This window comes from Camelus dromedarius, chromosome 4, assembly GCF_036321535.1.
Source record: "Camelus dromedarius isolate mCamDro1 chromosome 4, mCamDro1.pat, whole genome shotgun sequence".
Classification (NCBI taxonomy): domain Eukaryota; kingdom Metazoa; phylum Chordata; class Mammalia; order Artiodactyla; family Camelidae; genus Camelus; species Camelus dromedarius.
This window is the reverse complement of record NC_087439.1, coordinates 50,598,027-50,719,922: the sequence shown is the minus strand read 5'-3', so window position 1 is coordinate 50,719,922 and position 121,896 is coordinate 50,598,027. Positions and strand designations below refer to the sequence as shown.

Sequence of the window (121,896 nt, the reverse complement as noted above, 5' to 3'; positions counted from 1 at the left end):
CGCATGGTAGGCATTCTCCCTTCCACTGAGCTGTACCCACCACCCCCGGTTTATGAGTATATTGAAAAGAAAGAGACATGCCTCTAAGGGCAAACACAAGCAAAAGTAAACATGATGGCAGTTAAGATTCCATTTGTTTTTCCAAAAGGTAGCACAGGAAATTGGGGCAGCAAGCTTTCTTAAAGGATTTCAGTCTGGCAGCTGACGATGTTAAGTCAAGTAAGCATAACTGCATGTTTAATGTTTGTCTGGCATAAATGTCAATTCATTGGAAAAAAGCCTATTTGTTGACAAAATGTAAAAATAATAGCATGTCAAGTGGAAACATAGCTGCCTGAACCCTGCATGCTCTTTATGGATGTGTTACTGGGCGGGCCCTTGTGGTATGTTACAGACACCTGCCATTCCTTGGATGAGAATCCAGACAGTACGTGTCTCAATTCTGCTGATGACCCAAAGCTGGATGGCACAAAAAATATTCTGGGTAAGAGGCAAATTCCAAAATTTTGAAAATCTGGAATGAAATACAGTAAGATACAAATTTTAGTTAAGAATAAGTACAAGTAATGAGGCTTTAAAAGTTCAGCCTCCAGGGAGATGTGGCCAAAATGGCACATGCAGAAAAGATAAACTCAGTTCAAGTTCAGTGTGAGGTGACAGTGCAGTGTCCCCAGAAAATGCACTAGCGACTAAGGAATATTGGAATAAGGAATCAGGAAATCATTAGTGCTGTTCTGGAACATACAACACTGTGACACCAGATCTTTACGAACATCAGATAGGCACAAATGATGAGGTTAGGATGGTGAAGCATCTAGAACTGACACAAGCAAAAGCTGACTGGGAAGACCTGAGGGAACAGGAGCCGTCCTTAAATAAGTGGAAATCTGCCCTTCAATAGAGCAACTGGACAATTCTTTACAACTAGAGAAAACAGAAGTTACATTAATGGATAGAAGAGGAAGACAGATTTCAGTCTAATAAGCAAAAACCTCTTAATTCCTGAAAAATCTCAGAAACTGAGAAAAGGCTTGCTGGAAAGGGAATAAATTCTCATTTTGTCACAGCAAATATACAGGAAGACTGGTTATCCATTTGTGACCTGGGGGATGGGGAGGTTAGATAGCAATTATGTTTGGGAAAAAGTAAGATGAGATGATTTCTCAGGTTCATTCAGTCTAAGCCTTGTATCAGGCAGGTAGAAAACTGCTTTCTTTAAGTAAATACTGTAAGAGCTAAAATTTTAGTGTGGCAAGTGATTACTGAAATGTATCAAGTCAGACTGGGTTCAACAGGTCTGATCCTCAGTCATTTCAGAGCCTAGACGGCTACAACCTTTTCTCCAATGTGGGAACCACAGGCAGGGACAAAATCAGTATCCTTCACTATCAGGGAGGCTACTTAATGGGACAGACTGTACCCTATTTATTCTCAGTATATCTTGATGCTGTCAGCAAAGATTAAATGGAATCAACATTAAAAAAAAAAACACTTTCTGTAACAATGAGTGGTTTTGGTATTGTTTTATTTTTTTTCCCAGCACATCTTAAAAATCACACATGGGCATTTGCTTATAGAACAGTACAGTCTAGGAAAAGCAATAAAAGGAGAATCTAAACATACACTGAAAGCACAGTATATAGGCTATGTGTTGAGCCCTTGTGGAAAATAGTATGGCTCAGTCTGAATTGACAAAGCTATGCTGGAATCTCTCAGAAATTTTCCCTCCCACCTCATATCCAATTTAAGACTACCAATAAAAAGAGAAGAATTGTTGGTATGCATTAGTTACAGCAGTATAATGGCTTACATACAAGTGCTTACCCACATGTGGTTCCCAAAAGATGACTACAGTACTGGCAGGAATACGTACTGCCTTGGAGGAAGACTCAGGATAAGATATTATTCAAGTCAAGTTGTATCAGAGCCAAAGTATTTCACAGGCTTAGCAAAAAAGGACAAAAATTGAGAAATATAACCTACACATATTTCTTATAAGATTTATCATTGTTTGGAAACAGAAATATTCATTATTCTGAAGGCACCATCACACAAAAAAGGACTGACACACAACATAAGGAATAGGTACCCCAGCCCACCCTCCCTACTCCAGGCTGTGCTCCTCAGGGAGCTGTGTGAGCAAACATCCCAAATGTGTAGTGCGTGTCTCCGGGACTGAGTGAGTATGCCCCACCCACCAAGTCACATCCTAGGGCTACTAAGTTGGGATAGTAGGAATGAAAATGCAAGACGTAGAGTACATGTAAATCCCAATGACTGAACAGGTGTATGTGAGAGTACAGGTCCACCACACAGTTAGTTAAATATGCTAAAAAAGGTGATCGAAACCAACACTGGGGAAAGGATGTTCCGTGTTTCTGCATACAACTACTTAATTCCTGATGTGTTCTTGAAGAGGAAGAGCCTTGAATTGCTAAACAATCTGTCTCTAAAGACTCATCCTCTCCCACCCATTTTAAATAATGGCTATCTCATGGGGAAAAAAAAAATCCCAACAAGGCACTGTGAGCTTTGGGGAATATTCTTTAAATAGCTCAAAAAATAATTATTTTAGAAACTGTATACTAGCACAAGAATTTCATGTCCTTTTTGGATACATGAACAACATTACTTTAGGAGGTAAACCATATGTTTCACAGGGTACTCATGCTGTTTGTGAAAAACAATGCCAACAATAAGATGCCTTAAAAACATGTATATATGCTGCTTAGAAATCCACACTAAAAACATTGTTTTTTCCTTCTCTCTCTCTTAGATTTGAAAGTTCAGAGTCTTTGAAAAACATTCTTAATGATACTTAATGAGTTATTTTTGTTTCTTGTGGGGAAAAAAAGTATAAAATAATCTTTGGGAACCAAAAAAGAAATCTTTTCATACTCACAGAAGTAAAATTACTTAATTCTGTGATGGTTCTTTGGCTTGAGTGTTCTGTTTATCAGTGGTCCTTACTCACGTTTGTTAAGGAATTGTTGTGGTTAGAAGAGCACGAAGTGCTCATTCTTTGAGGATCTTCCAAGGTTCAAATGGGAATGCTTCAGGTGCACAGGAGACTAAACACCTCCTAGGAATATAATATTGATTTAGAATAATTAGAGAGTAATAAAACCTAGCTAACAACATACTCAGCTATAAATCCAAAAGGATTTAGTTATATTTAGGTTGCACCGATTATACTTCATTAATAAAATTATAAAAATTAATTTTGTTTTCAAATCAGTGGAAATATGAAGATGAAAAACTAAAATTCAAAGAAAAACTCAGATGCAAAGAAGAACAAAGGGCTTCACACTCCCTCTAAAGAAAAAAAAAATCTTAGACCCAGGTCCATTTTATTAATAACATGTTTCTATAATCTTTGACATTACAGGTAGTTTTTACAGTTAAATATCACACTAAAGACAAACACTGTTTGGCTTAGGGAGCAGAAAGCTGAGTAACTTACATCCTTCATGTCAGACACCACATTTCAATAGTTTAAAACAATCTTTTACAGTTTCTAGATTTCAGCATCAATGTATACATTATTTCCTTCTCAGGAAGTTGTAATTAATAAGGATTAAATGTATATATTGACATGTGGCTCATTTGGGAACGTGAAGCCTTGAGCAAAGACCAAGATTCGTAACTCGTAAAGCCAACTGTGGTGCTGGATTCTTCAATCCTAACCTGGCACTTATTTTCCGCTTTTCTCCACCATGAGCTAAGTCCTAATTAAAATCAAAGCTGCTAAAGATTAAGTGGTAAACAAAAAACTATTAAAGCTGTCCTTAACTCCTGTCTCAGTGTTTCTTAAAATGTAGATATGCTTTCCACAGAATTCTATCTTGGCTGCTTTAAGCACCAGCACACGCAGTTTGTGAATGGATCTACAATAGTTTGTGTTCTCCATTTACATAGAACAGATGTTCAACCAAACTCAGCCCATTTGAACAGCCAAGGTTACAGGCTTCAGCTTGGGACCACAGGGCTTCTCTGATCAGGTATGTTTAAAAAGTTGCAACTATAAAAGAATATGACAACGGAAAATCTCTGGAGCCAACATGCAAAAGGCATTTTGAAAAATGCAAGCGAGGACTCAGCAGTTACTAAGAGAATATTCTGAAAAAGAGGTTTTCTTGCAACCATCTGTATCTTGCATCATACACACACCGATGGAAGCTCATCCTTCATTGTGCTTTTGTTTTCCAAAATGCATCAACACAGCTACATATACTACAAGGCTTCCAGCTTCACAAATAGCTTTTAAGTAATAGTATTACAATATGAAAGCGTTTAGGAAGAAAACTCCCAATTCTCTGAAGAGGAAAGAATTTAATCCTTTTTCTTTGTGGCAAATGCTGGGCACAATAAACATGTGGCTTCTGCAATTCTTACTAAACTAAAAAAGTTCATGTTACTCAGCATGAGACTAAACTCACTTATGCACTGTCAAGTGCACCAAACATTAAGGCAACAGTTCTCTAAGGGTCAGTAAAGCCTGTTCACTCTGAGTCTTTAATATTCAATGTCATTTCTCAGTAGCAGCAAGTTCCCATTCCCACTAAAACCCCAACCCAGATATGATATCTTCAAATAAAATATTAGAAATATGACTAATTTAAGAAAGACAAGTCGGTGTTATGCAGTACTGAAAACCAAATAGTCTACATAAACAAACTTACTCAAAATGAGTTAAGATGCCTCACATAAACAATGTTCCCCAGATTTTAAGAAGCCATTTTCAGATATTTCAGAAATATGAGGCAAGGTTTTAAGTACTTCTGTGCATATTCAAGAACTCAGCTCTCCACAAATGCTAAGTATATGCTGAAGCACCTCTCAGAAGCGGGTGTGTGAAAGTGGGGAGAGGCTTTCTGGTTTACTAAATCAGAGTGAAACAGTACTGAAGAGTGTTCATGTGTTTCTAAATGATCCCTGTAGAAATGATTCCAACTGCAAAATGTAGTCCTCACTGTAAAATCAAGGCTGGGGAGTTGTGCATACATGGGAGAAGAAAAACAAAAGCATAAATCACTAATTTCCATAAGGTTCATGTAGAATAGTGAACTAGTGAACCCAACAATTTCCGGTGTTACATTTGTAGTTTCCTAATATCATATACAGATTTCTGAGGTTGCTGAAATCTGAACTTCCTGGGAAAGAACGTTGTAACAATCACGTGCAAAGGAATTGATCTGCTTATGAATCTGTAAGTTTTATTAAAAAAATTACTCAGAAACATGTATACACTCCATTGAGATTAGTACTGTATTAATTTTGACATTTTGATAATCATTAATAATTTTGATAACAGAGAAATTACCTTCATGAATAGATGTATTTTTTAAAGCTGAGATTTTTATAATTCTAGAGGTCAGTGTAATTTCCCCATCAAATATCCAACTATTTCAGATATCAAGGGCTTTAAGTAAAGATCTCCTGGAAATTTTATAATTAAAAATAAATCACCAGTGAAGAGAGGCAGCTTCTAATAAATAAATAGTTTCTGTTGTTAAACGAATGTTTCATTTTGATTTGCTTACAGATTTAAGTTTATTAGTTTGAGGCCAATTTTATTTGTTAAAAATTATTTATCATTTTGAAGTCTTAAAAATATCATTTTGTCAGTTTTAGATTTTTACTTTTCTGGTTAAGGCTACTTCAGATATAAAAGGTATCAAACTGCCCAAAAATACTCTGGAGCTGTTGCTACACAGACAGTGTGTCCTTTTAAAGGATCGTCTGCATTTTGACTTAACATTAGCTGATCAAATATTAATTTTAAAAAATTATCAAAAGTTAGGTATTGCATTAAGAAAAGAATCCATCTCAAAATATGAATCATGAACCTTGACAGACAGTGACTCAAAGTAATCTTTTCATTTATTTTAATGTCTAGGTTTGAATGTAAAAATGTTTGTTAAATGTGGTTAATGCTCTCCCTTTTAAGAAATATATTTTAAACTTTTGATTATGGCATGTTTATTAATTTTTTTTAAATTTAGGTTAAACCAGTAATTCAAAAAAAAAAGCATTAAACTATTATTAAGAACTAAATTGAAACTTTACTTTTACATGAAAATTTATCAAGTTGTTTGGGTTAATTTTTTTTTAAATGGGTTTTGTCATTGAAACGGGTTGAGGTTTTCAAATTCAGTAGCTGAATGATGACTGTGTTTCTTTAGCCCAACAATTCTTTGAACTGGAGACATTCAGTTTAAGGAGCTTTCCTTCTGCTCCCATCGCAGCTTCTTCTGAGTCTCAGCAACAAGAATGTGAAATGAGAAACATTAGGACTCTATGCTGAATAAAGGCATTCCTTTCGTGGCAAACCTGTTCTTCACGTACAATGAGTGATAAGTCAGCTTTTCTTATAAAACATATTATGAATGAATTAGGATTTAACAATGTTATCTCAGTGATACAAATATAACTCACACCTCAGTAGAAACAGAAACATGGAGAACAAAAATCGTGTCCCCTGACAGAACAAATCATCTAAGGATTTAAGGTTTTATAACTATACTAATTTCAAAGAAAAATGTAGGCCAAGCACCTTACAGAACTGAAGACATCCTAAGTAAGAGATTGCCTATATTCTTTCATGGGTACCCTCCCATAATGGCCTACTTACACTAGAATGCACTCTTAAAAAAACACACATGCATATCACTCCTCGGTAGAATCTTTCCCTAGATAGCTGCTTCCCAGAAACTTTTAAAAAGAGGCTAGAGAAACAATAGATGACACCAAATTCTGCCTTGTTCTCAAGAAGAAGCATCAATACAAAACAGCTGGCAGCATCTTCTTCTGAAATGACAACTGGCAGCCTGACTGAAATTTGAAATGACAACCAGTTGGCTGTAAACTGATGTACCTACAATGAGAGAGATTTAGGAAGACCATCTGTCAATCCATAGATGTAGGAACAAAACAAACTACAGAATGGAACAAACTTATTTTAAACCAACAAACAAATGTAGCTGAAATAAAGTCCATGATATATTTGATTACTGGTATAACCGTAGTTAAAGATTTCAAAAAAAAAAAAAGTGACATTTTTCATAACAATAGTAATGGATTTATAAAAGGTTTCTGTTTCCAAAGATGTTATTGGGGTCCACATATTCCTTGACAGACTTCAGCATCCCAAAGCCGACATCAGAGATACTTTCCTTTAGCCACTGCTTCCGTAACTTGCCCACTGGAAAAACAAAATCAAAAATGCTTCAATATACACTACGATGCTGGGAACCAATCAATCTTGTGACCATGAATGAGCAAACACTGTGTGATAAATGCTTTTATTCAAAAATGAGAAATGTTTTGCTTTATTTGATTTATTGAGCCCACCAGACTATCAAGCTCATTAAGCCCAATGTATTCCCAAGGGAAGCCTGTGCTCCACAGTGTCTCCTTTCTCTGTAAACTAGAAAATGGAGATGAAGTAAGCTTGGACTGAGATGGCCCATTTTACAAGTAACAAAATGAGAAAAATATGCATTTCAAAAGAACCCATCTCCTGTCTTTAACAAAACATGCCAAAGTTTCAGAGAAAATGAAGTTAACTAAAGAAAAATATCATATCCAGATGAACTTGTTCGTTACACTATAGCAAAAATGACAGGATATATATTGCAAAATATTTTAAGGAGAACAAAAGCTTTAAGGAATTTAGAACATCTGAACCTTGGACTTAAGAAAAAAAAATCTGGGTATGAAGGTTTCCATTTTCTTTTCAAATGACTTTAAGATAAATTTGCATATTCAAATAATGGTTATTTTCTTCCTATTGTTTTTCCTGAAGTAGAGATTTTTTTAGGCACTAAATAAATCAAATACCTAAACCATCTTAAATTCAATTATCTGCTTTTATACACTGCGTAATGTTTCCCTTCTTTGTTTCTAGGTCTTGCTAATTTATTCTGAGAATAATGAAGTAATATAATGGTTAGCAGCATAAATTATATTTTAAAAGATACTCAATGAAAAAACATAACCTTTTCTAAGTAGAACTTTTGTAAGAAAGTTACATGTACTTAATCTATAAAAGTGGCATTAAAAAGCAAAGCAGGATGCTGATCTGTGGCAAAATCAATAAATCTTTTAATTTTCGGGTAGGACTATTTGTGGTTAGTACTTTTCAAATGTATTACTGTAATAACTGAATTCAAATGGTCATTTTCCACAAATTTTCATTAATGATCCAAAGTCATCAACAGTGATTTAATTGGCCAACTAAATTGGGAAGCCTTCTTTCATTAAAGTATTCAGCCTGTCATTCTAAAATGCACTCCCATTTATCAGGCTGTAGTGACACACCAGAGCATCTGCCTTTTGGAAACCGTAGGTACCATTTTAAGCTCAACTCAAAATGTCTTTTGTGTGCAGTTCTCCAGGAAACCATCAAATTGTCATTAAAATAATAAATAGCATCTCCAAAAGCAAAATATTTCTGCTTGGCTTCTAGAAATAAAAAAGCATTGCTGGTGTTAAGATAGGGGAAAAAAATCTTAAATTCAAAAGAAAAATTCTGGTTTTAAAAGAGCTCTAAAACCAGAAGCCAAACAGCACAAATTCTTATTCATGCAACCTCTACCACCTAAAAGCTGTTCTACCAGGTCCTCCTACTATCTCTCTATGGGACGGCTCACCACAATGCCCCAGCCTCAGTTTGCTCATCTGCAAAGGGATTAGAAACAACAGAATCTCTTCACCTCAAATATCTTAAGCATTTTTCAAAAAGCTACAAATTAGCTATTTCCAAGTTTGCTCCAAGGTATTAAAAAACAAAAAAACAAAAACAAAAACAAAAGCAAAAAAACCTCTACTCTGTGAGGAGTAGAAGTGGCATTACTATAAGCTGCTGACACTGAGGCAACTCAAGAAAGCAGGGTGAAGAGCAGTCAATGCCAGTCTCCACTGTTATCTGTAATATAGCTTCACTGAATGTGTCCTGTGGTTATGAATGTAATTGTCCTGAAAAGACTGCAAACAACTGCTCCAACAAGATGGGGCACATTAGAACCTCAGCAGGATGCCCAACAGCTAGCTTGTCTGCCTGGTTTTACACCTCTAGTAATAATGCAATTCCACAAGGAACTGAACCATCATCTGAGAAGCCACCCAACAGCCATTGCATATTTAATGAAGTCGCTCACCAAGCGCTGGAAAACAGAAGGTGCTTGGAGTGCATCATTAGTTCTGTCAGAAGGATAATTTACACATCTATCTTGTCAAATTTTCCATGGTTTATACTTTTACAATAATCAATCTAACATACATTTGATTAGTGAACTAGAAAGCAAAAAAAAAAAAAAAAAAAAAAGGCAGTACAGGCAGCATAGATGTGGCCCCTCATAAACATATTTGATAAAAGAATTTAACCCCTTGATGCCTTGATGGCAGAGGTCTGTGAGCTTCTTCTGCTAGTGATAAAAGATTCTGAACTGAGTTCAGAAATCGCAGTTTATGCAATTAAGGGGACTAGAAATCTTTTTGGTTTTCCTTAACAATTTATGTCTACTACACTGGAGGATAAAGGTAGCAACAGAAAACAGAGTTTAAGTGAAAATGCTTAATGAGTGTTTCTGATAAGCGATTACTGGAAACAGTCTTCATAAAATTCTAGAGAACCTTCTCTGGCTGTCTCAGATGAATTGATAAATTAAAAAAACAACAATGAAAGGCCTTAATACCAAGGAGGGATGCCACATTTCAAAGTAGAAGACTTTTATTCTAAAACTAAACAACAACAATAATGTCATTTGTACTGTCTTTATTTGCATTGCTAGGCATCTGAGAAGTTAGCTGACTGTACTAATCAGTACACGTGTAACACATGTGTGCACAACCATATAGGAGCTGCTTAAACATTTGCAGACTCATTTTCAGGAATGGAAGAAATGGTACTCCGTCCTTTATGTAGCATGCCATATTGGATGGGGAAATGGATGAATGAAAACAGCAAATAACAGGAGGCCAAAGACTATTTCAACATTCCTTGTATGCACAGTTATCCATGAAAAGGCATGTGTACATTCATATCACATGAAGCTTATTCCTCTTTCTAGACATGAATTATCTGATGTGGGATATTCATGACTACTGACTCAACTACATTCCTTTGACTTCTGATCCTCTAGAAGTATAAACCTAGCTTGAGAGTCAACACTAGAGCTACAAAAAGCCAAATCCATCATCTCTGAAAACAAGCAAGGACCCTATATACCACAATTCACAGTTTTTCTACATATACGATGCTCAAAGTACTTAAGCCAGATATTCAAGAGTCTTAGATGAATTTTTAAAGCTACAAAAAACATAGGCCAGCCAAATACTAAACATTATATAGAAAACTAATGGGAGGAAATTCCTTTTCTGCTTAAATTAAAAGTGGAGTTCACTTTTTTACAATTTAATTTCTTACAACATATATATAGACTGAATAAAATAAGTATTTTGTGTCCTTCCACAATATACAGTATATTTTAAAAAACTGTACTTTTGAAACAGAGAAAATAGAAGCTTTTGGGGTCAGTCTTTGAAATCACTGACTCAAAAGTTCCCTTTGGACGCTAATAGCTCCAAGAAAGAATGCATTTAGTGAGAAGATCAACAGCATAAAAGAATGAACAGACATATATACAAGGAGGATGGGTAACAGGAGTCTTGTGTGTTGAAAATGTGGACATGCGTGGCCAGCCTAGCTACCAAAAATTATCTGGAACTATTCTTTATGGTTTAAGGGACTAAAGATTTAGCAGAAACTACCACATCTTAAAAGGGATATATGTAGGGTCTGCTAGCCAGAGTTCTTTTCAGCCAAATTTAAAACTTTTTGAATGATGAATTTGATTATAAAGTTGAAAAGATTTATCATATACTTACTTAAAAAACAAGTTATGAAATGAGTTGTACATTTAGAAGATTACTGAAGCTAAAGCTCAGAAGTAGAATTCAGCCAAAGCTAAAAGCACCTATTATTATAACAACCATATTTCGAAAGTTCTAATTTAAGCATCATGGATACTTCTTTAGCACTAGTCTACAGGTCAGATCTAAGAAAGAAAATCTAGACTTAGCTGCTTGTATGAATGATCTGAGCATTGACTCTGTATTTCAAGATTTAATTAATCCAACTAAACCACTGATGGATTATGTAAAGAACAAGTGCTAACGGGACACCAACCTCTTGCCAGGTGAGGTTCTTCTGGTCCCAAGAAACTGTACTGATGAGAATAGAAGAGCAATGGACAATTTCTGCTCTGTGGGGTATCTAGTGATCTGACTATGATGATGTTTTTTGGGAGGGAGTGGCGTCGGGTAGCATTCAACCTGAAAAGAGAATTTAGTTGTCCATTTGTTTGTGCTACAAGGCACATTTTTGTGTGCATGTTTGGTTTTGGTAGAGGTACATGATGAATGTCAGTCAACAGATCTCCAACTAAGATATGCTAACATCCAGTTTTTAAAGGCATATAAGATGGGACTATGACTATCAAAGAGTCTAATTTAATGCTTAGCGGATACTTAAAGTCATGTTTGATTTCTTTATTAAGTCATCTATTTTCTACTACTAATGATACTTCTGATATCAAGATGACAATTTCATGGATACCACAGATTTTAACAAAGGAATTAAAATTTGATATAAGATTTTTCTCTTATTAAGTATTTTTAAATGTCAGTTTTCTTCATACTTAAGGTTTCATCTGTGCAGTTTATATAGTAGCTCTAGGATTTCAGAGATTCTTGAATAGGTTGTTAGAGATTATGAAACAGAAAAGTTTGAATTACTAAGATGATAACAGATCACTAGAGCTGGATTCAAACCATCTGTCTTCAGAACACAATCAAGTGCTAATTCTGCTAGAGGTCCCCAACAGATGGCCTGACACACTTAAAATTTAAACCAAGTGGCAATTAATGCCTATACAACAGAGTTGAAAGCAAGCAAAGAGGCCAAATAACATGAAATAGACAAGGATAGAAAAGAATAGAAAACACCTTACGCTCCTTGAAGACTTGGGCCATGTTTTCTTCATTTTTGTAGCCCTGTTGCATAGTACAGTATATGCCACACAGTGAGAATTCAAAAAAATGTTAGTTAAAAAATACTGAACCACAGTTATCCATAAGCCACTTTAGATAAGGGGTAAGGATGCAAATATCTAGGAAAAGCAATCTAGGTTTCCGTAATTTCCTTTGGTTTTTATCTGCCTTGCATTCCCTATATTCTGACATTATTTCCTGGATGTATTCAGAGTTCTTCTATAGCAGCTAAGATATGAGAAGGTATGTCACAGAACTTAACTCTCATTTCCTTCAAATCTCTAGGAATCTTTGGACTATATCAATAGTTCTCAAAAGAGGCAATTTTGCACCCCAGGGGACATTTAGCAATGTTTAGAGACATTTTTGGTTGCAGTAACTGGGGTGAGGTTACCACTTTCTAGTGGGTAGAGGCCAGGGGATGCTGCTAAACATACTACAACACACAGGGCAGCCCCCACAACAAAGAATTATCTAGCAAAAAATGTCAACAGTGCTAAGACCAAGAAATCCTGGACTATGCTTCCAAAGGTCTATCTCAGGAGCCCAGTTTCCAAAAAAGCAACATACCTTCACTGCTAAACCAACTGGATTAGCAGTAAATGACTTATTGCCATTGCAAGGTGACCTTATTCTAAATTTGAGCCTATTGACCAAATTGAAAGAAATTCTGGAAATAGTGGTATAGCAGACAGATGTTATACACTGAGAAATTCTACCATTAATGACAAATGTTACTTTATTTCAGAACTTAACTCCTAAAGACTTGAATCTAATGTCTACTGAAAAAAAACTTTTAAGTCATATTTTTGGAGCCATTTCCCCAGCCAATGTGTGAAAATACATGTGAAATAAAGCTTCACAAGACTGTCCAAAAGAACTTTCTGTGAGGACAGAATGTTCTGTATTTGCACTGTTTAACACAGTAGCCCCTAGCCACATGTGTGTATTAAGCACTTAAAAGGTGAATACTGTGAGAAAATGAATTTTTAATTAAATTAAATTAATTTAAATTTAAATAGCCACAAGTACCCTAGTGGTTTCTGTGTCAGACAACAAAGAACATTAAAAATTAACTTTACCTAAAGTCACTTTTAACAGATCTTACACTTGAAAATATCTATTAGGATTAACTGTTTGCTAATCACCTTAAACTAACTTATAAAAAGTTAATTATTCCGTAACAACATGATAATGTAGTAGAGGTATCCTGAGACTAACAAACATCTAGTACTTAGAAGAGTCTTGGACATAAAATTGCTAGGAAGAAAAAGTTCTCTTTAGAGGTCCAAAGAAAAGTGGTATTGTCCAAACCATCCATTCTCTCCTGGTGGCTGAAGCTGGAAGCTACTGCAGGTATATAAAGCACAAAATAAGAGATGGCAAACACAATGCTATCCCTGCCCTTTGCCTGGGACTGGGCACCTGTAATTGCATGGGTGGGAAGGCACAGGGATCAATACATTCTTACAACAGATTTTCTGTCAGCTCAAATCTTAGAATGTTTATCCTAAGATATAGCTGAAATAGTTAAGTGTTCAACTACATACAGTTCATTAAACTGGCTCTTACAGTCTGTTCCTAGAATCTCACTATTTACAACATTACTTCAGTGGAAAAATATTATAATCAACTTAAAAGTTTTGTGAGAAAAAGCCAGTCACAAAGAAGAAACTGAAGGAAAAAATTAAAGAGCAAGACAACCTTCCTGTTATCTTACCATAATCTGATAAAGATTCAATATTGGAAAGGCTATACTCATCTGGTAGCTATCAAAAGACCAAAATCATAACCAGCATATTGACACTGACATAGTCAAGATACAGAACATTTCCATCACCACAAGGATCCCCGCATTGCCTATTTATAGTCAACCCCCACCAACTCCTGGAAACCACTATCTGTTCTCTATCTCTCTAATTTTGTCATTTCAAACGTGTTACAGAAATAGGATCACAAAGTATATAATCTTTTGGGATTGGCTTTTTTTTACTCAGTGTAATTCCCTGGAGATATATCCAACTTGTTGCATGCGTTCATGGTTCGTTTCTTCTTACTGCTGAGTAGTATTCATGGTATAGATGTACCACAGTTTGTTCACCCACTTAACAGCTGAAGGACACCTGGGCTGTCTCCAGTGTTGGCCTACCATGAGTAAATCTGCACTGAATGTACATGCACAGGTCTTTGTGTAAACATAAGTTTTCAGTTCTCTGGTATAAATGCCCAAGAGTATAACTTGGGCTGAATGGTAGTTACGTTTGATTTTACAAGAAATTACCAAACTGTTTACAGAATGATTGCACCCCTTATGTTCCCACCAGTAATGTATGATTGATCTAGTTTCTCTACATCTCTACATCCTTGCCAGCATCTGATACCGTCACTATTTCTTAATTTTAGCTTTCTGTTAGGTGTATAGTGATTTCTCATGTGGTTTTAATTTGCATTTCCCTGATGGCTATTGATGCTGAACATCTTTTCATGTGTATATCCTCTTCAGTGAAATAATTCATGTTTTTTGACCATTTTTTAATTGGATTGTTTGCATTTTACTATTGAGTTTTGAGAGTTCTTTACATATAATAGATATACGTCTTTTGCTGGATATGTGGTTTGCACATATTTTCTGCCACTCGGTAGCTTATCTTTTTCTTCCTCTTAGCAGTGCACACAGCAAATGTTTTTAGTTTCAATGAGATCCAGTTTATCAATTTTTCTTTTAATGGACTGTACTTTTGGTGAATAGTCTAAGAACTCTTTGCCCAACTCAAGATCATGAATATTTTCTCTTGTTTTTTTCCTGAAAGTTTTATTATTTTATGTTTTACATTTAAGTCTGTTTTCTATTTTGAGTTAATTCTGGTATAAAGTGTGAGGTTTAAGTCAAGGTTCATTTTTTTTAAACCTATGGATGTTCAATTTTTCCTGCACTATTTGCTGAAAAAGCTATACACTGACTCTACTGGATTGCTTTATATGTTTGTCAAAATCAGTTGAACATATTTATGTGAGTCTATTTCTGGGTTCTCTACTCTATTCCATTGATCATTGTGTCTCTCCTCCAGTACCACACAGTCTTGATTACTAGGCTATGTCTTGAAATCAGGTAAATGGATTCCTTTGACTCTACTCTTTTTTTCAAAATTGTTTTATCTATCTAGTACCTTTGCCTTTCCATATAAATTTTAGAATAATCTTTTCCATATCTACTAAAATTCTTGCCGGATTTGACAGGAATTGCATTCAACTGGTAGATCAATCTAGGGGGAATTGATATATTTATACCATGTCCAGTTTTCTACCAATCCACAAAAACACTCTGTCCGTTTATTTAGGTTCGATTTTTTTCATCAGCATCCCATAATTTTCAGAATACAGATCCTATATATATTTTGTTAAGATTTATGCCTAAGCATATACACATTTTGTTAAATGTTTTCCTTGGAGTAAATGTAAAATGGTATTATATTTTACATTTCAGTTTCTATATGCTTGTTGTTAATATATAGAAATGCAATTGATTTTGGTATGTGAGCTTGTATTCTGTAATCTTGCTGATCTTGTTTTTGTAGTTTTTTTTTAATTTTCTACAAAGATAATCATGTTAGTTATAATTAGTTTTATTCATCCTTTCCAATCTGTATGGCTTTTATTTCACTCTACAGGTTTTTAACAAATGGTCTCAAAGCTGATCTTTTGCTCATTCTTTTGAGTAGTCTCTTTTTACTCTGCTTTTAAAGTTCCTGATACTATTGGATTTTGTTAAGACCACAAAAAAGGCTAAGAGCAGCTACCCCATAATTATTCTCTGAACAATAGGAAATAATTTTGGTTAGGTAAAGACATCAATATGTAAACTAAGACTGGTTATATTTAATCAAGGTTTTTTACTTCCTGACAAGGACTTAGGTATAATTTTTGCAAATAACAACTTAAAAACTTAAGTCATAAATTGAAATTAAATATATGGCTGACATAACACTGCTGTTTAAACTGACCAGCTCATCAGTTACAAAAACAAGCACCATGAAGATTAAGTTAAGCAGGCTTTATATTTCCTATAGCCTCCAGTTCCAGACTACATCTGTTTTCTTTGATACACAAAACCAGAGTTAAAATAGCGCCATTTATCACAGCATGATTGTAGGCAGACAAACCAGCCTGTCTGTTTCCAGATAGTGAAAGCAACTGTTATTAATCACAATTATAGGCCAAATCCTCTAAGAGAAATTGCATCAATATTCTCCCAACCCCTAGCCCTTCTACTCTTGAACTCAAAAACGGTACTGAGAATGTCATGACACTGCCTGAAGGTCAGTAAATAACAACACTACTATGAGGTTGCCTTGATTTTTAAGTTCAGGATACAAATTAAGAAAAATCTTTTCTCTACATAAAAACAGGCGCTCTCTCAAAAGCTCTATTATTAAGATTTAGCAGGATAATTAAACCCACTCTATTTAACATTTATATGGAAAGATTTCTGCTTTATAAAACTAAATAGCACAGGATATTTGAAATTTACAAATTGGATGATTAACTTTAAGCAGAAAAGTATTTATGGAAATAGACATTTTTAATAGCAAATTTTGTAGCCAATAGTGTGAAGATAACTTACTATTCTTTCATATAACAGAACTTACTATAAACTGAGACTAACTGCAGGTTATAGATGAAAATGTTAAGACAATTGTTGGGTCATATCCCTTGACTGTATGGATCTTTTTCAAATAAACTGCAACCCTTTCTTCAGTGGTTAGAGTAGGGGTTTAAGAACACACACTAGAGTTTCACTTGGTGCTGTCCACTACTCTTACTTTTTCTTTAAGGCTACTATTTTTTTAAGCACCTACTATATACAGGATACTTTAGATGCTCTACATATATTATCACATTTAAGTTTTACAGTAATCTGTAGTAGGTATTATTCCCATTTTGCAGATGAGAAAGCTGTAGTTCAGAGAGGTTATTTATTTCCCTAACGTCACACAGCTACGTAAGGGCAGAGCCAAGAGTCAAATATAGATTTGATTACAAAGCCTATGTTCTTCTTTCCCTTCTGTTTATAAATCTCTCAAAACTATTTGTCTTAAGACAAAGTTTAAATGGAATTTTACATTCCTAATGCATCTAGGGAACACTGAAATGGCTGGTATTGTGCAGCTGTAGAGAAATGCACATTATTTTACCCTACTCTTCTACTGAATAACTGACTCCACTAATACACATTCTGAGGTATATTACAGAATAAATTTGAGCCTTTACATGATTAAACATGATCTTATACTCAAACAAGGCATGATTATTAAACGTCTGAAGCTAAATTAACAAGGAGGCTAATGCCATTCTAATGTGAAAAATTCAGAGATGTTTGAGAATTTGCAAAATTGCCCCCAATTCTGTGAGCATTTGAGCACTTTGCCACTCACTTAACATATACATTGAGCATTTAATCCTATGTAGAACAGCCAGTCACTCTTCTAGAGACTGGGAAACACAGTGACAGACAATATAAACTTATCTGAACTTATTCAAAAGAGAAACACAGAACCTACACAAGAGAACAGAGCAGACACCTCTAAGGTGACATTTTTATCAGAGATCTAAATGATGAAGAAAGTAAGCCATGCAAATATCTGGGGGGAAAAACAAGAGAAGGAACATCAGAAAAAGACGAAACAAACAGCAAATGTCTTGAAGGGTGAAGGAGGTTGATATGTCAGAGAAATAGGAATAAGGCCAATACTGCTAGAGAGGAAGAAGTAATAAGAGATGAGGACAGGTAGATGCACAATGTATATCCTTGAAGAACCTGATAAGGACTTTGGATTTTATTCTGAATATAAGGAGAAAATACTGAGTTTTAAAAAGATTACTCTGCAGGAAGAGAAATAACAGTAGGGGAGTAGGAATGCAGGTGGACAGACCTGTTAAGAGGCTACTGTAGTTGTCCCAGCAGGGAAAAAATAGTGATTTGAACTGTTGATGGTAGTAGTGATGCCCTCTGGTTCTGGGGAGTCATCAGAATATGGGTGCTGTTTAAGGTCCTGCTACCGAAGTAATCATTGAGGGAGTAAGTATCACAGAAGAACAAACCGGCTGTGGGCTGAGCCCTGGAGTATACCAGTGTTTAGTGGTTTAGAAGAGGACAAGCTAGCCAAAGGAGTGCATCTTCATCATTCCAGCACATATGACATATTTTGTATTCATAGGCTTACCTAGTTTCTTTTTCTAAGCAATAGAGGAATCCAAGTAGTTTAGAGTTTGTTTCCACACAGTCATTATTTTTGACCACATGAAAATAAAAATATGAGAAATGTGACAGAAATAAAAAATTCCTGTTTATAAATGAGGTAGAATCTCATATAAGTTAATATGCAATCAAACCTTGCTACATTCAAGTTCAAGCTAATAATTTCTAAAAGTAAATTATTTCATTAACCTTGGAGGCTTCAACAAATAAGGGCTTACAAGCCTAGAATCTGAAAATGCACATAAATTACACAAGGAGTTTTACTGTAACATGATCGGACCTGCATTTGTTTTATTAGCTGATATTACCGACAGGCTAGAAACCACTACCGACAGGCTAGAAACCAGCAATCAGGAAGTATAAAAACTAGAAAGTCAAACTGAATGCGTGAGAACTGAGAAAACAATGAAATATTTATGATGAGGAAACTAAAATGTTGATTCATTTCTGTTTTAACATCTAAAGCAGGATAAGTAGTTAACTTAGTGTCAAAATTAAAGAAATAGAGGTTTTATATTTTAAAAGAAAAACAGTAATGTTTAGTATTTATTTTCATATACTTTAAAAATTAGATGTTTCTTTTTAAAGGCTTTTAATGTCAATCTTTTTAGCTTTTGGCCTATTTTCATTATTTTAGGTTCAAGTTCTGGCACTAAAAATTACTGCTACTTTTGAGTAAGTTACTATACACTCAGAGCCTTAATATAGCTTTGTTTGAAAGACAGAAATAATATGTACTCCACAGCATTTTGATTAGAATTAAAGGAGATTAAGTCATGCAGAGCACCTTGTAAATATTTACAAGCTTTATAAATGTTAATTGCTTTCCCTATTCTCCCTTCTCTTTGCTGTTTTAATTTCTATAGCATTTACATGTTTATTTTATTTTGTATTTTTTGCAGTTGATCAAGGTTTGTTTATTATTGATATCTGATTTCACCCATGGACTTGTCCACTGTATATAGCATCACTATAGATGTGTGATATACAAACTAGAAACTCTGGTAATTTCTTTTGCATGACTCTTTATAAGATAAGATAAAAGAAAAAAAAAGTACTGTGTATACATAACTACTTATACATTATCAAGTATCTTCCTGATAGGAGAATTTGACCAGGAATTGATTAGAATTAAATCCTCCACTTTAATTCTGCATGTTTAGAAAATTTCCATAACTAACTTCTTACTCTTTTCATTTCAAATCTTATTTCTCTTCCACCGTAGCATTACATGTTTATTAAAGTCACCTTGTGAGTGCTTTTCAAAGAAAGGGGGAGACTTTTACTTTGGTTAAAATATGATAATATCATAATCCTACCAATTTTGATCAGTGGCCTTTTGAAGTGCTATAATATTTTATTTTACTAGACTGTAAGATCCCAGTCTTAGGCAAAGACTATCATTCTTGAAATCCTATTGTCTGGTGGACCAGTAATACTTACAATATGGAGAAGATATACAACAATATTAAAAAGCACTAAGTATACTTTGTATCAAAAATATCACAAGGAGCTATTTGTATTTTTTGTTTTGGGATCAAGAACTGAATAATCGTGATCTTTTGGTTAATTAAGGGGTTCTATGAGAGCCTATGAAGAAGCCCTCAGTGTCTGAGCTGTATCTTGGAATAAGTAACATCAGCAGTAATGCCATATTAGACTTCCAGCATCTCACATGCAGACTCTACTGGAGGGGCTTGACTATCCACATAGATCCTAAAGGAGTAAAATGTCATTGGCTAGAAAAAAATTATTGGTTTGGTTTTCCTCTACAATTTTGCAGGTCATTTGGTCACTTCCAACTTCTACAGAATTTATTGCATTGTAACTTGAGTAAACTGAGAACATTCTCCCTTAATTAAGTAGTTCATCTGAAACCCAATTACTTAAATGACACTTAAGCCTCTCTTTCTATATAGTACAATATTCAGCTATTTTCACCCTCTTGCAGAAATCACTTCTCTCTCATATTTACTGTCATCAACATGGAACCTTCCTGCAGTTCCTCATCTTGAAGTTCCAAATAGTGCACTGTTGGCTGCTAACATGTACTAAAACGCAAAATTGTTGGCTACAGAAAGGAAATTTTGCTTTCTTTAAACAAGTAATTATAGCTAAGTTATTTTGCCTCTTTCCTCCAGGCAATCAATTTAGAATGAAGAATGTATTCATGATATTATGTAATTTTATAAGTTCCTTACATAGGAATACAGTGACATCCTGAAATAAAATATATAAAAAAGATTTAAAATAATGTATAGAGTTTTCTGAACATTAAAGGAAGCTGCTAAAAATCAAGGCATCTTTATGCCCATGTTTACATTTCCAAAATTAGGTTTAGACTTCACATTAATCAAAAGCTTTTAATTCTACTTGAGAGGTTTCTAATATTCAGTATCTTCCCTTTTTCATTTTTGTCATTCTAACATTCATTAGAATCCCCATCAAAAGATAATACACAGGAAGAGGAGGGAAAGAACAAATTAATTCCTTTTAATACTTATCAGTCAGATAAGTTAGAAATTTATTTGTGGAGGTTAAGAAAAAAGTCAGGTGATAGCAAAAGATTAAATTGATACAGTGATGGTGGGAACTGTCTTTCTATTTCATTTATCCACATCAGTCATCTTCTCCACGCCTGGCTGCAATAATGTTATGTGGACACGGATCCTCTACAGCCCACTGTTTTCTACCCAAATTCTTTCATTCATCCTACACACAAGTAGGGAAGACTAACTGGGGCCAACCACTGTTCCAGGTGCTGGTACAGAGAAATAGAACAGAAGTCCCTGTCCTTATGGATCCTCTCCAGTAGGAGGACATAGCTAACTAATCTATATATAAATATATAGCATGTTAGATAATGCTAAATGCCCTGATGGAAAATCGAACAGGGAAAGAGGGATATGAAGAATGCAAAGCAGAAATAGGAGTTGAATTTTAAAAATCTGGTGGTCATTTATCCTCATGCTTTTCCCTAAAAAAAGTTTTAAAAAAATCTATACATATCTATTTTTCTAGGCACCAATTTATATTGAGGGATGTATTAAAAACAAATTTCTGTTACAGAAAAGAAGTGGATAATCTCAAAAATTACATTTTTAATGAAAGGATGGCCAGTGTTTAAGTTTTTAAAAATTGCTTCATACTACTTTCATAAGCCCACTAGTAACATAGGTAAGACATATATATAATTATTATTGGTGATGTAAGCAACTCTCCAATAATACTTAGTACAATGATCAAAAAGCAACAATAAAACAGCATTAAAATCCTAAAAAAAGATTTTTTTTTCATATCCTGTCTTGATTAATTTCTGCAATATCTGGTATAACTGACTTCCAGCTACATCCCAATAGTGGATGAAAAACATTTATGTAGGTTTTTCCCTCCCTTTAAAAACTTGCTCTAATGGTCAAACACCCCCTGGCCAGCTGGGTTATCTTGGGTAACATGAAGTCCCTGGGAGCTCAGAGGGCTATGAGGCTCTGTTACCTAGACAGGCTTGTCAAATCAAGCTTCTGTTGGTTATTGCCACAACACAGGTGACCTCAGTGACAGACATAAAAACTTCCAAAGATCTCAAGTGTTCTCAAATTATTCATATATGACTCTCCCCAGCATTTTATCAAATCAAATATTTTTAACAGTAAGAATATTAGAAATTCTGCCCCCAAAAAAGATACCTCCATGGTGATGTGACAGGCTCCCTCCATTAGCGAGGATTTCTTCTCTAGCAGCTGCCTGTATTTGGAAACAATACAAGTAGATTACTTTGAGGTGGAAAAGTAAGACATAACTCGCAAAGGAGGCACATACATCCTGCGTTAAATAAACTAGAAGCCTAACTTTCCTTTCTTTTAGGTTAATTGTATTTAAAAAGTAATTAAAATATACAACCTAGCTTTATACATTTTTTTCTAGTGAATAGTCACAATGTCTACAATTGTCACTTTGAGATTCTAGAAAAGATAAAGAAGGCAAAATGATCAATTCATTGGTTAATAATAAAAACAAATTTTGTGAGGAGACAGGTCCTACTTTGAAGTAAACATCTCACTATACCAATAAACATTTATTGACTGCTTATGGGATGTCCAGAAAAGTACTATGCAATTTACCTGCAATAAATTGTTTTCACTATAGCCTTATGGAATAATTATAATTACTCCTATTTCACAAATAAAGGAAATGAGGCTTAGATGGTTAAACTACTCATCTAGTATCATTCAATGGGCATCATACTCAAGATTACTTACAAAGCTATCAGGGATCAATGATAAAAACCCTTATGGAGAATATTTCTTCGGTCAATGCCTTAGGACAAATTACTTGTCAGGCCTATGGATATCTAAAAGCGGGGGTAAAAAAACTCCTTGTTTTATCCTCCTAACGTGTTTGGCTCTAATCAGGCTCCTTATAGAGCAATACGGTTAGAAAGATAAACACTTAAAGCAAAATACAGAATGGCTGAAGTACAGGGTGAAAAAAGGGTAACGGAACCTAGAATTAAATTCAATTCATGAGCATATAATAGATATGAGGTGAAATCCCTACAGTGCCTTGAACCTCTCAGAATTAACTCGGGTGTGCATAAACCGTCAGTTAGGCCGCAGGAAGGATGGATGGACCACATCTCATTGCAAAGTAATTTATAAGAACCCTCATCACTTAGGATTCAGGGTTTTTCAAATGAATTATACATATGCTAACCATACTCTAAGAGATCTCTAATTAGATATTCTAATATCTTCCAAAAAGTTATTTTATGTAAAGCTATAACTACTTGAAATCAGTAGCACTTAGAGAATGGCAGTTTGGGAAAAAAGGAACACTTTCACTTTTGCAGTATTATGGAAAAGAACCTTTAGGTAGCCAGAGGGTAATACCAAAACACTGAAAGGCTAAGGTGATGCAAAAGGCCTCAAGCTTTTGAGGATGATGGACACGCTCATTATTTTGATTGGGGTGATGATTTCACAGGTGTATAATATATATGTCAAAACTCATGAAATTATATACTTTAAATATGTGCAGTTCACTGAATTTCAATTATATTTCAGAAAAGCTGTTTTGGGGGTCAAAAAAAAGGAGGCATAAGAGGGAGTCAACAAACTGTCTGTGGTTTGGGTCTAAAATTGTGCCACCAAATATCATTTTGTGGTACTATCTTTGGCAGGCAGGCAACAGAATTAAAACACCAGGACACCTGAGGTTTTAACAAACCCCAATCTCGTCCCAGTTCCTCTACAGTTTAGTCTGTTTCTTCAACTCTAGGCATGAAGACTTCTACTTGTCATGAAAAATATTGAGCATCAAACAGAAGGCTTTATAAAAGTTAGAAACTTAAGGCCATTTAAGAAATGTAATAGAAACTGCTAGCAAATGAACCTCAAAGACCTACACATAGCTTTAGCAAATAAAAAAATCATAAACCTAGAAGGAGGACATTACAGCAACACAGCCCGGAGGTCTAGGGCTGCTGACCTCAAGAGCAGTCACCATCCAGAGCTGGGTGGGCTGCTAAAGTGATATCTAGGATCCCTATAGTCCTATTATTTAATTTAATCAGGTGTACATAATATAAGTAATAACCAAAGAATCACAGGCTATTATATTAGGAATATTAATTTTAGAAATATAATTCAGTATTCCACCCAGTGCAAAAAATATGCTTCTCACTTCTATGTGCTATCAACCAGGTAAACTACAAGTTATTAAATAAAGAGAGTCAGACTAAAATTCATAAATTGACAATAAAGTTTATTTAAATTAATAAAAGAATGCAAAAGCTATATTCATGTATACAAAATTACCTCAGTTTGTTCAAACACAGTCAGTGGGTCACTGATTCCCCTGTAGTTAAAGGCAAAGTAGAAATAGATACATGCGCCTGCATCATAAGTCTGTGTCACCCTAAAATACAAACAGATAAAATCCCCACAAGGCTTTAAGTTAAATGCAATCAGATTTAACGGCTAGAAACTTAAACATAAGATTGCCTGAATGATTTGCTTAAGCCATAATCTCATTCTCTACCCAGCCTCCTACTCTGTGGAAGGAACATAGATTTGCTGCATGAAGAATATCTAAGAAATAGTTGTACTATTTTCATAACTTATTTCTGGTAAATCTGGATTATTACTCCCCCAAAAAAGTTTTAAAATTTTAAAATAATGTAAATGTTTCTCCAACTGGCCTGAAATAAACAAAAATTCCACCTCCTCAGAAGGATTTTTTTTTTTACCAAGTATATTGCAGTTAAAGACAGCACCAAAACAGACTAAATGGGACTTGGTGATCCATTATAAATCTTCTAAACTTCCTCAAAGTTAACAGAAATAAATATGAGAACTTAAAACTAGAAAATAAGAGAAATGTTTAAATACCAAATATGATTAGACTGGGTAAAATACAGCATCTTCACCAAGTTCACATCAAAAAATTATTAACAACTTTGAAAACACATTGAATGAACATATCAAATGCAGTGATACGGCCTTGGGATGATGTCTCTGAAGATTTTATACTCTGGGTCCCATATGTGTGCATGTTGTATGTGTATTTACAAAAGATATCAAGAATATTAGATAAATAAATCATATTAGATTAATAAATCATACATGATATACATGTAGGCTTTCAAAATGCAGTTAGGTGAAGCATTTAAAAGGGAGCTAAGGTAATCATAATCAAGTATCTGAATGCAATTTACAGAGGTTCCCACAAAAAATTTAACAGAAGGAGCAAATACAGAGGAAATACTCTTTTTACTACACAATACAAATAGAATCTAATCTAAAATTTTAATGGCCTTTTAGGCCAAATGTTAGGTGCCACAGAATGGAAGAAATGAACTGTTTAACAATGCTACTGTCAATTTGCCAGCTGTGTTTTTCTTCTAGTGTTAATTCACACCCATAAAAAAGATCCCTTGAATGTTTACATTTTAAGTACCAGATTTACAAAGTTTAAGAAAAATTGGAGAACCATTTTAACTATGAGGGCACTATCACTACGAATAACAAAATTTAAATAAATTTAAAGGATACATGAATGAAACGACTTTATAGCAATTAGTAAAATATACATCACTCATATGAAAATCATTAATATCAATACATAGAAAATAAAACTAAATATTAATAGAACATTGACACCTTCCAACAAATCCAAGATCTCTATTACACAGTTTTCAGTAGATAAGTAGGCTTCTAAAATTACAACAAAGCTTGATTGATCAGTATCTCAAAGACAAAGTAGAAATAATAAAAACATTTTTTGGAAAACCTCAGTTTGGGTCTACTTCAGAAAGTGACTCAGATCGAATACCTTTTAATAGATTAAGTCTGTCATTTTAGACTTAAAACACTAATGTCTCCCAAGATCAGCTGGACAAGAGACAGCGTGGCTGCTAAAGTTACTGTATTATTCTTTAATTTCTAAAAAATTTTTGTGCTGTATACTTTTTGAAGTACTTTACTTGTGTTAGAGTCACTGGCTAGGAGGTCCCTCCCATAAAATTTCTTCAGAAAATTTAGGGTTAGAATTTCTATTCCAGTATACAAAATACCTTTTAAAAGACAGAAATGAAACAAATAAACTCAGTAAATGCACCCTACAACTAAATTCTTTTCCTTGAGATCTTTGACTTCAATGTTATCTACAACTATTTTCATTTAATTTCAGAAAAGCTTTTTTAAAAACATGTTTAAAAAATACATCTCACACATTCAACACAGAATAACCTCCTTAGCCACTGTTAATCAGCTCAAATCAAGTTAAACTAAAATCAAACTCTAGTTAAGCATCAGTTTAATCAAATATGTGCTATAAAAACTATATTTAAAACTCCTATTTAGCAAAATCATTCAATATACTAGACTTTGCACATTCTAACTTTGGTTTTATAAGATGATCATAGAAGCTAAGCATATAAGCTTTTATCAGAAAATCCTTCCTAAAAAAATAGCTACCAAATAAATGACATATGGTCAATTCAGAATATGTATATGAATTCTATCTACATACAATACAATACATAGTGAAGATCTTTAGGCCTTATGAGTACCTTCTAAAGAACCAAGACTTAAGTGTTATTACAGAAGGTGTCTTAAGGCAGAATATTTTACTTCCCAATCACTTTCAGTAAGTAGTGGTTTATCACAATGATATTTTCATAATGGAAGGGGAGAAGTCTTGAGAGATTTGAATAGGGAGGTAGGGCAGAAGGAGGAAGAGAAGGTAACATCTGTTGAGATGCCACTTGATAAAACAAAAGAATAAAAAATCCTCAACTACACAAGAATGGATTCTATTATTTCAAATGTTCCAAATTTTACTGTTTCACAAATGACTTGGATTACTAAGCCTGATTTGTTTTCAGTTTTATAATAAGAGGCCTGACAGACCAGACTGTCAAGAGAAGAACTAAGTATCAATTTAGGTTGATAATCTAAATAAACACAAATTCTTTTCTTGGCATGTAAGAACTTAAAAGTATCTTTAAGACACCACATTGGACAGGGCAGATACAGAACATTTCCATTGTAGCAGAAAGATCCATTGGGAAGCAACCAGTTGATCTTTATTTGGATCTTCTGCTCCACTCATTCTTGTATTCCACACCAATTCATTTAATCAACAACTGACAAAATGGTTAAAATGCTTTTTCTCTACTGATGATAGAGTTATATTGACTGGGATATAATTTATAGTTTCTTGATTATATATATAATTGATAGTTTCAGTGAATTAAGGAGTCCTTCTCCTATTCCGGGAGCTCAGACATTTGACTTCTGACTGTCATGTTGTCCAGAAAGGGTTAGAAGGCTCACTCATGGAAGGGTGTTCTCCTACTCGGCTCAGGACCACTGTAAAATCCCAGTGGCACAGTCCTAACAAGGCGGCAAATAAAGCTTAGTAAAGTTTCATGGTGGAACAGACTGAAGCTTTCTCTCAGCTCGCAAATTACATTTCTCCATTAATTAAAAATAGGTTTTTTTAACCCATAAGTAGTATAAGGACAATTTAAAAAAACTCACCTGCATGTAGAAAGAGGAGCAAACTGAACACCCCTTTCTTTGCATTCCCTTGTTATCCTTTCTTTTACATTTCTGCAGAGATCTACAACCCTAGAAAACATAACTGAATCAATATTAGGTTTTCATATGTTATAAAAATTATAATAATCCTGGTTTACTGGCATACTTCAAGTCAGAAATTCTCTTAACTAAAACTGTCATACTCATTCATTCAAGAATGAGTAAGAGCCTTGATCATTCAAACTGAGCCTTCCATTCGTAACCCCAAGGGAGCAAAGTCCTTTCCCTTTTTGCCATAGGAAAGATAGAAATCAGAGGAACATACTCGAGTCTCCTGAAGGTAGTTTCCCATACTAAGAAAAATCCAGTTTCAAAACAAATCTAATTTCAAGATTTTAAAAACTTAAATGAAAGCTCAAAAAAAAAGTTAATGAAAATTCAATTCTGGGTTATAGGAATACCAATCTATATCCACATGTAAGTTTTCCTTAATTTAAAAATAATTTAGTTAATAGTCATAGTTTATAGTCATACCAAATGTTCAAAAGCCTATTTCCAAGCACTAAGCTAAAATCCAGCTCAACAAAGACTTACCGGTCATGAACTATGTATAAGGTCATGCTAGACAGTTTAATATTAAAAATTAATGAAACAGATAAGTGAAGCATAGTTCTTAAAGAGGAGGGAGGATTGATAATATTTAGCAATATTAACCTATTTTTTAGTGTTAGCTGTAACATATTGTTATAACTATATATTTTGTTTCAACTGGGAAATAAAACTCTTAAGGTATATATAAGCCATTTTATTCTCCAATAAATATTCTGGCTACATATTGACATTTGATTATGTGTTTTAAACCTTGGCCTGTTTAGAATCATAAGAATGGAAAAGATACTAAAGAAACTTAAAGGCTGGGCCAACTTGATAAAAACAGTAACATTTAAATGGATTGTGCTTTATTAAACACATTAAAGTTATCCATATTTCCAATAAAAACAAAGAATATATGATTAAAATATAAATATGAAAATGGTTTTAATGTTTTATTAGCATGCCAAATTTTACTTTTATAAATACAGCATCTGAAAGTTTTATAAATTCTGATTTTACAAAACAGCACTCAAGTTAAATTCTGCTTTAATTCTGTGAGAGCTACAGGCAGATACAATTTATCAATGCTATCTATGCCTCACCTATGGCATGGTAAGGATACATGTTTTTTAAAAATCTCTCATAAAGCATTTAGATTATTGAAATTTAATGTCTTTATTTTGAAAATCTAACATAAAACAAATGCTTTAAATATAAATAAAATCTACTAAGCTTTAATATCTGCAAGGGTTAATAAACATTACAAATTTATAAAAGTAACAAGTTCTTTATCGTGACTCTAGAAAATGGAATTCAAGCGCTACATTAATAAGAACAATATATAATCATCATCATCATCATCATCATCATCAGGAAGAAACGGAACAAAGAATAGGACTGAATAGTTTTAACCCTCAATAAGGTACTTTCTAAAAATGATTTGCAGGGAGGGAGCTCTGAAAGAATTTTCTCACAGGACTTGTGCAAAAGTCAATACAGTCCATTTGGACCAATTGTTATATAGGAAATAAACATAACTGTGTATACTTCTAAATTCTTACCTGACCTATTAGCAAATTTAACACTATTGACCATTTCCTCCTTGAAAAAAATTTCCCTGGGCTTCTACATCACTGGTTTTCCTCCAAATCTTCTTCTAGATATTATTCCTTAGTCTCCTTGGCAAGACTTAAATGTATACCTTAAACGTTGGGGTTCTGTGTACTTCTTTCTTAGGCCCTCTTTTTTTATTTCATCCCTATTACTGTAAGTTATTGTCTATGCTCCTTTGGTATTTTTTGTGGGGGTGGTAATTAGGTTTATTTATTTATTTCACTTATTTTTAATGGAGATACTAGGGATTGAACCCCGTACCTTGTGCATGCTAGACATATACTCTACCACTGAGCTATACCCTCCCTCTTCCTTTGGTTTTAATCACAAGTCCCAACATGGTGTCTCCAAAATCTTTAAATCTCCAACTCAGATCTCTTGGCTATTTTTATAAGCTGCATTCTTACACTATTCCAGAGTTCACTCATAGGACTCTATGCAGAATATTCACTGAACAACTAACAGGTGTAGTCATTGTGCTAGGACCACTGAGGATTACATAAAAACCAGTAAGCCCAATAATCCCTTATAAGAGTTATGCATGAAAGCCCCAAGCAACTTAATAATGTATGAGGGTTGAAGACCCTGATCCCATGGATTGCTGCTAAACATGCTCTCTACCCAGGTAAAGGTTTGAAAGAAAAAGCAAGCTGCTAAATGGTAACATGTAAATTTTATGTGAAGAATATAGCTGTTTTCCCTTAATTTTATTTATTAAAACTTCAGCTGAAATGTTGCTTTAAATGAAAACAAACCAAGTATGTAATCCTATATAAAAATATATAGTCAGTGAGTTAAAAAATATGTAAGAATATACAAGGAAAGGATAAAGAAAAATGAAAAGACCAGTGCATGATTAGCTCCCACAGTTGGAAGAATAAAAAGACAAAATGGCAATCATCAGTTAGTAATAACTGATGGCGGAAATTCGTAATACTGAAGAACTAACACTACACTAACCCACTTTCCCCAGTAAGGAAAGGAATTAAAGACTGAAATAAAATGGTCTTTGAGACAACTATGAACAACCCCCAAACTGTATCTGCTGTTCAAAATTGTCAGATGTCAAAGAGTTAATAATTCTTTTTATTTACAAGATTTATTCCCCTTATTAAAATTCAGCACCAAAAACTGAATGCTATGATTAACAGACTGATACTATAAATTTGATTATTATCTTACAATGCATGGAATATGAGCATAAGTGTACGAAGTCATAACCCACAGTTGATGAAGACAATGTAGAAAAAAGTAAAAAGTTTTTTGGGGGAGGTAAAATAACAGGTTAGGGTACAACAAAAAACAATGTTAAGATAGGTAATATCTAAGAGGTGTATTCAGGGGGATTTGTTATATCCTATATATGTAACTGTAGATTTTAAATAGTAAATTTTATTTACAAAAAGTAAAATGTAAGGTATACCAGAATAAAAATGTACTACCAATCTCGAGAATTTATTACTGGATGAGTTAATTCACAAGGCTATTTTTAATAAAACCACTTTACATTTTCTAATCAGTTTTTATTATTAATTCCCTAACCAATATTTGTGTGTGTGTGTGTATATATATATATATATATATATATACACACATATATATATACATATATATATGTATGCATAATTAAAAAACAGAAATTATCCACAATTTCTTAAACTGGATTTCTTTCAGAAATCACTTAAAGTTAAGATCTTGCTTAACAGTACACATACGAACATCAAAAGCTAAATGATATAATACAAAAGAAGGTTGTAATTTGGGGAGACATTTTAGAGAACATTTAAGCATATTAATCACTTAATTTTAAATCAAAGTTAAGTAAAACCACATAGTGGCATTAAGTGTTCAATAAAATTCTTTAAAATGTAAACTTCAATAATAACTTCCTTCTATGGGACATGGACAATTTTGTCTAAAACCAAAAAAATGGCTTGTAAATATACATTCTGATGAAGATACTAATTCAAATAAAAGTGATTACCTTGTTTCAGTGTTTCCTTACAAAATTTTTAAAGTTTACATACTCACACACAAAGACAAATTACTTCAGCAACCTGTATAGCATATTTTAATAACATCAGGCATTCTATTTCATTTACCTGTCCCAAGGAGCCGAAGTCTCAAAAGATTCTCCTAATATATAGTATTCCAAACCCAAGTCCTGTTAAGATATATACACAACATCAAGAAATTATAATAGGAACTGAAGAATCCATAGTAGTAGTATTTCATGTTTCTAATTTAACCTCCTGGGCTGTTTACTACCTATCTCTTAATAGCAAGGGAAAGTGGCCCCAAGCATGAGACACAACCTTCAAGGGGACAGAACTTTGTCTTGTTTTCCTCTGTGCCCTTGGCACCCGGCAGAGTGCCTGACACACGGTAGAAACTCAAATATTTCTCTAGTGAATGCAGTCTCTATTCAGGAACTGTCTATGTACATGCAGAGAAGACGAGCAGAAGAGATTTTTAGTGGCCTAAATAGTAAATTGAGCAATACGAAAGAGTGATCAACAGGATCAAAGGAGCAGGGAGGTAGGGAAGTCAGGGAGTGGGGGGACTAGAGAAAGAAGAAGATAGCTACTTAAAATCAACTTTTCTATAAAAGCAAATTAGAAAATACAGTGCCTCTCTTTGTAGTGATTAAATAGACAGAACATCTGGTAGGAAATCTCTGGTAGGAAAATATATTTTATAGCTTACAAGATAGAATGCTTACATAACAAGTAAATTATAATACTACATTTTTTAATCAGAGTACAATTCTGTTTTAATATCAAAAGAGCAATTCACAAGTCGCCACAGAAGTGCAAAGATACGAAAGAAAATTTAATAAGGTAGAACAACCCTGGATTCATGTAAATGATGTGCTAAATTACAGTAGGTTGAAATTCAAGAAAAGAAAATAATTTTATTCACTCACAGTAAGAAAAAGTATTGTCTGCAACATAAATTGACAAGAGAAATATGAGATAACTTACTCGAATATATGCAATGACATAGGTCAGCAAATAACCTCTCTGTCCATTATCTTCTCCAGCTGCCAACCCACTGTAATTAAAGAACAAACTGTCAACATATTTCAAATGAACTATTAAAAATATATAAAACTAACCAAACTGATACAATATACCTCAGGATAAGTGCTTAACAGATTAACATATATTACCTTGCATCTCATTTTTATTCTAATCTCATTTATCATAAACATATCAAAGAGCTGTCAAGAGACTAAGCCTGGGTAACAAAAATCTGAAAACATTTTCAATATTCAGTTTGGTAATTAATTTTAAACTTTTATACCCACGAAACTAGTAAAAGTGACTGATATGAACTCAACTACTTCTACCCATATTGTCAAAAGAACAGAGAATTAGCCATGAGAAACAAGCTAAATAAGCTAAAATAATCTGCACAAACATAATAAGATACTTAAAATACTCTTATTTTACTCATTACATTCTTATTCATAAATTCATGTATTACTATAGTCTTATTCATATATAAAAATTTGCAGTGATTGACTAGGATCTTTCAAATACCAAGAAGTTCCTTGAATATATGAGCACATAGTATTTGGAATATTAAGACATGATGTTTATTTTATGGGACTTATGATTTAAATGACAGACAAAACACACTTACACAGAAATATTAACATTTATGAAACAACATATAGATAAGCACAAGACCAACAGGTAAGGTCTTACTATGAACACATCCATTTCAACCGGAAAGTAGTTTTATCCATAGAAACTGTATTTGATGATCTAGTTAGAATTAGTCTCATATAACGTATAATTCAGTCCAAGTTCTCTGCTTTGTGAAAGTTATTCTTATTTTAAAAGACTAAGAGTTATTATTGCTTTCCACTACCTTCAGTAGAGAGGTTTTAATTTTGTTTTTTTCCATCATCAGGCAGAAATTAAATTTTAAGTAGTCTTAGTCAACTAATTAAAACTTACCCCAAACCCTCAAAGCACCCACTAAAAGTCCCTCAATAAAGCAAAGAAAAAGAAAAATATCTTTTCTTCTGGCTTTCCTGGGTCATAATTGATGATTAACTTTCATGTCTCTCTTCTTAATACCCTAACTGCACCTTCTTGGACTCAGGACGCTGAGCTCTTAACTGTGGTGTTGCTTAAGACTCAGGTTTTGAACCTCTGTGCTTTGAGCCTCTTCTCATTTCTCTTATGAATTCAATTAACACCTTGTAGTTAAATCCTTTCTTCTCCTGATGTTTTGCTTGAATTTGACAGTAAGTAAATAATACAATGTAGATGTACCCTCATTCTGCACAAATACTGTGAGACAACTTTAAGCTAGGAAATACAGACAAAATCAGATTTCCTCACTCAGTATTATAGTTGGATATACATGAATTAGCAACATCCAGAAGGAGTGGCAAAGACTTGACAGGAGCAGCTCCAGTCTATAACTACATGGGGACAGGGTGTAGTGAAATAAAGGGGGTTGTTTGTTACTACAATTTTAATGATCAAAGGTAATAACTTAGGTCAAGAAGCTAAGACTGAAAAGAAGAAACAGAAGACAATTCTGAGTTAGATGTGTATGGATGTGAGGTTGAAGTAGGGAGTCAAACAAAGTTCCGATACAAAAAGGAAACTGGTCAGAAAACCGATATGGTAAGTGCTTGGAGGAAAACAGATGAACCCATATCTCAGGTAAATATGAAACAGAGTCAGACACCAAGTCCAAGAGAGAAAAAAAACCCTACTGATCTAGAAAATAGATACAGTTCATCCTGGGCCTACTGGTAGAAGGAAAGCAAAGTAGCGTGCAGACTAGGAAAGGGTGCAAGAGACCACTGTTGGGAATCTGAGAAGGTGCATTCTAAGCATGTACCGGGTGAGAAGTAACAGGTATGAACATTTAGTAGGCCTGTCTCTCTCATAACAGGCCTACTGATAAAAGATACATTATCCTGATACATCAGGATAAGAAAAGTCCAACTTTGCAGTCCCAGGTCAAGCCACTTTTCTATAGACGCTCTTCTAATATCTGGCAGGAGGAAGAAAAAGATACTTTGGAATCTACTTTGGAATCTAGTGTGACTCTTGCTTTAGGAGGAAACTGAATGTCCATTCTAAATTCATAAACCCCACAAAAGAAAAAAAGTTATTCTGGGTTTGCTTTTTTGAACCACAAGTTTCCCTGCAAATTTAGCTTTTGGAACTTCTCTCTCTCTCTTTTTTTAAGCTTTTGAAACTATCTATCTTCTAGCCAGAATTACTTTAAGACACAATGTGTAAACAATAGTAGGGCTGAGGAATTAAACGCTTCTAACTTGCCACTTTTGCAGCTAGTCAAAAAAAAAAAACTATACTTAGACTCAACTGCCTGTATATTACAGTAGCAACATCAATCCCTTACTTCCTGAGTCCCACTACAAATTTCAAATATCAACGAACAAGGTTCTTAAACAAATTTAAAACTGTTTCCTGAGGAAGGGCTGGGAAGACTACTAAAAGAATGAGAGACTATCTTTTTATATAGAAGAGCCATCTGGTGAACCTAATCATTTGCATGCTGAATTATATTAAACAACTTAGGCACTTTAAAAATAACACTTAAAATATAACCCTTTAAAATTAACAATAACATATTATGTTGAGTTCTATGGTAAATGTCAACACATCTGTCATGATTGGTGACAGGTAACGTTTACTCTCCTTAGCTCTTAGAGAAGTTGAAGCACATTACTGGCAAACATAGATAAACAACCAAAGTATTATTTTTAACATTTGGCTATTATGTTCTGCTGGATCATATGTGTTCAAAGGTATTTAACAGCGTTTGGGTGGGAGTGGAAGGCAAAAAGGAAAAATGGTTAAGATAACACACAAAAATGTTCTCAACTGTTGGGAGCACTTCATTAAAAACAATCAATTTAAAGCTAATGAGGTGGTGGAAACAGAAAATAAAACAAAAGAACAGAAAATAAAGAATAGATTAACAATGCCCTAATTCGGAATAAAATACATAAGCTAAATTAACTTACGAAAACTTCATTAGAAAGAAACTTAGTGCTGTCCTCCAACTAGTTACGGAGAAGGAGAAATGACTGAGTGAGGATTGGCAGGGTAGCATTTCAAATAAGGAAAATATCCTTGAATCTTTCTGTGATTAGAACAAAGAGCCAGTGCCCAGAGAGAAATGGGAGAAAACCAGGACTTCTGCTAGAAAAACACTTGAAGATACATTCAAGTATCAAAAAAAAAAAAAGAGCCCTAAGTCATCTGCCTAATTATAGCCTGGGGTTGTTCAACACAGATTTCTGCATATAAGTGAAGGGAGACAGATGAAAGAATATTAAGAAACTAATTATAACATAACTAAGAAGTAGCAAATAACAATAGCAAAAAAAAAAAAAGACACTCCAATCAGGGTCTAAATTTTTAATGCTTTACTCTTGCTTTAAATAGATACCTCATTTATTATAACATATTTTTAATGGATGAATTTGATGTAAGTTTTGTTTAGTATATGCAAATGGATGAAATTAAATCAATAGTTCTGGAACCTCACTATTAGTATCTAAAGAGATCAGGATTCATCTTAAGAAAGATCCACTCTTTCTTTTAAGTTGTAAATGGCTGGTGTTATTTGAGAAAATCAAAACTGGAATTATACAAAAAACCATTTCATAATAGTTGGTGGCTTAAATTAAATAAAACTGGTAAAATGGTTCTGATTAAATACCTAAAGATTAAAATATACTGTTTTAAGGGTGGCATAGTAATTAGGCATAAAGTAGAATAAAAGATATCAGGGAAAAACAAGTATTCAATTTCATTAATCCTTTCAATAAACATTTAATCAAGCCTCTAGTATATAACAGTCATCAATGGTGATGCCCCAAAATAGATAGGTAATGCCCTATAGAACTTATGTGTGTGTTAGGACAAAAGACATTTTGTCATCATTCCATACCAGTCTAACAGGAAATGCGGCATGCTACTAAATAGTAGTGATTTGCTGGGTTCTCTGAATTGGAATTATAATTATGGATCCTACAATGTGCAATTTGTGTGTGTGTGTTGGAGGCTGAGCTGAGGGGTAGTAAGGTGAAACTAAGCAAATTTAACTTTACATATAGTGATTCAAATATTATAGCATCCATTTCCATATAAATTACTCTGGAAAATTTTGAAATCCCAGATAAATATTTAAATATATAAAGAAAATTTTTTTAAAGTTTCAGTCTCTAATATTTAAGGCTAGATAGATACAAAATATTTAATTTAGATATAAAAGGTTTTAATTTAAATCTCCTTAATTGTTTCTCACTAATATTGTGGATTTTTTAAGAGTTTTAAGATCAAATTGTACATGTACTCCACATAACTTGGAAACTAAAAGATAGGTAGGTACATGTACATATTTAAAAACATTCAGAGATAACCTGAAATCCAAGCCATCTGGTCATTAAATGAATTTTTATAGCACATTTATTCTTAACTAATTTAGTTAAAACATCAACAATTCACCAAAAAAGGTACTATGGAGAAGAAAAATTGAAAAATTAATGAATTTTATCTTTTACTAAAGAAATTGAAATTCCACTTGCCAATTTCAGAATAGGGTAAAAATAAAACTGAGAGATTATTTTCCAATGCTCAAAAACAGTATAAAAGTAAAGTAAAAATTAAGCTCAAGATTAGACCTTTTTCTAAGAATACTGCACTTTAACCCTAAGCTCAGAAAATCCTAAATACAAAGTGCTGAATATTACATAAGAGAAAAATACATAAGTGGAGCATTCTAAGACACATGGCTCCAAATTAGGTGTTCATTTGTTCTCATAAAGCACAGCAAAAAAAAAAAAAAAAAAAAAAAGGAAAAAAGGAAAAAAGAAATAAAAGTAAATATTTACAAATAACACAGATTAAGGATAATGTATTTGACATATTTTAAGCTCCAGGTGGGAAAAAAAGACTTATCCAGAAAACTATTAGTTTACACACTTAAAAAGGAAAGGAAAAAATTTAGTCCTGATAAATGTTATTTTCACTATAGTTCTCATTGATCAATCTTATAATCCATCAAGCAGACAGACAGAAACCACCCAATCATTATTCAGTTGGTTATAGATGTGAAATGTTTTCTGTTTCTTTATACCAGCACAAAACAGTAAGTGACAGGAGGTGGAATATAGATAATTTATCAAATACTTTTGATTAAACACAATATCCTTTTAAAAACATACTTATAGCATGTTTTATACATATACTACTACCACTAAATAACAACATGACTATGAATTTTTTCCTATTTCACTTAGCACAACAAACAGCAAATATTATAAAATCAGCATTAATGAAAAATACAATAAAAGATTCAGTACATTACATATATGATTAGACAAGTAAGAGCAACATACCAATCTAGCTTCCTACAAGTTGTAGGTGCAAACCAACACAACATTTTAAGTTGACTATTATATGTTACCACAAATTAAACACTAAAAAGGGTACATTAACAACCACTTGGAAGAATCACAATTTCAGCTTAACTTTCACTTGACATTATGAACTTAAAGCCATACCCAAATTTTGCAGCAATGTCATACACTTGTTTTTCATGTTGAAGCACCTTCTCACGGTCCCCCTCAAACAGTAATGTAGCAACACTTAGCTGATTTGGATCAAATCCTTTAAACTACAAAAAAAATTACAGGTAAGTTTTATCCTACAAAACAGTAAATCAAAATACATTTTGCTCTTTTTTCTTCTGATCTGATCTCAAACACATCAACTCTAAAATTTGACCTCTGTTACATTACATCTCAATCAAAAAGAATGCTTAATGCACCTATTTAGGTCACTACAATAGAACAGTACCATGGAAAATCACTTCACTTCAAAGTATTCCATGGTGTCAACTGTAATGACATATTGGTATCGAAATACAACAAATACACTTGTAAGAATTATAACTGTACTAAAGAATCAAATAAAACTACCAAAATGACAGAATATAATAAAGTAACAGGATGTGGGGGTAGGGGAATAAAAACCAACAGCATCCTTATATACCACCAATAACTTGTTAAGTAATATTTTCAAAGGAGACTTTATGTATAAAATTAAAATACCTAGAATAATCTTAAAAGGAAATATATAACTTTATTAGGAAAACATGCCTGAAAAAAGATGAGAGAAACATGTTTCCAAATGCATAAACTAAATATTATAAATCAGTCAATTCTTATCCGAATTAATATATTAGTTTATTCCAATTCTAATCAAAAAACTCGATGAACTTCCTAAAATGATGAAGAGTTTCTAAAAATTTTTCTCAGATAGATGACGGTGATAACAAGAAAAAATCTTATAAACATGAGGGAGAACTAGATCTATAGCAATTAAATCCATTTAATTTTTCAAGAACAAAAACTCATTAAAAAGAATCCAGTACATTAAAAAGGAGTCTTTTTCTTAGATAAGTATATAAGAAGATGTCTTAGACATAGAAAATCAGTGTAATAAAAGTAGGGATAAGCTAGTTAATGGTGCTATCACAACTAGTTAGCAATCGGGGGAGCAAGAGATGAAGGTTAATTTATTTCTTTATCTCACATCATAAAATTGAAATAAATTCAAACAGTAATAAAGATAAAAATTTTGAATTCCTATTTAACAAAAGGTGAGAGAGAGAAGAAATTTGTCCTAATCATTGTTCTGGAGGAAGGCAGGCTTTTCTAAGCTTAAAAGTAATTAAATAATTACAGGGAAGATATAAAAATTAGAAACTTCTGCACTGAAATAAAAGAAAGAACCCTTATTAAAAAGGAGTCACCTGACTGGAAAAATTATTTACAACACTTATGACAAAGGCATTTAATAATTTCATTATTCAAAAGGCACACAGCAAAACACCAAACACCCCTCCCAAAAGAAAACAAACAATAAAGACCCCATGGAGCTGCTCCCCCTAGAAAATAACCCCATTCAACTAATTCACACAAAAATTTTATCTAGGAAATACAAGGAAATGGTCAGTCTCACTGGAGTTTCAAGAAATATCAACTAAAATAAAGTACTATTTTCCCCACTGGATTCAGTAAATTTAAAACATAACAAAAATCCCACATATGATGCAACCAAAAAATGGCACACATGCATTACTACCAGTTAAAAGTTAAAAAAAACTCATACTTTTATTCCACTTCCAGATACTACTATGAAAAAAAAATTCAAACTATAAAAATGTTATATGTACAAAACTATCTAATGTACTGTTATTTTTAAGAACTTTAAATCTGGGAAAGATTTTAAATTTTCTGAAATTGAGTGCATAATTGATTTTTTGATTAAATATTTATTCCAACATGAAAAATAACAATTATGAAATGTATACAGCAACATGGAAAAACATGACAGGTTTGTGTTGGGAGGAAAAGGTAGAAAACAAAATTAGTATCTTAAGCATTAAAAAAAAAATTCTTACCTTTGTAATATAAAACTTTTTTAATCCATCCAAAAATGATGTAAAAATAGAGGAAACCTGAGGTTTAAGAGCATGACCTAAGAAGAAAATAATGTTTATATTTTAAATTAATAGCAAATTCTGTATTTTTCAGAAGAGCAAGAGGCTACTTTAACTTACTACCCTAAAGAAAATGAACATTTTCATGACTTTAGTTTTTAAAATCTCCTTATATTATATCTATAACACACTGGCATTAAGATCTACATTTTTTATCTTTATCTTTCAAAAGTCACAAACAACTTTTGGTTTATAAAACTCCTTCTGGGTTTTTTTTTCCTAAACTCAAATTACTATATGTAAATAATATGACACATAGTTTAGGTTATCTTTCAGTGGTATAGTTTATACATATAAAATCATTTCATTAATTTTTATTTCATTAGGAACAACCAATGGTGGCTAATTCTACTTCCATTTTCTTAATTATGCAGAAACCATTCAGAACTATAATCAAGTATGGAGTCAATGCCAAGTTTAAGGTTGTTTCTTAATTAATTCTTAATTCATCTAGAACTCTTGGCATAAAACTAGTAATTGCTTCCTTAATCACACCCGGAGAGTTAAAATTGCCAAAAAACCACAAATGGTGTCTCAGAGTCTGTTAAATTAACATCTTTGCCTGAGGATTGAGCTTAATTGAGTGAAAGTCTTTTATTGTTCTCTCATTGTTTTCAGAGTAGCAACTTCTTAACTCTCATGACTGTTAAATTTAAGAGTCATGCATCTGGCCTTAGTGTTATAAGCACAGTCTAGAAAAATTTGGCATGCCATTTATATAGAGTTTGTATAAAGAATTTTAAAGCATTGAGTAAATCTAAAATTATCTCCAAATAAAAATTTCATTTTTGTAAAAAGCTTTAAAGTTTGGGGATTTTGTTTTTAGAGTGTAGGTCCCTTCTTTAAAATAGGTGCAAACAGCAAACAAGTTTTTTGAGGGAAAAAGAAAGAGGGAGAGGTTGATTTTGGGAGGAAAAAACTGTAACTTGCAGTCTTTTTTTCCCATTCATTAACTTTTTTAAAATGAGAATCTGAATGTATAATACTTACTACATTCTTACAGATTATAATAATAAATTGTATTACATAAAAGACCAAGTAATACAAGTCTTAACCAGAAGTTAAGAATTGAATATCCATACTATAACTGAACAAAGCAAAAAAACAAAAAAAATAAGGGCAGATTAGATAGCCATCAACCAACCTAGTAATCTTTTTGAGATCCTGGATCACAAGAGGTTTGTTTGGGGATTTCTTTTACTTTTATTGTAACCCGTCAGAGATGTTCTTTAGTATAACCAGTGCTTTTAAAAGATACCATTTCTAGCATATGTAAAGTTAAAAATAACATATCACCAAAACATTCAATTCCTGTCCCAAATGGAATTCATCCTACTTTAACTTCAATTAGAAACAAATACATAAACATAAATGTGAGTGTGTGTATCTGTTCCTCATTCAATTTACTTCCTCATACAAATTACTTTACTTACATCCACATACTTTACACAATGTATGAGGATTCCAAATGTTACTACTCTGATGTAGAATAATCCTTAAGGGTATATATTCATCTTATCACATTAAAATTTATATGCATAACTTCTATTAACACCAGTGTGAGTTAGTCACATAACATATATCCCTAACACTGAGTTGATCTGATAGCTCTGTAACATAATTATTATAAAAGTGATACTTTTAAGTGGGTCAAGCATTAAAATTAACTAAGAGGATATTATTACCTTTTACTTATTCTTAAGTTAATGTTACCTATTAAATTGATTACATTCTAAATATATTCCAAATATTGTTTTATTATATATAGTAAACAAAGGAACTAGTTTCTAAATTTACTAGCTGGACAGTTTTACTAGTGAATTTTGTGTTGTTACAGTGTTAATTAAATAATTTAAAAGGATTCAATAAATTTTTATATTTTACAGAAGTGCTTCAAAGCACTGTTAAAAGTCTTGGGCTTTGGAGTCAGACAGATTTGGGTTCAACCCCAACTCTACCAGATATGACTTGTGGACTCTGGTCAAAATATTTAGCCTCTGAGCTGTTTATAAACTGGGAACACTACCATGAGGAATGGTTGTGTGCTGCTGATAATCTGCTTAGTGTTACTCTATATGTTATTCAAGATTTGTTTATCCTCTTTTGCTAATTTGATGATTAGTCAATCAAAATGTAAGTGCTTGTTATGTAACAGGTGCAGGACACATAAAAATTAATACAAAACATCTCCTAAATCTGACAAACATTAGTTCACAGGCAAAATACGTAGATCATTACAATGTACTCAATTATATACATAATTCCAATATGCTGAAAACTTATCATTTCAATATAATATATTAAGGGATGTGTCCAGGGAAGGGGTGGTAATAAAAATATTAACAATGGGAGGGACAGTATAGCTCAAGTGGTAGAGTGCATGCCTAGCATGCACAAGGTCCTGGGTTCAATCCCCAGTACTGTCTCTAAAAATAAATAAATAAACCGAATTACCTCCCCCAATAACAACAAAAACCTGAAAAATAAATAAAGTTGCTTAAAAAATGTAAAGAAAAAAATTAAAAATAAATAAATAAAATTAATTTCTTAAAGAAACAATTAATAGTAAGGCTTATGCTTTGTTAATCACCAATGTAGTACAAAAATGACCAATCAGCCATACAGCTGGCACAAGGTCCCAGACATCACTTGCTGTGCTAAAAACTTAATCTCTAGTTGGTTTATCATGAAGCCATGTCAGGATATATAGATAAGAAGGCTTTAATGGGTACTGAGAAATCAAAAAGGTTATAGACAGCTAAGAAGCATGATCAGATCTGCAATTCCAAAGGATCACTTTGGTGGTCAAGTAAAGCACAGAAGGAGAGGAGACCAGAGAGGGCAGAACCAACCTTATATCATGTCCCTACATATAGTAATAAGGATGTGAAACAGAGAGATAGCCAGAAGAATCTTTTCTTTAAACCTTCATTTTAAATTGTTTTGGATCCCAGTTATAAATAAGATCTGACCATATCATAATTGATTTTAAAAAGGTATCTGTCTAACACAGTTTACTACTAATAATTGCATATAAACAGATTAACACAATCTTATTAATCAGATACATGGCTCTCTTGAGACCTAGATCTCTGGGCCAAAACACATAGGAGGCTTGATTTTCATTTGATTTAACTATTTCATTATTTATAGGACATATTTATCTTACTTTTATCAGTAGTATAGTATTTTGAAAGTAATCTCCTTGAAGAAATATAAGCTGTGACTTAAAAGAATTCAATCTTAAAAGGAATTCTTGATATGTTATTAATCTGAGTTCCTTAGTTCAATTTCTAATATAATTATAATAATCATTCTTCCCTAAATTAAATCTAAGCTACTCATAAACCAAACAAAAGCCTGCCTATCTTAGCCTTTAGTATTTATCACTGAGCAATCATTCGGGGACTATTTTGAGGGTACTTAAAGTTTATAAATTTAAATCCCAAACTAAATTTCATCATATGGAAAAATTCAGAGGCAATAAAACTAGGAATGATATGATAAATTAGTACTTTAAGCAAAATAGGAAGAAGAAGAAACCCTGGTTCCCTGTTACTGAATTCTCCACATGAATATACCCTGGGCACCTTAAATACAACCCACTGTAATGTGTTTTCCCCCAAATCATCACTTCTTCTAGATTGTTATTCACTTAACCCAATCAGTCAAATCAGACATCAGGAGTTGCCCTAAACTTTTCCCTTTATTTAACCTTCCACATCCAGTTGGCAAACCATTCTTTGAAAAAATCTATCCCTTTCTCTCTCCATTGCTGCTGCCTTGATCAAGGCCCCCAATATTTGCCCTTTGACCAGTTTAAACTCCTCCTTCATGCTTGGACCATTCTAATCCAGCTTGCATAATGCTAGCAGAATGAGCTTTCTAAGATATAAAGCTGATTTACTGTATTCTCTCTACAAAGATATCCCTCTGCTGATTAGATAAAATCCAAATCTATCCTGCAAAGCTCTAGCCCCTCCATTTAGCTTTATCTCTTGTAACCACTCTCACCCTATCCTCTATTTGAGCCACACAGAGCTATGTGAAGTTCAAACATGCCATTGAGGTTTTACAGTTTCACATATTTTGATGTTAAGTGAACAGAAATTTGGTAGGAAAGTAGATACCATCTCAGGCAAACTGCAATTCACCTTTTAAGATTCAGTTTAAGCATGACTCCTTCAATAAGCCTTTCCCCATTCTCCATCACAACCTTAAGCAGAATCAAGCAGCAACAACCACTCCTTTATTTGCACCCCGGGTATCCAGAGCAGTCTTCTTTAAGGGCACCTCCAACATCCTGCACCCATTCATTTATGTAATCGTCTATCCTCATTAGACTGAGAGCTTCCTGAAGGACAGACACTACGACGTTTATCTTTCTAGCTCTGTACTCAGTACTCTTCCTGGCACATAACTGATGTTTCATAAATATTTGTCACTTAATGAGCAAATTTAAAAATTACCACTCCTTACCAAACTGAAATTGCTGGTTGTCCATGAGGCGAATAGATGCGGGAGCACATCTCTGTTTTAAAAAGAAAAAATAATGTGATACAAATTTAATATGGTAAATAAGGTAGACAAGTAGAATATGATTGTCATCTTTCTGTATTTGAGATTAAGAGCTTAGTTACTAAGGATATATACAAGAAAAAAAATCTTAACTTTCATATAATTTTATGACAACAAATGAAACATCAAAGGCTTCTATAAAACATTTGGAGAGGAGAAATCTAGGTACACAATACATACATACACATATTGCCAAAATCTTTATCTGCAACAAGATTGCTTGATGCCTAGCAAAGACCTATGGAATACCTAAAGGAAATAAGAGGCCTCAAAATGGATTTTAGAGGCCTCTTATTTAGAACAAAGTACACATTTTATAGACTAAAATCAATGCCTCATGCAGTGTGCCACTGATGAACTGTAATGTGTCACTGAACTCTTATATTCTTTTAAAATGAGGATGATGATGGTAGCATTTTTGTTGACCAAAGCACTTTAAAAATTTATCTGTGATGTCTTCACAGATAACTCAAGGAATTGTTCTTTTTATTCCTTTTCATAATCTATTTTAAAGACAAAAACTATCAGACAATATCCAGAATTCTAAGACATTTCAAGGTTACTTGTATGAAAACAGCAACAAAACTTGAAGCATAATATTATGTATCTAAAACTGCACCAGTGTTATATTTATGTAGGGACACGCTAAAAGTTATAAGGAAAGAAAACTGAGGAAGGAAGACATTCATATTAATTTTATGATACTAAAACATTACCATACAAATGCTAGCAAGGTTTAAGTTAGCTACAGTTTTTCCACAGAATTAAAGTGAGCTTCACCCTAAGTAAGATTTTTATATTCTACACAAATTTTTAACATGGCTAAACTTCCACCAAGAGGTTGCTTTCAGACCACAAAATATAGACTAATGTCATAAAGTTTTAAAACATTTATCTTCTGAGTAATAGCACTATCAATAAAATTTGTATCGATACAATGTTGATATTTATGAGAATCACTCAAAAGAACAAAATTTAGCAATACCTTAATTGTGGGTTATAACATTTTTGCTATTAAGTGTTTTTAATTGAACAAATACTTACTGTTATAAAACCACTCATAATACACATTTTATTTTACCCAAAAAAGGACTAAAGTCTTCTTTTGAACACTGTATAATTTATTTACCCATCTTTGATACTAAAGGTGAGAAATATATTTTTAATCACTGCCAAATCTAAAGAAACAGTATTAGGCAATTTTATGTACTTAGCACAACAATAACCTATTGTCTTCTATCTTATAGAATCCTACTGTATACAAGCTGTTTTCATATGTCTTTATTTAATGTAAGAAACAATCCTGTCTGGGTAGCAGAACTTGTCTTATCCCCATTTTACAGATGAGGACACAAGAACCAGAGAGGTTAAAAGACTTGCCTGAGGTCAGATGACTGCAAAACAGTAAAGACAGAACTTGGACCAAGATATCCTGACTGCTAGATGAATGATATGTCAAATACACCACACAGCCTCCAAAAAAAATCACAAAACACACACACATACTTACACACAAGGCTTTAAACTCATATTTGAAGCAAAAATTATATGCAAACTTTCTTATTTATGTTTTGCAGTATTATTAAAGTATAATATTTATAAAATAAAATTAAAAGTCTACAACCTGAATACTTTCAAATCTGGTATAATGGTATCTTTGTAGTTGTGTTAATGTTTCTAAAAACATTACCAGTTTTCTAATACTAAAAGAAAATCAATTTTTCTGAAATGTTTTTATTAAAACAGGCACATCAACTTCTAGTAAAACATATGAAGCCTGATTAGGCCAAGTTTCTTTTCTTTATAAAATAAATAGAATATCATATAACATACATATGTATATGTTTTGGCTTAAGTACACCAGTAAAATATGAGAAAGAATTCAGAGCCATTCTGTCATTATTAGGAAAACAATCCTTTAAAATTCCTACCAACAACTTGTAAATTCCATCTCTTACTGCCACCCAGATTCTACTGCACTTGTATCTATAGCAGGTGTTATTAATGAAAACAATCTGCATAGGAACACATATATCAGAAAATGGGAAAAAAAGTGTATTACATTTTTAGTATATTTTTACTGGAATTTAATCTCTGAAACAACTAAAATATGATATGTAGTCATTGATAAAATCTTAGTTTGAAAAGACTACTCACAAAATACATTTTGGGGACAAATGGTATAACTGATTATAGAATGAATACTAGATGGCATTAAGAAATTACTGCTGGACTCACAAGTATAGAGAACAAACCTGTGGTTTCAAGCAGTGGAGGAGGTATATATAGGGGTGGAGAAGTGGGAGGTACAAACTTCTGGGTATAAGATAGGCTCAAGGATATACTTACAACACAAGGAATATAGCCAATATTTTATAATAACTGTAAATAAAAAATAATCTTTACAAATTGTATAAAATTAATAAAAAAGAAATATAGGGGGAAAACTTATTGCTGATTTTCTTAGGCATGCTAATGGTATTGAAGCTATAAAGAACACCTTTACTTTCAAAAGATGAATGCTGAAGTATTCAGAGGTCGTGTCATGATGTCTGCAACTTAATTTCAAATGGTCTAGAAAACATATACACAAATATACAAAACAAACAGAGCAAAAAGTTATCAACTGTTGCACATACAAGGTGGATATAAAGATGATCACTGTACTATTCTTTCAAAATTTCTGTGTGTTTAAAATTTTCAAATGAAAAAATTGGAAAAATAAGTAAGAAACTTACTCCAGGGCACTGACATTCAATTATATTGAACATGATTTTAACTTGACAGCTGAGTCACATAAACTAGTCAGACATCATCCATTATTCCTATTTACACTGAGGCAGAGTGGACGGTTACAGACTAATACTGTCAAAAAAGAATAAAAAGCTAAATAAAGCTTTTTGTATCTAGATAATAAATATTAGATTCATTTTCAACACTGGCTTTTTAAAAATTACCAAAATCAAACCACCAGCTTTATTAAGTCTCAAGGTTTAATAGTGCCACATTTTTTAAAAGGTCAGTGAATTGAGTTTTTCAGTTATTGTCACAAGTAAATTCTCATAAGCAAAGCACTCAAATTAAAACATAGCATCTAGATTGCTTTATGAGTCTATGGCAAGTGATAATTTGCAAATCACTTTGCAGCATTCTAAAAAAGAAAGGAGGAAAAGTTTCCTAGAATTTTAAATTAATGGTCATAATATCTAATTAAATATGAGTTCTTATAATCAAAAGACCAAAATAATATTACTATTCTTAAAAAAACAACATTCAGTCTGGGTTACTATACCTATAACTAAAATTAGGTTATGTTTTAAAAACTGAAAAAAATCTCCTTTAAAAGTTAAAGACATCACAAATTCTGAGAATTTGAGCTCTAAGTTCACTCCAATGTTATTCAATTATGCTCTGCATAGATGAGGAAAGGAGAAAAGGGTCCTTGAGCTAAAGTGACCCCTGGTGGTAGGTGATCAGAACTAACCTCAGAGGGAATATTTTTACCAAGTAATTTTAACCGTGGGTTCATGATACATTAAAGGAATTTAAAATTCAGAAACTGCTTACTTGAAGTGGAGTTAATGAAATAACTGATTTTGTTTTTACCATGATAAATGTGCTTTTACTAAAAAAAAAAAAAAAAAATCTCTCACGTCACGTGACTCGTACTTTATACTTCAGTAAATCATCTAAAAAGACATGAGAAACTATGGACAAATAAACACCACTATCTTTGTTTTATCTGAGCAAAGAAGAAATAACCACAGTGACCTCCAAGCATGGGTATAAGACTGACTAAGTCAAATTGCTGGCAATTTCTTCCCTTTAATGATACTACAACCAGGATTTACTTGAATATATAACCTGAAAAATAAAAAACAACCATTCTGATTAGTCTTATTTACTTAGCAGAATTCTCTGCACTAAGTTAAAAAGCAACCTATTTCTCAGTCTAACCATCTTCTCCAAAACATAGTCCCTATAAGAAACACATCAAAAGATTTCTGCAAAACTTACTCTTATGGAACTAAGCCATATTTCTTTCCTGTCACAGGGAAAACCAGAACTTGCACTTCAAATGAGACACATTAATTGAGGAGGTGTCATAGTTTACTAGTTACTGGCACAAGAAATTCAATATTAACATGTTTCATATGTCTACAGAATTTCTTCTAATCTAATTCATAAGGATAAACTGTAAAATATAAGCACTGAATGGCAGTCTTATATCTCTGGACTCTTAGTTAAAAAATTAATCTTTTGAGTTGAAGACATTTGTTTCTTCAAGGAGTAAATCAAGCTTTCAGTATAGACTCTGGAACAGCCCAAATTCCTGAGCCTGAAAACTATTCTGGAGATAGTCTACTAATCCATATTGTATCAGAAACTCATGCTTCAAACCTCTTGTACAGCTATACAAAAATTTAAGCATTGGAAAATTCACCATGATATACAATATCTTCAGTGACTATTAGAAGACAGGAACCATGCCTAATTAAACTTATATAATAACAATTGCACCATGTTGGATAGAAAGTTAAAAACATAGTATTCCACATAAAAACACAATAAAATAATATTAATTAAATTAATTGATTAATTTTAAAAGTTAAAAAAAGGATATGTGAAAGAAGAGAATACTGGTAAATACAAATTTCTAGATATAAAAGCTTTAAAATGCAGACAGATTTAGTTCTTCCTCTAATAATTCAGAATTGATACAACAGGTGAAATCATGCACTATTTAAGGCTACTGGTATAACTGGTTAGTCTTATTGGAAATGACATACCAGCTTACAGTGAGAAGTCTACATTGTGAACAAGAACTTTTTTTAAACAAGAGAATTATCTCTTGGTTTTAAAGAATGAAACAATACATATTACAGAGTAGATATTTCCCTCCACTTATATTAAAAGGGATGGGCTTAAAAATAATAATAATAATAATAAGAGGGAAGGGCCAAAGTTAATGCTAAATAACCTCCTAGCCATAATTTTACATTTTTAGTTTAGTAAAGGTGTAATGACTAGTGTATGGTCTCATAACTGTCATCAAACCTGATACATTTGCTAGATCACACGGTGAAGAATCCAATTAACGGAAAATTTGGCTAGGTTATTCTCTCTGCTTCAGAAGGAGAAAAAAATAACACCAAAAAATCATTTAAAATAAAAATTCCATTTTCTATATGTAACAAATTATCTCCAAGAATTCACTGAATATTTTTAAAAGCTTTAAATGTTTTGTAAGTGTTAAACCTAACTCCTTTCAATTTATTTGAACTCCTTCAGGACAAATCAATTTGAAAACAGAACAATTTAGAATTGAGACACAACAGTCTGAAGTGTCAGACATGAACTATGTATGTCTTCTGAAATTGTGGTCTAAACTCACTAGAAAAAGATACCCTATCAGTTAAAAATTGTTTAAAATAAAGGTGATAGTAGGTAGAAAGGGCCACCCCGTGTCAAAAGAAAAAGCTGCCTTTTAATCTATAATTCTAAAAATCCTACTTCTGATACCAAGAAATACAGTTTTCAGAGAAATGCATACTATAGTCCATGCCACACATACATTCTCAGTGTTTCCTCTTAATGGAACAAATTGGTCTCTCAATACCATAAGGCATAACTCCTAAATTTTTATTGGTGGTGTGGGGGAAGACTTAAAAATTGCTTTTGAACTTGTTTCAACACTCAGTGTTCTCTTCAAACCTTGGAAAAATATAAGTATCATTTTAAAACAAATAATAAAAGAGAATAAAAAAATACTATATCTGATACTGATATTCTGATTAAAAAACACAATTTCTCCCCCACCCCTGAGGTTAATCTACTCTCTGAGAAAATCTTAGAAGTCACTTACCCATCTACTGAGTAAAGTTGGAGATTCTACTGGACTGCCACTTACGAGATAGAATCATATTAATCTTCTACTAAATCTTCCTTTCTAGTTCCTCACAAGGCAGTGAAATATAGAAAGAGGACAATTCCTCACATGGACAAAGATCAGATAAGTGACCTTAGTCGAATCCTTCTGCTGCCAGTATAAAGTTGCTTAAATTTACTTCCTTCAGTAAGAATAGTGATAAAAATATACACAGAGCCACTTTGCTATTTGTGAACAATCATGTCCACTCCTTTCCAAGACACTCATCCAAAATACAGTTTCCCATTTCAAAAGCAACTCAAGTCTGAAAATACAGCAAAAATGGAAGTGCTTTGAAACGACAGCGAGGAATTAAAAGCAGCCAATTCATTATTCAATCAAGAATCTGGCACAGTCATAAACCATGTACCATCTATTTTAATGGATCTTAATTCTCTTGTTGTCAGCTGAAATTCCAAATCACAAATTGAACAGTGACTAGCGCCAAAATCTGGTAATTTTCTCTATTTTTCTGCTTGAGAATACTGTTACAAAGCAGGGCAGCACATACACAACCATTCTTGACACATGAGATTTGTACGCTCTATAAACTAATATATAAATGTCCCTAAACCATAATACATTTACCCATTTCCAGGGAAGGTAAACATTAATGCCTCTCTATGTGTGCACTACAACAAGAATAAAACATGCAGTTTCCCTAAACAGTGGAATATCTCCAAATACCAATAACTACTCTTAGCAATTGTTTAATTCATAAGAGCAATATATCTATCTAGGTTTTTTAATCAGTTTTAAGCGTTCTAGTCATGTGGTATTTATGTCTCTAAAACTGTATATTACTAACTACACAGAACCAAATCATTAAAACTATAGATTAGAAAGGAGCTTTCTTTTTGATCTTGTTTTTAACCACAAGATGGCATTTTTTTTATCAATCAACATCTTTATTCCAAGATCTATATCCAATATAGTTTTGTGTAGTGAATTTAGGTTATGATCACATTGTGAATATCCAAAAAAATTTTTTTAAATAAAAGGCAATTTTTACTGACTTATGCAAGGATGAAGAAAAATGTCACCACCTGCTTTCCATTAGCACAAATAGCTCTTATCTGTTACTTTCTATCAGGATCATATTAAATTGTAACAAAAACTGCATCAAATTGTACCAACTATATGTTTTGAAACACAACATTTCTATTTTAATGAAATTATAAATGTAGGATTTTGACACATTTGTACATCATTTCTCATTAATGAAATTTAAGACGGATACATGTGAGTATTTGCAGTGTGGAAAAGCAGATGGAGCACTGAGGAAAGCATAAAATATGTCTACTTCCATTCCAAAGATCATATAACACTTTTTAACAAGTCTACTAAACCTCTGTTCTACAGAGTGGAGATACTGTAAAGCGGCAGAATTGGCCAACATAGATTGAATGTGACCTCATTAAGATCTTTTGTTGAAAATACATACAAATCAGACTAGTTTTAAATTCTACAATTTTTTTAAAATCTAACTTGGCATTCATGTTTATTTTATCACCAAAAATGGAAGCAACAGTGGTCAATTAAAAAAAATGTCATTGAAAACTTGAACAAAGAAGACAATATAAACTGTATCTTTAATAGTAAAGCTTTTCTTGAGGGGAAATAGTCAAGCTTGACAAAGACAAATAGTAAATAAAAGTACTTAAAACAAAGAATGAATTACAATACAAAGTGAAAACAACAGAATAAAAAAATCTCATTAAAGAAGATTTGAAATTAATCAGAAAATATAATCTATGGAAAGCATTTGGTTTTGTTTTGATTTTTAATTGGTGAATTTACACAGTAATTTTCTTAAAAAAACACAAATCCCAGTTTCCCATTCTTCTAGGTATGAATTCACAGGCAAAACTGTAAGGATCTGCAAGTAGTTCTTTTATTTCTTAATACCTGGGTTATCTTAATTTTGAAGTTACTTCCTTGGCCTTTAAGTGATGGAAGGTTTTAGCAACAAGTCTCGCAACACACTTGAACTTTACTGCTTAGTGTTCAGATATTCACTTCTAAAACTTATCTCCACTTCTCCTTTACTCAATATTTCTACTTTTAAATATCACTGCCATCTTATTTTAGCAAACACAGAATAATACTTACTATATATATTAGCTCCCTAACCATAACATTTTATCCTCGAAGTCTGAGTGAATTAGTAGCTCTTATGTAAGGATTTCAGTAACATTCACTTCTACTTTAACACCACCAAAGTAGCCTGCCACAAGTTTAAGAATGTTCATTCCAGGGCTATACTTCTCTTAAAACTCTCTCCTCACCTAGGAGTAGGACAATCAACATTAAGGGGGATATTGCTAACTATTGATGGCGGAAGCAATTTCATGAAAAGTAACTGAAGCTACTTGGAAATTATAAAAATTACCCTTGCCGTTGTTAGGTTAGGTGATCATATAGTTGGCCTTCCTAAAAGCAGGAAACTAAGAATGAGTGTCTCAGAAGGCAAAACTGAATGTAAGGTATAAAGAGCACTGGAAATGGTTAAGTATGTGGGTAAATACAACATTTTTTGTGTGCTCATTTTAAATTTCTTTGAAACATTAATAGTGGTTCTCTTGCAATGGTAGGAAGATAAGACTCTTCACCTCTTTCCATACCAGTACTTCCAAAAGCCACAATGAATATGGAATACGTGCTAGATATCACTCTTCTATCTCATCAGATCCTCCCTCCACCCTTTTCTGGACACCCAGAAACTGATTTATATGGGTCACATCAGAAAGCTCCCTTGCCTTCAAGATTCAAGTTGGGTACAGATGACAGGAAGTATTAGAGAACTCTAGGAGTCTGGAGAAAGCAAGAAGAAAGGTTGGAGTATATTCCCTGACTTCCTCCTTGCTGGGAAATGCTGAGATAAGAATTTTTCACAAACCACTGTCATTCAAAACAATAAACCAAGTGTCTAAAGAAATGCAAGAATTTCCACACTGATATACACAACTAAACATAGAAATAAAATTATTTGGCATTATCTAGTCTTTTTAAAACTCTTAATTATAAAATATATCCCTTTTTAAAGCAGGAGGGGATATACCACATCAACAAAAGAAAGGACAAAAATCACATGATCATCTAAATAGATGCAGAAAAAGCATTTGATAAAACGCAACATCCTTTCATAATAAAAACCCAACAAAGTGGACATAGCGGGAACATATCTCAACATAATAAAAGCTGTCTATGGCAAACCCACAGCCAATGTACTACTCAACAGTGAAAAGTTAAAGAAGAGGGGAGAAAGTGGAAATTCTTAACTTATAGCTAAATACATTATATTATTTTATACTATATTACTTAGGACTTAGCTTAGGTAATACTATAAAACAAGTAAGCCCTGGTAGCAGCACATTCTAAGAATTGATAAAGTTTGATTACTTATATTTAATTTCTACATTATTTTGCGGCCATTGATACTCAGCCATTTCTTTTAACTTCAATAAATGTCTTAATTTAAGAAAAATTCAACATGACTTCAATTAATCACAAAATATCTTACCCAAAAATAACTTAAGAAAACATTCAATAAAAGACAGAGTCATTTGAAGCCATCAATCTAGGTACATATCTTACCTTGGTTAAAATCGTACAGCATTCTTTAAATCAAGAAATAGGTGTATAATTACTGAAAGAAATAGCAACTGCACTTTAAAGGGATGATTTTACAATGTTACCTTTTCATATAGAACTGGGTAAAAGCCACAAATACAACACAACTAAATATAAAGGTTATATGTGACATATCAAAAATCAATTACGCAGTAGAATTTTAAAAATACAAATATACGTGGATGTTGTTTTGTTTTTTACCTGTTTTGCAATTTCTCTTAAACAGGCTACTCCTTGTTCAAAATTAGGGAAAGCTACTGAGCCATACTTTTGGTATTCAGGGATTGGTCTGATTTTTATTGTAGCTTCTGTTATCACACCAAGGGTTCCTGAAAAAGAATGGGGAATAATCCAATATATCATATGCCAATTTTCTAAGTCATATTTTAAATCTATTTTATCTATTTATTCTATTACTCATATTTAAATCTATTTAATCTGTTCTATGTCGGGAATAATGGCCACTCAAGTCTTTCTAGAAAAACTAGGCAAATTTTATAATTTCTAAAAAAAGTCTTTTGAATACATTTTTCTTAGTTACATATAAATACTTTAAGACATTTTTAAGATAACCTTTCTCCAAGATAGTTAATTTTAAATAGTTTTTAAAGTATTACAACTTATTAAAAGAAAAAAAATTCGAAAAACAGGTTTTTATATCTGATATGCATTCAGACAAGAGTATATTTTGATATTTGAGCCTATTTTTACTGTGAAAACAATTTATTGGGGGCAAAAAGAACCTAATCTTCTATGAGATTTTAAGATGACATAAGAGATTAGAGGAACTATTACAATGTACCTTTCTTCCTAAGAATTTATACAAAGACAAAGGCAATACTGACATGCCCTTAGAAGAAACAAAAAAACAGATATTTCAGAGACGAAAGTTATCATAAATAGCTAGCACAAGAGGACCACCAATGAAACATATGTCCTTTCCTTTATTGCATGGAGGAGTGGGGGACAAACCAGAGAGGAAAAAAACAAGTTAAATATAACTACGTGATCTAAATATCTATGCCAAAATATTTGAAGAGACATTGTTAAAAACAGTTGTATTCACAAAGCCAAGCTTTTTTTCAAATTGGTGCTTTCCCATGCTTAAATAAATTATTACTAACACTACTGAGTAAATTTTCTGAGAATCACGGAAAAAAGAACAAAAAGAAAATGTGAAATTGTAGAACTTAATTACAACATTAGAAATAAGTAAGAAATATCATAAAATCAATGCTTCTAATAAATTTATAATATACCTAAAATAAAATGTCAATATACAATATGGTTCAAGATCAAAACCTACTATGAGTCCACAAAAAGTAAATTATATTACATCACAATATGTTTGTCCTATATACAAATGATTTCCTACTGAGATAGCAAATACAATCCTACTATGACATAAAATCACAAAAGCTCTGCAAGTTTGGTCTGATTGATATTTGAATAAAAATAGATGTATCTTGTACATTTTAAAAGATATCAAGAGTTTTGACTAGACTTTCTCTTTTATTTTAGCATCTTTATTGAGATATAATTCACAGGCCATAAAATTCACCCATTTAAAATGTAAAATTCAATGGTTTTAATATATTTATAGATACATGTAACTAGCACTACAATCTAAATTTACAACATTTTCATCACTACAAAAAAGAAATCCCATACCCATTTCCCCCATCACACATCTCACCAATCTATTTTCTGTCTCTAGAAACCTGTCTATTCTGGGCATTTCATATAAATAGAATCTTACAATATGTGGTCTTTTATGACTGGCTTCTTTCATTCAAATGTTTTCAAGATTCATCCATGTCATAGCATGTGTTAAGTACTTCATTACTTTTAATTGCTGAATATTATTCATTGTATGGAATGGACATTTGGGTTTCTACTTTTTTTTTTCAACTTGATTACCAGTTTATTACAAAAAGATATAACTCAGGAACAATCAAATGAAAGAGATGCACAGAACAAAGTATGGGGGGAAGGGGTGCAGAGTCTCCATGCTCTCTCTGGAGACACCACCCTACCAGCACCTCCATGTGATCACTAACCCAGAAGCTCTCTGAAACCCATATTTTAGGGATTTTTATGGAGGCTTCATTACTCAGGCATGATCAATTAAACTGCTGACCATGAGAGACATTCAATTTCCAGCTAGCTACTCCTCACCTCTCCCCTTCCTGCCTGAGAGGTCAAGAAGTAGGGCTAAAAATTCCAATGATTTCCACATTTTGGCTACTATGAATAATGCTACTATAAATATAGGTGTACAAGTTTGTATGTGGACATACATTTTCCTTTCTCTTAGATATATACATGAAGACTTTCTTAATTTCAGTAAAAAGCTTTGATCTTATTCCATATAACACTCTAACCTCAGCTACCTTTTCTTGAGACTAAGTTTCAGACGAGTATAGCCAAGAGGTGGGGAGGGGCTCATTTCTTGTACCCAGACTTAACTAGTGGGACAGAGGCTCTACTTTGAGTGGTACACTAATACTAAGGTCCCAACCACTCTTGCCCTGGCTTGCAAAGGGCTGGTATCTCACCAGGATAAGCAAATCAAGACCTAGTTTCCTTCCTCCTTCCCCCTAGCACATAGCTCCTAAAGCAGAGGTGTTCTCAGACAAAAGCATGCCATTGTTCCCACCCCTCAACTACTGAGGCTTGGCTCAGAAATTCTGTCAGAGGAAGAAACAAGCCATAAAAAAGTTTCCAATCTTTTTTCAAAGAAAATTATCTGTAACAGAGCATAAAGAAGTTCAAGTCTAAGAATGCTCTTGAAAACAGTGGAGGATGTGGTAAATGGCAATTGGGAAAACAATTTGTTGGATATACAGGCGAAACTGCAGGTCAGCTGTTTGCCTGGGTAGAAAGCATGGGTAGTCCTAGTAGAGCAATCAGGCAAGAGAAAGAAATAAACGCCAGAAGAATTGGAAAGGAAGAAGTAAAACCATCTCCAGTTGTAGATGACATGATTTTATATACAGTTGGCTGTATACTATGCCATTTTACGTAACAAACAAGCATTTGCAAATTATAGTATATGTAGAGGGTCCTGGAAGCAATCCCCTGCAGATACTGAGGAACAACTGTATAGAAAATCCTAAACAGTCAACCAAAATACTGTTCAAACTAATAAAAAATTCAGAAAAGTTGCAGGATACAAAAATTAACATATAAAAATCAGAAGCGTTTCTATACACTAAAAACGAATTTTCTGAAAAAAAAAAAGAAGTTGATTCCATTTATAACAGTATCAAAGACAGTAAAATACACAGTAATAAATTTAACCAAGAAAGTAAAAGATCTCTACTCTGAAAACTAAGGCACTGATGAAAGAAACTGAAGAAGACACAAATAAATGGAAAGGTATCCTGTGTTTGTTCATGGACTAGAAAAATTAGTACTGTTAGAACGTCAATACAACCAAAGGCATCTATAGACTCAATACAACTCCTATCAAGATTCCAACGGCATTTTTTACAGAAATAGAAAACACATTCTTAAAATTTATATGGAACCACGAAAGACCCCAAATAGGCAAAGAAACCCTGAGAAAGAAGAACAAAGCAGGAGGCATCACATTTCCTGATTTCAAGCTATACTATAAAGCTACAGAAGTTAAAAGAGAATAGTACTGGCATAAAAACAGACAAACAGATCTCAATGTAACAGAACAAAGAACCCAGAAATAAACCCAAGCAAATACAGTCATACAATATTTGACAAAGGAACTAGTAGTACTCAAAGGAGAAAAGACAATCTCTTCAATAAATGGCGCTGGGAAAACTGCACATTGACATGTGGAAGAATGAAACCTGACCTTTATCTTACACCACTCAAAAAAATTAACTCAAATGTTTAAAGACTTACATGTAAGACCTGAAACCATGAAACTCCCAGAAAAAAACATGGGAAAAAGCTCCCTGACGTGGGTATTGGTCTCATTTTTTGGAAATCACACCTAACGCATAAGCAAACAAAACCAAAATCAAGCAAGTGGGACTACATCAAACCAAAAAGATTCTTTCTGCACAGCAAAAGAAACCATCAACAAAGTGAAAAGACAACCTATAGAATTGGAGAAAACATTTGCAAACCAGATATCTGATAAGAAGTTAATATCCAAAATATATAAAGAGCTCATACAACTCAATAGCAAAAAGCAAATAATCCAATTAAAAAATGGGCAAAGGACTTGAATAAACATTTTTCCAAAGAAGTACACAAATGGCTGACAGGTACATGAAAAGATATTCAACATCACTAGTCACTAGGAGAATGCAAACTGAAACAACAATGTGATATTACTTCAAGCTTGTCAGAATGGCCATTATCAAAAAGACAAGAAATAACAAATGCTGGCATGGATGTGGAGAAAAGGGAACCTTTATGCACTGTCAGTAGGATTGTAAACTGGTGCAGCCACTATGTAAAACAGTATAGAGGTTCCTCAAACAATTAAAAAGAACTACCATATGATTTGGCAATTCCACTTCTGGGAATATATCTGAAGGAAACAAACACTAACTCAAAAGGGTATCTGCACCCCCATGTTCATAGCAGCATTATTTACAATAGCCAAGACATAGAAACAACCTAAGTGTCTGTCAATGAATGGGTAAAGACATTGTTTTGTGTGTGTGTGTGTGTGTGTGTGTGTGTGTGTATGTACATGCATACACACAATGAAATATTATTCAGCCATAAAAAATGAGGAAATCCTATCATTTGTGACTATATGGATAGACCTTGAAGGCATTATGTAAGTGAAATAAGTCAAATAGGGGAAGACAAATACTGTATGATCTCACCTTTATGTGGAATCTAATAAAAATAAACAATAAAAATACGCCAAACTCATAAAAACAAAAAAACCTATCAGACTTGTGGTTACCAAAGGCATAGGGTTGAGGGGAGGTAAAATTGGAGGAAGGTCGTCAATAGGTACAAACTTACAGTTATAAGATAAATAAGTATTAGGGATGTAATGTACAACGTGATAACTACAGTTAACACTATTGTATGACATACAGAAAAGTTGTTAAAAGAATAGATCCTAAGTGTTCTCATCACAAGGAGAAATTTTTCTTCCTTTTCTCTTTATTGTGTCTATATGAGATGATGGATGTTAACTAAATATTGTAATCATCTTACAATATATGTAAATCAAGCCATCATGCTGTATACCTTAAACATACAGTGATGTATGTCAATCATTTCTTAATAAAATCAGGGTGTGGGGAGAAACAACGAGGGGACCAACCCCTCTGGGGCTCAGAAAAAATCTCAAAACACTAACCCTAGGAACTATCCTTTCTAAAGGATACACTTTAAATGAGTGGATTTTATGGTATAAGAATTATATCTCAATAAAGCAAAGGAAACTTCAGAGTTATCTTCCTAAACAAGGAGCTATGAGTCATACACTTTACAAATAGGGATAGTTTTAGAAATAGGTATCTTGGGGAGGAGGGTGTACTCAAGTGGTAGAGCACATGCTTAGCATACACAAGGTCCTGGGTTCAATCCTCAGTACCTTCTCTAAAAATAGATAAGTAAATCTAACTACCTCCCTTAGCAAAAAAATAATAATAAAATAAAATAATGAATAAAAAGGTTAAAAAATAAATAAATAAAATAAAATAAAATAAATTTGAAATAGGTATCTTAGAATACAGAAAGAGTCTAAAAGAACTTAACCTCTGCCAGAAACGAGGCAAAGGCTGACAGATAAACTTATAATACTATACTGTTTCCTCATCCACCAACACAGAATTATTACTATATCTACTCTTACCAAGACAAGTACTATCACTTTAACTTTTAAAACTGCTAATTATTCTGTCACTCTCCTGACATCATCAGCAAGCTTATTTGTAATTCTTTGCACTCTTTTCAACATTTTTAGAAGCTCCTGATTATCTCAGAATTAACACCTCATGCTGAAAGTTGTTTCTACAAATAAAATGAAATTTTGTCAGGCATAAGCTCCTAAAGACATGTATCATCTGTTTTATTTATTCTAATCTATACACAGACTGCAGGTAAGTTTAATAAATACTTGCTCAAACTCAAAAGTCATCAAGTTGAAATTCATTAAGGAAAAGGTCAATATAAGCCTTGACTTTAGATAAGAAAATTTTTCTATTTAAAATTAAACTCCAAGTTTCCAGCTTTTTGTGAAACATTTCTTTTCATCTGAGAAATAAAGTCATTTGAAAATATTTCTATGAAATACTGCATATAATAAAACCTAAAAATAATTCAAAGAAAAAAATTAGAAACTATTTAAAAGCCAGTCAATGAGTGTTTACTTAAATACAACAGAGTACATTCAAGGAATGGAGTATCAGGTAGCTGTCAGAAAGAATGAAACGATTCCAAATGTGATGATCTGGAGTAAGCCTTATAAAATTAAGTCTAAAGCAAAAAGTGTAAACTCTCATTTGTGTTTTTAAAACCACATACGTATATGCTTATATATAGCAAAAGTGTTTACTCTGGGCAAGGGAGATGCCTAAAAGACAGGAAAAGAAGGCAGATTTTCTCCCACATATCCTTCAGTACCTTTTGAATTTTGTACATGGATGTCCGTATTTTAATTTTGTACATATAATTGCTTATTCAAAAAGTTGATTTTAAACACATACACACAAAATTAAAAAAATTCTAATTATATACCAAAATTCTAATTAAATTTCTGTACACCCATACGGCTTCATACATATAGTAGGCACTCTAAAGTAGTAAAACCCACCATAACACTGTGCAATTAACAAAATAAAAATTAGTAAAATGAGACTTTGCATTATTGCAAGGTTAATGAAGTGATCAAGGCAAGTCTGTGCAACTAACCAGCTATGAGTTCCACAGCATGGGGTGGGGGATGGGAGGGTCCCCACTGTAAAAAGAAACTCCATCCAGGTCCCAAATGCAATTTGGCAGAGGACAACTCTTCATTCAGACTTACATTAAAATTAAGCCAATCACAAATGTTTACATCTAAATTCACTTCAACAGGAGGCTCATTTCTGTCGGGCTTTATTATATTTATTGATTCTTTTGCGCTGGGAATTTTATATCAAGGGAGTAATATAAAACTACTTAAGATTACTTATCACTTGATTATATGCATATTATATTAATATTTTATATCCACTTTATATAACTGTTTGCAAACAACTCCATGGCAATGTGACATCATATACATCCATGGAAGTACAGAAATGGGGATCGGGGACCATAAATACACTTATAAAGATCACTGATGCCATTATAATAAACAGCCACAACAACAGTAATAAATTTAACATTTGTTGAGTACTTACTACATGCTTATCAGTTGCTTAGCATAATCTCATTTGATCCTCACAAAAAGCTTATGAATATAGATACTTTTATTAGCCCCATTTTATGGCTAATTAGATTGTGTAAATTAGGTAATTCTCTATGCCCAAAGTCACAGAAATATAAGTGGTAAAGCCAGGACAGAAATCTAGATTGGAAAGACTTCCTGGTTCAGACTCTTAAATCAGTATGGCGTTTTGCATGGATATTTATAATAAAATCTCATTTAAATACAGTAATTTACCCTAGTACATGTTTTTAATAAATCATATTTATTTGCCTACTTTATTATAATAATGAGTTTGCCTTCCTTATATTCATGCAATAATTCACTATTGAAGGAGGTAGCCCAGTCTTTTGGTTAAAGTTCAAACTATTTTAAAAGGCACAAAATGACCAAATTATCTCTACCCTATAACTCTCACCACTTCACTCCTAGATCTACTGCCCACTCTACCCTACAATTAAATCTTATGTTCTAATTAAAACTGGAAAGCTGGCAGTCTTCATGAGGCAAATAGGCAAATATGGCTCTTTCTCACTTCTATGCCTGCTCACATGCAGTTCCCTCTGCAGGGCAGCTCCATCCCCATTTTATTCCCTTAACTCTTCCTGGAATTATTTTCTCCTTATCATCCATGAAGGACCATTTTAGGCATGACCCCTCTAGGGAAGTCTTCCTATGCACTCATCAATGTGACCTTTGTCTATATTTCTCCTTTGTTTACTTCTATTACAGAAATTATCTTATTCTATTACAATGGTCAATTATTACCTGTGTCCTTGAGTGTGTCAACATAGTACCTAGCAACCAGAATTTTTAAAATGCCAGTTGATGGGAGAAAAAAAAATATTTGATGCGGTTACTTGAAAAGATAATTTACATTTATAGAGTCGACTCCAACTATGCATACATCAATAGTGAAATTAATAATTATCAGTTTTAATACTTATGTTATTCAGTTTGATATCTGATGGCAAAAAGTTATATGCTTTTAGTTAACTCTTGGTTGATGCATTAGTACAAGAAGTTCTAGAATAATATTTTTGAGAGAATAATATTATTTTTCAGGAATTTAACATTTTATTTTTCTTATTAGAAATGTAGTTCTGTTTTTCCACAGAAGAGTACACTGATCAGAAAAGGAGTAAGAAAGTAAATTGGTGAAATACTTTGACAAAGGTTAGTGACTAGTTATGAAAAATATCTAAGCTATACCATTGGTTATCAACTTAATAGCTGACTTCTAGTGTATCACTAAGACACATAATTTGTTATTTTTTCCTTGATATTACCATCAAAAGTTAGAATTTATGCCCCAAAATCCTAGCTTGCTCTTTTTATCCATGAATATAGCCAGATGTTAAGAAAATCTTTTTTTACAGCTTGTACCACCTCCTGACGTTAGTAATGAGTTCCTCTGGTAATTTGGAAACACTTGTTTTATTTTATTTCTCTAAATTTAAGGGATATACCTTTCTACCACTCTAAGAATTTAAAAATATAACCATGTTCACCTTATCCACAAAACTCATAGTGCCTACACAACAGTTGGTTTGCAAACTAGAAAGAAGGTTAGTTTTTTTTCTGATAGGTACAGAAATTCAATGTTTTGCATAAGATGAAGAACTATATTCTAATCTACCCAGCATCAAGTAAATAAGCAAAGAATACTACTTAAGTAGTGAAAAATAAAAGACCAACATAAGTTTTAAAAGATACGTGAATCAACAGAATTTTAAATTCTACTTCTTCAAAAAATCAAATAGCAAATAACAAAAGATAAAATTACAGAAAGACAGTAAGACAATACTTTATTAGTCCTTTCCCCTTGATAATTCAGAGAAGATTAGGGAGTACCATAACGTAAAATGTTAAAGTAAACAATTTTAAACCTTAAAAACTACTCTGACTAAAATTGATTAAAAACTCTAAAAGAAAAATAAAATAACATTAAAAAGACTAAGCTGGCTCTAAAAAACCATAAAAAAGCAAAATACAAGAGAAAGTATAATAAGATGTTCTCATAATAAAAACTTTATAGAGTACTAAATTAAAGTAATAAAACTTAAAAAAAATTCTTTAAATATACAAAACGTGTCTTTCAAAGATCTGATAGCACAGATTTTCACAAAACTGAATTATTAACCTGTATTTTTTCATAATAAATTCGCAGTTATATTTACCTTCAGATCCCATGATGAAGTGATGGATATCAGGGCCTGTTGACATACGAGGTCCTTGACAGCTTTTTTCTATTATACCTCTAGGTGTTACCATTTTTATATGAACCACCTGTTTAATACAATGCATGATGTAAATTCTAGGTATTTGTCAGTGAACGCTGTGTGTATGTGCATACACACACGCATATATACTTGTATAAAACACTCCTTTTAAAAAATTGGTTTAAGTGATAAATGGTGCTTTCCTTCAGAATTCTACTTCTAGTAATTCTTACACTAACAATAAATTTTATGTAACTTTAAAAGAGGGAAAAATCATTCTTAAGATTGTTATTGGTCTAGGTATATTCATCAGCTTAAAAACTGAAGAACACATTTCTTTAAACCAAAGTTAGTCTAGGGTTGTCCATATGGCAAACAGCTGAAGGACAGAAAAAATATGAAATGATCATATTGTAACAGGTTCATTCTTTCATTTACTTAACAATACTTACGAAGCACTATTATGCATGTCAAGCATTGCTCTAGATGCTTAGAAATCTAAAAAAAAGAAAAATTTATTCTTGCCTTATCCTCACCTTCAACTTAACTACTTTAACCACTTAGTAGAAAAGAGTGAGAAGAATGAAGTATTAATTATGATTGAGTCAAAACTGGAATGAAGAGGAAGATGCAGTGATTGAGTTAAAGAGGACAAGAGAGAGATGTGTACAGGTATGTCTCACAAATGTGAGAAAGTATGTTGTGGGAAGAGGGTCAATCAAAAAAACTTCCTCAGAAATGGTCAGGGAATAACTCAACACATTTTAAAAATGGTTTTTTGACAGGTAAATAAAAATAGTCTATTTATTGTTGAGGGAAATGAGCAGAGGACATAAATAAACAATTCATAAAACAAAAAAATAAAAATTGCCAATGAGGACATTTTAAAAGTTTACATTCACTAGCAATTAAAGAAATAAAAAATCTTCAGACAAAAATATAAATAAAAGGTCCAGTAAAACAAAGATTCTCATAGTGCTAGTGAGATTGTCAACTGGCACAAAATTTTTAGAGTAATTTGATTGTAAGGGTCCAAGGACCTAAAAACACACTTGATCCAACATTCAAGCTCTAGGAACTTACTCAAAGAAAATGCTTAAAGATGTATGCTAAAGAAATGACTACAAAGGATATTTTCCCCTTTGCTTTCTATAATTTTGAAATAAAAAATAATTTAAGTGCTCATTAATAGGGAATTACCTAAATAAACCATGAATTATCAATAAGAGAATTACATACACTTAAAAAATGACGGTGCAAACCTAAGTTCATTTACATGTTAATATATTGATAACATAGTTTAAAGAGCAGATTAAACACAGTATGACCCTTTTTTATATTAAAAACTAGATATACACATGCAAATAAATACATTAAGATATATGCTTATAATTGGTGGCCCTTAAACAACCCCAAAAAGGATTAAAATAAATTACACACTTTAGCAGTACTAAATGTAGCAGTCTATCAACTATGTGCTTAACTGTGATAAAGCTTTTAATAATCTAACAGCAAAAGGATCAAATTCCACGGAAACTAAATTTATGTTATCTTAATTGCAAAAAGAAAATTGTGATTTCTAAAATATCTTCAATTAAAAAATAAAAGAATAATGTAGATATCTTTAAAGTGTTCATAATATAGACACAAAGTCTTAAATTTGGGGGTATTAACTATAAAGGAATCAATATATTTCATCAAAGATTTAATATTTCTATCAACGAGACATTGATGAAAATATTGAAATATTAGATTTGAAAAACAAAGCTAAATAGCTCTAGGAATAATAATGTTAGTAACACCACTTTAAAAGTCTCATAAATTATTCTTTTAAACTGTTATCAAAATATTGATGATACAGGGAACTAACATTTATGAAAGACCAACTACATACCAAGGACTCTGCTAAGAGTTTTCATTTCATGTCCTTTACTCCTTATACTAATTCTATGTAACAAATAACATTATTCTATTTTATAGAGTAGAAAACTGAAGTTTAGAAAGGTGAACCAATTTGTACAAGGTCACACAATTAATCACTGGAAAAGCTACAAGTGGAACAAATGACCCCTAATTCCTAGCCAGGATGCCTATAGTTACACTATCACACTAATTCCCAGAGCAGTGGTACCAAATTAGCTAAAACAAAATGGTATGCACATAAAACATTACAGGTCACACTGCCTCTACCTGGAACATTTTCAACAGGCTCTTTAATTCTATACAGAAAACCTTTTTAGAAAAATAAATATAAAAATCTCGTAAGATGAAAGAGTAGAAATGACAAGATCACCTAAATAAATGGACTAAAATCTTGGTAGAGTTGAAGACCGAGGCTTAACAAGACTTGAAGAATTATATTTATATACATTTATAAGTCAGATACTATGACACATTTATAAAGCTTAAATATCAGTCACTTGAAAAGAAGCACTCTTAAATAATGGCGACAGTTGTGTGTTTTAACTGTTTTTACTACACAGTAATGTTACTATAATAAAGGGGTACACTTTTGGGGGAACTCTCCAACTCAATTTTTAAAGGCTTTAATCACTTCATAATAATCCCTATGGACTAACCAATTATTACATAACTAGAAAAAAATTTACCAAGTCCTCAATATTGCCGTAGATATTCTTCTTCATGCCTGATGCCCGAGTAGATACCCATCCTCCCACAGTGCTGAATTCCAGGGAATCTGGTTCATGACCTGTACAATAACCACTTTCTTTAAGCTGAAAAACAAAAATTAATATTTTACTAGTGAAAATGGCCCCATTTCACACAGCACTCAACACATTAACTCTTCCCCCATTAAAATTTCCTTATGTCACTGTTTCTTGGATTCATTAAAACATATATAGAAAAAGAAATACTTTCATCATACTTGTTCAAAAATATTTAAGCTTCTGTCTAGTGGAAAACTTCACAAAACTGAAAAATATGGGCCAAAAGACAGTTATATTTTCTACAGGCTCACTAGCAAATCTTACTCTTTACATTATTTTTTTTTTCAAGCCAACTACCCTCTCTATTTTTTTTCCCCCACAAAGAGACAATTTAAATACTTAACGGAGATCAGATTATGTCTAAATAACTGCCAACTTCACCTAAACACTTTCAATAAATAAAGCATTTAATCTCTTATTCTCCCTATCCTAATATAATATGCAGCAGGCCTGCAGAAAATCTGAGCAAATTGCCTGTACTTAATTCTCTCAAGGAGTCATGTGTTTTAATGTACAGCCATCTGGCTAGGTTTCCTGCATGTAATATCATCATTTATTTGTGATGCATATCATGCATTCCTGTACATTAAACAGTCACTTGTTTCTCATTTTTCTATATTAGCTTGGCTTTGCCATCTGTACAGCACCTGAGGTTGAATGGATGCCCTTTACTGCAACACCACCAAAGCCATTCCACTGAAATCATTTTAAAGACTCAGCCATCTCATGTCAAATGGTACAGACACCACCATCTGCATACTCACTGTCTACCACACTCAAGCCCATCAATATGTGTTGACCATTTTGATAGTCATCCAGTTAAAGCAATCGCTTCTATTTTTCAAGTAAGCCATGCAGAGATGTAGAATATGTCAACTATTTTTGTATTCGTGTATTTCAGTATGAAAGTTGTAATCCAAAATTTGAGTCTATTAGGTTAAATATAATTTGTTACCTTTTGCACATAAACAATGCAAATTATTTATCTTGTCTAATTTTGTTACTAGGAAAACAAGATTTTAAAAGATATCAATAATTACATAATAGAATTTTGCCACTAAATATTCAATACATTTAATTTTAAGAGATTAGTAATCACTCACAAATAAGTAGCTTAAATACATGACTGAAAGTTAAAATGAAGACTTTCAGGCTGTTATGTTTCTTCTTAATTCCCAAACAATCTATATCCGTATTATTTACTCTCAAAAGACTAATGCTACTCAATTTTTCTGAAAGCAGGAGAAGAAAAAGAAAAAGCACTCATGGAACACTTAGATGTGCTGGGCACTGAACAGCGAATTTTCACATATTCTCATGACAAAAATCTCCATATCAGTGAAATCAAAGCAAATCATTAGATACACATTTAAACTACTTTCAAAAGGATATCCAACATTAGATAAACTATTAATTTGCCTTTTATGTCTAGTAGGCTACTTTGTTATCTTCTCCAAAAATAAGTAGCTACTGTGAGTCAGTAATTATGTAAAGCAACGAAAATGAGGATACAAAAAATAAATAAATAAAAGATAGTCTTTATGCTCAGGGGGCTGGCACACTAATTTAAATCTACTTATCTTAAAATCTGATTAACTTCCTACTAGGTAAGTAAGGTAAATGTGATGGCTACAAACCTGAGTTTGAGATATGTCATTTACCTTTGTGGGAAAACATACATACTACAGTATGTTAATTTAATAAGAAACAATTACTGGCATACAATAAGTGCTTAATAAATGGTATCTATAACCATACACATTCAGCCACTTCCTCTTTTAAAAGTCTGTCTTTGCTAACACCATTAGCTGCTAAGAAAAATCTGCTGAAGAATCTTATCAATAAAATAAAATAACTTCTCTTTCCCATCTATATGCCATAAAGCTCTGTGGAAATAGGGACTTTATCTTAATCTGGTATTCCCATTCAGTATTAAAACAACAAATATTTTTTAAAAATTCAAATAAATGTTTTAATGTTAAAGTATTAAAATAAATATTAAAATATTAAAACTGACTACAATGTGCTAAGCTTCAGACACATCATTAAACAAGCAAATCCTAAACTGCAGAACTTGCATTATACAGAGAAAAAAACTGAAATTAACAAGAAATGTAATTATATTAATAAAGGATAATTAGAAGTATAGCAGAAAAAAAAAGTAGAGCTGGAACGTCCACCTCTACCCAAGTTGAAGTGAATGGGACTAGATTTACCCTCCCATTTTTAAAGAACAAAAGACAGAAAAATATAGATACAAAAGTTCTCAAACACTGAACATGAGGTAGCAAAAGACAGTGGTCCTTATGAGAAAGCAAATAAAGAAGGTGAGCACTATGACTGCCCCTACCTTATTGCCCCAGGCTGCAGTGCAGGAAAAGAGAATCCAGATGAAACTCATCAAACACAGTGAGCTGGGGAGACTGAGTTTAAAGCTGTAGAAAACCAAGGCATCTAGAGTTCACAAGAGAAAATATTAAAGAGGAGAGAGCAGCAGAGAGAGAGAGAGCCCTAGAGACTGGCGGAGGGTCCCTGTTCAAGTAGTCAGCAGAGTACTGAAAAGCACATAGAAGTGAGAAAACCACCCAGGACCAAAGGAGAAAATAATCCAGAAGGATTAGAGAATAGTGCCAACAACAGTACTTGCTCCCACCAGCCCAACAGGAAAAAGCTCATTTCACAGAGCATGAGGTAGAATATCCAGGAAGGTCATTCCTCAGTAACACAAAATGATTAGCCTCAGACAGATCACTACTTTAAACCCACCTAAAAGGTTATAAATGCAAGAACCAAAGGATTGGACTGTTTCCAAATAACCACATCCCAGAAAAAAGTTCAAGAATATTACTGAATTGAAAACCAGCCAAGATTCAACAAGATAATATTCACAATGGCTGGAATCTAATAAAAAATTACCAAGCATACAAAGAAGCAGGAAAGCACAATCCATAATGAGGAAAATAATCATTATGAGGTGAATAATCAAAACCAACCGAGAACTAACACAGATGTTAGTATTAGCTTACAAGGACATTAAAACATTTATTATAACTGAATTCCATATGCTGAAAAAGTTAAGTAGAGACACAGAGGATATAAAAAGACCCAAATTAAACATCTATTGTATTTTAAACCTAAAATACAATATCTAAGACAAAAAAATACAGTGATGGGATTAAGAACAGAATATACACAGTAAAGTAAAAGATTAGTGAACTTCAAGACATAGCAACAGAGACAAAAAGGCAAAAAGTGAAAAGAGAGCAGTGAGTCATGGAAATTCAAGCAGCCTAATATGTGAGTAAACAGTGTCCCTAAAGGTCAGGTGGGGGTGGGAGAGGGAAGCAGATATTTGAATAAATAATGGCCAAACATTTTCCAAATTTGATAAGAACTATAAACTCACAAATCAAAGAAACTCAACCAATCCCCAACATAAGAAACACAAAGAAATCTATACCAAGGTCTATTAAAATCAAATTGCTCAAACCAGTGATTAAAAAATCTTAGAAGTAATCAAAGGGAAAAAAAAACCATGTTATGTATACATGAACAAAGATAAGGGTAACATCAGATTTCTTGTCAGAAACAGTAAAGTGAGATGACAGTGAAGTAACATCTTCCTATCACTGAAAGAAAACCACTATCAATCTTTAATTCTATACTCAGCTAAAATATCTCTAAAAAAAAGCAAAAAGGCAACCTTGAATTAGTGATTATAGCAAGGTTGCAGGATACATGGTTAACATACAAAAGTCAGCTGTCTTCCTATCTATCAACAACGAGCAAGTGGAATTTGAAATTAAAAACATTTACATTACCCACCAAAATGAAATACTTATGTATAAATCTAACAAAGATTATGTACAAGACTACATGATGAATACTACAAAACTCTGAAGGACGAAATCAAAGAATTAAATAAATGAAGAAATATTCCACCTTCATGGAAGACTCAATATTGTCAAAATGTCAATTCTTCCCATATTGATCTAAGATTCAATGTAATCCTAATCAAAATCCCAGCAAATTATTTTACAAGTATTGACAAATTGATTCTAAAGTGTATACAAAGAGGTAAAAGAGCCAAAAGAGCCAACACAATATTGAAGGAGAAGAACAGCCAGGAATTGGACTGACACTGTCCAACTACAAGACTTACTATAAAGCTACAGTAATCAAGAAATTGACATTAAGGGAAGGACAAATAGATCAATGGAACAGAACAGAGAACCCAGAAATAGACTCTCATAAATACACTTAAATGATCTTAAATAAAGAAGCAAAGGCAGTAAAATGGAGCAAAGTAGTGTCTTCAACAAATGGTGCTTGAACAACTAGACAACCATATGGAAAAAAAAAGAACCTAAACAAAAATCTTACACCAAACACAAAAATTAATTCAAAATGGATCATAGGCCTAAATGTAAAATACAGAACTGTAAAACTCCTAAAAGATAACATAGGAGGAAATCTAGATGACTGTGGCTATAGAAATGCCTTTTTAGATACAATACCAATGACATAATCCATGAAAGAAAGAAAGAATTAATAAGCTAGATAGACTTAATTAAAATTAAAACCTTCTGCTCTGCAAAATATGAAGAGAACTGGAAGACAAACCAGACTGGAAGGAAACATTTGATATTGAAAAGACATACCTGATTAAAGACTACTATCTAAAATATACAAAGAACTCCCAATATAGCTAATATTTTATAACTATAAATGGAGTATAGCCTTTAAAAATTGTGAACCACCGTGTCGTACACCTGTAACTGACATAATATTGTACATCAACTATACTGCTCCATATACACACATATGAAGAACTTTTAAAACTCAAAATTAAAAAAAAATTTTTTTTAAATGGACCAAAGACCTTAACAGATAACTAACTGAAGATAGCAAATAATCATATGAAAAGATGTTCCACATCATATGTCATTAGGGAAACACAAATTAAAACAATGAAGTACCATTACACACCTATATGAATGGCCAAAATCCAGAATACTGACAACACCAAGTGCTAGAGAGGATGTGGAGCAGCAGGAACTCTCATACAATGCTGGCGGGAATGCAAAATAGCACAGCCACTTTGGAAGACTATCTGGCAATTTCTCACAAAACTAAACATACTCTTATCATACAATCCAGCAATCATATTCCTTGTATTTACTCAAAGGGGTTGAAAACATATGTCTACATAAGAACCTGCACACAGATGTTTATAGCAGTTTTATTCATAAATGCCAAAACTTGGATGCAACCATGACATCTTTCAGTAATTGAATGGATAAATAAACTGTGGTAATCAAGACAACAGAAACTATTCAGTGCTAAAAAGAAATGAGTTATTAAGCCATGAACAGGCATGGAGGAAACTTAAATGCATTATTATTAAATGAAAGAATCCAATCTGAAAAGGCCACATATTCTATAACTCCAACTATATGACATTCTGGGAAAGGCAAAACTATGGAAAAAGAGAAAGGTCAGGGGTTGCCAGTGTTGGGAGTAACAGAGATGAATAGGGAGAGCATAGAGAATTTAGGGCAGTGAAAATACTCTGCGTGATGTTATAATGATGGATATTTATGTGATTATACATTTGTCCATATTCTGTACAACACCAAGAATGAACCTTAAAATAAACTACAGACTTATTGTAATTATGATGTGCCAATGTAGGTTTAGCTACCTACATTGGTTAAAAAAACAAAAACAAAAAACAAGCAAACAAAACCTACTACTCATGTGAGTGATGCTGATAATGGGAGAGACTGTGCATGCTTGGGGACAGGGACATATGGGAAATCTCTGTACTTTCCTTTCAATTTTGTTTTAAACCTAAAACCACTCTAAAAAAAATAAAGTGTTAAAAAAAAGATAAAGATATTTTCAGACAAATAAAAGCAGAAAAAATTCATCAACAGCAGACCCATACTAAACATATTTAAAATAAGTCTCACAAGCAGAAGGAAATTATCTTCAGGTAGAATTAAAGGCACCATAAAGGGTAACTAGGTGGGTAAATATATAAGATGTTTTCTTATTGTTTAAATATCTTTAAAAGATAACTGCCTGTTTCAACAAAAATTATAATGATATACTGTAGGCTTTGCAATATATCTAAGAGTAGAATGTATGACAAAGCACAAAGGAGAGACAAGGGGAGTGGGAACTATAACATTTTATGATTCTTATGCTAAACTCTTAGTGTTATATTATCACCTTAAGGTAGAATGTTTTAAGTTAAAGATATATACTATAAAACCTGAATCAACTCTTAAAATAACAGAACAAAAGTTATAGCTAATAAAGAAACAAAAAAGATAAAATGGTATCATAAAAAATGCAATCAAAAAAAGGCAGTAAAAGTGGAAAAGGAGGAAAAACAGATGGGAAATACAGAAAACAAATTGTAAGGTGGCACTTTTAAAGTGAACCACATCAATAAACCACATTGAAGGTAAATGGTCTAACCACCCCAATTAAAAGGTAGAGACTGTTAGGTTAGGTAAAAAGACCCAACTGCATGCTGTCTACAAGAAAAGTACTTTAAATATAAAGATATAAATCAATGAAAAGTTAAAAAATGGTAAAAGGAAAAAGATATACCATGCTAACAACAGTCAAAAGAAAACTGGAATGGCTGTTTTAATATCAGATACAGTAGATTCAAGCAAAGAATATTATCAGGAAGGTCATTTCATAATAACAAAATGCTTCATTAATCAAGAAGCTATAACAATCCTAAGCATTTATTCCTCCAATAACAGAGCTTTAAAATATATGAGGTGAAAACTGATAGAAGTGCAAGAAAAAAACAGATCTGTAATAACAGTTGAATGTTTTAATTCCATTCTGTCAATAACTGATAGAACAAGTAGACAGAAATTTTTTTTAAAATATAGAAGACATGAACAACACTATAAATCAATTTGGCCTAATAGATGTTTATAGACTACTCCAACCAACAGCAGCAGAACACATATTCTTTTCAAGTGTACATGGGACATTTACAAGACAGACCATATTGTAGGCCATAAAAGAAATATCAATTGATTTGATAGAATTCAAGCTATACAAAAAATGTTTTCTGAACACAATGGAATTAACATAGAAATCAGTAACATAAAGACATCTGGAAAAATCCACCAATAATTGGAAACTAAATAACAACTTCTAAGTACCCATGGGTCAAAGAAAAAAATCAAAAGGGAAGTAGAAAATATTTTTAATATTTGTATGGTACCACTAAACCAGTAGTTAGGAGAAATTCATAATACTAAAAACCTATATTAAAAAAGAATGGCCTAAATAAATCACCTCATCTTTCATGTTAAGACACAAAAAAGCATTTGACAAAATCCAAAATCCATTCCTAATAAAAACCCTCTGCAAGGGTCCCAAACAGGAAGAACCCAAATAGACCCACACCAAGACATATCATAATCAAGATGGCCAGAGTCAAGGATAAAGAAATGATTCTAAAGGCAGCAAGAGAAAAGCAAAGAGTAAGTTACAAGGGAACCCCCATAAGGCTCTCAGCTGATTTCTCTACACAAACACTACAGGCCAGAAGGGAGTGGCAAGATATATTCAAAGCCCTGAATGAAAAAAAACATGCAGCCTAGGGTCCTTTATCCAGCAAGGCTATCCTTGAGGATAGAAGGAGAAATAAAGAGTTTCACAGACAAAAAAAAAAGCTGCAGGAGTTTAGCAACACTAAACCCATGCTAAAAGAAATATTGAAAGGGCTATTCTAAATAGAAAAGCAGCAGGATGCTACAGAAATGAGAAACACACAACTGGAAAGGTGATAACTCATGAACTACAAATAAAGTAAACATGAAATTATAAAAGAAGACATACAAATCACTGAGAGTGGGAGAGGGAGACAGGGAAATATAGAATATTTTTTTCTTTCTTTTTTAATTTTTTTTAACACTAGGATGGGTTTGAGATCATGTTACTATCAGTTTAATAAAAACAGTTATAGTAATGGGTTGATACATTTACAAAAAAGGGTAACCACAAGCCAAAAATTTACAAAGGAGTCACAAAAATTAAATAAAATCCATGATAATACAAAGGAAAATTACCAAACCACAAAAGGAAGAAGAAAGGAACAAAGAGGATATACCAATTCAACTGCAAATATAAGTTCAAAATGGCAATAAACACACATCTATCATTAATTACTGTAAATGTTAATGGACTAAATGCTCCAGTCAAAGGACACAGAGTGGCAGACTGGATAATAAAGCAAGAACCTTCAATATGCTGCATACAAGAGACCCACTTTAGGGAGAAGGACACATATAGATTGAGAGTGAAAGGATGGAAAAGGATATTCCATGCAAATGGAAAAGCCAAAAAAGCAGGTGTTGCAGTACTGATTTCAGACAAAATAGACTTTAAAACAAAGGCCATAAAGAAAGATAAAGAAGGACATTTTATAATGATTAAAGGAGTGATACACGATGAGGATATTACACTCATTAATATATATGCACCCAATATAGGAGCACCTAAGTACATACAAGAATTACTAACAGAGATAAAGGGGGATATTGATGGGAATACAATCATAGTTGGAGATTTTAACACTGCATTAACATCACTAGACAGATCTTCCAGACAGAAAATAAACAAGGCAACAGAGAAATTAAATACTACAATAGAAAACCTAGATTTGATGGATATTTTCAGAGCATTACACCCGCAAAAAATAGGATATACATTCTTTTCAAGTGCACATGGAACATTTTCCAGGATCGATCATGTACTTGGGCACAAAAGAAACCTCAACAATTTTAAGAAGATAGAAATTATCTCAAGCATCTCTACTGACCACAATGCCATGAAACTGGAAATCAACAACAGAGAAACAAAGGAGAAAAAAAGGAAAGCATGGAGATTAAACAATATGTTATTGAAAAAACAATGGATCAATGAGGAAATCAAAGCTGAAATTAAAAAATACCTTGAGACAAATGATAATGAAAGCACAACCACTCAAAACCTATGGGACACAGCAAAGGCAGTGCTAAGAGGGAAGTTTATAGCGATACAGGCCTTCCTCAAAAAAGAAGAACAATCTCAAATAAACAATTTAACCCACCACCTGAATGAATTAGAAAAAGAAGAACAAAAAGCCCCAAAAAGCAGCAGAAGGAAGGAAATAATAAAGATCAGAGAGGAATTAAATACAATAGAGATTAACAAGACCATAGAAAAAAATCAACCAAACCAATAGCTGGTTTTTTGAAAAAGTAAATAAAATCGACAAACCTCTGGCCAAACTCACAAAGAAGAAAAAAGAGAGAGCACAAATTAGCAAAATAAGAAAGGAAAATGGAGAAATTACAACAAACAAAATAGAAATACAGAATATCATACGAGAATATTATGAAAAACTATATGGAACTAAACTGGATAACCTAGAGGAGATGGACAAGTTTCTGGAAACATACTGTCCTCCAAAACTGAATCAAGAAGAATCTGAACACTTGAACAATCCGATCACTAGAAAGGAAATAGAAATAGCAATTAAAAACCTCCCTACAAATAAAAGTCCAGGACCAGACGGCTTCACCAGGGAATTCTACCAAACATACAAAGAAGAACTCATACCAGTCCTTCTCAAACTCTTCCAGACGATTGAAAAGGAGGGATTACTCCCAAACTCATTCTATGAAGCCACCATCACCCTGATACCAAAACCAGGCAAAGACACTACAAAAAAAGAGAATTATAGGCCAATATCACTGATGAACATAGACGCCAAAATCCTCACCAAAATTTTAGCAAATAGAATCCAACAACACATAAAAAAGATTATACATCATGACCAAGTGGGGTTCATCCCAGGGACACAAGGCTGGTTCAACATACGCAAATCAATCAGTGTAATACATCACATCAACAAGAGAAAGGACAAAAACCACATGATCATCTCAATCGATGCAGAAAAAGCATTTGATAAAATTCAACACCCATTTATGATAAAAACTCTCACCAAAGTGGGTATAGAGGGAACATATCTCAACATAATAAAAGCTATATATGACAAACCTACAGCCAGCATAGTACTCAATGGTGAAAAACTCAAAAGCTTCCCACTAAAATCTGGGACAAGACAAGGATGCCCACTATCACCACTCCTATTCAACATAGTCCTGGAAGTCCTAGCCACAGCAGTCAGGCAAGAGAAAGAAATAAAAGGGATCCAAATTGGAAAAGAAGAGGTAAAAGTGTCATTATATGCTGATGACATGTTACTATATGTAGAAAACCCTAAAAGGTCCACACAAAAGCTACTAGGGCTGATTGAAGAATTCAGCAAGGTAGCAGGTTACAAAATTAACGTTCAAAAATCAGTTGCATTTCTTTACACTAATGATAAATCAACAGAAGAAGAAAGTAAAGAAACAATCCCCTTTAAAATAGCACCCAAAGTAATAAAATATCTGGGAATAAATCTAACCAAGGAGGTGAAAGAATTATACACAGAAAACTATAAACCATTGATGAAGGAAATTAAAGAAGACTTTAAAAAATGGAAAGATATTCCATGCTCTTGGATTGGAAGAATCAATATTGTTAAAATGGTCACACTGCCCAAGGCAATCTACAGATTTAATGCAATCCCTATCCAATTACCCAGGACATATTTCACAGAACTGGAACAAATCATAATAAAATTCATATGGAACCATCAAAGACCTAGAATTGCCAAAGCATTACTGAAGAGAAAGAAAGAGGCTGGAGGAATAACTCTCTCAGACTTCAGACAATACTATAGAGCTACAGTCATCAAGACAGCATGGTATTGGTACCAAAACAGACATATAGACCAATGGAACAGAATAGAGAGCCCAGAAATGAACCCACAAACTTTTGGTCAACTCATCTTTGACAAAGGAGGCAAGAATATACATTGGAATAAAGATAGTCTCTTCAGCAAATGGTGTTGGGAAAACTGGACAGCAGCATGTAAAACAGTGAAGCTAGAACACTCCCTTACACCATATACAAAAATCAACTCAAAATGGATTAAAGACTTAAACATAAGACAAGATACAATAAACCTCCTAGAGGAAAACATAGGCAAAACATTATCTGACATACATTTAAAAAATTTTCTCCTAGAAGAAATAAAAGCAAGAATAAACAAATGGGACCTAATGAAACTTACAAGCTTCTGCACAGCAAAGGAAACCAGAAGTAAAACAAGAGGACAACCTACGGAATGGGAGAAAATTTTTGCAAGTGAAACCGACAAAGGCTTGATCTCCAGAATATATAAGCAGCTCATACGACTCAATAAGAAAAAAATAAACAACCCAATCCAAAAATGGGCAGAAGACCTAAACAAGCAATTCTCCAAGGAAGACATACAAATGATCAAAAAGCACATGAAAAAATGCTCAATATCACTAATTATCAGAGAAATGCAAATCAAAACTACAATGAGGTACCACCTCACACCAGTCAGAATGGCCGTCATTCAAAAATCCACAAATGACAAATGCTGGAGAGGCTGTGGAGAAAGGGGAACCCTCCTACACTGCTGGTGGGAATGCAGTTTGGTGCAGCCACTATGGAAAACAGTGTGGAGATTCCTCAAAAGACTAGGAATAGACTTACCATATGACCCAGGAATCCCACTCCTGGGCTTGTATCCAGAAGGAAATCTACTTCAGGATGACACCTGCACCCCAATGTTCATAGCAGCACTATTTACAATAGCCAAAACATGGAAACAGCCTAAATGTCCATCAACAGGTGACTGGATAAAGAAGAGGTGGTATATTTATACAATGGAATACTACTCAGCCATAAAAACTGACAACATAATGCCATTTGCAGCAATATGGATGCTCCTGGAGAATGTCATTCTAAGAGAAGTAAGCCAGAAAGAGAAAGAAAAATACCATATGAGATCGCTCATATGTGGAATCTAAAAAACAAAAACAAAAACAAACAAACAAACAAAAACAAAGCGTAAATACAGGACAGAAATAGACTCACAGACAGAGAATACAGACTTGTGGTTACCAGGGGGGTGGAGGGTGGGAAGGGATAGACTGGGATTTCAATATTGTAGAATAGATAAACAAGATTACACTGTATAGCACAGGGAAATATACACAAAATGTTATGATAACTCACAGAGAAAAAAATGTGCCAATGAGTGTGTATATGTCCATGAATGACTGAAAAATTGTGAACACTGGAATTTGACACAACATTGTAAAATGATTATAAATCAATAAAAAATGTTAAAAAAAAAAAAAAAACCCTCTGCAAACTTAGAAGGAACTTCCTCAACTTGATTACATGCGTTCACAAAAAAAACCCTATAGTTAACATCATACTTAATGGTAAAGGACTGAATGCATCTCTCTTAAATAAGGAAGAAGATAAGTATGTCTACTTTCATTTCTTTTCAACATTGTGTTAGAGGTTCTAGCCAGTGTAATCAGGTGAGAAAAACAAATAAAGGCATACAGATTGGAAAGGAAGAAGTAAAACTGGCTTTGTCACAAAGGATATGATCATATATGTAGTAAATCTAATAAGCTAAAACTTTTAGGACTAGTTAGTGAATTTAGCAAAATTGCTAGATAAAAGACCTACATATAAAAGTCAATTTTATTTCTATATACTAATAAAGAACACTCAGAAATTGAAAACTTTAAACAATACCATTTACTATGATACAAAAAATATAATATTTAGGGACAAATCTATTAAAAATATGACATATTTGTACACTGAAAACCACAAGACACAGCTGAGAGAAACAGATGTAAAAAAAACCCAAAAACCTAAAGATATACCATGTTCATGGGTCAGAAGATTCAATATTGTTAAGATGTCAGTTTTCCCTAAATTGATGCATAGAGCTGTTGCAATTCCAATCAAAATTTCAGCAGGTTTTAAGAAAAAAAATGAGAAACTGATGAGATGATTATAAATTTCATATGGAAATAACAAGAACCTAGAATAGCCAAAACAACTTTGAAAAAACATTTATAATAAAGCTACAATAATCCAAACAGTGTGGTACTGGCATAAAGATATACAATAGATCAATGGAACAGAGTCCAGAACTAGAAGCACATTATATATAGACAACAGACACTTTTTTATGAGGGTACAAAGTCAATTCAGTGAAGAAAGGGTAGTCTTTTCAACAAATGGCGCTGGAACAACTGGATATTCATATGCAAAAAAAAAGGAACTTCAATCCATCCCCCACACCATACACAAACATTAACTCAAAATCTTCAAAACTCACCAGAGACTTGAATATAAACTAAAAACTATGAAACTTAAATGATTCTAAGGATTCTGGCTCAAGCTGCCCAAAGAACTAAATTTCCACCAACTGAGAATGAGAAGCCTACAGGACAAGCAAATTGTGGAGGGAAAACTGAAATTCAATTTTTCAAATGTGGAGTTTGAAATGTCTATTAGATATGGAAACATCAACTAGGCAAATCGGTATGCAAGTCTAGAGATCAAGAAAGAAGTCTGAGGTGGCATAAATTTGGGAGTCTGGCATATAGAAGGAATGTTTAAGGTCAGCTGTGCTTAAATGAAGCAGACAGTGGCTCAATAAAAAGCAGTGAAATGAATACAAGTTCTAAGTACTTTTCATTATTAACTTATCTCATTCTAACAAAAACTTTATGAAGTAGGAATTATTATCTCCATTTTACAGATAAAACTGAGGCATAGAGATATGCATCCCCGGGTGAGGTGGGGGAAACACAAGTCACATATTCCCAGACTATTAACTAATAAAATTAAGTAGCCAAAGATTTAATAAACCTAGAAACAAATTCCTAAAATTCATTACTGACATTTAGTGATCTTCCTTAAATTTTATACATATTAAAATCAATGTAATCCACAAGTTAAAGAAATGAAAATCTGTGCTACTCAACTACTATATCTGTGTCATTTTAAAACTTATAGAAAGAAAAAGCAGTAAGTTTTAAGTTGGTTACCTCAGCTGAAGAAGAAACTGAAGGACACAGAAGTATAACGAGAAAGAACATGAACTGGGATCAAAACAGCTGTAGAAACTGTATTATAGCCTACTAGGGGCAAAAAGAAATGTTCTATATTGGCATTTAGGGAAATGAACTAGTAGGTAAAATATCAGAAGTTCCTAGTCTAGGAAAATGTCATTTAAATTTCAAGGAAATATGTCCCTTGAATTTTAATTCTAACCTTTAAAAAAAAATTGGAAAGGTTAAAATACTACATCAAATGCCATAATAAAGGATATAAAAGTACAGACAAGAAAGGCCATCCTTTGTTATATAAAAAAAAAAACTGTGTTAATTCCTCTCAGCATAATAGAAGACTAACACAGGCCTTTTAACAGATTTTTCCCATTAAATACTATTATTCTGCCCACTGAATTTCATTATAAACTATAATAATTAACAAAATCTAATTACTTTGACTTATATAAAATCTTGACTTATTAAAGATCTTTAACACTGTCTCAATGAGTATGTTGAATTTTATCCTGGTCCCATCACTAAATCAAATAATAAACACAAAAGTTTAATTTTTTCAAATCCTTTCATATGGAATTGGTCAATGGCATACCAACTTTATTCAACCCTTTACTATGAAATAAGGAAAAAGATAATTAAAAAGAAGATCAACAAGTATATCACATCTCTATGCCCTGTTAAAAGGTAGGAAGGAGGAGTCTCTGTACCCCAAATTGAACAAAGTGATCAAGTACATCACCAGCAAATTGGACTTTCTAATGTTTGTTTACAAAAGCTTAGTTACTCCAGTCATCTCAACCATATTTGAGAAGGCTGAAGGAACCAACACATTTTAATAACTACCTATTTAGAATCCATAAAGAGAACCTCAAGTTTTCCTAAAATTTATTACAATCCCAAAAAAAGGGCTATAAAGATTCCAAGAGTTTAGCTTATGAATGAGATACGCAGTTTTCAATAAAATTATGCAATAAAAACTTCAATGAATAGCAAATATCAACCTCTACTCAATTGTTCAAATTATCATCAACTTCTGAGAATTCTACATCCATTCTTACTACTTTACTTCAGGTCACTATCAGCTCTTGCCTGAATTACTGCAGCAGTCCCTTAATCCACATTTACAAGCCTATCCGTTCTCCACACAATAGCTAATGAAAACTAACTACAAAAGGAAAGTTCAAACTTTCAGGGCTTTATGATCTGACCTCATCATGTTTTCCTGGCTTCATCCTTTACCACCAATATATGTACACTCACTCAAAATATAAACAGCAAGAAAGTGTGTTCTCCCACATACACGGACTAGATCTCAGCCATACTCAACTTGCTCTGGGAGTATGCAGGTCCTCCAAAGCAACAGCTGCCCATAAAGTTTCTGCATATGCTGCTTCCACTGACTAGATTGTTCTCCCCACTCTCACTTCCTTTTCACTCTCACTCACCCTGAAGTCTCAATTTAAATATCGAGTTCTGTTTGATACCTTCTTTGTTCAATTCCTTCTCTCCAAACCTCATCTGATGAGCCATAACACCTCTTATTTAGCCTTCACCTAGCAATTCTCACTCTGAATCATAATTGTCTATTTATCCAACTTTCTGCCATAATATAATGTAAGCTTTCCAAGGGTAGGGGATGATGTCTTATTCACTACTGTGTTTTTAGCATCTAACTCAATGCCTGATCCACAACAGAAACTGAACAAACTTGCTTAATGAATACTGTGAAAGGTACTTTATTCAGAGAGGACATACAGCAGTTTTGAAAATCTTTATTAAAGAAATAACATACTTGTCTTTCCAACTCTTGTCCTGTTATGCCAGCCTCTACATGAGCTGTCAGATTGTTCTCATCAACCCAGAGGATGCGATTCTGTTGCAAAAGAAGAAAGAAGTCTCATTTCCATGAACAAACACTTTCTCAGGAAATATAACTTTCTACTCAAAGCAGCAAGTGACAGGATAGAAATTAAACAAGTAGGGTTACCCACAGCTCCACTTATCCTTGACTACTCAACATGACAGACACAGTAACATAGGCAGTGTATTATACAGGAGTTGGTTGAAAACAGACATTCAAAAAGGGAGGAAGAAGGTTTCAGATAAAATGAGACAAAGAAACCACCAAAAGCGACTGTGGCCTTGTCTGAATCCCCAAACAAATGAACTATAAAATAAAGACAATTTTGAGACAGCTGGAAAATGAATGTCGACTGGATATTAAATAATATAAGGAATTACTTTTAATTTTTCCAGAAGTGATAATATGGTGAGAAAGTGTCCTTTTTAAAATAAATACACAAGAAATATTTGGGTGTAAAGTAGCATACTATCAGAATTTGCTTTAAAAATATTAGAGAAGAAAAGATAAAGCCAATAAGACAAAATGTTAATAATTATTTACTCCAGAGAATAAGAATAATATTCTCTCTATTTTAATGCTTGAAAATATTTTAAATTAATAAAATAAATAAATTAAAAAATTTTTATTATAATAAAGGAATATGTAACCAGGAATATTGTTGAGTATACAAAGATTAAGTTCATATCCAAATTAAAATTTTAACATGGCACAAAGGCAAACTTTTGGACCACAGTGAGTCAAAAGTTTAAAAAATAATCCTAGAATTTGTTAGTCCATTATTAACTTTAAGTTAATACTAAAATTAATTAGCTTCTCCATTCTTCCAAAAGCAAAAATGCAACAGTATTAGTAAAAATTTGGGGAAAAAGTAAGTCCTAGTGATTCAAATTAACATTAACTAATATTATTTGCTTTTTAACAATACAAATCAGGTCAACTATTGTATCAATACTCCAATCCATCCTTCTCAAATTGCCAATTTCACATGTCAATTTGATAGAATCCATCAAGATATATAACAGAGTAAGAGTGAACTTAGCTTTTGAAGATCTGAAGACAAAGGTAAAATGCTATGATGAAAAAAATTTAAAACAAAATGGACAATATACCTTTTTAAAAATAACTAAGACTGAGCCATAAAGACAATTTTTAAAACCAAATGTTATCTTCAAATACATTTTCAATTATTATATACCATTTGTGAAGTGTCCAAAGAAATAATTGTTCTTGTCTCATCTGCAGGACACATCAGGCCACATGAAACATTTGTTCCTCCTGCCAAAAGAGGAAACAATAACTATGCTTAAATATCTTATTTTTAGCTACATTTCTAGGGTAAATCCCTAATACAAAATATACAGATAGGCCCGCTAGGAAATATTACCTATTTCTACTTTGCAAAATGTAATTTGCAAATACTAACATACTAAAAGCAAACTTACCTTTATTTTATGGTGCATGCCAAAATGAAGAAATATTATGGAGCTGAAAGCAATGGGATATGGCTCCATCCCCTGGGCACATGCAAGTGAAGCCCCTAGCAATTTGTGGAACTCCAAAAACATGATTAGAAAAGTTCTAATCTAATGATTATTGTTGACAGATAGCTCAAAAGAAAAAATACTCATCCTATACAACTAGAGATACCATTACCTCCTTATTTATGAGGTTCATTGGTCATTTAAAATATTATATACTTATACAAATAGGCTTTAATAAATTAGAATATAAACAAGTTAAAACTGCCCAGATTACATAATATTCAAAAACAAATTTATATGTTCTTTGCTGAAAAGTGACTTTAATATAGAATAAGTAATACATAGAAGAATTTAAACAATGTATCACTGTTTTCCTTTAACATTTATTGTCAAAGGAAAAATGGTTTTTTGATACCAAAACAGAACAATACAGTGTTCTCAGTTCTTAACTAGATCTGTATCATCATACAGCAGAATAAACTTTTAACTGGCACTTCCATATATTTTTGGATAGAACACATGTGGCAGTCACCTTGAAAACAAGGTAAGAATTTATAGAGGGTGCTGATCTACAAGGTTCCACTTAATTTTACAAGGTAAGACAATGTTAAGAACATGCCTGTGATTAGTAACCACTATATGCTTGTTAAAGTCATTTGAAATAAAAAAAAATATTTCATTAAAAGTGGCATTGTAATGCATTTTTTGTACAAATTCAACAAAGTATCAGCTGAAGACAGTATCTGGAACTTCTAATTTGCAGGGGTCCCATTTCCAGTCCATCAATGCCAATTCAGTCAGTGAAGGCAATTTTCTTTGGCATGTATAAGTTGTTCAAACAATGTGGTTGATGAATGATCAAGAGGGATTAAATTTGTCTTATAATGTAAAATAATTTTAGTTTTCAGTAATGAAAGATATTACTGATTTGGTCATCACTGTCCTGGTTGATCTTTTATAGCTGAATAGCACTCCTTCTCAAAGGTTTATGTTGGTTATAGTTAGCCTTTGAAAAATAATATTCTCTCTATTAAGATAAAGGTTAAAAAGTAATTACTAAAGGAGGAACATTTTCTTATTTAGGCATTAAGTCATAGCTTCAAATTAGGATCCATATGGAAAAGAAGCCATGGACCAAGGGTAAATCTTGTCTCAAGCAGCTTAGGTAGATCTATTCAGAACAGAAATGAGCAGCCTAAACCAATTTTTCAAAATAACCATATCATAATTATAAGAATGTTTGTTTTCAGTGGGATAGCACAAATGTTTAAAATACAAATATTTTAAATAAATCAAATTTACATCATATTAAAGTTTAAAAGGCACAATACCTACCACCAATTGGTATGATACAAAGGTTATATTTGCACGCTAGATTCACAATCTTAACTACATCATCATGACATGCTGTTGAAAAAAGGGAAAATAAATTAATCACAGGGTCATGAATAAAATCTGAGTAACCCTGCAATTCAAGAATCTACAAAGTTCTTTAGTGTCTAAACTTTTCCTTCATTTATTCACTTATTAACACATTAAGTAGCTATATTAAAGCAGTTTATTATCTTTTTAACTTTTCATTTTAAATAATTTCATACTTTAAAAAAGTTGCAAAAATGGTACAGAGACTTTCCTTCACTCAGTAACTGCAAATATTAATATCTTATGTAACTACAAAGATCAAAACCAAGCAATTGACACTGATACAATACTACTGATTAATCAACAGACTATATTAAAATTTGCCAATTGTTCCACTAATGTCCTCTTTTGTGGGCCAGGATCTTACACTGCAATTTAGTTGTCATGTCTCCTTAGCCTCCTTTAATCTGAAATAGCTCCTTAGTCTATCTTCTGACTTTAACACTTCTGAAGAGCACTGGTCAGTTATTTCATAGAATGTCCCTCAATTTGGGTTTGCTTGTTTCCTTATGATTAAATTCAGGTTATACATTTCAGCAGGAATTCCACAGAAGTAAAGTGCCTTTATCAGCACATTATATCTGGAAGGCACATGATGGAGACAAGTCTCATTTCTGGTAATATTAACTTTCATCATTTAGTTATACAGTACAGTCATCTCTCACTATCCACAGGGAATTGGTTCTAGTATCCCCACAGATACCAAATTCTGGGAATCTCAGGTCCCTTAAGGAAAATGGAATAGTATTTGCATATAACCTATGTGCATCCTTCTGTATACTTTAAATCGTCTCTAGATCACTTATAATACCTGATACAATATAAATGCTATGTCAATAGTTGTAAATACAATGTAAATGCTATGTAAACAGTTGCTGGCGTGTGGCCTTTCTGGATTTTTTTTTCCCAAATACTTCTGAACAGTATTGGTTGAATCTACAGATACAGAACTCTCGGACATGAAGGGCCAACTGTCAGGTTTCTCCATACAGGAACATAATAATTAACGAGAATCTTATGGGGAGATACTTAGACTACATAAATAAGACGTTTCTCATACTTTCACCCACTAATTTTCACATCCACTGATGATTATTGTTAACAAAATTTTAATTATATGTAATACACTACATATGAGTTTCTTTCTACTGTACACAATTGAAGGGTATTCTTCAGCGTAAAAGTTACGTAAATAATAAAAACCTGACTGCAGAAGACTTTAAATACCAAGCAAGAGGTGCTAAGACTCAATTTGACTAGCAATAGGGAATTAAGGAGCAGAACAATGTGGCAAATAGAGTGTTTTAGAAAGATCAATCTCCTGACAGATTACTAAATAGCACAGAGAAAAAAGATATGAAGCAAAGAAACCATGCAAAAATCAAATATTACTTGCTTAGGATGAGAAATTAGGATACAAAGGAAAATATACAAATATACTCATTTATGAAAGTAAACTACTGTTCTATTAAAGTTGTAATTATCATTTCTCAAGTTTTCTTAAAGCTAGGAATATGTCATTTACATCATTCCAAATTCAATAAAAATCCATTTTCAAACTTTCAGATTAAGCTTATAAAAGCTTACTGTTTGTGGTAAAAATTTTTAATAAATGGAATACTAGATCATTAATAATTAATAAAATACCCAAAGATGTCTGTTAAAAACCTTTAACAAAGTAAAGCTATTTCTAGGCGTATCACCTAATCAGAAGCTTTCTGACCATGTTATCTGACACAACAGCACTCCCTCATCCCACCGCCCACACTATTTGTGCTCCATCTTTTTACTGTGTCTTATTTTTCTTTATATCATTTATCACCATTCAACACATTAAATATTTATTTACTGTTCTGTCTCCCTGCATCAATTTAATTATATAGCACCTGAGAATAGGGATTTTTGTTTTGTTCACTGCCTATCTTCAATACCTCAGAACAGTACCTAGCATGTATTTTCACAGGACTAAAGTTTCAGTATTTAAACTGCTGAAAATAATGCATAAATACCAAATTAAATAATTGAAGTATTGCTAAAGGAGACTTTAGTTTTATAAATATACTTATCACAGACAACATATAATGTACAAGTAACTACTTGTCCAAATTAAAGGTAGAAATAGCCACACTGTGTAAAGGTCACAATGGTGGCAAATCCTGGTTTAAGGATGACTCTAAATCAGGAAAGTTACATATATTATAAGTTCTTACTCTTAGACAAGCCCTCGGCATTCTATTAAAGCAACATGTAGAATTCAGATTCAGATCACAGACAGACTTAAAGACATCCACAATGATAGATTTCCTAGGTATGTATGTATCTACCTGGTGTATAATATTCAGACTGCAAGATGAGAAAGCCACCCCTACTCTATGGAATACCACATTGTCTCAAATTGCCATATTCTCTCAAAACTTGCCCTCATGAAAGAAAAACTTGAACTTTATTACCAATAGGAAGTTTACATTAAAGTTAATCAGAGGCCTCAGTGAATTGACAGCCTGCTGGAAAACAAACTATTTATCCAAGAAGTCTTTATACTAGAAGATTCAACAGATTAAAATTACAAACTTGATTCAGGCACCAATGCACTACTCATATAAATTCCTGAAGTATGGAACAAGATGGCAAAGAGAATACTTTAGAAAAATTCACCTGTCAACAGTTTATGGGAGACTCGGAGGGCAAAAAACTCGAGGTATATGAACTGTTAGAGCTATTGAAAAAATCCAGATATGCACTGATAAGGGCCTGAATTGGAAATTGGGATGGGGAAAAAAAAAAAAAAGGAAGGCCAAGATTGTGAGAGAACTCACCAAATGGGAAGAATCTGACAGAGCAAAGAAACTTCTGTGTAGCAACTAACATTATATGTTTCCTAAATCTGGGCTTTTAAAAATATTTGGATTTCTTTAAGACACATATTTCCATTATGGTAATCACTAGTATTTTAATATTCAGACACATAACGAAAATATCTGGAAAGCATTCTTGAAAGTTCTACTCAAGATATATAAAAGGATAGTCTATTAGGTTTCTTATGGGAAATGAAAATTGAGAAATTTCCTTTCATTTTTTTCTAGTAAAAAATGGAATGAATCTTCCTCAAATCTTGGTAAAGAAGTAGCCTAAAGCTACTAAAAACCAGGCAGGCAAAACAAAAGTATTTCTCCTGTAGAGAATATCTTTCTTTTTGGGGGGAATGGCTAAATTTCTATACTAAATGAACATAGAAAAAAAAGACCTATTTCATAACTATTCCAAATACACAGAACAATATACATCACAAATACCAGGAAAGTAATTTCATCCTAACTACAAATGCTCCTGCATTTTCTTCCTATGTATGTCACCGTCCCTCCTATCCCTAAATTAAAGTAGGATTTTTCCCTGAGATACTCCTTGCAAAGGAAAAGGATCATATCTAAGAATTGAGAGTCCATGAATGAAGCCATTTTTTGAAAAATAAAATACCCCATATACTCCTTTTATGAAATCTGTAAAGGAAAAAGAGTCAGAAGATCAATAGAATTTTTTAAAAAGGTAATTATGGACAGTAAGTAACAATATAACTATTCTGTTTTAAATTTCTGCTAAAAGATGCTTATAAAAAAACCATATATATAATATAGGGCCTAGTCATCAGCAAGAGCAAAATAACAACAGAAACCTTATCAACCCTATAGCTCAAGCCAAATTCCTAAATGAAATTAATTTCTCAAAGTTTAATTATTTATATCAAAGACAATATGTGTATTAAAAAACCTGTTTCCCCATTTGAACACCATATATTTTAGCCCACAATTTGATAACAAATTACTATTATTAATTTTCAGTAATCAGTTATGTTAATTAAGTTTCTATACATCTGAATATATCATTGATTGATAATAATTTCATTAAATTTTCATATTAACCAAAAATATATTTTTCTACTGACCTCCCAAAATGTTTACATTTTAAATGAAGACTTAATCATTAAAAACAAAATCAATCATTAAAGTCAACCATTAAGGGTGATCAGACCAAGAAAGAATTATATGACCTTTATTAAACTCTAAAAAAATATTTTTTATATTTTTAAACATATTTTAAAATATTTTCTCCATGTTTTACACAGTATACAGTTAAAAAGCACATATTTCCAGAACTAAATTTACTTAAGATTTAACAATACTAAATTAATGATACAAAGAAAAAAAAAAGAACTTACTTGGCCATAAAACTATATCAGGAATTCGCTGAAACATTCCTTCCCTGAGCAAAAATATCTCATGAAGACAATGACCTGTTTTGTCATTAAAAAAGAAAATGTAAAAACATCGTAAGTTATAGGACATTTGAAAATTAAAAATAAATAGCACTTATATAAAGTTGCTTACCATGAGCTCTAAATACTCGATCATCTGCTTCTTGTGAATATGAAATATTAGTTTCTTTAAGGTCATGAAGAAAATCTTCACTTACAATAGAAGGAGGTGTATCACTAGGATTTAAGGATGCCTAGAAAATAAAAGTGGTTTCTTTAACTTATTTCTAGAAAATAAATTTTGAATACCTATGCTAGGGAGAATGACTATAAAATGTAAATTTTTTTTACATCCAAACTAACACAGAAGCATAGGAAAATTACAAATATTACATATGCGCATCAACTTTGTGACAATAACAAAGTACAAATGGTCTGGTTAACCACATTCTGTAACATAAGTCATAAAAGCCTTATGTTTTCTCTTTTGCCTCTATGTCCCAGCTTTTCATTATTTCTAAAGATTACAATTGGGAACAAGGAGAATAGCCAATTCTCAAAAATCTTCAACTTTAGACTAGGGACACTGGGGGAAACATACTTAACTTTTGCATTATCTACATTTTTACCTGTAGATAAAATGTATCATTTCCTTTTATCATTTTTAAATGATCAGCCAAAAGCCTCACAATAAGTAATGAACCCATTTTTACAGGATTGCTTTAAAACTCACAACATAATTATAAACTTGATACTTAATTTCAGCTAACAGGTAACTTGAAAAGTAAATCTTCCAACTTTTTAAAGATAAGTCACCCAACTTCTGTGAGCCTTGGCTTCTTCATCCGTTAAATGAGATTATCACCATCAAATTTATACTACCATAAGGAAGGAGTGTTAAATGTGCTAATTTTTGTGAAAAGCTCCTATTATCAAGCCTAACAAATAGGAAGAGTTCTATAAATGACTAACCAAATCAAATCTGCTATGAAAAGAAAAGCTGTAATATAGTATTTGGAAAAAAGAAAATGTAAGAATGTGTAAATATATGATATTTACATAGTCTTTCAGTATCTTATTAATGTTCTATACTTAATATTCATTATATAATAAATATTGCTTGAGTGTGTGCTATAGGACCCTGGCGATACAGCAGTGAGTTAAACAGCAAAAAAAAATCTTGACCTCATGGAATTAACCCTCTAGTAGAAGGAAATGACTAAAAGAACCTCAACAAAACATACAGATTAGTATTTTGTTACATTATTGAAAATTGAAGGGGCTCAAAAACAGAAAAACAAAAGGTGCTTGTAAAACTGGTGAAATTTCTGAATATGGTATGTAGACTGCATCAGTGCCAAAAAAGGTAATCACAAACAGTCAAAACAGAAAAAGAATTAGGAAACAGAAAAGATCTTTAAAGAAAAGAGTTAAAAGAATTTGGTTTGGGAGGGGTAGGAATTAGTTGTGCAGCCTAATTAATACTAGAATAAAACGTATCCTGTGGATTTATAAATAAACCAAACAAGCACTCACTGAATACCTACATCCTTAATAATATGTTGGATATAGTGGAGAATATAGTATAAGCCATAGTCCCTGCACTTACAGAAGTTATACTCAGCTAGAGGGATATGCAGAATACCATGCCATAGTAAGTAATAAGAATGAATAATAAAAATCATAATTATATAAAGAAATGCTAACTATTTCATTAGTTTAATATATATACAATTTAAAGTTTTCTAAGCCCCCCTTTCAGAATAGTGATACATGAGAAAACTAAAATTCTGTATCAGTCATGTCTTAATCAAATTTTTATTTTCAATCTTCAAATATTCTAAATATTTTGATATTAGATGTAACATTACATTTTTATTTTAAATTATTCTATACTAATGTTAGGTTATTGTCAGTCCATTACATAACCTAAAAATAGCAGCAACTTAGTGTTCTCACAGAATTAATTCATTTGAACTTCACCACTACCTGTGAGACACAGAATAGACAGTTATTATTTTCACTTCTCCAATTAGGATAACTGAGGTTCAAAGAGGATTAAAAATTTGCCTGATAGATCTCAGATAAATTCTGAGATTAGGTCTAGATCTGGGATGCTAAAAAAAAAAAAGAAAAAAAATCACCCCTAGAAAGCCTACAAGGTCAGTACAACTAGTAAACTTCTTAACTTCTTATTTGCTTACTTTAGAGGTAGTTTTATGCTCCAGACTTGCTCCAAGGGTATTTTGGATCCACTCTTTAAAAGTTGGCAAAATCATGCCACTAAGAGGGTACCTAAGGTAAAAAGAAGGTAAAATATTAAAGTATCTTCATTTAAATTCAAATCTTGGGTTCTGCTTCTAGTAATGGTCAAGCAGTTCCTATCAAACCAACTCTCCCACACATAACTATAAGCTCTGGAAAAAAACAAAACAAAGAAAACCCAACTATTTGAGGGCAGTATAGATAGCCAAAAAGCAGGCAAAAATTAGGGGAAAGGGAGTATGATAGACTTGGAAGAAAGAAACTGCACTACATGAGTTTCCAGTTTTGTTTTATTTTTTTAAACAGGTTTTAGCCTGAGGGAAAGCCCCAGCTAGTACCACAAAAGGAAAGAAGAATGCAGAAAACCTACAATATTCCTGGCTTGAAAAAGCACTGAACACAGCATCTGGAAAGAGTACAGTAAAATCACACAAAAGATGTCAGTCAGAGAGGGACCTATATATAAACACTGTCCAAATGTCTGGCTGACTCTGAATTACACATGCATGGAGCATACTCTAAGCAGCATAGCTAAGCTTAAAAGAACTGAACAGACAATTTAGCTGCTCACCACCACAGAAGGAAACTTGAGATCAGTCAAGTTAATTGTTCGATTAAAAAAAAAAAAAAAGCTGCTTCAGAAGAATATAACAGAATCCAGTTTCTACCATACCCAGTTTCTACAACATATCATTAACAATGTCCAAGACACACTTCAAAATTACTAGGATGAACAAATAAGAAAGCATGTACTAAGTAAGCATTGTAGGACACATAGAATTGGTATTATAATATGATTTCTGTTATTAAGAAACTTACAGCCTGGTTTGGTCAAAGCTACAAAGTCATTTAATTTGTAGAGTAAACATATGGGCAGGAAACATGTAACTTTTACCAGAAAGCTAAATGCCCATACCAATTGCTGAAACAGGACAACTACTGAATAGATCTCTACCATGACTGAAAATTGGTTTGAGAACTTTAAGAATTATTTTTGTTGTAAAATATAAGGTGAAATCAATTTACCACCTTTCCTTAAGACTGAAGTATACTATATTACAGAAGATACAAAACCAGAGCAAAGTTTCAAGACCAATGAAATCACTCTAATGGAAAGAAAATTCTGTGAACATAAATATCCAAGAAGGCAGTGCACATCAGAATTTAAGGTGATGAAAGACAACCTCTCCATATACAAGTTTCTAGTATATGAGATATTGTTCTGTTTAAAACATAAAACACTCAACATTTAGAACACTGGCAAATTTAATTTCAACTAGAAATTCCTTCTACACGAATTAATTTCTCAACTAAGCTTCCATCAACCTGCTGCCCAGCCACACTAAAGGATGGGAATGAGAAAGCAGAGAATATTTATTTTTCCAATAAAAAAGCAAATGTGAAATATATATCTTCATACCTTTATTTAAATTAGTTACTAATTACTATTCTTGAGGTTTTATCTCAGGTACAAAGTACATTTAAGTAAAAAAAAAAAAAAAAATATATATATATATATATATATATATATAGCAAAGAAATAGAATTTCTCCAAAGAAATAAAACTTTCCTTGTTGATATTTCAATATATTAACATACCATGTAAGTTAAAAAAATATAGTAATGCCTAATACATAAGTCAAAGTGCAATACTGGAACAGATTCATGATATAGCTAATCCAAATTTTTACCTAGTCTCACTTTTTATATTTATTTTTAGAGCTAGCATTCAAGTATTATACATTTGTACTCAACGCCCTCTCAAGTTATATCAAAATTCAATAGACAAACCCAAAATACCAGCTCTGGCTGGGTCAGTGTTGCTAAAAATCTACTAAGAACTGGTTTTACAATTCCACCTGCATTTGGAACAGTAACAATACACATATTCTTTAGAATTCTTATCAACACATTACCAAAAATATCTTAGAAAGTGAGTTATCACACAATGATTGATCTTTCTTATCACTTCTGCCCTACTAGAGCTCAGAAAACTAATTTTAAAAATACTGTTTATATTCACACAGACCTTCCATAATAACCCAACCCAAATTAAATTCCCAGTCTTAAACATGGAGTTACTTTGAACAAGCCAATGTTGTGGGGATTGGGTGGTGGGTTAACTATAGGCATTTTGGATCCTGATTCAAACAAACTACCTATAAAATGACATTTTTTCAGACAATTAGAGAAATGTGAATGTGAACTGGATAATCAGATACTATAAAATTTCTGTTATTTGGGGGAGTATGATAATGGTATTATATAAATGGTTAGGTCCTTATTTTTTAAGGGATACATATGTAATTATTTAGAAGTAACATGACAATGTCAGAATTTGATATACAACAGAAAAAGAAAAGCAATTATGGAAAAATGTTAACTTTTCAATCAAGGGAGGAGCCATTATATTATCCTATTTTTATGTATGTCTACTATTTACTGTTATATTTATTATTTATGTTTAAAATTTTGCATAGAAAGAGAAAAAAAGGAATAAAACAAAGAATAAACTAGTTACCTTTTCCCAGTCAACTCAACTTGTCCTTTCTTATTGAAGAAAAACTTGGAATCATTATATCCCCATCCATTCCATTTCATAACTTCTTGCCTAGTAACAGAAAAAAATATATAAATGAGATCTATGGTAGGCATCTCAAAACTGAATAGTGTATATTTGACTATTAACTTTCACAATCATTTAAAAGACCTTAGCCCACTAATATGTTGTTTTAAATAAAATTAATACATATCAAGATGTCTATATATCAATATTTCTAAATATAGAATCACTCTGATAAGCAGCATCTGCTTCATAAAGGGCTACGATCACTAAATTTAATGCATTCAAAGGAAAAAGACAGAAAGAAGAACAAAGGAGAAAAATATTCTTAGAGTATAAGTATGCTTCATTTTGTACCTGGTGCAAGTCTACATTACAGGATGGCCTAAAAATTTTGCAATCAAAATTCACTTGAATAGAAACCAAATGTTTGCATATATTAGAAAAACCACAACTATTAATCTTCTGCTATTATGAAAAAGACCAATTTACAAAGTAGGTTCACTAGCAATGACACTACTAGTAGTAGGCACTTTTAATAAAGTAGATTAAAAATCTGAGTGCTGGCTTTACATTCTAAATCTTTCAATTTCCATGTAAATACCAACAACTACCTTGACCTACATACTAACATTAATATTAAGTTAATGACCATACCAGTTTTCAGTGTTCAAAAATAACGTTACTTTTAATTTCCAAAATGCCAGTATTTCACAGTCTTAAACATCATTTTCATCAAAATCAATAACTCACTCATTCAATTTTACACATTACAGAAGAATTAGGTCCATGCAGAACACAATTAGCAACCACATTAAAGTACTGTTTCAGCATTTATTACATATATTAGCATGATGTCCTAGTATATTTGGGCTACTGAAGTAAACTGATGGTGAATATTCTTATTGCAAATTCAATGATGTAGTTTATGATGAAAATACCTGCAGAAAACTCTTCTCTATGCATAAAGTTATTTGCTGCATTAAAATTTCAAAATTCATCACAAGAAAAAAAACCTATAACTGTGTGGTAATGAATGTTAACTAGACTTACAGCAATCAATTCACAATATATACAAATATTGAATCATTATGTTGTACACCTGAAACTAATACAATGTTACATGTCAATTTTACCTCAATTTTTTAAAAAAATTCAAAATAAACAAAAAAAAACAAAAATATGCTCATTAGAAAGTTTTAATTCTCCTTAATTCTCAAGGAAGAAAATGACAACTGAAAACAAATTTTTTATTACAATCATTAATTCTTCTTCCAGTTCAAAGGCTTTTCAAACAAGTGGAACACTAACATGATAACAACTGAACCAAATACAGGTCATTAATTGTTCACTGAAATCCCTGTCAATGCATAAAATTATGAAAAAAGAAAGTAGGAATGAGCTCTTTTAAATTACAGTTTGCTATCAATAAAAATTATAGTCTCTATACAAAAACAAATTGTTCAAAAACATCTTAAACAGTATCAGTCCAGAGACTGGATTTGTAGATGAGCCTGTGATAAACTATCGCTCGGTATTTTCTTCTAATTTCACATTCCTACCTTACAGTGAAGGAAGGTTTTGGAGGGACCTCTTGTAAAAATCTTTACAGAGAAACCTCATGACTAATGTCACCACTAATACACTTGTTTTCTTAAGTTTATACTTTGTAAAAACAGATTAGGTTATCATCCACTCTGCTTTGTTCATGATTGTTTTCTCTTCACTTTCATGAATATAATTTACCTAATATTTTATTTTCATTATATTTCCATAATAATTTACAAGAGTATATGTGCATTTCAATTAACATCTTTACTTAATATTTTATAATATACACGTAAGTTTTTGTATGTGAAACGAATTTTATGAATTAGTAAATTTAAATTTTTATCATGAAGTCTGTACCCTATAAAACAGTAGTTTGGTATTACATAAAATAAATGCAAAAATACCAATATAGTCATTTTGCTTTGGTATTACAATCACTAGGCACAGGGAAATTATCTCAGTACAGATGTTGAATTTGGCATGTTTATATAGCTTAACAATGAGAATCATTTTCCTTAAAATAATGCTTAGAATTTTTAAAAATTACTCCCAGATGGCCTCAAAGTGAAAAGCTAAACCTGATTACATGTGTATACTCTTAACACTTTACAAGAAAAATGAATCAAGATAAGCAGGAAATACCTACTGCTGTACACTAAAAACAAAAAAATTTACATACTCAAAACTCTTGAATTTAAATTTTCAGGTGGGTGATATCTTAAAGAACTTCCAAGTTTTCAACTGTAGACTAAGGTAACTTTTTCTCTTTTCATCTCAACTAGAAAATTCTACCTGTGATATGGGCCTTACCATATTTACACCAACTTTTGGAGGCTTTACAGAAGTTGAAATGTAGGCATTTGTGCTTCCAAAAACAGTATTATGTTGCTTAAACAGTATATAATTAAAATCTAGGTTACCCCAAAACCAATCTTCTGATATTTTCAAAGTACCTTATATGTTAAATAAAAAGCAGGCAAGTTTCCCAGGCTTCTGGTTTTAAACTTTATACACAGGTATCCCCTCAAATTACTAATACATTCTATGACACATATTCTGTGGCACTAAACAAAACTGTGTGATTACACTAAACTTTAAAATAACTTCTTATATAGAAGAGTGTAATAAGTACACTGAAGGGCATTATAGCATTAACATTTTAAAAATTAGAGTAAAACTTTACACAGTCATCGAATTCTAAAGCTACAAAGGTCCTTAGAAATCACCCAGTTCAATTGCTCATTTTTCAGATGAAGAAACGTGTATCCAGAGAAGTGCTCATGATTACACAGCTAAGCTAGCTGTGAGCATCAGAATGTGAACTCCCAGTCTGGTGAAGAAGAAGCTCTTTAGAGAGGTAATATTTGAAACCCACTAAGTCATGCTCTCAAGTAACCAAAATGATTTAAAGAAAACTTTTCTTCATCACAGTATTTTTCAAAGCACTATTACATGTTATTATTATAGTCATTATTTTGCACCTGACCTAAAGGGAAACATTTAAAAATCAAGAAATCTGGTTGTGTCAGTAAATCCAATGACTTGTACTTCTTTTATCTATAGGATAATAAATTCTGCCACTCAGAATAATGATCCCAAAGCACTATAAGCACTGAAATGAAGACTGATCAAAGAATCACCAACTTACCATAAGATTCAAATAAAATAATTCAGTTCTCAACTAACCACAGAGATCAACTAATCAGACTGATCTCCCAGACTTTCCAGTTCTTAGAGCTAACAATACCAAATTTAATGTCTTCAAAATACATTCCTCCTCTTGCCAAGAAAAAAGAAAAGCTGTATTGATTTTAGTACACATAAACCAAAAAAAAAAAAAAAAAACCCCAGTGTTTACACATTTACAAATCTGAGCACAGTACCAAGTAGTGAAAAAGCACATTGTTTTCGCTGGCATAACAAAAGAAAATGGAGACATAAAATAGCATCACACATACACAAGGTGGCAGTATTCTCCCATGATATGTCTGTTCAATAGTCTGCATTCCCCAGTGCTGCTGTCTGCACAATCTTTAACTGAAATGTTAGATCTAGCATTATTTTTTATGAAAACCATGGTATTCCTTTCTTTATTCTTAAAATGGGAAATTTTCACTTTTAAGTCGCTGTATAAACATAGATTAAGAGTCAGATAACTATTCCTCTAATAGTGATAAATTGCATGCATCTTGATGTAAATGCACAGTTTCTACCATTACTATTTCTAATCATGACATTTTTCATTAGAAAATAAAGAAAAGAAAAATGTGATTTAGGCTACTTTTATTCGGTTTAGCAATAAAAAAAAATTCAGCTAGCTGATAACTTTTAAAAAATCATTTTTCCAATATAATTCCAATAATCAAAGTTCTAATAAAAGATATATCACTACTCAGTTCAGATAAAAACCAAATTTTTATCCATCTTTAGGAAATAGGAATTTTATTTCCTACATAGAAAAACTGAGCAACTGAAATGGCCAAGAAGCTTGACAATTTTATTTTTTCATCATGAATTTAATTAGTCCATGGGCACACTTAACTTTGGTTACTAGTGAGGGTGTTAACATCAGTCAAACTACCTAACTATGATTGATTCTGGAACCCTGATCAAGTTTCTGAACAGGTCAACAAGATAACACCCCCCTGCCCAACAAGATAAGTGTGCTTCTCCTTGCAAAACCTGGACATTATCATGCAACACTTTGAACCTCAACATGAATTTCAATCTTCCCTCAATATCCCCTAAATTAAAACTCTAGTTGCCATAATTAAAACTTGGCCCTTTGGTGTAATAAGCCAATCAGTTTTCTAATTTTATGCAAAGTGACAGTGTAAAGTAGATTAAATGTAAGATTTTAGACACGGAAAATTGTTAGCAAGAACATGGAAAAGAGGAAACAACAAGCATTAACCGGTAAACTGCCCCGCTGAGCAATCATGTGCTGACTCTTCATAGGTAATGCCATTTCTATGACCCAGTTATACAACTCCTAGGTATATATTTGGGAGGAATTCACACTCAGTTCCGTAAGGAAACGTGTGATATATTCTCTGGAGTATTATTTGTAAGAGTAGCTGGAGGCATCACTAGAGGAATGGATGAATGGTAAGTAAACTCCATGAAATAGTATGCAGCAATCAGAAGAAGTGAGATAGACAGATATAAATACAGGAACGTGAAGAAATTTCACAAACAGTGGTGAACACAAAAGGAGAAACAATACAATCTATAGCATAATATAATTTAAGCAAGTTAAAAATACACTAAATAAAACTGCATACTTTATAAAACATATGTATATATATTCAAGAACATTCATGGGTGCCCATGGGAGGGGGCAGATGGGATTAGAAATCAGAGATTGAGGAAATAAAAATAAAGGAGGGCCCACATTTGTTCATAGGCAAATGCTATGAACTAAGTCTGGTTACCACAACTCTGAACATGAGGCAAACATACTGCTCAGCCCTTGAATTTCAGTCCTATTTCTCCGTGTTCCAAGAGAACAATTCTTTCCTTCACATACATACAGAAATTCTATGATGGTTTGTTATAAAGCCCATTGTTAGGTTTTTTTAGCAATCTCTACAAATTGTTGGGTTTTTTAAATGACAGAATTCTATTATGAATGAGTTAGCTTCAAACATACAGAAAATCAAATACATATTTAACTTCCTATAGTCAATTCTTTATAGTTTACAAGAATCTGGTACTTCAAAGAAACTTTTGAAAATCTGAATTCAAGAGTCAAACGCTGTGTCCTCAAAATCCAATTCCTATTATACTCACTATGAATTAATGAATGGAAGAAAAAGGAATATACAGTATAAGCAGAGAAAATCTTACAGACAGGCACAAAAAAGTGGGGAAAGAAGCAAAGACTGGGGTAAACAAAGCAAAGCCAGCCATACCCCTTGGCAGAATAATCTGACACTCCACTCACCACAGGCTCCTCGGGTGCCTTCCCTTGCTCCCAAACTTATCTTACACTCTACCAAATTCTACCAATTGGAAATTCATTGTTTGAATAACCTCTTTGAAAACGGAAATACAGACTACTAGTCACTCATACTTGTAGTTGTATATATTCCAAACATTTTGTGCTAGGGCAGGTGTGTACACACACACACACACACACACACACTCACACAAACTTAGTATCTGCCATTCTGAACGCCTACAAAGTAACAACCATTCTATTGTTCTCCCTCCTGTGTTGGTCTATATAATAAGGAAAACAGCCCAAATGAGTATCAGGGAGTTGTCTTAGCAAAAGACAAAGAACAAGGATGTATACTTCCCTTAACCATGTATGCTCCCTGGACTATACTCACTTTCTCTACAACCAACTGGGAAAATGTCACTTCACTTTCATTGTTCCCTCCTGCTTGCTAGTAACTGGAAGAGGAAGCTGTATCATAAGCTTCCACAGGTCACTTGTAGTACAGCCTTTCATTTTTGCAAAAACTATAAAACTGAACAACAATTAGAATATAAATGTCTCCAAATATCTGTATGCCACAAAAACCAAGCCTCTGAGTTCCCTTTTTAGCTGTCCTGCAGGGGACAACTCAATACCCCTGACAAGACCCTAAAAAGGCCAAGACTGGAGTCTATATTTGCTTGATACACATAGTATTCTTGCAGTAACAAGTGTCTTTTTACTTAAAGTAGTAATAATAAGCAGTGCCTTTTACTTTAAATGACAGGTAGCTGGGATTGTTACCTTTGCTTCTGGCAAACCCACTGAAAAAAATGAACCCCACAAAGTTTGGGGGTAGAGAAAAGGAAATATTAAAATCAGGACCCAATTACAACAGAGGTTCTCAAACTTCTTGGGAGTATAAATATTACCTTGGGTACTCACTTTAAAAGCAGAGTTCTGATGTGGAGAAAAGGGAACCTTCATGCAGTGTTGGTGGGAATATAAACTGGTGCAGCTACTATGGAAAAACAGTGTGGAGGTTCCTCAAAAAATTAAAAAGAGAACTACTATATGATCCAGCAATTCCATTCCTGGGTGTTTATTCAAGGAAAAGGAAAACACTAATTTGAAAAGAGATATGCTCCTCTGTGTTCAATGTATCATTATTTACAATAGCCAAGATATGCAGGCAACCTAAGTGCCCACCCTAAACGAATGGATAAAGACGTGACACACACATGCACGTATGTGTGCACATGTGATGGAATATTACTCAGCCATAAAAAGAATGAGATCTTCCCCTTTACAACAACAAGGATAGACTTAGGGTATTAAACCAAGTGAAATAGGTCAGAGAAAGACAAATACTTTCACTTATATGTGGAATCTAAAAAACAAAACAAATGAACAAAGTCAAAGATATGGAGTCAAGTCCTAGGTATAGCGAACAAACAGGTGGTTGCCAGTGGAAGGTAAGGTGGGGGTGAGAGAAATAGGTGAGGGAGATTAAAAGGTACAAAATTCCAGTTACAAAATAAATAGTACAGTGTTGGTGATATTGTGGTAAGCATAGCTGCTTTCCAAAATATTTAAATGAGTCACAGGTATGAAACATACAGTGTGGGCAATATAGCCAACAACAATATAAAAGACTTAAAATCAAGTTGCTCTCACCCAAACTCTATGAAAATCAGGAGGGACTGGAATTGAAGAAAAGGGGCGGGGGCATGAAAAACTTTAACCTTACTGTACTTTAGGAGACAATTGGCCCGAGTAGAATTTTCCAACAAAACAGGGCAGCAACAGGACAAAGTGGGAGCACTCACCATGTAGAAGACAGAGGAAAGGGTAACAGGAAATAGGGATTCGGTTACATGACAGAGGAAGTGCATAGGTCTATACATAAATTTTACAAAGGATTATCCTGGAAGGGGGAATGAGAGCTACCCAGAGACAATACATACTGATCCAAATTTCAGAAAGTTGATCTGTAAGAAAATTTTCTTAGTTAATACAAGTTAAAAGCGTTCTAAGTATAAAAATTAAGACAATGATTTAGCAACTAACTTATCTTTAGCATAATAATGTTTATTAAAATTCCAGTATGTGTGACCACCAAGGCCACATACCAAGTAAAGGCAGCAGTGGGCCATGACTCCTAAGAGCAACCAAGAAGAGATGCAAATGAGACATAGCACAAGGGTGACAACATGTGCATGATACTGACAAGGAGCCTACCAGGTAGCTCAAGAAATTGCTGATGTTCTTCACTCTCTGGGTTCCTCCTTTCCTCCTTAAAGAATAAGGTGATATTTATTAGAAATCTGTTCTTGCTATTAAAATGTCATGGTTTCCACTGAAGACCACTGTCTTCTTGCTGTGCTTCCACCTTCAGAAACTACCTCAGCACTGGATTTCTATTACTCCTACCATATAATTTACTGCAATAGAAACAGTATTGCATAATACTGTAAAGCTAAGTGTTTTCCAAACATTAACTCTTTTCCTTCTCACATTAATCCAGTGATATGGGTGTTATTATCCCTTTTTAAATCATGAGAAAACAGGCTTAGAGTCAGTTACTTGTCCAACATGACATAAGCAAGACATGATACACCTAGGATTTAAATCTTGGTTTTGTGGTTCCAATACTCCTTAACTACCAAGCTATTATTTAAATATACTCACTGACTTCTACACAAGGAGATCAAAGTATTACAACATCTCTAGCTCAGAAAAGAAGGCTTCACTGTGATGGCACGTTAACTTCCAAATGCTTTGGAAAATGGCAGAAATTCAACAATCAAGCAGAGGCAGAAAAGCACAGGACTTTTCCATGCTAGTAAGTAGCCCAAACTGGCTGAAGCAGAGAGGATATGCAAGAAAGTCACAGAGAACAACAGAAATCCTTGAGTACCAAATTAAAGGAATTGAGATTTATTATTCAATAATCAATAGGGAGCAATAGGATCAAAACAGTATTTTCCATGTTGCTGCCAAAAGTAAAAATTTAACAATATCTGCTCTAAATTTTTGCTGTTTCCCAATATGGATGAAATACCAACTCTTTAACATAGCATACAATGTCCTTTGCAATCTGGCTCCAAATTATATATTCACCTTCCTCAACAGCTATTCTTCCAGCCACACTAAAAGTTATCATGATTTCTTAAACACATCATGAGCTTTTATGTCTGCCTGTCTTTGTACTTGCTATATATCCGTCGTCTGAAATGCCCTTCTCTCTATAGAGAACTCCTATTTATCCACCAAGAACCAGTTCAGAAGTCACTTTTCCAGTAAAGCCTTTCCTATCTTCCTCAAGAAGAGTTTATGGCTCTTTCTATATAAACTGATTATAGAATTTACTACTACATCATATCTTCTGTATATCTCCACTGGACTGTCAATCAACTTTGCAGTGTAAGAATGTAACACAGCACCAGCAGGCAGCAAGTACTCACACTTTCTCCAAAGATTGGTCTGATGATAGAATGGAGAATCACGTGAAGGGGAGAAAATAGAGAAAGGGAAACCAGGCTAGATATGAGATAATTAAGATTTCATCTAGGTTGGTGTCAATGGGAGAAAAGCAAAACTGTCTTGAGACACAGTTGAGAATCAAAACAAATAGACAGAATCTATATGATTTGTCAATGGACTGGTTAAGGAAGAGGGAATGGAGTTTAGCAAGGTCTTATGACTCAGACATTGGGCTTAAGTGTCTAAATAATGGTGGAAATAAATAGAAATAGTGGAGTACTGGGACTGAAGGCTAAAATCATGCCTTATACACACATACTAGGTTTGAGAAACCAGCAAGGCATTCAGGTAGAAATGCCCAATATTTTAAAATGTGAAAATAGATACTGACTTAAAAATATTAACGTAAAATTAAATATTAACTCAAAAGTTCCCCCAATGGTGAAAAGCAAATAAAGTCTGAGTAGATGAGATTATTAAGGTAGAAAATATAAAAGAAAGGACTAAAAATTAATCTTAAGGGTTTGTAAATTTAGGAAGCAGAGGGGAAAAAAAAGTCAGCAAAGGCATGCCCAGAGTGGTAGGAAGGGTAGGAAGAAAACTAGGATAATGCAAAAACATGGGAGCTAAGGAAAGAGACAAGAACATCTACCAGGTATTGGGAACTGATCAAATGGTGATCAGATTTTATAATTGGGTTATTGACAACTTTTAAGAGGACTGTTTCAAAAGAGTGATATAGGCATAAAACAATTTCAAAAAGTTGTCTGAGCATGGTTTTAAGAAGTAGGAAAAGTCCACAAAGAAAAAAGATTGATGACCCAAGAGGAAAATAAATACGATATCTGACAAAGCAAGACTCTGGAGAAGGAATCATGAAAAAAGATGAACAGATGATCTAGTTCAGCTCAGTTAGCTGTCTGGGCAGCTATTCTTACACTAAGATCACCGCCGTCACTTCTTTCTAAGCAAAAGCTGATTAGAGCGCTATAGACATGTGACACAGAAACTGGGAATAAGGGGGGTCAATTATAATCAGCTACTGGCTGAATATGCTGGAGGAGGCAGGTGGCCATATTTTATCATTTGTACAGAAGAGCAGAAAAGGCTGAACTGCTTAGAAAAACACACACAGCAGATAGCAACAAAAAGTGATGTTAACAAGAAACCTGATGGCTTTCTGGTTCTTAGTTGTAATTCCATTCTGAGGCCAAGCTCCATTCCTGCCCTTGGGTTCTTTGATGCCCCAGTACTCCTATAATAAATTTCCCTTTTCAGCTTTAACCTAGCTCAAATTAATATTTATAACCCATCGTCCTAATTTTAATTCACATAATAAAAAAAAGTAATTTTTTAAAAAAGTTACCACATGTATAAAACCTGAAAGCAGGCATAAAAAACTAGAATGTACTTTCTGAAAATAATGGCAGATGGCAGGTAAGAACTTGGAAATCAAAACAAAATCAGACTAGCAGTCGAATGTTGTGAAGCTACAAATACTTTGTGAAGACAAAGCAGGCAAAATACTATCAGGAAATCAAGACCAATATAAAAGAATGAAAACAGAACATTTTACTTCAAAACTTGATTTTAAAATTTTACTTTAAAAAGAGGTTACCACTATGTCTAGACACCAAGACATTCAGAAAGCAATGTCCAATCATCTAAAATGCAAAATGGAGATTGACGAAATTAAAGATTTTAACTTTCCCCCAACAGTGGTGAAAGCTAACATAGGAGATTTACCTCAAAAATGAAGCTACTAATTTTACTTAAAATGCATCAAAAATAAGATAGATTAATACTGGCTGGAGAAAAGGATGGCTTAATGAATAGATATGTGATAAGCAAGCATAGTAAAATGTTAATGGTGGAATCTAGGTAATTGCTATGTAAGTGTTTATTATAAAATTTAACTTTGCTACATGTTTAAAACTTTCAAAATAATATGTTAGGAGAAAAAGGGAACTGCTGACACTATAATCCTTAAAGTGCATCACCTCATACAGGGGGGTTTGCCCAAATAGTGTAAGTATGAGCTAGCTGAATAAGTAGTATACATTGTTTACTGATAACAATAAAGCGGTTTAAGTTGGCACATCAAAGCCAGTTGCCTCAGCTCTCTCTCCTCATCACCTCAGAGGCCCAGACAGGGTTAAGCACAGTTTCCTAGGCTTCCTATGGTCATGTTTTGGTTTCCCCTTAGCAACTCAAGCCGAAACATATAATTTCCTTTTATCTGAATTTCTAGAAAGCTGCTTTCTTAAATTATAAGATAGAAATCTGCTCAAATGCATCAATCTTTCTTCTAGGATTTCAATCATTTCCAATTCTTTATTCTTGGTCAAAATTAAGTCCAAACAAGCAGTAGTCCTTCATTTCTGCCTCTGCTCACTGAGTTGAATGAATCACATATTAATGCTCTTTGACCCATTAGAGCCCTTTTGTAAAAAGTGCCTTGAGAAAACTCTTAAGAATTTAATCATAAAAAGGTTATCATAGCATTCTTTATAATAGGAAAAACTAGAAATAATTAAATATAAGACGATACTGGTTAAATCTGTAGTACCTACATATAATACAATACTTGTTAAGTCACTGAAGATGATGTTGTGCATTAATATTTATTGACATGGAAAGTTATCCACAAGATACTGAATGAAAAATCGTGGTTCCAAGACATTATTACAGCATGACTTTACACAAATATGTCATATCTGAAACATGCCAAGATGCTATAGTGGTTATCCCTTAATTAGTTTGGATGTTTGTCTACATTTTGATTATCTATTACTTTATTTTTTTCTGCAATGAAAATGAATACCATTTTAGAATAATTCATCCTTCCTCTTTTTATAACTGTAAAATAATTGCCAGATGTTCTGCTGCTATCAGAATAAGACTTCTAAAAACTATCCAGACAGCTGAAGACCCCCATCATTACTATAACCAACTATCATATCAGTTTTATACACTTTATTATATTGTCCACATTCTCCTACCCTAATTGTTCTGATTCTGTGATCATTCAAATGTTCTCACCAATGTTTTCACCCTCAGATTTACGAATTTTTGCATAACATCTTGACAGAATAATACTCTTCTTACTCTTCAAATTTACATTTCTTTCAAATGAAGTTGCCCTTCCATTGCTGTACCGGACATCATTTCCCTTCCATACCTCTGTTATGGCACTTAGCCCCTTGCAGTAATCAAAGACACATCACTCTTCATTAGTAGACCTGTAAGTCCCAGAAGGCAAAAACTATGTGCTAACCTCCCCCGCCCACCCCGCCCAGTGCTTAGCCCATAAAAAACACTGAATAAATTGCCAACAAAGTTGGATAGATGAAGTTTCAAACAGGTGAGGAGATAGCAAAAGAGTGTCCAGCCAATTTAAATGAATTAAAGTCTCCAAGCCTAGCTGTTACATTGCATGACACATAAAACTATGATATTTTGATTTACTGTTCATAATATGAGAAGCCATGAGCAAGAGTTAACAGCCTCAATGCCTTCTCCCCGCAATTCTCAAAAATGAAAAGATCCCCAAAACAATAAACCCCGCAGCCTGGTGTCAAACAATAAAGGTCTTCCAGAGAATGGCACAAGAAAAGATGTGAAAGCTAGAAAATGTGATGTGGATAAGAGACCTTCCTAAAACAAAAGAGACAGGCAAATTAGAAGCTGAGATTTTAAAAGTACGGATTTTAAACAGTGGTTATGGGTGGGGGTTATGAATTGACTACAATTACACTAGTCACCTTGTTAGTCTCTTAATAGGACACACTAGTCTTCTGTCTCATTTGACTAGATATCCATATAAACTCTGCCATCTCTTTCAAATATCTGTTCAAATACCATGTTCTCCAGTAACATCCTATTTAAAATCTGAACCCTACTTCCTCACTCTGCTTCACTTTTTCTTTTTTCCATAGCACTTATCATCTTCTAACAGACTTAATACTTAACTTACTTATCATGTTTAGTTAATTACCCATTTCACCCATTAGAATGTAAGTTCTATGAGTTAAGAAGGAAAAAATGAATAAGACTTGGTAATATCAGTATAGTATCAAGAAAAAAACCTCTAGACTTGAGAGAAAAGTTCTGGATTCAAATCTAAGTTCTACCTTTACTACCTAACAAGTGACTATTTTCTGGCAAATGTCTATGAACTTATGTTATCGATCTATAAAATGGGTAGCTGTGAGGATCAGGTAAGATAAACATGTATAAAAGTAGCAGGGTGATTGCAGAATTATTAATTCAAATAAATTAATTCAAAAAAGAGTCCAATCTTAAAAGAAAAGAATGAAAAGATGGGAAGGGTGTGGCCAAGATGCAGAGTGGGAAAACCCTGAGCTCACTTCCTCCCACAACTATTTACAGAGCAGCTATCTATGAAAATGATCTGAAGACTAGCAAAAAAAGGTTTTCCACAACTAAAGATATAAAGAAGGAACCACAAGATAGGTAAGAGGCACAGAGACACAGTATACTCAAGAGCTACACCACCAGACAGGCAACCTACAAACAGAAAGATAATCACAATAGCGGAGGTTCTTCCTAAGAAGAGAGGTCCACTTTGGGCTCCCTAGCCTGGGGTCCTCAGTGGGAAGATGAGCCTCCAGAACATCTGGCTTTGAAGGCTGGTGAAGCTTGCATACAGGAGAGCTGGAGGGCTATAGGAAACAGAGACTCCACTCTTAAAGACTACATACAAAATCTCACACACTCTTGAGTCTCACTGCAAGGCAGTCATTTGAAAGGAACCTGAGTCAGATCCACTTGCTGATCTTGGCAAACCTCTCAAAGAGGCAAGAGGCAACTGGGACTCCCTCTGGGGACACAGACTCTGGTGCAGCCATATTGGGGAGCTCATTCTACCATGAAGACAACAGTGCTGGAAAGTTCCATTTTGGGGTCCTCCCTCTAGTAGTGGGTAGGCACTGGTCCCAGGACCCCCAAGCCCACCGTCAGCTACCCAGGAAACCAGCTGCTTCCACAACCAGGCCAAGCTCAGCTCTGGGCCCAACTATACCCAGCAGTGGCCAGGACCAGCTCCAGGACTCCCCAGCCCAAACTGCCAGCCACACCAGGAATGAGACAGAAAGAGAAAACAGGGAATATGTTCCAAACAAATGAACAATACAAAACTCCAGATGAAGAACTAAGGGACATGGAGATAAGCAATCTACCCAATAAAGAGTTCAAAGTAATGATTCTATAGATGCTCAACAAACTCAGAAGAAGAAATAAACACAGCGAAAAGTTTAATGAAGAGTTGGAAAATATAAAGAAGAATCAAACAGAGATGAAGAATGCAATAGCCAAAATAAAAAAATACATTAGAAAGAATCAACAGTAGATTAGATGATGTAGGCCATCATCATTCAATACAACAGATCAGCAAACTGGAAGACAAAGTAGTGAAAATCATCCAAGCGGAACAGAAAAAAGAATTTTTAAAAAAATGAGTCCAGTTTAAGAGACCTCTAGAACAATGTCAAGCATACTAACATCCTCATTAAGGGGTACCAGAAGAAGAGAGGAAAGGGGCAGAGAACATATTTGAAAACATAAAAGCTGAAAACTTCTCTTAAGCTGGGAGAGGAAACAAATCCAGGTCCAGGAAGCACAGAGAGCCTCAAAGAGAATCAACCCAGATAGGACCACACCAAGACACACTGTAATTAAAATGGCAAAAATTAAACATAAAGAGAGAATATCAAAAACAGCAAAGGAAAAGCAACAAGTTACTTATAAGGGAACTCCCATAAGGCTACCAGCTGACTTTTCAGCAGAAACTCTGCAGGCCAGAAGGGAGTGGTATAATATATTTAAAGTGATAAAAGGGAAAAATCTACAACCAGGAATACTATCCCCAGCAATGCTTTCATTCAGATTTGACAGAAAGACAAAAAATTTTACAGACAAGAAAATTTTACAGCAAAGAAAGCTAAGAGTTCAGCACAACGAAACAAGCTTTGTAAGAAATGTTAAAGAGATTTCTCTAAGTGGAAAAGAAAAGGCCACAACTAGAAATATGAGAAGTACAAAAGGGAAAATCTCATTGGTAAAGGAAAATATACAGTAAAGAATAGATCAACCACTTATAATACTGGTAGGAAGATTAAAAGGCAAAAGTAGTAAAAATCATCTACTTCTACAATAAGTATGTATCCACAAAATAAAAGGATGTAAAATGATGTCACAAACAGTAAACACAGGGAGGGTGTAAAAAGGCAGGACTGTTAAAATGCATATGAATTTAGAGATCAGTAACTTAAAATAATTAAGTGTATATAGACAGCTACATATAAACCTCATGGTAACCACAAATCAAAAACCTCTAATAGGTACACACACAAAAAAGAGAAAGGAATTCAAACATAATAATAAAGATCATCATCAAATCACAAGGGAAGAGAGCAAAAGATGAAAGGAACAAAAAAGAACTACAGAAAACATCAAAACAATTAATAAAATAGCAGTAAGTACATTATCTATCAATAATTACTTTAAATATTCCAATCAAAAGACAAAGAGCAGCTGCATGGAAAAGGCGCAAGACCCATATATATGCTGTCTACAAGAGACTCACTTCAGATCTAAAGACTCACAGGTTGAACATGAGGGTATGAAAAAGGTATTCCATTCAAATGGAAATGAAAAGAAAGTGGGGTAGCAATATTTTTATCAGACAAAATAAGACTTCAAGACAAAGACTGTAACAAGACAAAGAAGGACATTACATAATGATAAAGGGCTCAATCCAACAAGAAGATATAAGAATTGTAAATGTATACGCACCTAGATACATAAAGCAAACATCAACAAACATAAAAGGAGAAATTGACAGTAACACAAAAATAGTAGGGGACTTTTAACACCCCACTTACATCAATGTACAGATAATCCAGTCAATCAATAAGGAAACACTGACTTTAAATGACAGAATAGACTGAATTAACAGCTAGATACAGAACATTTCCTCCAAAGCAGCAGAATACACATTCTTTTCAAGTGTCCATGGAACATTCTCCAGGATAGATTACATGCCAGGATAGAAAACAAGGCTCAATAAGTTTAAGAATATTGAAACCAGATGAAGCATCTTTTCCAACCACAATGGTATAAGACTAAAAAGTAGTTACAAGAAAACAACTGCAAAAAACCACAAGCATGTGGAGTCTAAACAGCATGCTTCTGAATAATCAATGAGTCACTGAAGAAAGGGGAAATTTTTAAAAACCTAGAGACAAATGAAAATAGAAACAAACTGATCCAAAATCTACGAGACATAGCAAAAGTAGTTCTAAGAGGAAAATTTATAGCAATACTTGCTTACCTCAGGAAATAAGAAAAATCTCAAATAAACAATCTAACCTTAAAAAAAAAACTACAAAAAGAACAAACAAAACCCCAAATTAGTAGAAGAAAATAAATGATAAAGATCAGAGTGGAAATAAATGAAACAGAGTAAAAAGCAATAGAAAATATCAATAAAACTAAGAGCTGGTTCCTTGAAAAGATAAACAAAATTGATAGAACTTTAGCTAGTCTCATTAAGAAAAAAAAACTGGGCCCAAATAAATAAAATTAGAAATGAAGGAGGAGAAGTTACAACCAACAACCACAGAAATACCAAGCATAGAGCATTTACTAGAAACAACTACACACCAACAAATTGGGCAGTCTAGAAAAAAATGGATAAATTCCTAGAAACCTATGTCTCAGGACTAAATCAGGAAAAAACAGAAACTATGAACAGACTGGTTACTAGTAATGAAATTGCATCAATAATAAAATAAATTTTTAAAAATCTCCCAACAAACAAAAGTCCAAGATCAGATGGCTTCAAAGGTGAATTCCACCAAACATTTAAAGAAGAGTAACACCTATCCTTCTGAAACTATTCCAAAAAATTTAAGAGGAAGGAATGCTTCTGGACTCTTTCTACAAGGCCAGCGTCACCCTGATAGCAAAATCAGACAAAGACACCACAAACAAAGAAAATTACAGGCCAATATCACTGATGAATATAGATGCAAAAATCCTCAACAAAATATTAGCAAACCAAATACAATAATACATTAAAAGATCATACAGCATGATCAAGTGGGATTTATCCCAAGGATGCAAGGATGGTTCAATATTCACACATCTACATGATAGACCACATTAACAAACTGAAGAATAAAAATCATAATCAACTCAACAGATGCAGAAAAAGCTTTTTGACAAAATTTAACATCCATTTATGATAAAAAGTCTCAAAAGAGTGGGTACAGAGGGAACATACCTCAACATAATAAATGCAACATATGACAAACCCACAGCTAACATCATATTCAATGGTGAAAAGTTGAAAGCATTCCTCTAACATCAGAAACAGGACTACGATGCCCACTCTCACCACTTTTATTCAACATAATATTGGAAATCCTAGCGACAGCAATCAGACAATAAAAAGAAATCAAAGGAGTTCAAATTGAAAGGGAAGAAGTAAAACTGTCACTGTTTGCAGATGACAGAATACTATACATAGAAAATTCTAAAGATGCCTCCAAAATACTACTAGAAATCATCAATGGATTCAGAAAAGTTGCAAGATACAAAATTAATATACAGAAATTAGTTGTATTTCTATACACTAATAATGAATTATCAAAGAGAGAAATCAAGAAAAATAATCCCATTTAAAATTACATCAAAAAGATAAACTACCTAGGAATAAATATAATAAAAGAGGTAACACACTTGTACTCTTAAAAATTATGACACTGATGAAAGAAATTGAAGAAGACCCAAATAAATGGAAAGATATACTATGCTCATGAGTTGGAAAAATTAATATTGTTAAAATGACCATACTATCCAACACAATCTACAGATTTAATGCAATCTCCATCAAAATGTCAAAAGCATTTTTCACAGAACTAGAACAAATAATTCTATAATTTGTATGAAAAACACAAAAGATCCCAAATCTTGAAAAGGAAGAACAAAGTCAAAAGTATCACTCTTCCTGATTTCAAACTATATTGCAAAGCTGCAGTAATCAAAACAGTATGGTACTGGCACAAAAACAGACATTTGGATCAATGGAATAAAACAAGAGAGACCACTTACATGTTCAACTTATCTATATTTATCTCTAACAAAGGAGGCAAGAATATACAACAGGAGAAAAGACAGCCTCTTAAATAAAGAGTGTTTGGATAACTGAATAGCAACTTGCAAAAGAATCTACCTGGACTACTTTCTCATATCATATACAAAAATAAACTCAAAATTTAAGTATCAAAGGCTTAAATATAAGACCTGAAACCATGAAACTCCTAGGGGGAAAAAGAAACATAATCAGTATGCTCTTTGACATCAGTTTTAGCATTACTTTTTTCAGTATGTCTTCTCAGGCAAGGGAAACAAAGGCAAAAATAAACCAATGAAACTATATCAGACAAAAACTTTTGCACAAAAAGGCTGCCTACTAAATGTGAGAAAATATTTGTAAACAATGTATCTGATAAGGGCTATTAATATCCATAATATACAAAGAATTCACAACCCAACATCAAAAAACCCCAAACAATGCCATTTAAAAATTGGCAGAGGATCTGAACAGACATTTTTTCAAAGAAGATATACAGATGTCCAACAGACACATGAAAAGATACTCAACATCACTAATCATTAGGGAAATGAATGCAAATCAAAACCTCAATGAGTTATCATATCACACCCATCAGAGTGGCTATTATCAAAAAGACAACAAAAACAAGTGTTGTTGAGAATGTGCACTGTTGGCAGAATGTAAATTGGTGCGACCACTATGGAAGACAGTATTGAGATTCCTCAAAAAACTAAAAATTCAACTACCATACAATCCAGCAATTCTATTTCTGGGCATTCTTCAGAGCAAAATAAAAACACTAATTCAAAAAAAAATGCACCCCTATGTACACTGCAGCATTATTTATAATAGCCAAGATTTGGGAGCAACCTAAGCATCCATCAATAGATGAATGGATAAAGAAGATGTCTCTCTCTCTCTCTCTCTCACACACACACACACATACACACAGAGGAATATTATTTGCCATAAAAAAAGAATGAAATCTTGCCATTTGTGACAACATGAATGGACCTGAGGAAATCATGCTAAGTGAAATAAATCAGATAGAGAAAGACAAATACTGTACTGATCTCACTTATATGTGGAATCTAAAAAACAAAATAAACAGAAAAAAGAGAAAGTAAAATTCATAAATACAGAGAAGAAACTGGTGGTTGCCAGTGAGGAGGAATGTAGGGGGAATGAGTGAACTAGGTTAGAGAGATTAGGAGGTACAAATTCCCAATTATAAAATAAGTTATGGAGATGTAATGTAAAATTAGGGAATATAAGTCAATAATAATTTTTATGATGACCGATGATAAGCAGACTTACTGTGGTGATCACTTTGTAATGTATAAAAATATCAAATCATTATGTTGTACACCAAAAACTAATATTAGTTGATTATACTTCAACTTTTAAAAATGTGAACCAAAAAAAGAAGTTCAAGATCAAGGGTTGAAGGGTGACTGGTGTTAATACTTAAAGAAAACTCAGAACAGTAACTTCATTTGGGGACAAGAAAGGATAGATAATGAGTTAAGTTTCAGTCTATAGCTGTGCTAAGTAGTATCACTAGCCACGTGTACCTATTTAGATTTAAATTAAATAAAATTATATAAAATTTAAAACTTAGCTCCTCAGTCACACTAGTCATATTTCAAATGCTTAAAGGCCACATATGACCAGTGGCTACCATAATGGACAGTATAGACCACGTAACACTTTCATCAACACAGAAAGTTCTAGTGGACAGTGCTGATTTATAAAATTTGAGTTGACAGCAGAACAGAATTCAAGTAAGTCATTTTAATATCCCTAATGCTGGATCCTGTGAAGTTCAAAGAATAAATGCAAAATCTAACCACATAATCAATCTGAGTGGGAGTAACAAACTGTGACTACAAAAATTAAATAATTCATATTATTTAACTACAGGTCCTGGGATACATGAACACTTCCCACTTGATGGTTGGAGGTAGCTGACATGGCAACTATAAATAGAACTTGTCAGCAAAGTTGCTGACACGAATTTAGACAGCATTCTGGCCCAAGTCTCTGGTTAGTAACTTGAGATATGTTGGCAAGGCCAAATATTACATACAATACAGTATTTTTCTTAGCGAGTGTTACGATGATGCCTATAGCACCAAATTTCACTCAAGACAAAACTCCCTTGTCAAAAGTAACTGCATTCCCTAGAATGGTAACAGCTTTCCTTAATAAGTAAGCATATTTCAACTACAGAAAGATTTAGAATTAAATATACAAATACAAGAAGAGAATCAAAGTCAGATGTAATGCTTTTGTTTTAAGAAAGGTAAGCAAATATTGATCTTTTGAATACTTAGAAAATTTAAGAGAATCTGGCCTGCATGAATGACTAACTTGTAACAAAGTACACACTGTATGAATCCATTATATGATTCCACTTATATAAAGTTCAAAAGAAGCAAATCCAAACCACAGTGTTAGAAGTCAGGCAATGGTTAACCTGGTGGGAGGAGGCACTGGAAAGGAAAATGAAGAGGGCTTCTGGGATACTGGTAATGCTGTTTCTTAACCTAAATACTGATAAGATGAATGTATTCACTTTGTAAAAAGTAATTAACTTTTATGTAAACTATAGTTTATGCATTTACTTATATAATAAATCATGTAATAGTAAATAAAGTTTACCAAAAATAATTATATATACAAAAATTTATAACTATGCAAGTAAGTTTTTAATCCATGTACCACCCCAAATTATCTTAGGACCATCAGTGTACTATACTTTGAGACACATTAACATACCAAAGAAAGAAAAGGGTAAGGGAAAGCTATATTCTAAGAATAGCAATAATTCTGGTGTGTAGTTTACACAGTAGGCACCAAGAAAATAAGATATAGGCCTGGAAAGGCTGATTTAGACAGACCCTGCTGGAGGACCTTAACTGCCCTACCAAGGAAACTGCAATATATTCAGTAGGCAATGGGGATAACACATGCCAATGATGCAGGTGAAAAGTTTTCAGCCCTTAATTTCTCCAAAAACATTCCAGGAAAACCTCCATTCTCCAGCCTCCAGTTTCCAACATGGAAGGGCTACAGAAAGTCACAATCCTGGCCTCTCCCCAACCCTCACACATTCACTTTTTCCTCACAGGAAGGGTAACTTACCTGGTTAGTGACTTCTGAGAGGAGGCACCACGCACCTGGGGTCGGCCCTTTATCTCTCTCTCATTCTATAGGCTATGGAGAGGTTATACGCTAGTCTCTCAGTGCCACGTAAGAGGCTCACCAGAGCTGACTATGCTCTTGCAGAGGAGGGCTCCTATGGTCCAGCACTACCTGAGACTGAGCATAGCTAATTCAGGGTAAATATTAGGTAGCCCAAATCTAAGCCATACATTCCAACCAGCTTTATTAGAAATAAGGCTGATATTTTTATTCCATCTGTCTATATTGCATGTCTTACCTCTCAGTTGATTCTGAATTCAGATGAGGGACAAAGGTATAATTAAATATTACCCCTAAAGCCCAACAAATAAAGAAAATAAACTCTACTCAGGATTCTTTGATTTGGTTTGGATTTGAAATTAACATACTAATCTGTTCAACAGAAGTTGTCTTCTCTATAAGAAAATAAAACTGAAAGGAGTAATACTTGCTTAGCCCTTGCTTTTAAAGGGTTCCATGAAGTATCTCATCTGACTATAACAGCACTTAGTTTCTCTGCAGCTTAAAAAAAAACCAGATCACTTAAATTATTACTATATATTTTTATGAAGTGACTAGAGGAAGATGGCTCTATAGTAGATACTTCCCGTCACAAAGAAATTTACTTACAGAAGATGTGGTCCATCTCAAAATGATACTTGTAATATAAGAGAAGTATGATATCAAATAACCATGAGATTAAGTCTTCAGGGCTTCTTGTTCATTAATAGGCCAAAGACAGTTAACTTCCAGCCAGGCAGTAAATCCTCCATTAACTCTTCTCTTTTCCTTCTTTCTTCTCTGATCTGGGGTCTTCCACATTCCTCCTCCTCTTTCCCTTTTATTCTCAACACTGTCTTCTCTCACAAGTCAAACAGCAAAACTCACTCACAAAAGGAAATAGACTGGTCCATCTTTTTAAACCATGCATCATATTTTCTTAAATTATGAGTTTCATTTTGAGAGGAGTGTATATTTTATAATTTACTTAATAAGTACAGTATGTCCTCATAATTATGACACTGTATACGATCATGATCTATTTAACCACAAAAGGTTTGAAACTTGGATGACAAAGAAAACAGCCTGATGATTACCAAATAGATAATTTCCCCCTAGAGAACAACATCAAGTGCAATAATACCGTGTAGGGGAAGAAACATGGCCTCTTGAGTAAGACAGATCAGAGATGAAATGCTGTCTCTGACTTCATAGTTGTATGATCTTAGACAAATTAACCATTCTAAGCCTCTACTTCCTCATCTGAACATACATATAGTGTCACCTCTTTTTCAGAGCTGCTGTGAAAATTAAATGAAATAATGTACATAAAAACCTCAGTAGGGTGCCTGGTACATTAGGACTTAGTCAAATTAAAATTCCTATTACTACTACTACTAGAATTCCTAGCTAGGAACTCAAAGTAGGCTAAGTATTTCATTCAGTGTAACTACTATAATAAGCTCTAATTTTGCCAAATGGTGTTAAATCATAAGTCAGGTCACTTGTGCAAATAACTTTTCTGCAGAAATGCATAAGCTTTTACAGGTTTCAGGATGCCCTCCTGGGACACATTTACAAGAGGTTAACTCAGGTTTTTCCTTCTAGAAAATATCTACCAAGGTTTCTGGTAGATGTTAAATAATAATTATTTTTTAAAGAATGGTGTGTATAAATGACAACATAAGCAAGTAAATTAAGTAATTAGTAGCATTCTTAATCAGATATTCTTTTGATATGAACAAGAAGAATTTATAACCTCTGTAAAAATTGCCAAAGAACAGTTCTAAACTGTAAGGTTGGAGCCAAAATCACAACTCGGAAAGTGGTTTCAGTATAAGAGGGACATATCAACAAGGGATTTTTTTCTTCTCTTTTTCATAACATCATAATGACTTTTCAAAAAAACAGAAAAACATCCAAAACCAAAGCATAAAAAGTCACATATTTAATTGATATTTACTATGATTTTATTGGAATCTAAAACTGCATTCAGAAGCAAGATCAAAAAGAAATTGTTCACGGAATAACATGCATGTAAAGCAAAACGAAGGTCCAAAAGTAAACCATCATCCTCAAAATTTGGCTCAGCAACTTCAAATAATGAGAATATATGTTCCTGGATAGACGTAATTAGAACAAACTCATAGGAGACCATGTGACAAGGTAACAGGTTTTAAACATCACCTAGTGCACTGACTTCCAAAACTCAAATTAATCCTTTCCTCTTTATTCTCATGGCCACCTTCTTGGTTTAATCCTTCCTTACTGCTCACCTGATTGGCTACAACAGCCTCCCCTAATGAGTTTTCCTATAACCATCATCAACCTTCTTCCAATCCATTCTTAACACTGCAGGTGAAGTCATTTCTCTCAAATCCAAACCCAATCCCAAACTGATCATGTCTCTTCCCCGCTTAATTCCTTCAAGGGTTCTCCATCACCTAGCCTCCTATCACGCTTCATTCTTTTTTTCATTATATTTATCATCATCTGACACACTGTATTACTTGCCGGTTCACTCTCTCTACTCCAACTAGAGTTGGATAGAATGTAAGTCCATAAGGGGAGAGATTTTGTTCACTGCTATATGTTACATAGTAAGTTCTCAAACAGTCACACACAAATGAGTGAAAGAATGAATGGACTGATGACGTACAGGCCAAGGGCCTCCATGACCTGCAAGTGCCCTCCTCTGTTCACTTTACTCCCACCGCTACCAATACTGAATTCTTTACTTACCTAAATACAATATGCACTTTCACGCCCTTCTGCTTTGCCATAACGCTCTAACTTTTGCCTGGAATACAAACTCTCCTCACCATCCAATCAACCTGCCACGCTATCATCCATATTTTAAAACCATTTCCAGAAATCTTCCCTTGACCTGACTCTTTCCTTCATGATACATCTGTACCTGTATCTACATTAGCTCTACTCAAAATGTACTAGAATGTGTATCTCCCTTGCTAGATTATGAATTCTTTGAAGCCAAAGAATATTAGTCATCTCTTTGCCTCCAGTACCTAAGACAATATCTGTCATAAAGCAACTACTCTACAAATGTTGTGTATAATTAACATGTACATGACTATACCCTATAAGAGGAATGAAAACATGAAGTTTCAAGAAGTCACTCCTCCAATTCCATGACGACAACCAGCCATAAGATAAAACAATTACAACCAATAACATCATCCAAGGTAATAAAAGAGAAGGAGTTATACAAATAACACACATCACCAAACAATTTCAAAATAACGGCATATAGTCACATTCACACTTTACTAGATATACATGCTGGCTCCTTCTTGCTCCATCGTTTGCCTTCCCTTTAGGCTCAGCTCTGCTGCTGGCAAACTCAAGCCCAGTTAAACAATAGGAAGTAGAAGGGACACCTGGGTTCCCCATGAACAATATATTAAGTAGATCACTCTGTGAGGATTGTTTTGATGTTCCACCTAATACAAGCTTTTGTGTTCCCTCATATTTTAATTCAAATTTCAAAATAGTTGTACAGGACTAGATTTTACCACTAGCCACACCTGAATTAAAGACCAGAGCTTTCTACCTGTTATAATCTATGCCACCAATGTGTTACCATTGTGCCTTCAGTCCATGGAGCAGCCACAGAAGGCCTCCCAGACCAGTCACTGTCAGCCATGGGAAGTCTCATCCATTACCTCAATGTGCCTTTCAAACATTACTATTTTTCTCTGAATGCTATAGACAAAGGCCTCTAAACCCAACCTTAAGGAACACTTGCCCAACCTACTTAGTTCTGAGATTGTGAACCTACATATAGATGTACAATCATAAAGATGCATAGAATAGACATACAAATGAATACAAATGAATAGACATACATATACATTAAGCCATTAGGAAAGTTACAAAAAGTTTTAAATTCAATCACAGCTAATATAACTTCAAATGAAACCAGAGGCCAAGATGTGATCCTTGATTCCTTCCTCCCCCACCACTCAGCAACCAAGTTATGGAAATTTTACCTCCTAATATTTTTTCAAACAGATTGCGCATTTGCAATATTACGCCTTAGCTCACAATCACAACATCTGTCATCAGGATAATGGTCTCCTAATTGGTCTCGCTGACTTTGGACTCAATGAAAACTGCATCTACCTTTTGTTGAGGGGTTATGTAATCAGCAATGCACTAACCTCTTCTTTACTTAACTCTGTATTTTTCAATTCTCACAATAACACTGCAAAGCGGGAATTATCGTTCTCATTTTCACAAAGGGACTAAAGCTCTGAGAGAAGTTAAGTGACTTGCCCAAGGTCATGTAGCTGGAATTGTGCAGTAGAAATTCAAACTCAAGTCTTATGTTCCCAGAAATCATAAGCTCAACTGCTTAAACCTTCAACTCAGTCCCCAGTGCGCCCTTTCTAAAAGGTAAATGTAATCATGCTTTACCCGACGTAAAGTCCTGCTAACAAGACCAGCCTCTCCAATCCTCATCCCAAGTCATTCTTACCCTCTCCTGTCACACTTAACTCTCAGCAGTTCCCTAATCTATCACTCACTGATTGACCCGTGAACACACTGTTTATCTGCCGAGAACACTATTCTCCTTTGGCAGGCTACTTCCAACACAAACTTCAAGATTTACTTTGGAAAGCCTTCACTGTAACAAATAAATACCCAAAACTGGGTTAAGTGAGTTTTTGCTACTGTTATCACCTGAGATTCTAATTACACTGTATTAGAAATTTACCTTACTAGATTATCAGTTCCTTAAGAGTAAAAACTACATTTTAAAATCTCTGTATTCCTAGTGTAGTGTGTACGTAGCAGGGGAAGGACTCATGAACGTTGAACTAATGAATTCATCAGAAGCAGGATGGCTTAAGAACTTGGCCCTGAACTTAACTTCGTGGGCTTTCAAAATTTAACTTGCCAAGCCTACAGCAGGCTTCTACATTTGTAAAATGAGATACAACTGCACCTACTTCATAGTTTGGAGAGAAGTAAAAGGAATCATAGATTTACCACAACTTCATTCAAAGTACACAGTAAACATTAGCAATGTTCTTTTCACTTTCAAAGTTTATCCACGCTGACAAAGCCACATCTCAGAAAATAGTTTTTCCTAGTAGCTTCCATCAGAACTTAACACTTCTCCAAAAAGTTGGAAGTCAAGATGTCTTCAAAAAAAAAAAAAGGCTTATGTACCTCCTCATCTACAGACAAGGATCTTTCATCTTCTGGTTACACCAGCGTTCAGTAGCTACCACTACACCCTAAATCCCTAACAAGCGTCTGCAGTTTATAGCTTTTATCCACACCTCAGTTTCCTCCTTCAAAGACCTCCTTCCCCTAAGCAAGCGGAAAACTACACCACAGAAACCAGCCAGCATCAGTTCTCCCCGCATACAGGCTTGCGTGAGTTTGAAGAGATCCATCATTTGGTACAAACTTAAATTTCCTTGGAGGGTCATAATAGAACCCCTTCTTTTTATTCCAAAACCTTTGCCCCCAAAATATTCATTCCAAATAGAGAATGAATTCCTGGTATTAAGAATCCAAGAAAAGGGGTCCTCTTAAAGCCTTCCCCAGTAAGAGTTCCTCGGGTCTATTACTCTAAAATAGTGACCAAAATCCAGCATTCCATCCTGCCCCCTTCCTGAGTCCAGGGTCTTATTCACTCTCTCCAAAGAAAGACGGGTCCGCACTTTCAGGGACCAAGCTGCCTTCCGCCCACCCGTGTCACCTCCCTTCCCACCTCGCTACTGCCCTTCGGCAGCACAGGCCCAGCCTGGTCCCTCGCCGCCAGCTCGCTCCGCAGAGCCGCTACTCACCGCTTCTTGGGGATGGTACCCGACTCCTGCGCGGCGGGAGTGGCAGTGGGCGCCGCCGCGGTCGCCGCCGCGGCTCTCCGCGCTTTGCACTCATTGGTACTCAGAGCCTCCTGGGGCCGGCCCAGCAGATGGCCGGACAGAACTCTCAGCCTTCGCCCGGCGCGGTCCCGCTCCGGGGCCCGGTCCCGGTCCGCTGCAGACCCGGAGCCCGCGCCCGCGCCGGTCCCGCCCGCCGCAGCCGCCGCCTCCGCCATGGCTTCCGCCTTATGCCGCCGCCTGGGACCGCTGGGCGCGGGTGAAAGGTCACTCAGAGCTGCGCCCGGCGCGACCATTCGCTGCGGCGCATCCCGGCAGCCACCGCGGCGACTGGGCGGTGTGTGCCATGCGCCTGGAGCTTCATTTTTCTCAGCTCCCGCCCACTGCGCCCGCCAGTCCCCTGCGGTCACGCCCCGGACCGCCGGCACCTGTCAGGCAGGTGAGTTTGAGCAGTCCCGGGATTGGCCAGGCCCGGGTTGGGCTAGACCAGGAGCCAAACTGCAAGGTGTTCTAGTGCCGTGGCTGGTGCCCTCGGGTGTTGCCTGAGCCCCTGGAGTAGCTTTCGGGAGCAGAGGCTTCGGAGCAGGAGACATGAGCTGTGCTGGGGACCTGACGAGCGAACCAACGCCATCCTTTTCCCGAATGAGCTCCTACTGCTCCACCTCTGCTCCCTCTCCCTCCGTGGGCATTAAAGTAACTCAAAGCTGACTCTTGTTGCCTGTAACCATTAGAGTAAATAGAGCAAATTTTCTCA

The 121,896-nt window shown here is 33.4% G+C and overlaps 1 protein-coding gene across 2 annotated transcripts; it reads right to left on the bottom strand.

The window, feature by feature from the left end:
- Positions 1–1,507: 1,507 nt before the first annotated feature.
- Positions 1,508–121,375, bottom strand: AGPS (alkylglycerone phosphate synthase). 2 transcript variants are annotated; one of them, XM_010991217.3, is made up of 20 exons: positions 121,107–121,375; positions 93,953–94,042; positions 91,371–91,461; positions 89,300–89,420; positions 89,131–89,205; positions 84,831–84,902; positions 83,210–83,289; positions 81,943–82,023; positions 65,977–66,102; positions 63,326–63,434; positions 53,978–54,105; positions 44,116–44,167; positions 39,538–39,614; positions 37,634–37,746; positions 32,046–32,115; positions 31,164–31,225; positions 27,355–27,444; positions 24,127–24,226; positions 21,997–22,054; positions 1,508–7,204 (listed from the first exon to the last, which is right to left on the bottom strand). In XM_010991217.3, exons 1-20 carry the CDS (start codon positions 121,358–121,360, stop codon positions 7,083–7,085), a joined length of 1,971 nt encoding a protein of 656 aa, XP_010989519.3. In that variant the 5' UTR covers positions 121,361–121,375; the 3' UTR covers positions 1,508–7,082. The 2 variants fall into 2 exon arrangements, with proteins under 2 accessions (XP_010989519.3, XP_064340999.1); XM_064484929.1 differs by lacking the exon at positions 121,107–121,375 and adding an exon at positions 97,194–97,255.
- Between the last annotated feature and the right edge of the window lie 521 nt (positions 121,376–121,896).

What these genes read in the sequence shown, in the direction of transcription:
- AGPS (XM_010991217.3), bottom strand. Translation starts at nt 121,360, where the DNA reads ATGGCGGAGGCGGCGGCTGCGGCGGGCGGGACCGGCGCGGGCGCGGGC. An exon ending in CTTTGGACACTTCACAAATG is followed by an intron (nt 82,024 to 83,209) that starts GTATATAATAAT and finishes CTTTTGCAACAG; the next exon opens with AATCGCATCCTCTGGGTTGA. An exon ending in CAACCAGCAATTTCAGTTTG is followed by an intron (nt 39,615 to 44,115) that starts GTAAGGAGTGGT and finishes TTTTCTTCTTAG; the next exon opens with GTCATGCTCTTAAACCTCAG.